The following is a 144,179-nucleotide window of genomic DNA, read 5'->3' as shown; positions in this document are numbered from 1 at the left end:
ATAAACATCAATTAAGGTGGCCTATCTTGTGAAGTTGTGAGCAATTAGCTACCTGCCAGTAATATTTTTCACAAAATCGCTTAAAGCACGGAAAATTTTCCTTGTCGCGACAAGATCGGTGTAATAAATCATGTAAGCAGAAGTCTGATACCAGGGTGGTTTCCGATAATCATTACGATTACTTTTCCGTATACGTTTTCATATATTTCCCGGGGTGCAGCCAATTTCCTTTGTGATCATATTTCCGCCGAAGTACAGTCAGCGTTATTATTTGTATAAAAGGTAGCTATTTTCTATCACGAACGAGTAAAATACTTGCGTAAATTGTACAAAAATGTTGATTGAAGGAAAAATGTAATTAAAATTGTCGGTTAATAGACTGATCCATAAATAAAAGCTTTAATTCATTTAACATAACTAAAAATATGTATAGTATGAAAATAACGAATATAATTAAGAATGTATTTTTCATAGTAGTAATTATAAGAATGTATGGTATACTTATATTTATATAATCATTTATTGCACATAAATACGAGTACATCGTATATTATTACTATGTACTATATAAATGGTATAGTCGGGTAGGTACAGCAATATAGTTAATTAAAATATTGACACAAATTATATTATAATTCGTATTGTAAAAGACATAGTCCAATACAAGTAGAAATAAATAATTGTTAACAAAAAATAAGGAGAACCACGACATGAAAAGAAAATTACACAATAAAATCAAGGAGCTTTCTTGCCTTGTCTAACACATACTAAGTCTAAAACCACCCCCAAAACCTGAGCCTGGAGCTGAGGCCACGTCTGCCTGCCGGGTGGGCGGGAGCTCACTACTGGATCCAGGCGACGATGTAGCTCCCTAGTACAGTCGCGGAATGAAAAGGTTCGTCACCTTAGTTTCCGTTTTCGCTTGCACTAAGTACTGTAAGAGTCAAACCTGCCAACATAACAGTGCAAGAAACAGTGCTGCTAACATTTAAATAAATATGACGTTTGCTAACGAATAAGGTTTTGCTTGTTTATTTTTCTATCCCATCAGTGCAATGCAATGATGACATTGACCAATTGACAATGGTTTTTTTTTATTTATTAGAAATAATAATGGCAGGTTGAATCAACAAGAAGGTTTTAGTTTATCAATCTTCTTGACAAGATAAATCGTCAAACAACTTTGATCTGAATAATTTTGAACATTACTGACGAACAGTTAAAGATTTATTTTCTCTTACTCGAGATTATTCTGTAACTGTAGTTTCAAAAGGTAATATGTGCTCGCGATTCGTTGAAGGAATCAATTTGAAAACTGACGAACCTTTTCATTCCGTAACTGTACATTATCCGTATCTACAGGCTGTTAGGTAAATGGGTATATGAGCCGGCACTAGCCCATGTTAACATGGTCATATAAATGGTATGGTGAAGACAGAAAATTGATATCTTCATTTTAATTATTTTATTTTTCATACAAATCAGATTTTATAAAATTTATTAGATTCTAAAAATTTTATAAAATCTGATTTGTATGAAAAATAAAAGATCAGATTTTAAAAAATAAAATGATGATATCAAATTTCTGTCTTCACCATACCATTTATATGACCATGTTAACATGGGCTAGTGTCGGCTCATATACCCATTTACCTAACACCCTGTATATGTTATCCTCCTTGTCCTTATAGCTCACGCACACGTCCAAACGAGGATGTGTGGCTTTGAATGTGTGCGCGAGACTGGTAAGTGTGCGTGGCGGCGACCAATGGCGTGAATGTGCGTCATCGCGAGGGGGCCCCCACCCCTCGCTTCGGGGGGCCAGGGTGGCCCCCGCGGAGGGTGCGCTGAATCTGTGTGCGTGAGGGGGGCCCGAGCGCTGCGGAAAAGCTGACCCGTTGCAACTACGCATGTGCAACGCAGATATTATCGATTTTGCCCGCCGCGGAGCCATCCTTTGTTCCTTTGTTTCAAATTTTAAGATACTATACCCTGAGTAATTTTCACAAAAACGCTATTCACACGCTTTTTTTTAGCCCCACTGTACTAGAGTACGACTAATTTGATCGCTTATTATTATCCTTATCACTATTTTCCGTAGATCGATGGAGCTGATATTTCTGTAAGTCCCCATGTCAATACAAGCAACACGCAGCCAAAGATTATAAAGGCTCTTATGATGGCTCAGAAGTGTGCTTAGACTCATAATAAGCTCTTTTTTAACTGTCACAGGCCGGTGTCAGACATTGAAAAGTTACATGAGGCCTCATGACCGGAGATGACCAAATGTCCAAACGATTTTGCCGTATCGTATACATACAGTACCTATATCGTATTAGTGTTTGCCAATTCACTAATCGCTATTTATTTATTCAGAGCACAAAAAAGGTATAATGTATAGCATTCACTATATTAATTATAAGTAGCTATCACAAACTAATGCCTAATGCTGACCACGAAATTTACCAAGTGAAATTCTTCAATAAACTCGCCCCTTAAAATTGTATAAGCCCTGCAATATTTAGATTGCGATACGAAAGTGCCATTAAGATCCATGAGTACTTCAAGAAAATTCGAGAAATTTTCTGTTTACAATACTGAACCATTCCAATGGAGATTAAAAAAAATTTAATCAAGTCTACCTGTTATGTATAAGTGACCCATTTTACTAAAGGTGATTGCACTGGATTGACGTCATTACGGTGATGTGCGTCATATATTGCCCTATATACACTGCGCATGTGAAAAAGCACTGCAGGTATTGCAACCTATTTACTGGTTAATAACCCTTTGTTCAAATAAAATATTATGTACAATACAGTTAACGCCATCTATCGGGCGGGGGCGGAAGCTGTGACGTGAATGTACGAGCTGAAAGAATGGCCAACGTGCGATCTACGGTGTACGTGACATACTTAGTAAATATGATCTCAAGAATACGTTTTGAAATACAAGAAATTTATACCAATTTCATCTGAGTTTATTTATCAGATATGACACTCAAAGTTCCTTCAATGAGGGTTTTCGCGATTGAAAAATCCGCCAGATAGCAATACGTAGACGCGAGGTCCAAATGCTGCGTGATTGGTGGATTTTGACATATCTGTCAATGTCATGGCGGTCAATTATTTATTGCATCCATAATGTTACGGAGATGGTATGGTATTATTTTTAGATACAACATTTTAGGAGAGGGGAAGAATTTATAAAAAAAATAATTGAACCAATTAATAATTTAACATTGTTAGCCATTCTTTGTGCACGCTTAACACGCTATATAATGGTTTTCTCCCCTACCCACGAGATGTCGCAAGAAGTATATAAGGTTTACGATAACTCACCCATTTCTTATGTAAATCTATTTCTAAGTACTCACATAGATCGCATATAATACTCTTTAACAATACAAATATTGTGTTTTGTGTAAAAACCTGGAATCACAACAAATAATGACAAAAGGGTTCGTGTAACTAGCGATTGGTGAAGCCTTGCTGGTAAATAGCAATATGTATTTTGGAGTTACATAATGTGGTAATACCTTAGTAGATGGCGCTTTTAACATATAACCAACCTATGCTGTAAATAACAACAGTCTAGTAACGTTCACGGTTGTGGGTTCGAATCCCGCTGACAGCAAATTTTAGTGTGATGAATACGATCGGGAGATATTTAGATATATAATTTTTAATAGTGTTCCAGTGCCTAATATGTAATTTATTACATAAAATGTCAATTTAAACTAGTGGTCAACGCGAGTTTTGTAACTTTTTGTAATACGTTTATTTTCGTTAAAAATGCTTTTTATTTGCTCGTCGTGAAAGAACTTACAAATAAAGACGATTCTTGAGGCCTATCTTGAGTGACTGAAATATCCAGTAGAAAAGAAGGGCTACTTTTCTACTGGATATTCTAGGCATGTGCTCAGGGCTCTGTTGTGATCAAGGGAGGCCTCCGTCTATACAAAAAACATTGAAACGGTAACCTGTGAATTCTGATAGTACAGTACGTATGTAAAATGGTCTTTAGGTCATTAAATGTGTACGAGCACGATCGTACATCTGCATCGGCACCTGGCCCTGCTGCCCTGGGCGACCTGGGCACAGCTTCCTTCCTATCAAACCTTATTATGTCTAAGTATTTATTGTTAGGCAGGGCTAGGGCTCTAGGGACTTAGTGTCTTAGGGAATAGGGACTCTAGGCTCACTAGGGAGTTAGTTTCCTTCCTGACCGCATATCCCGGGCACGGGAGCGGTGCCTTACAACCACTGCCTCCCGCCCGTACAAAATGCCCAGGCCCTTCAGTAGGTTAAAGACTCTTAAATTGGTCAGCTTTTCGCGTCAGTTCACGTCCATCCAAAAATCATCACGCCAGATGACGGGCCACGAAATTTTTCGTGACTACCATAATCCAACCGTCTGGCCGTAATGCCCAGCTTTACAGGGGTGGAAGTGGTGGGAAACAGAGGTGGGATTATAGTCCGGTCACCAAGCACTTAGAATCGTCCAATGACCCCAAGCTACCCATCCTTATCGCTCGCGCATAATTATATTGCTGTCGAGCTCGCACTCTCACTGCTGCCACCCGTCACACAGTCGCGCAATATAATTACGCGCGAGCGATAAGGATAGGTAGCTTGGGGTCATTGGACGAAATTCTGCGTGCTCGCCGACCGGACTAGACATAACGGTGGTGCTGTTTTGCGCAGAGCACGCACGAGGACTCGTCGGACGAGGAGGGCGGGTGGGAGGAGGGCGCGGCGGGGCGCGGGGAGGGCGACGCGAGCGCGCACGAGCTGGCGCTGCGCCCGCGCACGCATTCCTTCTCCAGCGCCTCCAGCGGGGAACCCGACGGTAAGGACATACATTAACTAGCTTTCTTTGAAGGGACGCGCGCTGGTAGCTTGAAGAGCTTTTCCAGCTTCACCGGGCAGAGTGGCGAGTACAGAAGGTACTCTAGCCGTTTGGCGATCGTCGGTGCGCGTGCCGACGAGGCCGAGTGTGGGCTTATCCGCGTCGGTCACAGACCGACGTTCGCGATCGGGCCGTATCGAGCGCATAAGGCGCCCAATCAGTGGCGAACCCAACTAGAGGGTTGCCCACCGCGGTGTTGGACCAAAGTCCAGCCTACGGCGGGCTCACTCTAGTGGGCCCGATCGAGGGGACTACGGACGCGGCCTGAGGGCGCCACGGTAGGCTCGGACCTCGACTCAGGCCGTGTCCGAAGGACAGATAGGGGTATTAACTAACCTTTATGACTGAGATACTTATAGGGTTTAGAAATACACTCGACATCAAATAAATCGCACCTCCCGCAACAAGCACTTCTCAAGCGTATTCATCCCCACTTCCAACCAACATTGGGTCCATTTGAAAGCCTAGTTCTAAACTTCATTGCTTTAAAGGAAAGGTTTTTACCCCAAAAATGTGTTTTTAGAAGGATCCAGAGTCATTTCTTCAAAAAATAGGTAGTTACGCTTGAGCCAACTTTTATGGCTATTNAAGACACTAAGTCCAACCATCAGCCTAACCACACCAGCGTCAGGCTCCACACCAGCAGCCTGGCCAAACCAGCGCCAGGCTCACCAACAGCCTGGCCACACCAGCGCTGGGCTCCACACCAGCTGCCTGGCTACACCAGCGCCAGGCTCACCATCAGCCTGACCATACCAGCCTGGCCACACCAGCGCCAGGCCCACCATCAGTCTGAACACACCAGCCTGGCCACACCAGCGCCAGGCCCACCATCAGCCTGACCATACCAGCCTGGCCACACCAGCGCCAGGCCCACCATCAGCCTGGCCACACCAGCGCCAGGCCCACCATTAGCCTGACCACACCAGCATGGCCACACCAGCGCCAGGCCCACCATCAGCCTAGGCAACACCAATGCCAGGCCACATCAGCAGCCTTGGCCACACCAGTGCCAGGCCTCACCAGCGCCAGGCCCGCGAGCATCCTGGCATCACCAGGAGCCAGGCCCGCGAACTGCCTGGTCAATCAACCAGCCAGGTGGACACCAAGTGGACAGCCAACCAGAGGTCCACCACCTGGGTCATCAACTACACATGGAGTCACTGGTCTACGGTCATCGGGCAGCAGGGCAGCCACGTGCAGCATCCTCCGCGCCTTCTTCTTCTGCGAGGTGCCAATATGTACGAGCACGATCGTACATCCTGCTGCACCGTCAGCATCGACCGCCGGGCGACCCATGAACCCTCAGCGTGCACCGTCGGCACTCTACACCGACGGCACACTAACAAATACCTTTAAATGTGTACAAACAATAAACCATGTATAAATAGCAATAGTTTATACCAATAAAACAAATATCAACCGTGCGTCGTTGTGTCTNATCGGGATGGAGTGCCTTACAACCACTTCATATTTTCTCGATTGCTTTAACTCTTTGACCATTTACCATTATTGATATTCAACTTTAACTAAACAATGACCTTATTTTGGTCTCCCAATACCAAATCAATTATAAATTAATTAATTTCACTACCATTATTTATTGTTACGTAATGTAAATTACCATTTATAACCTTTAGCGAGCAATGTAGCAAAACTGACCAACTCGTGAATTAACATTTTTACTGAGCGCGGTCTTAACATCATCATTATCATTATCAAATGGTAACAAACCAAGATGCTATCAATTTTACCATTATGTTATGTAGCGAACCAGTCTACATAATTTATTTACCATTACCAATTAAGTTAGCGACCAAGAAGCTAACAACTTTACCATTATCAAGTTATGTAGCGTACCAGTCTACATAACCTACGACCATTACCAAACCAGTAGCAATCAAGACGCTACAAACCAAGAAATAAGATCGACCAGGTAGTAACCAGAAGCTACAGATCTTAAAACAACCATTTTTACCAAGTTGTAGTAAGCAAGAGGCTACAACTAACCATTATTTTATTTATTTATCACTGTGGCTTGTGCATTGCCACAAAATCTTTATTTTTCACATTACCATACTTTGCTACATTGCGAGCGCATTACTACCATTCAGCGATTCTCGCATAGTTTCACCTTTCTGCAACTAAGCATTTCGCAGTCCATTGACTTCATACCAAGTTAAACATTTATTACGTTTTCAAGTAAACATCTTAAATTCACCATTAGGCAGTGTTAACAATATTAGGCGAGGGAAATTATTATTATAACAACCACAACTACCAATACTTGTCCTTCACTACCATCCTAATTCCTACTTTTCCTACCAACGACTACTAAGTACCATCATTTACCACCAAGTTGAGCAACTACCACCATCATCAGAACATCACCAACCTGACAGCAGCGGATCAGTTACCGGCCTCCCGGAAGTGGGTCTCACCGGTAACCGAGAAGTCGCAGATGCTGTTCAGCGCAACATAAGCCAAGAGGGCACCAATGAAGAGGACAACAGCCAGGAGACAAGCAGCCTGGATAATCGACCAACCACTGGGACATCAGCCTGGCCACACCAGCGCCAGGCTGCACACCAGCTGCCTGGCTACACCAGCGCCAGGCCCACCATCAGCCTGACCACACCAGCGTCAGGCTCCACACCAGCAGCCTGGCCAAACCAGCGCCAGGCTCACCATCAGCCTGACCATACCAGCCTGGCCACACCAGCGCCAGGCTCACCATCAGCCTGACCACAGGCCTCACCAGCGCCAGGCCCGCGAGCATCCTGGCATCACCAGGAGCCAGGCCCGCAAGCTGCCTGGTCAATCAACCAGCCAGGTGGACACCAAGTGGACAGCCAACCAGAGGTCCACCACCTGGGTCATCAACCACTCATGGCGTCACCGGTCTACGGTCATCGGGCAGCAGGGCAACCACGTGCAGCATCCTCCGCGCCTTCTTCTTCTGCGAGGTGCCAATATGTACGAGCACGATCGTACATCCTGCTGCACCGTCAGCATCGACCGCCGGGCGACCCGTGAACCCTCAGCGTGCACCGTCGGCACTCTACACCGACGGCACACTAACAAAGACCTTTAAATGTGTACAAACAATAAACCATGTATAAATAGCATAACATAATACCAATAAACCAGATATCAACCGTCCGTCGTTGTGTCTCATTTCCCCCCGCTGCGGCCAAGACACCCTTAGCCGTCGCTATGATCAGTCCGGTGAGTCTGCCGGGCTGGCAGCGGGTCCCCGCCGCCTACCTGCCGTCCTAACGCTGCTGCCCTGGGCGACCTGGGCACAGCTTCCTTCCTATCACATCTTATTATGTCTAAGTATTTATTGTTAGGCAGGGCTAGGGCTCTAGGGACTTAGTGTCTTAGGGAATAGGGACTCTAGGCTCACTAGGGAGTTAGTTCCCTTCCTGACCGCATATCCCGGGCACGGGAGCGGTGCCTTACAACCACTGCCTCCCGCCCGTACAGCTATAAAAATGTTAAATTGGGATTAATCGCTATCCATCTGTTAAAAAGGACACGTAAGATCATTATTTGGTTTTATAACCACAAAAATTGGTCTAATTTGTCCCAGAGGTGAGCCCAAAGTGAGGCCTCATCTTTTAAAAAGGACACGTGAGATCATTATTTGCTTTTATAACCACAAAAATTGGTCTAATTGGTTCCAGAGGTAAGCCCCAAGTGAGGCCTCATCTTTTAAAAAGGACACGTAAGATTATTATTTGGTTTTATAACCACAAAAATTGGTCTAATTGGTTCCAGAGGTGAGCCCCAAGTGAGGCCTTTTTTCAAGTCACATTTTTATGGTACCTGTTAATTGTTTATAAAAAAAAATGTGCAAGTTTATTTGTTGGGCTTTCAAATAACACCAATATATGTATTTGGGGCACCATGATTGTGTCAGAAGAAAATCTTTAAAGTTTGCGTCGCGGAAGGTGCGATTTATTTGATGTTGAGTGTAGTTTGTTCGTGTCTATCTTACAGTGCTGGACAGAGGCATTGGGACACTTTATAAATATATTATATTTTATTTTGATATTTATTTTGTGTATGACCATATACTACAAATTCATAAATTTAAAGAACATATTAAAAGTACCTTAATGAAAAAGTTTGGAATGTTTAACTACCTAGCTCGCATCAATACTTTTGACTATAATTTGTACATTTTAAAGACTGTAACTGTTTCTTGCGCTGCTTCTTCTCAGCACTGGCCCATTTATTGTCCCGTAGCAGTGGTAGGGTTAATACTGGGACGTGTAAAAGTGCTTTTTAAAAGCCTATTGGCAAAAATAAATGAGTTTTTTTGACCAAGGCGACCGCGGCGACGTGACGCCGGTGCCGGGCGCGGGCCCCGCGCTGCGAGACGCGTGGCGCGCGTCGGTCACGGCGCACTGGCGCCACGCCACGCACGTGCCGCCCATGGCGCTGGTGCACAGGCTTCACACCGTTCTCAAGGTATACCATCTACGCTTCTTTCTTCTTCTCGTCGTATCGTTCGTTCTTTCGTTCGTTTCAGCCAAATGACGTACACTGCTGGACAAAGGCCTCCTCCAAGGTTTTCCACAATGCACGGTCCTGCGCTGCCCGCATCCAGGCTCTTCCCGCGACCTTTACCAGATCGTCGGTCCACCTAGTAGTAGGCCTGCCCACGCTACGTCTTCCAGCCCGTGGTCGCCACTCGAGAACTTTTCTACCCCAACGGCCATCGTCTCTACGAGCTATGTGCCCCGCCCACTGCCACTTGATTTTCTGCGAGCTATGGCGGGCACTTTAGTTCTCCTGCGAATCTCCCTGCGTGATCGAATCAGAAATCCTCATTTCAAACTCCGAGCATAGCCCGCTCCATCGCCCTTTGCGTGACCTTGAGCCTTCTTATGAGGCCCATAGTAAGCGACCACATTTTTTTTTGTGTTGAGCGGATATTCTAGTTCTATAAAGTCTCAGTATCACTGCGATCGGTACCGATCTATTGTGATCGCCACTGTTTTCCTTACAGTTCGCCTCCGAGTCCTGCATCCATTAGGTAGTGCAGTATTTTGGGGGGCGGTATGTTTACATCTTGTGGGCTTAGGATGTGTTTGCCCAGGTGTAAGCTCCGCTTGCGCATCAAAGGTCCGCAATCCGTGAGAATGTGTAGTAGAGTTTCATCAACCTATACAGTGTCAGCCCAAAACTCCGCCACAAGAGTGGTGTTGTTAGCAGATGAATAAATCTTTTTGCGTGCAGTTGTTTGGTTTAATCTAAGCTAATAATCAAGTTTAATCACAGCTAGCCAAAGGGCTCTTCCGTGATTAGATCCGTAGAGGACTAGTGCGTGATTAACAACACACGTGCCGGCCATGGCACAGGTGCACAGACTACACACCGTGCTCAAGGTATACCATCTAAGCTTCTAATTAATTTATCTACTACTTAATTCTCTGATTTTTATTGCGTCCCCATTCACAGCCATAGAGGACAATATGTTGAAAGTTGCACACATTGCGCCCACGGCAAGCAGCAAGCATATTTAGCTTCCCCCGAGAAGTAACGGGATTTGTATTTACAAATCGTCGGCCGTTTGGTGTAGTGGTTTGAAACGGACTACTATTCCGGAGGTAGCGGGTTCGATTCCCGCACAGTACAAACATTTGTGTGCCATGAACATATTTGTTTGTATTGGACTGGGTGTTTTCTATGTATAATAAGTACCTATGTATTTACAAAAAAAAAGTATTTAAGTATGTTTATATCCGTTGTCTAGTACCCATAGTACAAGCTTTGCTTAGTTTGGGACTAGAAGCGCAGTGTAAAATGTCTAAGGATATTTGTTTATTTATTATTTATTTGTTTAAATTGCTGATATTGTTTAAAAAATATACTGGTGGCCCTCTATAGATCACAAGTCACAACATGTTAAAACAGATTGCGCTTGGTTACTCAAGGTATATCGTTTACTTTTTTAGTAATTTTATTTGGGGCCCAATCAGAGTTAGCCCTCTTTAGAGCATATTAATTTGTAAATGGCTCACGTGTCGCCCTTGGCGCTCATGTATAAACTATACACCGTGTTCAAGGTATATACCACCCGATCTTTTAATTAATCTTTTTGGGGGCCTGATTAGAGTTAGCCCTCTGTAGAAGACAATATTATTGAAACTGTACACGTGGCGCCCGTGGCACTTATGCATAGACAACACACGGTGCTCTATACAGTGTGAGTCACGTTAAAGTGTACATATGAAAATAGATGAAACTAGACCTATTTTTATCGACAAAAAATAGGTCAAAAATTTTTTGAGATTTTTTTTAAATTTTTTATAGAATTTTTTATCTTCCAATTACTTATTGTAAAGAAAACGTAATAACTTTTAAACTAAGCGGTATATCCTGATAAAATAAAAACAGTAATAATGCTAAATAACAGGCAATACTAAAAAAATACATAAAATACACAAAGGCCAAAAAATAATAAAAAATTATACTTTTTGAAAAAAATCTGCTTTTAAATTCGTGTTTTTTTGGTTATTTGATGAATTTCTCAAAAAAATGCCCGTATAACAGGTGGTTTTTATTACTTTGTATTATTCTCTATCGTATTATCTTTGTAAAACCAAAAATCGCATGTCTCTATCCCTATCACAACATTTGCTATAAACGTTTGAATAAAGGCCTGCCACAACATTATTCTCCGCTGCAGGTAGAGAAAATTTTAATTTTAACTAAAATGCTTATTTTACTTCGAAATCTTTTGTTTTTATTTGAAATTTAACTTGTCTTTATCTAAATTACAAATCTAGAGCCATTTTCAGTTTCGTTGTTAACGAAGCGTTGAATAGCGCGCCCGGAGAGGCTTAGTTCAAACGATCATTGCAAATGTTGTGATAGGGATAGAGACATGCGATTTTTGGTTTTATGAAGGTAACACGATAGAGAATAATACAAAGTAGTAAAAACCCCGGTTATAGGGGCATTTTTTGGAGAAATTTATCAAATAACCAAAAAAACACGAATTTAAAAGCATATTTTTTTCAAAAAGTATCATTTTTTATTATTTGTTGGCCTTTTTTGTGTATTTTATGTATTTTTTTGGTATCGCCTGTTATTTAGCATTATTACTGTTTTTATTTTATCAGGATATACCGCTTAGTTTTAAAGTTATTTTCTTTACAATAAGTAATTGGAAGAAAAAAAAATCTATAAAATTTTTTAAAAAAATCTTAAAAATTTTTTGTCCTCTTTTTTTGTCCATAAAAATAGGTCTAGTTTCATCTATTTTCATATGTACACTTTAACGTGACTCACACTGTATATACTACTTAAACTTTTAATTAATTTTATCCGCCAATCACAGTTTTACCCTCTGCAGAACATAATATATTTTTTATTGGTTTTCAGTCTTATGATAAGAAAATAAGGGTCATATTATAGTGGCAATATATGGTATGGAGCCTTACAAATGGTTAACTTTCTCTTGGGATCAATCTGACCCTTTTAACGACGTAATATTACAAGTTTTCTTTGTTGTCATCTGTCATCCGCATTGCACTGAAGCACCCAAAAGTTAAACGTGGGTTGATCACTAGTTTAAATTAACATTTACTATGGAAATTACATTTTGTAATAAGGCACAATGAGTCCATCTGTGACATCGAACTGCTCCTATTAACGAACTATTTTCTTCTGATCAATTTAGTTTCGGGCGCCCAATAACAGTTTAACTTTCCTCAGGACAAACTTGTTGTGATACCACAGAGAGAAAAGAGAGCTACTTACTATTTTTTGTAAAGATTCAATCATATACGAAAGTTGACACCACTACCAATGATCACTTTTTATGAGCTGTCACGCGATTCTTCCAAATATTCGGTATGGCCTTTGGGTTAGCATTGGGATCGACAGCTAGGGAGTAATATTATCGACCTGATTGCTGCTGCTTTAAAAAATATCTCCACAACACTTAAATTGTACGATTTGCATACCACAGTAGTTTAGTCAGGGAAAGAACAGACGAGTTACTTTAGTATAATATACATAAAAACTAATAAATCATAAAAAGAAGGTTTTTTCAGGCCATGAAAAAGTATTTTAGAGAAGTATGGCTTGGAATTATTGGCAAACGGCATCATAGTCAACTACCCAATAGTATGCTTGCAAGTATTAATTAGAAAGTACGTACCTTTGGCCGTTGTCTTTGCACCGCACCGTCATATTTTAAAGAGAATCTACGTTAGATGGAAATAGAATGAATTTAATTTAATTTATCACTTTATACTGTAACGACAAAAAACAGACTGATAGTTTAAAGCTAGTCTCAAGAGATAGAGCAAGACATTAGAACCGGAGCAGTCTTCCAGTCGGCTGGTCCGACCTGCGATCACTCCTCGAATGAGAAATATTATCCCATATTACGGCAGGAAAGATTATAATTAATGACGTCAATAGTTTTCTAGAAACGCCCGTTTTCCTCCCACCTTCGACTTATAATCCACCTTCGAGACAAGGGCTGCCAAAAAAAGCTTCATTAGGGCTACCTGACAGCGGGGCGTGAGATGAAACGCTACCTGAAGTTAGTTGTTTAAATCTAACGACCCGCCTCTGCTTCGCACAGGTACGAAACTTAAAAACCTTCCTCTTGAATTACTCTGTCTATTTAAAAAACCGCATAAAATCCGTTACGTAGTTTTAAATATCTAAGCATACATAAGGACAGACAGACAGGAAAGCGACTTGTTTTATAAATATGTAGTGATTTGAAATGAAATCTATATGCATATATCCTAAGAGAACTTACGTATCTTATTGGTTGTCTCAATCACCTTGGTCTGCAATGTATGCGTATCATTACCCATTTCATTTCAATGTCCTACTGATTACTATACTGAATACTCTTGTAAATACCCCTAGATTAACATTGCTGCATAAACTTTACGAATTACATGATGTGTAGTTATGTACATCTTAAATTACCCTTCAGAAATGTAATATTTATGTGATACACATGTGAATAAGAATGTGCATCAAAATGAGAATCATTAATTTATTTGGAAATGCCATAATTATAAATAATCGTTATGTAATCCCTTTGTAAGGCCTACGTGATTACATGAAGGGTAGTTATCGATCGCAATGCGGCATTTTTAACGGGCATGCGCAGGATAATGAGGGGAAACATCCGCAGTGCCCCCCCCCCCCTCTCCCCCTTTCCCCTATTATCTACCCCCACTCATTACACCCACCAGAAATGTAACGTGAGACAAAATGTGTATATTGATCTCGCTCATTACACCCACTTCTAAAATCTGAAGGGAGACAAAGGGGGAAAATAATATTGTTTATGTTCCCCCTTTTCTACGAACAACGGTCTATGTCTAGGGGTGCCTCTACATTTACTTTATGTAATGGTAATTATTTTAATTATATTACTACATCTAACATGTATACCGAGAATCACAATGGTCAATCATATCGGGTCCAAGTCTAAAAGTTGACTTGCGCCAGCGCAATGCAGATTCTAGCTAAGCTAGTAGCTTATGACTACTTCATGCATTAAGATTACTGAGCTTTTACGATTTATGGACTTTTACGTTACGATCAGGTTACACTTTGAATAGGCTAACGATAGAAAATTAGTAAGTTATGGCGTTATCTAGTGATTTCGTGATCAATTTGGTCTTTTTCACCTAAGATGATCAATATGTCACATCAATGTTATCCATATTACGCTTACTACATTTGCAGAGTATTTTTTCAAAAATATTCTGCTAATGTAGTATGCGTAATATGGATAACCTTGAAGTGACATATTGATCATCTTAGGTGAAAACGACTATACAAGCTATTCGTGACCTGTAGGACAGTGCCGCTGTGCACTTAGGGCAGGGGCCTGGACTTATGTGATCTACTTGTGGCGTCATCTAGCCACTCGAGGACTTTTCTGCCCCAACGGCCATCGTCTCTACGAGCTATTTGCCCCGCCCACTGCCACTTGGCAATGATATTATAAATAAATAATCTATACTAATATTATAAAGCTGAAGTTATGGAATATGACGTTCAACCACCATAAGGAGCTATGGTGCATCTAATTTACCAGTCTTGGTTTGTCTATACAGGGTGACTGGAACTGAACCCGCCATAGCTAATAGGCGTATAGAGGAGGTCATTTGCTAATTATTGAACCTTACTTTCTATGGCTAAAGTTTTATAGTTTAGGAGATATGTCAATTTTTATACTTTTTTCAGATTTTTCCGAAATTTGACCTAAAAACTGCTTCAATTTTTTTTCTCGCGTGATTTCTACAGTTTTTTTTATTTGATATTAATATCGAATATGTCTTTATTCAAATAAAATAAATTTCTGATCCAGATAATGATTGAATAGCTAGTTACGAGCCGCCAAAGTTCAACAAAAGTACAAACCACGATAAAAAATTCTACTTCAAATTCGATTGAAACAAAAATTAATGGTGATAATGGATTGCCAATAATCTCAAAAATATCTCCAGCTTCTCTTCTTTCCAATGATATATCACACGTTGTAATTGGATATTAAAATTTATCAAAAATTCAAAGTTTATGGAAGAAAATGGAGTAATAATACAAAAATTATCCATACAAAGTTGATTTTGAAATTTTTTTAATTTTTTTTTCTTTATAATGTGATTATTATTTTTAAATTCATTTAAAAAAAACACGAAAATAGTTATGAAAAGGAGTATAGCAGAAAATATGAGTTGTTTGAAGAAACTTTGTATGGATAATTTTCGTAAATTACTCCATTTTCTTTCATAAACTTTGAATTTTTAATAAATTTCAATATCTAATTACTACGTGTGATATGTCATTGGAAAGAAGAGAAAGTAGAGATATTTTTAAGATCATTGGCAATCCATTATCACCATTAGTTTTTTCTTAAATCGAAATCGAATTTGAATTTTTTATCGTGGTTTGTACTTTTGTTGGTCTACGGTCATCGGGCAGCAGGGCAGCCACGTGCAGCATCCTCCGCGCCTTCTTCTTCTGCGAGGTGCCAATATGTACGAGCACGATCGTACATCCTGCTGCACCGTCAGCATCGACCGCCGGGCGACCCATGAACCCTCAACGTGCACCGTCGGCACTCTACACCGACGGCACACTAACAAATACCTTTGAATGTATACAGTAAATAACTTATGTATAAATAGCAATAGAATCATAACAATAAACAGATATCAACCGTCCGTCGTTGTGTCTCATTTCCCCCCGCTGCGGCCAAGACACCCTTAGCCGTCGCTATGATCAGTCCGGTGAGTCTGCCGGGCTGGCAGCGGGTCTCCGCCGCCTACCTGCCGTCCTAACGCTGCTGCCCTGGGCGACCTGGGCACAGCTTCCTTCCTATCACACCTTATTATGTCTAAGTATCTATTGTTAGGCAGGGCTAGGGCTCTAGGGACTTAGTGTCTTAGGGAATAGGGACTCTAGGCTCACTAGGGAGTTAGTTCCCTTCCTGACCGCATATCCCGGGCACGGGAGCGGTGCCTTACAACCACTGCCTCCCGCCCGCACTTATTTTAATTTATCTAAATCCATGTTGGAGCAAGGCGTGAAAATGCATTACTAATCTACTAAGGTTTGTCTAAAGTCCAGTACAATGCAGAGTTTCTTTCTATTTCCAAGCCATACAAACCTACGTTCCTCTTACCTTATTATCATGAAAAACATTTATACTTCTTGCAACTGCAAGTGAAAGGATCCTTAGTGTTACGTGCATTTACGTGCGCCACTCGTTATCGCGGCCTTTTTTAATACCGAAAATCTTCTGTATCAAATACATTGGGTATTAACTGAAAAATGGTCATGTCCAACGCAGGAGTTTGTATTTGCATGCCATGCATACCAATGTCTTTCCTCTTACTATCTATATTTATCTATCTATACTAATATTATAAATGCGAAAGTAACTCGAGTCTGTCTGTCTTGCTTTCACGCCTAAACTACTGAACCGATTATGATGAAATTTGGCATAGAGATATGCGAAATGGAAATAGGATAGTTTTTATCCGGTTTTTACCCGGTTTTTGAAACAGGGACGCGCGCAATAAGGTTTTTCTGTGACAGACAAAATTCGACGCGGGCGAAGCCGCGGGCGGAAAGCTAGTACCTACTTATTATCATAAAGAACATGTACATCTTGCAAGTGCATAGAATGTGAAAGGATCCTTAGTGTTACGTGCATTACGTGCGCCACTCGTTATCGCGGCGCTGTTCAAGGCAACTATTTTTAGAAGGCACGAGCCAGATGTAGACCGGCAGAGCAAGCCGTGTTTGAAAAAACATCACGCGTGCGACAGAAATATTAATGCCCTTTATTTAAGTTCCATTGATTGTTTTAAAAGCGTATTTGCAGTAGGTATTATTCGGAACGCAAACATTACAATGGATTTTTCAACTGGACTTCAAATTCGGACGAATATTTTACTCGCCACGTGTTAGTTCTGTAGTAAGCACGATTTTAGTTCGTTTTCTAGGAAAAGATTTAAATGGAAAGAAAATTAGTATTGAATTGCGTTATTTATGATTTTATGTTTCGACGCTCATGTAGGCGCTCATCATTTCAATTAAATTAGTACATTTATAACAATTACTGTTTAATTAATTCAATTCTGTGGTTCGAAGTGCATACAAGCTTTTATTTCATAAATTTTCGACATTAATAACCGATAATTTCAGTTTCAACCAAATGGAATTCAGTCGACCCCTTGTGTGACGAAATGTTAAAATGTGACCCAATACCACAGTAATCTAGTGCGCCGTATTACTTTACATACATTATCAGTACATGTGTTTGATACGTATTGTTTCTGTATGCAAGGTCACGGCTATGTGCCGACTTATCATTGAACTATTAACCTTGCGATAAAGAAACGCATAGTAAAAGTGTTTTGTGCTCGTTTACTTTGAGTATAATGTGCAATTTGAGGTAATTAACACAAGTGAGCAATTACAGAAAAAATATTACCCTCCTTCTGGCGCAGTCGGATAATAATAAAGAAATGTATAGTGTAAAAGTGTTAAGTAAAAGTACACAAAGCCACTAAATTCATTTTACAGAGAATATTTGTTTTATATTTAATTAAATATTGAAAACGACTTAACCACAGTGGAAAATAACGTCAGACTATAACATTTTTGCAGCTAAATAGCGTGTATTATAACGAAATAAGACGCTACGCTGTGCGTAAGTATCTACCTAATCCTTAACCGGGAACTCCTCTTAATTTAACAAAAAGTTTACAAATCTCGTCATATCTGTCGATGATACAAATTGAGTAACAGAGTAACTACTTCGCATGTAAGTAATGCGATGTTACCGAATCTAAGAACTGTCTAGCAATAAGTTTGAACCAGAAAAACATTGTGTTCAAGACAGTTCACGGCTCAAGCAGCTACTAAACTGTTGGGCCATCAAATGATCAGTCCGGCTTGTCTAGGTTGTTTCTAATTACCCTTGTAAACCCATACAACCCGCAATTTTCCTTTGCACGACACATTCATCAGTCGGATGTTTTATTAATGCAATGACGTATGGGAGCAAAGTGCACTGCTACTCCGACGTTTATAAATATGCATTTAGATTCCATTGTTTCAAGGATATCTTGCAACGATACTAGCTGAGTTAGTTTTGTATTTTGTTATAGCTCGTATGTGATGAGTCGCTTCAATCGGCGAAGTATGTAGATAAGAGTTCTTATTGGAAAATTTTTGCTGCATAGCATTATCATTACGCTATATAAGCGCTACATAGTTTTTTCTTTGTATTTGTATTTTACTACTAAGGAAAATTGCCATTACACTCAATCGGAGTAATATTTTGGAAAATTACTTTCATTTACTTACACAGATGTTTTATATTCACTGCATTTCTGTCGTACAATGTATAATCATTGTATTTATACATTGTATATCAATATGTAGTTATATCAGTATAGTCAATATAATATGGTAGTAGTAGTAGTAGTAGTAAGTAGTTCGTTCTTTTCAGCGAAATGACGGTGACTGCTGGAAAAAAGTATCTCCCAAAAGATAGTGCTAACGATAAATTACACAAGAATATGCGTAGAGTGGTTTTAATAAAGAAAGAATATTTCTTTCTTTATTTTCTCTAGATTCTTTCAGTAATAAATGTCACTGCTGTCGAGAATCGAATATTTTCAATACACTCTTATGGCCGTATAATGTCCATTTCAAAAGAAACATTGAAAGTTCGGTTGTATATTGTCCAAAAGATGGCCAAATCGTCCATTGCAAATAGTTTCACAGTTGCAAGGAGAAATTATTATCGTGCAGTATTTATGACAGGTCTTGTAGACCACATTACCATTAATCGTATGTTTATTTGTAAGAATATCCTCCAATGCCAATGCTTTTAAAGATATTGTGAATCCAGTTTAAAGAATGGTCAAATACATACTATCAGTCTAGTTGACAGAATACTGATTTAAGATTTGAAAGAAAGGAAAAGACCGCGTAGCAACCGCTGACTCACCATAAATTAGACGTATTTGATGACCCTAATGATTTTAGTGATGATTATTTACTGAAGTGAACTTGTGTCAAAATCGCTTCTATCGCTTTTTAAGCGAAAAACGTGATAAAGATTGGAAATCTGAGAAAAGTTCTTAAGAAGAGAAAAATTGAAAAAGTTTCTCGGAACATTCCCCTTTTTCTATGGAACATAATTTGGAAATTTTCAACGGGAATATTTTTTAGGATAAAGATTTTTTCATGGAATAATAAGGAATGTCTCTTGTTTGGTCAAGTGTAGAAACAGCCAAGTAATAAAAATAAGATCCGGCAGAAAAGGTATTCCGCGTCAAGAAATCTTTCAATATTTTAGTTACAGTCCTGTGATTTCGGCTTTGACCTTGCCGTATCGGTGCAGTAGTATAGTTCTTTGTATTTGGGAGCTCCATTATTATTATTTCAATGGCCATGGCATAATCGAAAGCTGCCTAACCCCGTCTCATTGTAACTACATTCAATAAATCTTTTTCCTTATTTTCGATTGGCAAAGCCGGGATAATATTGGAGCGTAAAAATGGCAAATGGATGCTTTATGGTCGTCGCATCGGTCATTGAGAGATGTACCGGCATACATTTCTTTTGTTCTCGTATCTCTATTTTATATGGCTTTAGTTCTACATAAAATACAGGCTGAAAGGGTGATATTGAAAGTAGTATAAGCGTTTTATTACTGATATATTTTAGCCTTCGGCATTGAAAGATGTCGGGTGTTGTGTTGACGCCTACGAGTATCGTATCGTATCTCACATATAAATGGACCAATTTCAAAGAGATATTATATGAGTTGTTTACAATTTTAGCAATGTTATATTACCAAGATTTTATCAATACTGTGTTATTATAGCTATATTAATTATGGTTTAAAGCAATTTCGCTATGATATGATCTACATTTCTTCTGTGAATTGTTATTTGGATTATTCATTTCAACTCTACCAATTTAGGAATCCATTTAGTAAATTTTTAGGAATCCATTTTCTCTCGAAATTTTACTAAGTAATCGTGAGTGATTCTATCTACGTAGTCGTCAAAACTAAATTATTCATGAATAGTTTTAAATTTTTTGCTCGATTTGGCGGGGGCACTGCCGTGCCCCCAGATCGCATCTAAAGAACCTCTAAGAACATTTTAGTTGTAAAATTATAATTTAAAATTTTGCAAGCTATTTCAAACAGCAAAGCTCATTACTTTAATTTAATATTTGCTGACTGAAAATTTCCATAACTTAACTAGATTTTATTACACTCGACGCCTTTACATTTTGTTGCAAAATCAGCTTTAATACAACCACATAACGTGCTAAAATGTACCTAGGTATAACAAATCTAGGTCGTTCCTTGGCTAATACAAGATGATATCACCCAACGCGGAAAGTTGCAATGCAACTTGCTCAAAGGAGATCCGAGTTTCATTTTCTATTCAACAATAAGCAAAGAGATGCCAGGCGAAGATATAGAGAAATGCCTGGAAGTGACATGGAGACTCTCGCTAGAGCTGCCGGTATTGCCAATATACACAGAAGTGACAGAAGGAAGTAGGTAAAGAATGGTTAAAATCGTAGAAAGATTAATGGCACAAATTACAAAAATCTGTGAGTGCACTATAGTTTGTGAACATAAAAAACAAACCGTTATTTACATTGCTTACTTGGGCTGAATTTGAAAAACTGGTTTAAGAAAATAAAGCCATCTCACTAAAAAGAAATAAATGTTATTTTGGTACATTTCCAGTCTTGTGGCGAGCACATCTAGGATATTTTATACCTTCGTCGTCACGCCGGCTAAGCAAAGCGCTTGACGACTGTGACACCCCTGAACTATCCAGCTACAGCAGCATGAAAGTGACAACCCTGACCATTGTAGAGACGACACGGTCGTAACTAGGGCAGACCTCAAAAGTTTCCCGAACACTGTTACGTTCGTACAATGTAGTTTTTGTTCCAATTGTAGATGTTGTTGCAATAAAACAACAATGTTTTTTATTACCAAAATTAATAAGGATAGTAAGCAGATAAATACTGGCATACATAATATTTTTCTTCTATTTTTTTTTAATTTCAAATATGGGTTTTATTTTTTGTATCTTCCTAGAATAGTTCCGATTGTCACACTTACATCTAGACCTAAACTCTACTTTTAGCTGACCTGGAAAACATGACATCAGAAATAGTATCTATAGGATTCCAACGGTGAAAGAATCAAATCGGTCCAGTAGTTTCCGATATTCAATACAAACTTATAGCAATCAAATCCATCCTCTTTATAATGTTAGTGGAAACGTGTTAGCACGAAAACGAAAAAAATAGTTTTTTTTTCTAACACTCTCGATATAAAATTCTGGATTCAAATCATCTACCGTAGCTAAAGCTGTCATCCGACACAAGAACTACCTGGCCAGACAACCGTAAGATCATACTTTTCTTCTGCACTTCTTTTCCGCTGTAAAAATAAATAACTTTAATCGAGTTCTGAAAGTGTATACCCTGTATACCAAGCGAGCGCCAGACACCAATCTTCAGTTTTAGGCTCGGTTTCCACCAGGGCAGAGCAGTGCAGAGCGGAGCAGAAATTTTTTGAATAACCAACCAGATTCCATTATTTGAACATCTCCACTCCGCTCCCTTTCGGTCGAAATGGATCGAGTGGAGCACACATAGCTCGTAGAGACGATGGCCGTTGGGGCAGAAAAGTTCTCGAGTGGCGACCACGGGCTGGAAGACGTAGCGTGGGCAGGCCTCCTACTAGGTGGACCGACGATCTGGTAAAGGTCGCGGGAAGAGCCAGCGCAGGACCGTGCATTGTGGAAAACCTTGGAGGAGGCCTTTGTCCAGCAGTGGACGTCATTTGGCTGCAACGGAACGGAACGAATCGAGTGGAGAAGTGTCGGGCGCACTTGTTTTTCTTTAGAATTTAACAGCGGCGCGCGGTGTGACACGGTTCGGAGAAGAGCAGCACAGTACACAGTAACAGTGAGATACAGGCCAAGAGCTTCCTCGTTGTGAATAAAAAAAATAAAGTGCGGAGATGTGCGGAGCGGTGCGTTGTTTCATAGATAGCAATAGACTGAAAGCTGACAGCTACGCACAGCTCACACATCTCTTCTCGTCTCCGCACCGCTACGCTCTTCTCCGTTTTTTTCCGCTCCGCTTTGTGGCAATAGCCTACCAGCTTCGCCACACATCTTTCGTCTCCGCATTGGTGGAAACCAGGCCTTATTTCGTACTCTTCCGTCCACCGCTCCATGTGACGTTGGCGTTCCCAATTTTACCCGGCAAACTTTTAGTGAAAGAGAAAATTAATTTAATTTACACTTAGTTGGTTTTATCGCGCTGCATTTAACTGTATAATTACAAGCGCTTATTACTATCTCGTTAACAGAATTAAATGAGCTGTGTATTTAATGTGAACTGTAAGCTTCAGAATGTGTTTGTAATTTTCATCATTGGAATGCTTCTGTAAAAGTAAGCCTGGACAGAATTTATTAAAATAAATATTAAAATATAAAATGATCCAGCTTTTTCTACTGATTAATGTCTGGTTAATATTCCAGACTTTTACACTGATAGCAACTGATGTACAAGAGGCTTTTTGCAATTTCGATATTAAAGTTACATTGGACAAACGATGATACATTAATGCTATCTAAAATGGTCCTCCCATTTCTATTACATTCAACTTTATACCTAGCTATTAGAATTGTTTCTATATGTAAATACAACCATACAGGCTTTTTAGGCTAACCTATTATAACGTATAAGTAAATAGCTTTGAATGATGGCCATAGGAATTAAGTCGCCAAACTCATTTCACCGTAGACAATAAAGGCTAAATCACACTTTACGATATTAGAGTTGTTCGCGCGGAACCGGCGATAAATCCATTTTCCCACTTCCCTGGAAAAAAATGGGAGTTATACTCATGTACCCCGGTTATATCAGCATTACCCCTAAAGACATTAAGAGAGATACTTCAGAGGAATGATGGGTAAATAGATTTTTCTCGAGAGAAAAACATTAAGCATGTGAATGTAAAAACAATGTTACCAGTAGGTATATTATCTTCATGAAGATATTTTCATGCAAGAAGTCCTTGGTTAGAATGAGTAGCTTTTGTTTGTTTACGATAGTCGTAATTTCGAATTAAATTAATAAGACTACGTGATATGAGTACTTTTTTATTTTCCTTGATTTTCATATTGTTAAGATGTGCCTACTATAATAATAAAAGAAGATGTGTGTTAAATATCCACAAAAGCACAGACGAATCTGTATTATGAGCATAAATAGCCTGTAATATTCTTATATTGAAAAATGTAAAAACCGAATTGATTTATTTCAGTATCAATGAAGTTGCTTCTGCTTAATTAATACTCTTTATGTATTGGATGTAATGAAAGCACGAAAGTTATTTAATAATTGACACAAAATTTGTAGTTTCAATGGGCATTTAATTTTACAGCTTAAATTTTAATCCGATAGCATAATAGCAATTTGATTGTGAAAAAGTTGTTTTCATGTCTCAGACGGTTGTTATAAATGATTTTTATAATGATTTTAAAATGAAATGGCAAGGAACACACTTTTACTCATGGCACCAGAATTAAATTTTTGCCAAAGCAGATTCAAATTCAAATTCAAAATAGATGTTTTTCATCCAGCTCTTGTCAGCAACCATGTTGATTGAGGTCATCGGTCCCTAGGGGAGCTTCCCACACTAAGCTAACCACGTCATGATCCCCTTTGGAGAGAGCATTTGATCCGTTTTTCGATATTTCTGAGATCTAGGTATGTGGCTAGCCCCCTGTACATTATTTTTATTAATGTCCACTACTTTCTTCTGCCAATAGTCCTTTTTCATTTTGTCCCTTAACGAGTACACAAGACTCGATCATCCCATAGCTCGATAGACCATCAATGTGTTCATTCATATTTAATATCGTACCTAATTAAAACCATTGATTTCAGCAATTAATAATAGTATAATTGTAATTATTGGTCCGTGTCATTGGCAGTGTTTATCGCAATTGTCCCAAAATGCATTATTGTCCCAGATATGCATTTCCGAATCCGAAAGCAATATACAAATGGGACGCGTACATCCTGCCCAATAAAATTACAATTCAATGGGACTATAAAATGCATGAGTTATTCATTAACTAATGCCGTTATTGTAGGTAACACTAGAAAAGTAGGTGAAGTGGGACTTGCATAGTTTTGGGACAGTTTTATTTCTTCATATTGCATCATATGTAATGGGAAAATACGTCTAGATAAATCTGTGATTAAATTGTTTCCAGAGGGAAAGAGGCCAGTGGAAAGTTTTGTTTTTTTAACTTTGGACTTTATTTTGAAATTAAATTGACGAATGAGTGATTAAAGAAACATCTACGAGTATCTAATCTATATAAATTCACCTTTGTATTATTTATATTGTATTGTGATTTGTATGACAAAAGTTAAAACTACTCCTACATTATCATCTGTTGCAATTCTAGGTTACCTAAACTTGACTAATTATTATCTATAGTAATTACATCACTAAAAGTGGGAAATTACTTCCCGTTTCAACACCGTTGCACATAATGACTGGAAAAAAATCGGTGCAAATGGCCGCTCCAGAAATTCGTAATGGTCCATTTATTAGCCATTCCGAAAACAGATTGTGGGCTTTGACATTGCCCTAGATTTACTACGTAAATATTATATTTTAACGCTGAATGGTCATTAAATCAGTGTATAACGTTTAAAGCCTGTTAGTGTAGGTTTTTCTTAATTCATGTAGGTAAAGATAATTTTCAGCACGAGAGAATCAGTTTTCTTGACATTACTGTTCAAGCAATGCAATAAAAGGGTCAAACTGAAAAGTGCTTTTTAAAAGCCTATTTGCAAAAAATAATATATTGGTAAACTAACTTTCCGCCCGCGGCTTCACCCGCGTGGAATTTTGTCTGTCACAGAAAAACTTTAACGCGCGCGTCCCTGTTTCAAAAACCGGGATAAAAACTATCCTATGTCCTTTCCCGGGACTCAGACTATCTCTATGCTAAGTTTAATCAAAATCGGTTCAGTGGTTTAGGCTTAGCGAAAGCAAGACAGACAGACAGATAGTTACTTTCGCATTTATTATAATAGACTGTTTTAGTCAGATCTATTTGTCCTATTTAAGAAGTGAATATGTTATAACAGAAATCTTTTCTAAAAATTTAACCGCAAAGTTACATAAGTATAAACAGTTCGTTCGTTTCAGCCAAATGACGTCCACTGCTGGACAAAGGCCTCCCCCAAGGCTTTTCACAATGAACGGTCCTGCGCCGCCCGCATCCAGGCTCTTCCCGCGACCTTTACCAGATCGTCGGTCCACCTAGTAGGAGGCCTGCCCACGCTACGTCTTCCAGCCCGTGGTCGCCACTCGAGAACTTTCCTGCCCCAACGGCCATCGTCTCTACGAGCTATGTGCCTCGCCCACTGCCACTTAATTTTAGCAATTCTGCGAGCTATGTCGGTTACTTTGGTTCTCCTGCATATAAACAGTACATGGAATAAATTTAAAAAACAAATGCACTCAATTTCGTTCGCGTCATCTAAACCGTATTTAAGGCTGAAAAGATTAAGAGACGTCAGAGCTCAGAATCTTTATTTCCGATTGGATACTGAGTTAGAGAACTTACTGCAGTAGTAGGTTGAGATCACACTGCAAACTCTACTATTAGTAGAGAAGATACAAAGAATTAGGTTCTAAACTTATAATATACTAGCTTTTGCCCGCGGCTTCACCCGCGTGAAATAGTTTGTCACAGATCGTCGTAAATTATAGCTTATATGTTATTCTGGATTATCTATCTATATAAATAAAAATGAATTGATGTTCGTTAGTCTGATTATAACTCGAGAACGGCTGGGCCGATTGAGCTGATTTTGGTTTTAAAATGTTTGTCGTAGTCCAGGGTAGGTCTAAACGGTGAGTAAATACGCGCGCGATATTGTTTTTCTGTGACAGACAAAATTCCACGCGGGCGAAGCCGCGGGCGGAAAGCTAGTAAACAATAATACTGTAAAGTTTCATCAAAATCCGTTCAGTGGTTTTTGCGTGAAAGAGTAACAAACATACAAACATCCAAACATCCTGACATGCAGACATCCAAACTTTCGCATTTATAAATTAGTAGGAAGGATAGGATAGGATAAGATAGGACAGTCCATTCACAGAATAGGCCGAGAAGAGGTACCAGGCTGCCATCACTGCAACCTTGATACTGTGGATACAGCTGAGCACACGCTCCAAGAATGCCCAGCTTGGGCGGATGAGCGTGCGGCCCTCAATATATGCCTAGGAAATGACCTCTCTCTACCGGTCTTAGTCCACCATATGACCAACGGAGAGGAGGCGTGGCGTGGAGTTCTCACCTTCTGTGAAGCAGTCATTTCACAGAAGGAAGCGGCGGAGAGGGAGCGGGAAGCATCACCCGACGCACCCATTGCCCGCCGCCGACGTCATGGGCACAGAAGGAGGCTCCATGACCTCCATCTGCCCCTTCCTAATAGGCCTCGGCCATCAGATACGGGGGTGTCTGGTGGCGTCTAAAGAGGCCGTGACGGCGCAGCACGTGTCCTGCGTGCCGCTCGCAGGAGGTTGAAGGCGTAATAACGCCTTCCTTGGTTTGGGCTTGGTTTAAGCGAGTGAAATGCCGAGCAGGGAAGGCGGACGAAAGCTTGAGGCAAAATGCCGATAGTGATGGCCCGCGTTCCCGACTCATATAGCTACCGAGGGCAACGTCAGGTTTTTAGTGGGTAGGCCCTGCCCTCCTGGCAGGGAGAACCCCACATAACCCACTAACTGCCCCCGCGGCTTGTGGGTATACAAATCAATGTATTTTCCTCACGAAAAAAAAAAGTCCATAGTGGTCAATAGTGGTCTCCAGTTCTTTGTATCCACGAGATAAAAAGATGTAGCAATGTATTTACGGAATCAAAACGTATATTAAAATTGCATTGTTATCATCAGTGTACCTACCATGAGTTTACGTTACGTGTGCTCGCTAGCGAAAACGTCAAAAATCTCTATGGAGATTTTGTTTCTTGAAAGTAGCCGCTAGGGGCGCTGCACAATATGTCATACAATTAATGTCATTTTTTTACGCAGTCGCTAGCGAGCACACGTAACGTAAACTCATGGTAAGCACACAGGTCACTAAGCCTCCACTACAGAAGGACTTCCCTCTAATTTACCAGAGGCAAAGATTTTTGACGTTTGTCAAAGTTAAAGTAAGATGGTGCAACTCAGCCTAAAATTCTTGTGGTCATCAAACATCGAACCTGCTACCCCAGCAAGGCATGTACCAACTTACCCGGTACGCGAACCACCAGGTCAACTATCAAGTCCCGCGAATCGAGACACTAGTCTGTATCTGTGGTCTTATACGACCGCTTTAGGTTTAATGGGATGGTCAATCATATTGTACAATCATGATGACATGAAACACAATGGAACGTACTATCTAGTGGTTTAGTATCGATAATCAGTAAACCTTCTTATGATTAATTTCTTAAAGTTCTTATGATTAATTTCGTTGCCGGTCCAATGACAGTTTAACTTTCCCCCGGGACAAACTTGACCTTCACTGGTTGTGTTTTTATTGGCGCCTGTAGATCCTGGCTACACAGGAGTTGCAGCGGTGGGAACGAGAGGTGGGAATAGTCCCATTATCGATAGCAGTAGTCGACGATGTGGCCATAGCCTTGCATTCTGAACTAACTTTGATATTTGGCACTGGGGACCGATTCTTGAATCGTTCGATTCGCTACTGAAGTCGTGACCCGTAGCGACGAGCCTAATGAACTAATAATTTCAGTAAATTGCTTTTTGAAAGCTTCATAACTTTCGGCCTAGTAGGCCATTTGCCTAAATTATTATTGAAACACAAATAAAGGATTCTTGTAAAACTCGACTACCATAATTTTACCAATATTATACTGAAGTCAGTTTACATTGAAAGTCATATTCTTGATTTTTAATGTTATAGAGCCCTTTTAATTATAATTTTCTTTAACACCACATTTTTATCTTCACTAATGTAATTGGTACAATAATAAGTCGAGTTTATACAACGGATGTAACAAATAGCTATAGGCTGAGTTGCACCACCTAACTTTAACGGTAACTATGACGATAACCGGTGCTTTTTGTATGCAGTTTGACAGATTTTTGACGTTTGTTAAAGTTAAAATAAGATGGTGCAACCCAGCCTTACAGTGGTAGAGTTAAAGTAAAATAGATTTTTTATAAGACTACTTGCAAAATATTTGAAATTGTATTTTGCCTTAAGTACTTTTTGCCTGTTAATAAGCTTTTTTCATTGCGAATTGCTTTTGGTAATTACAATAATGCATTTAACATTATGAATAAGTACTGTAGATAAATTTTTCACGGACATAAATGAAAATTTATCGCTCACCCACCACGGTATCTCAAAACAGAATCACGAACCCCTGGCCTTTTGCCAGCGACTGGCAATAATAATGCAATTGCGTACCTGATTGATAATAAGAATAAATTAGGTAATCTATTAGTATTGTAATGATGGCCTAATGAATAAAAATATAGTCTACTAGAGATCTGATGACTATGACAAATAAACCATCTTTTGGTACCCTTATATTTCGTAGAACCCTAAGCAATCGCATGCGACCGCGGTAACATTGATTTTGTAGTGTCTCGATTCGCTGGTATTTGAAGGGCTAATAATAAAAAAATATAATACAGTGGAATATATGAAGATTACATACATTTGGTTAAAGTGCGAGAAGGGTAAATAAACTTTTCCTTTAAAGGTATCTTGATCTTTAGTACTGTGACTGTGTGACAATTTAAACAATATTTGCTATCCATGTATTATTGCATACTTAAAAAAATCTTTCCATTCGACACACGACAACAAATTTTCAAAGTTGAGCGACATTCGAGTTCCCTGGGAACATGAATTGCAAATTCGAGGAATCGTGCAAACCCTCCTAAGCCTCATCCGATGTAGAGTGACGACATTTGGGAATAACATCTAAAGGTGACTTGTTTGTTTCAGCTACTTCTTCGCAGCATTTGCCACCTGTTTGTATCAACCCAGGTAAGACACAATAGATATGGAGAAAAGTTTAAAACAGTGGTCTAGGTAGCTACCACCTGTCCCCTTGGAGGTCTAAAGTTCTATTCCCAGAGGGAGCAACACTTCCTACTCGGCTTTATGTTCTATGTCCGCCTAGCAACCATCTTGCCTAGGTCTGCCGCCATAAACGTGCTAACAGTATTGTTATATTTCAGCAGTTGGAGACTTGGGGGTAAGAAGATAGCCCGTTCCTCAGTGGCTGAGGATATAGGGTGAAGCTCACTTTACATCACAACTTTTCCTTAGGTGATATGCAGGCCAAGAGCTTACCCATAGTGGTAAAAACCTTTAAGATTACCTTAAATTTTTAGGCTGGGTTGCACCATCTTACTTTGACTGTAACAAACGTCAAAGTGTTAAAGTTACGGTCAAAATTTGGTGGTGCATATATCAGCCTTATAAGTGCTAAACTAACTATTACAAAAGAAAGTCCTTTCAATTATTCCTATCTTACTTTTTTTTTAGTTTGTTACCATAATCGCGTTACCCAAAGGCCATGCCCAAAAACTAATCGGTCCAAACAAAAGTCTGCAGCCTTGCAATCCTCTGAGCAAATCACTAAACGATTACCATTTATAGGTAACGTGAGTCAGTTCGCGTCAGTGACATAATACCGACTGGGCACAAGGTCGGCTGAGACACGGCGCTTGGCTGCCAGCGATTTATTATTAACTCTAAGATGTAAATAAACATAGTGTTAATGTGATTTGCATGGCCTGAAAAGACGCAGTGTCCATACTTCAGTTGGTTATTAAATAGTGTTATATTTGCATCCTTTAGAATACTTATTATTTGAAAAGAATATCTATCAGCTTTTTATACAGTTTATAAAGCATAACTTTAATCCAACTATATTTAAGTATAATTGTTATAAATTACATTTTAACAATGTGATAATTTTGTTAGTTTTCGAGAAACGTACCTACACAAAAAAAAATCTCAAAATTATAATTATTATCTCACATAGTTACATCAGCATATTGAATAAAACAAATTAGAAAAATAGCTAAATTAAAATATTTTATTAAGATTTTGAATCTACTCATAATTTTATTTTCGTACCGCTAAGGATCACTAAAACATAAAACTTCAAAGTGCGCCATTATTTTATGAGCGTTATCAACCAGCGGTCGCTGAAAGTCAAGGCCCGGCTCTACATTGCTTGAAATCAGAAACATCGAAGTTTTTATGCGATAAGTAACAGTTTTTTATTTTTAGCGGGATCTCCGTCATCGTCTAAAAGCTATCAAGTAGATGAATAAATACATTGCTATGTAAGAGCTAAATATTTTAGCGTAGGCGTTTGAGTATTTTGTGGAAACAACTAAAATTTTTCTAGGAACACAGATTAGTCAATCATCATAGGATGTACGAGTACTTTGAGGTGCGTAACAGTCACCATAAAATAGTTTAAAAGCAGATTAACTTTATGAGTCAGATGTGATTCAATGTCTATTGGAAAATACATAGATATTTTTTATCAGTATAACGCATTCATAGGAACGAGCCTATGGAAATTTGACAATGATAGCTGAAAAGTTAGTACACAAACAAAAGTTTTAAATAATTTTAATGTAATTGAAGCTATGTTGTTATCATTTTGTAGTTAATTAATTCTGTTAAAATATCATCATTTATCACATCATTATCTATTTAATTAAAACATGTTATAAAAATAAAAACTTATTTATCAGTTTTTATACCATCTGGCATTGAAATCATTAAGTAAGGTATGGCAAAAACAATAGTGATTATATTTCATACATATTATTACCAGATTATTACACATACAAAACATGCAGGCGAATTAGTTAATAACCTTATCCTTTTTAAGGTCGGTTATAATTAAATCCACTTTATAGTAAACAAACATCTAAAAATAAACATACGTCTTCTTAAAATGACATCTTTTCTCCTAAAATAAGTATTTCATAGAAATGTTCTGACCGTGATGTGACTTTAATGGAATTCAACTAAAATAGCCAACACATACAGGGTGTTGCCTTAATTTAAAAAAAAATGCACACGAATGCAAATTGCAGATTTTTTCATATTCTTGAATTTATAATCCTACTCATCCAATTGCAGTTTTGGTTATCTAAATACACACACCGGCAGATTTAGAGGAACGGAAAAAAAAGCATCAATATCATCATTATTTTAGGAAAAAAATGCCTAATTATGACATTATTTTTTAATTTAATTCTAAATATGAAAAAAATAATTGCCAACAGTATATTTTTTTCANAAAAAATATATGTTATTTTATTTTATTTTAATTATCTCTTTATTTTGTATAATAAATATTTCATAGATCAGTAGTAATTTTCCTTATTTTCATACTTTTTTTTGCGTTCCGCTAAATCTGCCGGTGTGTGTATATAAAAGGAGAAACTGACTGACTGACTGACAGATCAACGCACAGCCTAAACGGCTAAACGTAGGCACTTGAAATTTGGAAGGGACGTAGCTTAGGTACCGTAGAGGTGCACTAAGAAAGGAATTCCCGAAATTCCCACGGGAACGGGAATTAGAGGGAAAAACGGGATTCACGTGTACGAAGTCGCGGGCGGCCGCTAGTTTATTTATATAGTTGTCAGTTTCTGAAATTGCACATAATAATTTATTTCGTATAGCTTAATTTATACAAAATCGATTCGCGGTTATAAAATAAATTAGTAGTATTTACAGTTTTTTCCATTCCTTGTGCAAAATAGTAACTTTAAGTATTAAGTGTCCTTAATTTACCATCAATTGGCAGAACACCATTAATATTGAAATGTTTTGGATCCTTATTAATGTAAAAACTTAAAAATTAAATCAAGGTAAATGGGACACCCTGTATAATGTCATCATCTAATAGGCCTGCGAATAACGTTCTGGCCATCACCCCAGAAGTAAAAAAGATGGCTTTATAATGAAAGGACCATTTACTTTTATCGCGTCTGCTAAAACAATAGAAACCGTCATTTTTCCCGGCCTATTTTATTGCGCTAATACACCCTGAGCCCGGTCTTAATGACTTTTTAACAAATTTATTCCTGAGTTATCACTTTTCAGAACTTTTTTTGTTCAATTTCAACACAATGGAAATGGACTTTTTAATATCCAATCTCGATTCAATTAAGAAAAACCCTTTGCCGTTTGTAAAACTGAAGAAACCTTCCGAGAAATTCAAATGATTCGTTATCTGCGAAGCAATTATATTTTTTGCTATTAAAACTTATGTAATGAAGACAATTTTCATTCATTTCCAACATCAATTAATTCTCGAAATAAGGTATTTCATTTGTTGTATTGTGTAAATGCGTGTACATTAGGTATAATTAAACCTTAAATTAATTAAAGTTGCCCCTATCCCACACTCACCTGTTTCAGGCAAGGGAATTAATCCTTTTCAGCCAACCGAAAACCAATTATTGTCTAAACTGTATCAACTTTCCTAACTCCACTGGCAGCACTATTTACACTTAACTATCAATCGTAGAACTGAAACACATAAAATCATTGAACATTAGATCCGACGCGAGAGCCGCGAAACATCGTATTTGTTCGAAATCGAACCGAGACCGAGACGTGAGAGCTCGACCGGAGTTGAGGCCACACTGCCTTACGCGGTATCACTTTAACAGCCCGCACCACGTTGCTACACTAATCTAAACGATCGCATAGCTAAACATAAAATACATCGCTTAGTTTGTTCCCAATTTAGGAGCTACAGTCATAGTCGCGACTCAATGTATCCGTGTGAGAAAAACAGCCGGCCGAAATAATCTATGTAAACTAAGCTACGAGGTAGCTGCCATCTCTGTCAACACAAATCGCGACGTAGCCGTCGGCTGCTCTGGTCATTTGGTTCACTAATTCTGGCTAATTCTAAAAGGGAACTTCTCCAGTTTTCCAACTAATGTTTGTTGTGTATAACTAAATTATTTTCAACCGCCAAGTTCTGTTGTTTCCTTCAAGTTATGGTTTGGGGGCTGAATTGGTAAGTTCATTAATGCTATAGCGTCAGGCGACGGGTTAGTTGTGTGATTTCAATGTCGCTAACTAGCTACAAAACAAGAACCATCGTTAACATAGTTGTGGAACATCTTAAACTATTCCGGTGAAGGATCTAAATAGGTTACTAATTAAAACTACGTTACTCCTGCAGCTGTGGGCTTCTCAGAACGTGTACAATTTTGGTAGTTATGTTATAGTTAAGTTTTAGATCATTCATATTGTTTTCATCCGCTTACTCAAATGTCAATTAAACAGTTGTAGAATACACCGATTGTAAATTAGTCGACTCTACACTTACTAAGATATGTTTTTTATACGAAAGTCCACAATCCACAATATTATCTGCAAGAAAGTCAAATAATATGACATACAATTTATCAAGAGTAATTTAAAAACATAAGAGCATCTCAAAAATCCATCAGCAGAACGGCAATCTGGCGAACTTCAATTACTGTTGGCTTTATTTCAAAGAGAAAGAGTTTGTTTTTGAATGACGAACGAGTAATAAGTGGCATTCGGGAGCATTTTTATTTGTGAAGTATATCCTGAATTCCTGATATTCAAATGAAAATGTTCCCCTCCCTACCATAACTCGGCCGCGTGATTTTTGATAAATGGTAAGCCTCGAAAGAAAAATATTTGGGATGTGTGCAGAATGGTTTACATCGTTTGAATGCAAATAACTGGCGACAGAAGCCCGCGATAAATAAAACGTATGCGACATTTTGATGTAACCTTCAAAGTTTTATGGAAAAGATTCTTTACGAAGGATAATTTCAGGTGTGCTGAATTTTACTCCATTTGCTAAATTGGAGAGCTTTTGATGGATGATATGAAATATAAATTAATAAATAACCGTAATGAATGTCGATTTTCGTTTAAATCATATTGGGGCTATTATATTGCTTATTAATGTTTTAAATCTCAAACATTTAACAAACAACAAATCCTTTCACTCTCTCTTGTGTCTCACTCTCCTATTCTGTAAATATAGGTATTTAGTGTTCATTTAAAAACCTGTGTAGTGGATAAAACAAGAGATCGAACAAAACAACTCTTAACCTGTTGGACTGAATGATTTTCAATCGCATAATTGATCACGTTTCAATAAAATGGTATAATCTATCTATCCGGTTAATCCAAACGTTCATACGTTAAACTGCTTAATTATTGCGTTTGTAATGGCGGTACCTACTCATATTACCGCAGCGAATTTAAATTCGATTGATTAGCTATCTGTTTAACGATGCATAAAATAATGGTTTAGTAAATTTCAGCAATTCGTAATTAGTATAGAATTGGGGAAATATTTCGAATAGTTTGGTTTTATTAGAAAAATCAAGTTAAGAATTTGTTTTATGGTAATCCAGACTTCTCCTGATACCTCGGGAAGCTATATTTCTCTGTCAATGTTAAATTATGACCAAATATTTAAAAATCTTAAGTTGCTATACAAAAATGTTGACTTTCAGTAAGATTTATGGATACTTGAATTAAAATGTCTAGAATATCGGAAACGAGCGTAGGAATCGCTTTACAGAGTTTGCGAGCGATCGAAAAGAACGCACGGTATGAAGAATCGAATTAACTCGTGTGGAAGACGCTGTTTTGTCGAATACTAAGTCATTCATAAGGCTACGTTAAGAAGTTATGTTTTTAAATGTAGCATTTATTAATGTTATCAAGGTTGTACAGTCGGAGCAGGGAGTAAAAGCAATCAAGGGTCACGAATTTATGCGTTTTTTTTTATTTAGCAATTTTATGAGCACTTTAGGGCCTAAAAATACTTAAATTGTATGAAGAAAAAAACCTCTTGTAGTATATTTTTTTACATTTCATCCAGATCCAATATCAAAAGAATAAAATAGCAACTAAACAGACCATACAGATACAAAAGTCCCAACTCGTCGGACGGGTTCGACAAACTATTATAGCGGAATAAAGTTACGAAACAACGCGTAGGCGGATTCTCCGACTACCAAAAGATACGGGACCCATGTAACGATGTCCCAAGATCGATGGTACCGTGACGCCTCTTCGCTGGATGCGATTGTGTATGATACCATTATCCGCCCACGACATTAGGTGTATTAAAATTATCATCAAGTATCACTTGGGTTGATAAAATACATTAGTCTGTTAAGCTGCTGCTCAGAAATTAGTTAGGGTACGTATCGTTTGTTCTTAAACTTTTGTCAGATTACGAATGAAAAAACATGGTGGTTTTGTACTTTGTACTCAAAATGTGCACAAGACACTCCAAAGTGTATTCTGTGTGTAACTGTATTTTCAGATACGAATTACTCGTACTTGTGCAATATTTGGTTCAATTTCTGCTTTGGTATGATAGAAGCGAACTTAAAAAAAATAATTTATCTATGACCTTTAAAGTCATAAAAAGTACCTACGTTTTATAAAAAATGGTTCTAGTTGATCAATGAGGGTTTTTGCGATTAAAAAATCCGCCAGATGGCAATACGTAGACGCGAGGTCCAAATGCTGCAGGATTGGTGGATTTTGACATAATTATCTGTCAATATCATGTCAAAAATAACCAATCATGCAGCATTTGGACCTCGCGTCTACGTATTGCCATCTGGCGGATTTTTAAATCGCGAAAACCTTCATTGAATGGTGCTGGGTGCTGTCAACTACTCACTCATTTACTGATTACTGCGAGTATCATCTTGCTCAGGCCACTGTCACATCAAAAGTGCCCACCACCACCAGTGATATCATAGCTTTCACTGTCTATTCCAGTTATGTAATATCTGTGGGAGATTCAATTGTTTTACAGCATTACTTCGAGTGTGAACTTGCCCGGGCTCCCGTTACGTCAGAAGGACAGAAAAGTACTGTTTTAGACAATAGATAGTAGTATCACTCGACAATGACAAATGGTTTTACTTCGAGATAAAAAAAGAACAAACACTATAGTACCACTTTACCTAATAACGAGTACGATAGTACTTATTTTAACAATCTAAATAATATTTAGATACTTAATTGGAGATTTTTGTTCGAGTTTAGGTTTTAAAAAGTACTCAATGAAGTATCACGCATTCAATTTGCCATTCTCATTACAATAGACGATCCTAATTGTAAAAACTAGCGTTCTTTTAAAAGAACGCTAGTAACAAGTGGGTTAAGCCTAATCTATTTCTATAAAAGCGAAAGGTCACTGATTGACTAACTCACTAATCACGAAATCTCAGAAACTGCAAGTGCTAGGAGTCTCAAATTTTGCACGGGGGTTCCTTTTAGAAGGTAGGTGCTCACTAAGAACGGATTTTATGAAACTCCCACCCTGAGAGGGTAAAACGGGATCCACGCGTATGAAGTTGCGGGCGTCTGCCAGTTTTCCATAATTATGAAACTTGTTTAATTTTTTGTCAAACTCTATTTCATTCTACATTGTATGTTTAGCTAAAATAATTTGTACATGTTGTGGGATCAAAGTAAAAAGTTGCAGAAAGAGACCACAATTTAATTTTGTAAATCTCTTTCAATAAGTGTTCCCAGACTCTACAAAGTTCACCAGTTGGATACTTATTAATCACTTTACTCGACTACAATTACGTCATGAACGCTGAGTTGCGTCATGAATGCTGTTGACAAACTTGGAAGGTCAGGCTTAAAGGATAAAGCCATCAATGATTGTATTGCTCGGATTTTAAATGGCTGGTATAGTCAGCGTCAAATAGTTCCTGTCACCCAGAGTGGCAAAGAAGTTGACGATACAACCTAATCATTATCATTGATATAATGACACAATACGACCTTATTCCAATGAGGGCTATCGTTTTTATGGTTCTGTAGCCAAAATTGCAAAACCGGAACCCTTATAGTTACGTCATGTCCGTCTGTCCATCTGTCCGTCTGTCCGTCTGTCCGTCTGTCCGTCTGTCCGTCTGTCCGTCTGTCCGTCTGTCACAGCCGATTTACTCGGAAACTATAAGTACTACAGTGATGAAATTTGATGGGAATATGTGTTGTATGAACCGCTACAAAATTATGACACTAAATAGTAAAAAAAAGAATTGGGGGTGGGGCCCCCCATACATGTAACTGAGGGATGAAAATTTTTTTTCGATGTACATACCCGTGTGGGGTATCAATGGAAAGGTCTTTTAAAATGATATAAAGTTTTCTAAAAAACATTTTTCTTAAAGTGAACGGTTTTTGAGATATCAGCTCTCAAAGTCGTAAAAAGTATGTCCCCCCCCCTCTATTTTTATAACTACGGGGTATAAAATTCTAAAAAAAATAGAGGTGATGCATGCTAATTAACTCTTTCAACGATTTTTGGTTTGATCAAAGTATCTCTTATAGTTTTTGAGATAGGTTGATTAAATTGACATAATAAGTTTATTATATTTGCTGCTACGGAACCCTTTGTGCGCGAGCCCGACTCGCACTTGGCCGGTTTTTTTTTTATACTTAACAGTTGGCACCCCTGGCGATGGACAGGACCTTACTCTACAGTGGCGCCATCTTGATGAGTGCAAATGCGATAGTCCTCCTACCACTTTCGCGCTCACCAGTTATAAATATAAATATTCTTCTTGGACATTTAACACTGCGCCGCTAGCCCCAAACTAAGCAAAGCTTGTACTATGGGTACTAGACAACGGATATAAACATACTTAAATACTTTTTTTTTTGTAAATACATACTTAATATACATAGAAAACACCCAGACCCGTCACAGAAATCAAAATTCATCATTTCAATTTCTGCCCGGCCGGGAATCGAACCCGGGACCTCTCGGCATAGTAGTCCGTTCTGAACCACTACACCAAACGGCCGACTAAAGTTGGTGCCACTGTCTTCGCTACTAGCAAGTGACAGGACCTTACTCTACAGTGGCGCTAACTGGTGAGCGCTAAAACGATAGCCCTCATTGAATAGGTTTAGCGGTTTACTCAGTCAGTTCCTGAGGTATGGTAGTGGCACGGGAGGGTGTTTTTGAGACGTCAAACGTCACCGAGACTTCAGATTTCTTTCAGATTTGTATGCTCTGTTACGTCATAATATGGCTATGTTACCCCTCCCATAGTCCCATCCCCAATATGTTACATCTCCCCGGGAAGAGTCTGGATGCGGGCAGCGCAGGACCGTGCATTGTGGAAAACCTTGGAGGAGGCCTTTGTCCAGCAGTGGACGTCATTTGGCTGAAACGAACGAACGAACGAACGAACCCCTCCCATGCCGCTCCCATACCTCAAGCAAAGACTGGATTAAGCGCTGTATCTATAACAATACATCAACCTAGAATCGTAGCATCTTATGTCGTTGTAATAAGTTTCATTTTTAACCGACATAAAAAAGGAGGAGGTTCTCAATTCGAGTGTATGTTTTTTGCTGCAAAAATTTGTATACTATGAAGACTGTACTAGACGTATCCAGCTAAAGCCCTGTTTTCATCTGGCATGTGTCCTGCCTGCGTCATTTGTCACTGTGTGTAAGCGGTTTAATTCTTTAAATGCCTCAAGATGTATTGTAAAGAATAACGTGGCGCACTTTTATGCTAGTTTCTTGAGGCGGGTAAGTATTTATAAAGAATTCTATTGTATTTAATGGTTTTATCTTTAGACAACGTAGACGTGTGACCTTTTAAGGGTATGATACAAAAAAGTAATATGAAGAAATTATTTCAACTATCACAGTAATAAGCCCGAAAGCTGGCACCTTCAAAAATATAAAAATTGTCTATTATTAAGACTTAAATATACGAAATTGAAATTTAATTTTCATAGGGATTATTGAGTTAAGTGAAATGCAAATAAGCCTGCACTGTAAAAATCATTTCTGGAAATTGGGCTACATCCAAAGCAACATTGGTAAGGATTTTTGATATAACTCCCAGGATCCGTTTCCGCAAAATAAAATTGTAACTTTTATTGTTCAGAATTTTTCAAATTGGAAGTCATCCAAAAATATTGGTTTTTAAAACTTATAAAAATATTTTTGGTGACGATTTAGAAATCCTCTACAAGTTTTAAAACTAAGCCTTATCTTATGAGATTAGTAGAGTCGGAAAAGTTTGTGTGTAAACGTTTTATTTTATACTAGCTTTCCGCCCGCGGCTTAGCCCGTGTGGAATTTTGTTTGTCACAGAAAAACTTTTCTTGTTTCAAAACCCGGGATAAAAACTATCCTATGTCCTTTCCCGGGTCTCAAACTATCTCCATGCCAAATTTCATCAAAATCGGTTTAGTGGTTTAGGCGTGAAAGCGAGACAGACAGACAGAGTTACTTTCGAATTTATTATTAGTAATAGATTTGTAGGAATTTTTTAATTTTGAGAATCATTCCTTAGTAGATTAATTTAAATTCTGCAGCTTGACCTCTCTACAGGACGCAGTCGCCAGTGAATAGTGGTCTTAGTTAACTGGCTGATAACTGGAAACGATCAATCGCACCAGACATTGTTACTGATGTAAACCACAAGTTAAAACAAACTATTAATTCGAACTCCTAACCAATAGTGCAAATCCGTACCTTCTCAAAGTCGGGGTAAACTGGTGAGTCGGGGCAAACTGGTGAGTCGGGCAATTTCCTCCGATCGGCGACAACCGATCCGCCCCATCGTGATTGGCCGATTGCTGAATTAGTTAATCCTCCGTAAATTATTGCAAAGAGGTCCCGTGGTATTTGCCTCAGTAAGTAATTTTGAAGGCTGAGTTCCACCACCTTATTTTAACCGTAACAATAACGATAATAGTTCGGTGCTTTTTGTATGGAATTTGACAGAATTTTGACGTTTGTCAAAGTTAAAGTAAGATGGTGCAACTTAGCCTAAGTCTTAGAAAAACTTTTTCTAGGTATGGACGGCACGGCAGCATATTAAATTACGTAGTAGAGCTCTTACACTTTACAAAAAAAAAACTTTTTTTGACCCAAATCTGATCTATAAATGTCATATCAAAGTCATCAGCAGCAGTGTGTGTTTTATAAACAAAAATATTTTTGTCAACAATTTATCGAATCCAAATACAAATTATCTACTATGTGTAAGTACTTAACTAGCTAACTTAATATTCACGGCCAACAATTTTAAATACAGAGCATTCCTGTTTCAAGTGCTAATCAATAAATTGGTGGGAACCAAATCAGTTTTAACCAAACCTTGTTGAGTATGAGTAAGTATGATTCATGATTCTCAACTTTTGGAATTAATGTTAGCGACGACTCTACCTCAAAAATTTGGGTTCTGGTTTAATAAAAATAACTTCAAAATGTAAATACAAAGAGAACCGTCCGCGTGACAAAAACACAAAATGGATTATTTTTTTAATTAATACAAAGAAGAAAAAAGGAAAGCGATACTGTATAACTTATTTTCATTTTTTAATTGTTTTAAGTTTATCTAATTTGCAATATTGCAATGAATTTGAGATAAAATCTGTGAAGTAGGTGAGACATAGTAAACAATGTGTTTCAGAGATGTTGGGTCTGCATTCGATACATTGAGAAGCGCTGGTACAAATATTGACCATATTATCAACAACTGTGAACTTATTGTACCGAAAGAATTATTCAAAAGACGACTCTATGATGTTGTAGTAAGGTTCAAAAGCACTTTTTTGTTGGCACGTGATAGAAAGGTTAGAGCAAAGGTGATGCAGTGGGAAGGACTGCATTGTGATGTGGACATAGTAACACGGACATGGATATAAAAATTAAAAATGTGGTCTTTGGCTTTTATCAATTCTGTTTTGTACTTGTAATTACACGAAATAACTGCTTGATGATTTTATGTTACTAGCAACATGGAAAAAAAGCGCACGTTGCACTGTAAATCTAGTTTTTATTTTCACATTAATAAGGATGATTTGATAAGATTAACATCTTTGACAACTAGCACATACATTATCTAAATCTCGTATACCTACATAACAATTAACATTTTAAATTAAAAGGCATGAAATCTATACGCACTAGTATGGCATGAAATGTTCTCTTTGTGTGCGCCAGAAATAGGATCAAGCTTTTGTCTCCATTTCTGTAGACAACTTGCGAGCAGAATTAGAAATTATAACGAATACAATACATTAGTAAGTACCTACGAGCACTTTAGTGGTAATGTTCATTTAAAGAAAAGTAAGAAAGCTCGTTGATTCGAAATAGTTTTCTCAGAAAATCTACAAAGGAGGAAATGGTATTGTACAATATACCTAATGAATAAAACTTTCATTGCCAAAATGTTTAGTTGTAACAATAGGTAACTATTTACTTAGGTATACTTATTGGTATACAGACGAAAAATATGCTCGTATGTAAGCAATTTCAAAAGGGACTACGATGTACATTTTCATAAACAAATTCTGATTGTATTCTGTTGTCTCTTCCATAAATGGAACTGTGTTTATTTCCATGGTCGATCAAGCCGAATAGTGAGCCATATAACGTGACCTACCTCTATCCCCTTTGCCTGAACTAATTGAATGGCAGAAGAGGAACGCAAAGTAAATTAAGGGATCTATCGAAACTGGTCTTGGAACAATGGTGACACACGATTGGTCTATACGTTTTTAGAGTCTAATAAGGTAGAATGATTGCTATTCTAGCTATTTCGTTGTGGTAAAGACCATTTGATTTATTATTTAGTGCATGTAAACAAACATAAGTTTTCGCTAAAATTGGGCCTAATTAAATAATAAGCAATGTTAAATTAATTTGTAGTTTTTATTTCATATTAACCTTTTTCTTAAAAATTCATAGATTTTTTAAATATTTTTTTAAGTCCCGTAAACCCCTCGTGTTAACCACAATAGTCAAGCGGCGGCGGGGGTCGAACCTGCGTTCCTCGGATCACTTTTTTAATTGGAACTTTCAGTCTTAAAATTCAATCAAAACATCATTTAAAACATAAGCTTGTTATACATGTAAAATGTATGTATGTCTGATGTTACCTATACAGCGGCTTATTGCAGTGAAGTAANTGTAGTCTATGTGCACGCGCTGCCACGGCGCGGTGGCGGCGGGCCAGGGCGCGGGCGGGTCGCGGGGCGGGGCGGCGCGCGCGCGCGCGCAGGCGGCGCAGGACCCGATCCAGCGCTCGATGTCGCGATCGATGCCCGGCCACCACATTCTGCTACGTGCGTTACTTTTAGTTTTTGAAATACCTAAGTGAGAATCATGTAATTCGTGTAATATTTTCTCTCTTAAAATCGTAGGTATGACTACCTTGTGGCCCCGAAATAGACACCCCGTTTCGTATTGTAGGTCAGACCTACATAAAAAATATGGCAAAATAGATTTACAGCTTATTTTTCGCGGCCAACCAAATTGCATGTATTTTTTTACTATAGTTAATTCCCTATCTTGTTCTGTTGCCAGCGCAATATCATGATTTGTAATAGCCGGAGAAACTTCATCTAAAAATTTANGGACACTGTATGCTAAACAAGCACCTATACAACATAGTGGGCTGTCTGTGACACACAGACAGCCCACTGTGCAGGGGGTGCATGGAGGCAGAGGAAACACCGCAGCATGTGCTCATGGAGTGCAGTAGCGTGGAAGAACAACGGGCTCAATTTCTTCGATCACCGTCGTCGCTACAGGAAGCCTGCAGCAGCCTGGACGGGCTGCTCGCCTTCTGGGGGGATCTGGGGTGGTTGGAGTAGGAAGATAAACCACAAATCGCGCACAATGGCCCTATTATGAGGCTAAGTGCGGTATTCGATTGCCCTGCAAAACTAACTAACTAACTAAGGTAACAAAGGATAAAGAGTTTAGACTAGAGATGAAACGGATAGTTGTTTGGCCGGATACCGGATACCGGATATCCGGCCAGCTGCTAGGCCGGATAGCCGGATATCCGGCGGCCGGATAGTTGGCCCATTGTCTCGTTGCATGTCGTGATGAGTTTAGCGCCGCACAGGTGCTTCGAACGCGAGCAGTGGGTCTATTAGTAGACTAGACTAGTCACACTTTTCGAAAATCGAATCAGTCCGAATAGAATGTCAGATTTTGCCACTTGTCTAGCGGGCAGATCAATTCGGGCGATTTCGGTTACCATCGTAAGTATGTGATTGAATAGCGAAAATTTAATTAGTTTACTTGCTCCGTAATCTGACTGAACTGCATCATGACATCAAACCATCAGTCAAAAAAGATCGCCTATTTTATTTGGCAATATTTCGACTTAACAGATATTTACTATTTATGTATTCGTCATTAGAGTGAATAGGCCAGAAAAAGAAATTAGTTTTTTTAAAGGCCTTAATATGACATTTTTCTGGCAACTTTTTGGACTTTAAATAAAAACCGTCATTATTATAAGACATTTAATTGATGTTTACCTCAAAGATTAATGTGTTTCATTATATTAATAAGAAATTGTTGTAGTTTTTTAATATCCGGTATCCGGCCGGATAGTGAGTTACTATCCGGTATCCGGCCGGATAGTAAATTTAGGCCGGATATCCGGCCTACCGGATAGTTACCGGATATCCGTTTCATCTCTAGTTTAGACCCTATTATTATGACTTCGCTAAAATGTTGTCTGTCACCAGACTCGTATCTCATGAATCATTCACTTTAAAAATAAATAATTCAATAAAATACTTAAGTAAATATTTAAGAGGGGCTCCCATACAGCAAACCTGACTTGTTGCAGTTTTTCACTTGATATTAATTAAAACGTGAACCCTTGAAATATTCACATAATTTTAGTAGCATTTTAAAAATAAATCATAAAATTAAAATAAAATAATTATTTAATTTAAAAATATTTAAGGGGGCTGATATAAATGAAACACACCGATCGCTTTGAACTCGAGTTTATTACTGAACGATGACAGCGACACAGACATCAACTTTTGTTACTACGAGTACAATGTAGGTAGGTTCTAAATATTATGCGCGTAGACGCGCATACACATCATTCCTCCACACTTAATTTTTGGAACCTGGTGACAAAACATAGCCAATGTTAATTAACTACGATTATATAAACTAGTTAAACTTAGAGTAAACTAAACATAAGCAAGTTAAAGATATTTCTTATAATCTACGTGTTTCCTAGGACGTAATAAGTATGGGTGTGTGGGTGCTTGCGAGGGCAAAGACGGCGCTTCACCCGGGTTGGGATCCCGCGGGGGCGTCCCGGCGGCGGGGGCCGCCGTGCTGGCCGGCTCGGGCGGCTCGTCACCTGCTACTGTACTACTCTCCCTTGCGCATTCGTCATCCTCACAATCGCCATACTCATCATCGCTGAGCACCACCCGGTCTGAGTTATTTTAGAGATTGCATTTGTTCAGAGGGCCCAGCAGAACATTGATGCTCAGTAATTACTGGCACGGGCTGTTCTGGGGTACAAGTGGGTGACGCTACTGTGTTACGGACCGCAAGACTCAAAGGTGGCGGTAAGTTTGTTTGCGATTGCGACGAATTATTATTATTACGTATGTTTGTCTCAGACCAGCTGTTACCAGTGTATTTAATTATCTGATCCACGTGTCTAATACAATAAACATCAAAATGACTCAAATAAATTTTATACATTTTGTTTCCTACCTTTTCCTTAATTAAACCTAGTTGCCAAGTCTCTTTACGTGCATTATACCGAGTCCAAACAANTCCAAACAGTATCACCTAATTCAAAATGTCTTTTAACTGGGACTGGTTCTAACGTGTCTGTTAATTTTGTTGGTAATATCAGATCTAGACGGGAACGTAAACATCTTCCAAACATAAGTTTGGCGGGTGTCTCCTCGGTAGTACAATGCACGGTGTTTCTATAATTAAACAGATAACCTAATAATACCTCATCAATTTTATTGGATGGCAAATTATCTTGAATAATACATTTTAACATTTTTTTACATGTTCTTACTGAATTTTCTGCTTGGCCGTTACTAGGAGGATGATATATGGGTGAAGTCATATATTTAATTCCATTACTCGCACAGAAGGCTTTAAATTCATTTGAATTAATTTTTACATCATTATCAGATACAATTACGAGCGGTATACCGAAAATAGAAAAAATATACTTTAATTTAGATATCAGAGCCCTCGTCGAAGTTCCGCTACTCATGTTCAGGCACTCCAACCATTTACTGAACGAATCAACCACCACCAGGTATACCCTTTGCCCGACAGTCATGTAGTCTATGTGCACGCGCTGCCACGGCGCGGTGGCGGCGGGCCAGGGCGCGGGCGGGTCGCGGGGCGGGGCGGCGCGCGCGCGCGCGCAGGCGGCGCAGGACCCGATCCAGCGCTCGATGTCGCGATCGATGCCCGGCCACCACATTCTGCTACGTGCGTTACTTTTAGTTTTTGAAATACCTAAGTGAGAATCATGTAATTCGTGTAATATTTTCTCTCTTAAAATCGTAGGTATGACTACCTTGTGGCCCCGAAATAGACACCCCGTTTCGTATTGTAGGTCAGACCTACATAAAAAATATGGCAAAATAGATTTACAGCTTATTTTTCGCGGCCAACCAAATTGCATGTATTTTTTTACTATATTAGTTAATTCCCTATCTTGTTCTGTTGCCAGCGCAATATCATGATTTGTAATAGCCGGAGAAACTTCATCTAAAAATATAAGTGCATAATGAGTGTCTACATGTTGGTAACAACTCGATTTGTTATCACTATTATTATCACTCGTAACAGGTGCGCGTGAAAAATAATCTGCAACTAGGTTTTGATCGCTCGACACATATTGAACTATATAATTACTAGCTTTCCGCCCGCGGCTTCGCCCGCGTGGAATTTTGTCTGTCACAGAAAAACTTTATCGCGCGCGTCCCTGTTTCAAAAACCGGGATAAAAACTATCCTATGTTCTTTCCCGGGACTCAAACTATCTCTATGCCAAATTTCATCAAAATCGGTTGCGAGGTTTAAGCGGGAAAGCGTAACAGACAGACAGACAGACAGACAGACAGACAGAGTTACTTTCGCATTTATAATATTAGTTGGGANATTGAAAATTGATACTAAGGGCCTATGATCGGTCTTTAATACGAAAGGTTCACTACGGCCGTACAAATATTGGTGGAAATGAGTAACACCGAAGATAATAGCCGTGGCTTCCTTTTGTATTTGGCTGTAGTTACGTTCGCTCACGGAAAGCGAGCGCGACGCGAACGCCAGCGGGCGCTCCTGGCCGTCGGCGCCGCGCTGCGCGAGCACCGCGCCCAGGCCGGCGGGCCCCGCGTCCACCGCCAGCACCAGCGGCGCCGCGGGCTCGAAGTGCGCCAGCACGCGCTCCGACGCCAGCTCGCGGCGCACCAAGGCCACGCTGCGCTTCTGCCGTTCGCCCCACTCCCATGCAGCGCCCTTACGTAATAGTTCGTGGACCGGGCCTAATATTGATGAAGCGTTAGGAATAAAATTCCTGTAGTAATTTACGACCCCTAAAAATCTTTTTAACTGTGTAACATTTGTTGGCTCCGGTGCGTTCAGTATTGCCTGAACCTTGCTAGGGCAAGTTTTTAGTCCCTCTTTACTTATAACGTACCCTAGATAAGTAACGCTCTCTTGAAAGAAAACACACTTTTCTTTATGTAGCCGTAGGCCGGCGTTATTTAACCTGCTCAAAACTTCGGCTAATCTGGCCATGTGGCTAATCCTATCAGGGCCAGTGATACATATATCGTCGAGCCATATACTTATGCCCTCTATGCCAGATAGAAGTGTTTCCATTGATTTTTGGAATATTGCCGGTGCATTAGCTAAGCCGTACACTAACCTAGTATATTTGAACAGTCCCCTATGTGTATTAATCGCTGTAAGTTTTTGACACGATTCTTCTAAGATAAATTGATTATATGCATTTTTTAAATCAATTTTACTATAATGTTCACCCCCACCAATTTGAGCAAATACATCTTCTATTCTAGGCATAGGATATTTTTCAACTATAAGGTCTTTATTTAAAGTAACTGAAAAATCGCCTGCAATTTTTACTTGACCGTTATCTTTCAAGACGGGCACTATGGGGGTGGCGTATTCCGAGTGGTCGATAGGAACTAGAATACCTAAACTTACTAAACGGTCTAGTTCTTCCTCAATTTTATTTTTAAGGGCAAAGGGTACCGGTCGGGGCTTGTAATATTTAGGAATCGAATTTTCTTTTACTCGTAAATGTACTTTAAATTTATTAAATGTACCCAAATCGTCACTCCATAGATCAGGAAACCTTTTTAACAATGTTTGTATGTTTGAATCATAAGATGAACTTATAGAATTTATTTTTGTAGTAATAATTAAATTAAAAGCGTTCATAAAATCTCTGCCTAGAAGTGGTGGCCCACCGTTTTCTATTACATAAATATTAATTTTTTTAATTATATTATTGAAATAAGCCTCAATTGTAAAATAACCAGAGGGAGAGATTTTGTGACCGTTGTACATACACATTTTGATGTTACATTTTTGAAGTTTATGGTTATAAAACTTTTCTTTGTATAATTTATCGGAAATAACACAACTACCTGATCCTGAATCTAATTCCATAGTGAGATATTGATCTCCTAAGTGTAAATCGATTTGAATTGGCTTATCAGCCACGTACCTTATATTAAAGTTCTGACATTCCTGACATGCCGTGTCCTTGACCTTATTCTCGTCACATTCCGAGCCCGCGTCAACGTGATACACACACGAACCTTTACCACTAGAACCGCACACTTTCTTCAAATGGCCTTTAACACCACACTTTTGGCACTTATAATTTTTGTACCGGCACATTTCACTAGTATGATTCTTCAAGCCGCATACCGAGCAGCGGGCGTCGTCCCGCTGTGCCGCGCCACGCCGCGAGGAGCCGGCCCCGCCGCTGCCGGCGGCGCCGTACCCGCGTCCTGATTGATTCTGGAATCTCGCGCGATACACTGGTTCTTCTTTAATGATGCTGGCTTCGCTAGTGCACATGATTTTTGCCTCCTTAGCACACGCTGCCTGCTCCGCCAGTTCAATCGCCCGTGTCAACGTTAGCTTGGACGGGTTTTGCTCGAAGAGCTTGTCCCGTTCGGGGCCGGAGCCCAGGCCCAAGACGAAGCGATCGACCAAGTTCGTCTCCAAGGCACTGCCGAATTCGCAATAACTTGCAAGACCTCTCAATCGCGCCGCCCAATCGCTTAACGATTCCCCTGGACTTCTACTCGCTCCGTAAAAATTCGCCTTGTCCACAAATGAGCACTTTTTCGGCTTAAAATGGCTATTGAGTAACTGTATCAAGTTATCAAAGCTCAGCGATTCCAACTCGGTAGGGTACGCCAAATTACGCAATAAGCGGTAAGTCTCGTCACTTATGTGTGTTATAAGAATTCCACTTTTATTTTCTTCTTTCACCACATTTATCTTCAGATATTGCGTTAACTTGCCGTAAAATATCGTCCATTCACTGGTTTTGTGGTCAAATGTCGACAGATTTCCGATGAATGCCATTTTGTTTTTGGTTGGGCAAAAAAAATCCTCGTTCGCCAATGATATAAATGAAACACACCGATCGCTTTGAACTCGAGTTTATTACTAAACGATGACAGCGACACAGACATCAACTTTTGTTACTACGAGTACAATGTAGGTAGGTTCTATATATTATGCGCGTAGACGCGCATACACATCACTATGTCCAACAGAGAGAAGTTCTATGTTAGAATAGAAGTCTCCAAAGATTGACGAAGCTGAAATTAGATTAAAGAATATTGCTGTTCAGCTAAATAAAATTATTGCACTTGGAGCACAAAACTTGAAATATGTGCCATATCGTACTCGAAATAACCACGTTTCGTTTTTTCCAATTGCCAGATATGTCCCATACCCCGGCGGGGGTGAGAAGTGGGGAGGGAATGGAGTAGGGGATGACCTCTACTCGTTCGGATTCGACGGCGCCTTCATGTGGTCTGGTGGAAGAAAGACACCTGTGAACAGGACGCATGCTGAGGAGCCTTATATACGGAAAAGTGAGCCTAATTCCTTTACGTTAAGACTCATATTTTACATGATTTATTTACTGTTGGTTGATTAATTATGTTTTACAATGTAACCATTTCACCATTTTTATAGGACTTATCATAATATTGAAGTCTACAAAAAAAACGGACTTGTCATAATATTCATGTCTACAAAAAAGTCACGAAAATGGACGTGTGCCACTTATGGCACACTAGATTGCTAAAGTTGTGACACATTATGTTGCTAAAAAATAGGGGATAAAACTTTACAATGAAAAGCTATGATTTCTAAAGATTTGGATGTAAAAGTTACAGTTACGCTTTAGTTAACAAACAAACAATGTATTTATGAAAGACAGTCTTTAAGTATTTCTCTAATATCTTCATTTACTTTCAGGTGACGTAATCGGCTGTGCTCTAGATTTGACAGTGCCGATTATAAACTTTATGTTCAACGGAGTAAGGGTCACTGGATCCTTCACCAACTTCAACTTGGAAGGCATGTTCTTCCCGGTTATCAGTTGCTCAAGCAAATTGAGGTAAGACCTTTGATGTGAAAAATATTTCTTTCATAATTAGAACATAGCTATAGGCAAATAAAAAAAAGGAAAGATGTTATCAATTACCCAATACAAATGCATTTTGATGGCGTATTTGTTCCTAAATTTTTTGATCAGGCACTTACCGAGTTAAGTGCTAGAGTAATGGTGTTTTTGTAACGCCAAACATCAGCGCGACTTCAGTGTGCCTACCATGAGTTTACGCTAGGTGAGCTCGCTAGCGAATACGTCAAAAAGTTCTATGAAGATTTTATTTCTTGAAAGTAGCCGCTAGGGGCGCTGCACAATATGTCATACATTTAAATGTCATTTTTTTACGCAGTCGCTAGCGAGCACACCTAACGTAAACTCATGGTAGGCACACTAATTTATTTATGCTCTGTCAGGATAGACAGTGACGACATAATATGTCAATATTACCCCTGTCATGCCGCTTCCATACCTCAGGCAACGACTTAGTTTAGCGTAGACCTATTAAATCATCAAATGATTGTATTTAGTTTCGAACCTTAAGGTAGCCTTTCGAACTAAGCGTCACAGACGCAGCGTCTTTAGCTTTGGTCTTAAAGGCAGCCTTTGGAAGCGAGTTAGTGACGCGGCGTTGGTGGCACAAGACCAAAGCTAAAGACGCTGCATCTGTGACGCTTAGTTCGAGAGGCTACCTTTAGTTCGAAACTTAATGTTTTTATAGTTTCATTGGTTTCGAAGTAATCTAGAACTGTCCTTAAAATCGAATCTGCAAATAGTTAGATGAGAATACAGTGGCGTCTTATCTCGTAGTAATACAGGCTATTTTGCAAAAAAAAATAGTTTGATGTGTCGACTACAATATTAATTATTTATCTCTTTCTCCGCCAGTTGCCGCTTCCTTCTCGGAGGCGAACACGGCCGGCTGCGCTACGCGGCGCCCGAAGGCTACTCTCCTTTAGTGGAGTCTCTCCTGCCTCAGCAGATCCTGGCCTTGGAGCCGTGCTTCTACTTCGGCAACTTGGCCAAGCGGGCCCTAGCTGGGCCACCGCTGGTGCAAGACGATACGGCTTTTGTACCCACACCCGTGGATACTTTGCAGGTATGACTCATCAGTGAAGTGTAAAAATGTACGAAATAATATTACCTGGGGCAGAAAAGTTCTCGAATGGCGACCACGGGCTGGACGACGTAGTGTGGGACATCCACCCACAAGATAGACCGACGACCTTATAAACGAAGCAGGAAGGCGCTGGATGCAGGCCGGTACCAACCGAGTGATATGGAAGTCATTGGAGGAGGCCTATGTTCAGTAATGGACATCCTATGGCTGAAATGACGATGATGAAAATGTACAATGCTTCTACTTCGGCAACTTGGCCAAGCGGGCCCTAGCTGGGCCACCGCTGGTGCAAGACGATACAGCTTTCGTGCCTACACCGGTGGATACTTTACAGGTATTTACCTTTCATATGTGAAATCGGTGTTATTAGTGTGTAAAATGTACAATACTTAATGGCTACTTGGCCAAGCGGGCCCTAGCTGGGCCACCGCTGGTGCAAGACGATACGGCTTTTGTACCCACACCCGTGGATACTTTGCAGGTATGTGAAGGTGAAAGTCCTCACCACTGAGTTTCTTGTGCTAGTTCTTATCAGCACTGGCCCAGTTATTGTCCTGAAGTAATGGTAGAGTTATAACTGGGACGTGTAAAAGCTATTTTCAAACTTAATTACTTTTATGACTTTTAAATAAAAATTCCTTCATCATGCATCCTTATAAATAAACTATTTTTTCTTTCTTTTTCAGATTACTTTGCCGTCGTATGTCGAACAAATCAGAGACAAACTAGCAGAGAATATCCACGAAATGTGGGCCATGAATAAGGTAAGTCCAATGTCAATATAAAGTCCTCAAATGATTGATTTTAACTGTTAAATGCAATAATTTTCTCCAAGGGACTGAAGTAAAAACATTGAAAAAAAAAACTTTCTATTTGAGCCATCAGCAATCAGTAATTTATCATGGAGATATCAATGTGTTATTTGAGAATATGTTGGCCCGGTAAGAAAATTAGTTATGTATATGTCAAGAATAGAATCGACCCTATATGTTTCACCATATACAATAACACCTTTCTCACATTTCAGGTATTATTAAATTAGTACACTAATTTGATTTTTTTTCGTAGATTGAAGCGGGATGGATGTATGGAGATCAGCGCGAAGACTTGCACAAGATCCACCCGTGCTTGGTGCCGTTCGAGCGGCTCCCCGCCGCTGAGAAACGATACGACATCCAGTTGGCGGTGCAAACACTCAAGTAAGTAACTATAAACGCCTTTTATTTCTGAAAAAACACTATTAGACGCCTGACCGTAGTGCACCTCAATCCATTGCAATCTTTTGCGCTTCTCTTCCTTATATGATTAAACCAAACCAAAGAAAAGAATTAAATATTCCTTCCGAATAGAGCAACAACCACGAGTTATCAAACGAAACCGATTTTAGGATGACTGGATGTCATTGGTGTTAGTTTCCAGAATTATTTCACGGTTTTGTATAATAAATCAATCACTGAACCAGTCACCACGCTTCCGAAGCACTATCTAAGATTTTCAACGTTAGCCAATAAGTGCTGACGAACTGTCAAAACAGTTCTGTTACGTTGCATAACGCATCTCTTTTTATCACATATTGATGCAGCTAGTGACATCTCGCTTGCTCAGTCCTTTGTTACTCTATTCCACTAGGTATATTAACTGTATGGATTAATATTCAATTTCTTTCAGGACTATTCTTGCTCTCGGCTACTACATCAGCCTTGACAAGCCCCCAGCGCGTATCCGCAACGTTCGTCTGCCCAACGAGCCTTTCATGCAGGCAAGTAGTTATCTTACATACCCAATCCTTGATTACATGCCACAGTGTGTTCAAGTTCTCACGACAATTTAGTATTTATTTCATCGCTCTCTGATATAATAATGTCGTCCAAGTAAATAAAAAAAAAACTTTCTACTGTTTTGTGATTTTACAATTTAATCTATTTAAAATGTATTGCGGATCAAAAATTATCCCACTGAGTATAATATTTTACTAAAAATTCTCATTTCTATTTGACAAAATCCTTTTCATGAGTCATCAGAACCTAGTTTTAAAGGAAGTGGAATTAAATTGATTTTTGTTTAATTATTATGTTGTCTAACTGCTTTACGGTTTCCTCCCCAGTCGAACGGTTACAAGCCAGCACCCTTAGACTTGAGTGCTGTCACCCTAACACCAAAGATGGATGAGTTAGTTGACCAGCTTGCTGAGAACACTCACAATCTTTGGGCTAGGGAGCGCATCCAGCAAGGATGGACTTATGGACTCAATGAGGTCAGTTACATTACTTAATTTTTTTATTATTGTCTATTATATTACGTATTGTATTATAGGTCGCGCAAAGAAAGTTGAGGCGAACACATACTCACACTGATGTAATATTTGAATCCAGCATACGCAAGACGTCAGCGTGACAAGCGATTTTGTATCTGTATACGCTTTTCTTCTTTGCTTGTGTTGATGGCCTCAACTCTTGTTCCGCGAGCTATATGATTTTTTATTTACATACATGTAAATAATATGTATAGTTTCGCTTTTGCAATGTCAATTAGCCATATATTTATTTGTATTATTTTTATGTTTATTTAATGTAGTTAATGTTATATTCGCTCCTACTGCTAATTTTATATAATTTAGTTTCTTTGTCTTCGTGATTACTGACTTGGCCAAACCCGAGAGCTGCGACTCTCACACTTAATATGTCACTAGTATTTATACTAGGTGTGAGGGTCACAGCTAGTTGTGTTTGGCTTTCATCAGCAGTAAAGATTATTGTTATGTTATTTTTTTTTATATTCTTATTATCTTTGTCATGTTAGATTACAATAGCTGTAACTGTCACATTTGTTTGCATTACATCATCGAACATAACTGTTTTATTTGTTGTAAATACACTTGTATCTTTTTCATTCTTTTCTGTTCTGTTTAAATACAACAACTGTGACTCTAACACTTAATATTTATGACTCATACTTGGTGTTAGGGTCACAGTTTGTTGTGTTTGATCATCATCATCAATTTTGGTTATTCATTTGTTTTGTTTTACCATCGACTTCATCTACAAGGCAACGTCGCATCGATTGTCTTAACATTTTTCACGTAAGGGCAATTATGACAGCTGTGACTCTCATACTAAATATTTTACTAATCTATACTTGGTGTGAGGGTCACAGCTAGTTGTGTTTGACCGTTATCATCAGTGTCAACATCCAACAGTGAAGCTGTGTATTTATTAGCTTTTATTATTCGTGTTATTTTTGTGTATTATAGCATTCACATGATTTCCATAATTTATTCTTGTTTATTTTTTTTTTCGTGTCTTTATTTATTTTAGTTTGTCTGACCATGACAGATATGACAGCTGTGACTCTCACACCTAATATATCACCTTCACTACTAGGTGTGAGGGTCACAGCTAGTTATGTTTGTGTTTATCTTCAATCAACATAAGAAGACATCGTATTACTGTGTTTTTATTGTTATAATACTTAATTATGCTTATTTATTTGTGTAATTATATCTAAGTATATGTTTACGAATAATGCATGAAGATACCTTATATTATTTTAGTCAGTAACTTGATATCTGAACTGTTATTTTTAAGTTTCTTATTGGCCGAAAACCACGTAATAAATTACAATCTCCTTTAGATACTGTGACTTAACATATTTTTTTAAATAGATCGTTACATGTCTTTTGCATTCACCTTCTTGTCTTTTTATTTGCCGCCAGACTCCTGAGTCTGTCCAGCCGTTTCCTGAAACGGCTGTAAAGTTATTAGACCTACATTTGTGTTTATTTTTAACATTCAATAAATAAAGTATCTTACTATCTCATCTTGCAATTCTCCCAAATGATCTTATGCGACTTCTCGTAGATTTTAATCATCCCAGAAGATTTAATCCATCATATCGAATATAAGTACGCTATACTTAAATTATTTTATACTTTTAGGACCCCGACATGCACCGCTCGCCGCATCTGGTGCCGTACCCAAAAGTGGACGACGCGATCAAAAAGGCCAACCGGGACACCGCGTCTGAGACTGTCAGGACTCTGTTAGTCTATGGATATAATTTGGATCCGCCCACAGGAGAGCAACACGAAGGTATGTTTTTTTACTACTTATAAAAAAAAATTTCTGCGAACCTAACCCTACAAGGACCTGTTTATGACAGTTTAACTTTCCCCCGGGACAAACTTGACCTTCATTGATCGGGTTTTTATGGCGGTCAAGCTGTAGATCCTGGTACACAGGACTTGCAGTGGTGGGAACGAGAGGTGGGAATAGTCCCGTTTGTAAATCTAGGTATAGAAGTGACACGGGAAAGTGTTTTTGTATCGTTAAAAGTCAGCGTAGCTTCAGGGTGCGTAGTTTATATCAAACGTATTCGATATCGACTATTCTAATAAGACAAAAATGGCATTAAATGTATGACGGATTGTATAGCGCCCCTAGCGGATATTTGCAAGAACTAAAATCTTCATAATTTTTTTTGACGTAAACTCACACTACACCCCCTGATCTCCTTTAGATTTAAGCTTTGTGCCGTCATAATATGTCAAATATCACCCCTCCCGTGCCGTTCCCATACCTCTGGCACTGAGTTAAGCGCTAGATATATTATTATGTATAAATTTTATAAATTTCTCCAATGAATTCTGAATTTTATCTCTTTTACATAAAGTTAAAACCCCTTTCATACAATCACTTTTCTCGTGGATGCACGGCAGTAAAAATATTGTTTGTTACAGCATTGCTAGCTGAAGCCTCGAAACAGAAACAAGCTGATTTCAGGACGTATAGAGCGGAGAAGAATTACGCAGTCAGCTCTGGAAAGTGGTACTTCGAGTTTGAGATCCTGACTGCTGGGCCGATGAGGGTAAATATTTATAGTATTTTGATAAAGTTGTTGGGTAAAGTTCCCAATGCTGCTAATAGATGGCGCTGTATACATTTTAGCTGGCAGTGGCGAGTGACTGCTATTATTAGCTACACTACTATTACAAATATCACACTGTCAGCGTAAATAGCAATAAATAAATCCTAAATTGACCGATCCGAAGTCTGGTAATCATTGGGGGAGGCTTATGTTCAGCAGTAGACGTCCTGTGGTTGAAATCGTAGATGACATAAAAACGACAAAGTAACAGATATTATGCAAAAATTAGGCCTCCCCAACCCGTCTGGCCAGCGTGGGGAGTAAAAGCCAAATCCTCCATTTGCCTCTGATGATTATTGAGGGACTACCCTCCTCTTGCAGTGGAGACTCAATGGCCTGATAATTATGATGATGATGATGAAATCATTAAACAATACTAAACTCTTTGCTATCTCCTATCACAGGTTGGTTGGGCCCACGCTGATATGGCCCCAGGAATGATGCTGGGGCAAGACGAAAACTCCTGGGCTTTCGACGGTTACAACGTAAGTTCACAATTTATCTATCTACCTTTATTTTTAGAGTAAGAATATATTTTGAGAACTTCTTGAGAAGTTAAGATTTACTGGAGTGGAAATGAAACAAGTAGACAACCCTTTTTTGAAAAACTTGAGCGTTTAGACATTATTTATTTTAAAATACTATGTTTCAAACTTTGTTTATTTCTTAGCTCAAAATGACATTACATATTGTGATACGGTATTATTTTTAGAGGACCAATTTGTCAGGTTCGATTCCTGAATGAAATATTAAATATATTTTCATAATCAGTAAGAAATTCTATTACTGCTAACTTGAAAGTCTCAAAATGCCATTCTCATCACAGTACTTTTCTAGCATTTCTATTGTAGTTTTTTTTAGGATATTTTTGATTCTACATTATAAAAATGAAAGTTAGTTTTTATATGCTATTTTAATATATTATGAAAGTTAAAATAACACAATACGCAGTGTGTAAAAGTCCACGGTGGCTCGAACGACGCATTCGGACAGCAATTCAAAGTGGGCGACATAGTCGGATGCTTCCTGGATGTTTGGGATATGACCATCAGTGAGTCGGACAATAAGCTGTCTTGATACTTGAATAACGCAGCTTAAGAGAAATTGGTACTTTAAATTGGGAAAATGTTGATTGAAGACCATTGGTTTCTAAAAATCTAAGCTATTATTGAAAGAAATAAGGGGACTACTAATGAAAGGTCCACCCAATCAATGATAAGGATTTTTGGCGTTTAAAAACATTATGTACTTACATATCTAGCAAAAACATAGGGAGATGATTTTCGGCATTCAAAATTGATAGTTTTATTTCGATTTACATACTTACTTGCACAAACTTATTTTGTTCTTACAAAAAGATAGGGAAATGATTTTTGGCATTCAAAATTATTTTGATTTCTTCGCACAATTTTATTTTGTACAAAAATTGGACTACTTCACAACTATGATCAAAATTAAAATCCAAGATAAAAGACCATGATATTAGTAAAAATTTGATGATTTGAGTTTGTAAAAAGTATCAAGGGAGAATTTTGATATATCAATGTCTATGTTGTTAACATGTGGTAACATTTAATGTGTCCTAAATCCCTAAATGTTGCCTGTATTCATTGTTTTCTCCCTCTCCAAATTCTTAATTAATACCTCTTCTTATGTATTTCAGAATTAGCTAATAGCAAAATTGTTAAATGTCACATTTGTGTCATAAAAATCACGTACTTGTTGGATGTTTTACCACCATAAGTATGCATAGATTTTCAGTAAAAAGTAGCAACATTATGATTGTAATAGATAAAAGTAAGTCCATGCTAAAGTCAGAATAATCAATGTTTATTAAATTATCAGAGTTGTTTCTTGTATTTCCATCTTGAAAATTGTATTTTTACCCTCAAAATTCATTACTAGGGTTGCCAATAGTTCAACCCAACTTTTTCATCGATATTTTGATTTTGAAACGTGCATTTTTCCCGAATTTTCAAGGAGGAAAAAGTATACAGCGGTAGCACAGAGTCTTTTGGCAAGCAGTGGGCGGTCGGCGACGTTGTGGGGGTCTTTTTAGACCTGATAGATAAGACGATAAGTAAATATCACGTGACGCCTCCTCCATTCAACACCAAGCTTTGGCTGGCTTTGGTAGATCTGTGGCAAGAATGTTTTAAAAATATTTTTAGAGGATGGGCATCTTATGTACAGTTGCCAGCAAAAAAACTGCCATGAAATGGTGTCCTGCAATGTATTTTAAACTTAATTTACTGATTGAGTAGCAGAAATATTGTGCTGGCAATAAGAGGACAGTCAAACCTTATTATTTTTATTGCTGGTCAAAAACTTCATAAATAGATTTTGTTCGAAACTTATTTAGAAAACCTGTATATTAGTTGGTGACTATGTCATATTATGGCATAATCCATCCAGAAAAAATTATCTTTAAGGAAATCTAAGTCCTCCTTTATAAGTATTCTTGCCACACTGCTAAAAAGCTTTTAGAGTTATTCCAGAGCCGTAACGCATCAAAATTCATGACTGACATCGCTTCCAAATAATACCAATTACGGGCACCGCATCGCTTCGCTTGGTTTTTCAAATTTGAATCAGCACTGAATACATTTTGATTTGAATTGTTTTGAAACTGACGCTCGCCACGTAGGTATTTTCTTATCATAGCACGGAAACTTTCAGTTTTTAATTATGTAGTTTTTTTTTTGTATTTTTGACAGCCCTGATCTGTAACTTACAATAAAAAAATAATTTTCCCAGTGATTTATTAAATTTAATAAAGTCTAAAGTCGTATGGGGAAAATATATAAAAAAATATAATTAAAACATTAAAACACAAAAAATATTCAACAAAAAATGATTTTTTGAGCGCTGTCATTGTAAAGAGTTTCCTTTATTGTACAGTCATGGGCAAAAGTAATTATAAGTAATAACGTGAACATTTTTCATTAATATTTTGTGATATCAAACTGAAAGTTTTCAATGTCACACGTAAAATGAACCACAATTTTCCGAATTCCAAAACCTATCGAAATAGCATGACTAATTATTTAGGCAGGTAGGTAGCCTAATAAATTAAATTAAATTAATGATTTAAATACTCAAAACGTATGTTCAGAATTTTGACGCCTTTCTTGCCTTTGAAAGAGCAGCTTTCAATTTTTTTAGAGTTTTATCTATTAGAGATTAATTCTTGTTCAGTTTGAAGTAGTTATTTAGATAATTAGATTAGATTCTAGATAGTTAGTTACATTAACATAATCCATAAGACTAAAATGTGTGATTAACTCCATTGGTTTGCCATGACTAGTTGTAAAACAGTTTTGTCGTAACTAACATTTATAGCTCATTTGTGTTGTTTGCACTTCTATAGAACTAATATTTAACTATTAACAAAATAACAGTAACCTGTGAATATATTTTTGGCTATTTTGTGAACTAGAATATTGTAGTTTAGGTTTTTTCATTAAAGTAACACTGTTGGATATTTTTTAAAGTATTTTTACTTTTGCTTGCCATACGAATATGTGAAAAGATATATTTTCAAAGTTGTTTTTTACAGTTTATTTAAGCTATTGCATACAAGGTTACTGAAAAACATAACTTAGTTTTTTTTATCAAACCAGCTGGGCCAGCTGTTCCAATCTATTCAACGAAAAGCTACTTAAGTAAAACAAAGTAAAATTTTAAAATACTTGTTCAATACGAAGCAGATGTACTCGTATGCCAAAAGCATCTGCCGTAGGGAATTCCGCAGAAATCGCCCCCTGACTATTTTTTTTAAATTATAACTATTCTAGCCAGGAGCTATGTCCATTGGCCGCAAACTTTCTTCAAGTATCTTTCCTGGCCTGGAATTTTGTCCATTGGCCAAATACTTGTAAAATAATGTTTCCATGAGATTTTCTGGCCATTTACTATTGCCATATTTCTAATTATTCATGTTATATCAGGTTTCTCGCTCAATGGAGAGTTGTTGATGGACGCACTCGGTGGTGAGACAACATTTGCTGATGTACAAGGAGATAACTTCGTTCCCGCTTGTACTCTTGGAGTGGGACAGAAGGCCCGGTAAGAATACTATATCTATTTTAAGGTACCTTCTTAATACTGGCAAAATGATAATGTTTGTGTTTGAAAAATGAGTAATTTTGACTTTCATAATAATATTATAATATAAACATTTTATTATTTTTCTTCAATAGTTTTGAAAAGAAGAATACTTATGTATGAGCACCGTTAATTCAGCATTTTATCGTCTTTTTTTCTTTTTCAGGCTGACATACGGACAAGACGTTAACACTCTAAAATACTTCACAACTTGCGGTCTTCAGGAAGGATACGAGCCTTTCTGTGTGTAAGTATAGTAATAATTATTATTTGTTTACAATTTCCTAAAAATGTTTTTTGATAATGAATTCTAATAAGTCATCTTTACGTGACGACTGTACTTTTTCGACGTAATTTGACAGGAACATGAAGCGTGACGTCACCCACTGGTACACCAAGGACCAACCCATCTTCGAAAATACGGATGAAATGCTGGACACCAGGATAGATGTTACCAGGATCCCAGCTGGCTCCGGTAAGTAGTTCATTCGTTCGTTCGTTTCAGCCAAATAACGTCCACTGCTGGACAAATTATTTCCACAACGACTGCTTCTGCGCTGCCCGCGTCCAAAGACTTCTCGCGATCTTCACCAGATCGTCGGTCCACCTAGTGGGAAGCTTGCTCAGGCCCATGGTCGCCACTCGAGAACTTTTTTGCCCCAGCGACCATCAGGTCTACAGGATGTGGTTTAGATCTCCTAATTTCTGGCTCGATCACGCAGGGAAACTCCGAGCATAGTACCAATAAGTAGCAAACAACCATTACTTTTTATAGCAGCAATCCGTACTAAAATGTCTGTCTTTTTGAACCAATTAAAAGTAAAAGTAAAAAAGTATTTATTACTAAAAGATGTCACATTGTACAGTCACGGAATGAAAAGGTTCGTCAGTTTTCAAATTGATTCCTTCAACGAATCGCGAGCACATATTACCTTTTGAAACTATGTTACAGAATAATCTCGAGTTAGAGAAAATAATCTTTAACTGTTCGTCAGTAAAGTTCAAAATTATTCAGATCAAAGTTGTTTGACGATTTATCTTGTCAAGATTAATATGATTGATAAACTAAAACCTTCTTGTTGGTTCAACCTGCCATTATTATTTATATTAAATAAAAAAAACTACATTTTGTAACTTTGCATGGGATAGAAAATTAAACAAGCAAAACCTTATTCGTTAGCAACCGTCATATTTATTTAAATGTTAGCAGCACTGTTTTTTGCACTGTTATGTTGGCAGGTTTGACTCTTACAGTACCGAGTGCAAGCGAAAACCGACACTAAGGTGACGAACCTTTTCATTCCGCGACTGTACAGTACAGTCACGGAATGAAAAGGTTCGTCAGTTTTCAAATTGATTCCTTCAACGAATCGCGAGCACATATTACCTTTTGAAACTATGTTACAGAATAATCTCGAGTTAGAGAAAATAATCTTTAACTGTTCGTCAGTAAAGTTCAAAATTATTCAGATCAAAGTTGTTTGACGATTTATCTTGTCAAGATTAATATGATTGATAAACTAAAACCTTCTTGTTGGTTCAACCTGCCATTATTATTTATATTAAATAAAAAAAACTACATTTTGTAACTTTGCATGGGATAGAAAATTAAACAAGCAAAACCTTATTCGTTAGCAACCGTCATATTTATTTAAATGTTAGCAGCACTGTTTTTTGCACTGTTATGTTGGCAGGTTTGACTCTTACAGTACCGAGTGCAAGCGAAAACCGACACTAAGGTGACGAACCTTTTCATTCCGCGACTGTACAAATTATTCTGCACTAAGTAAGCAGGAAAGCTTGTATCGCAGCAGCCAATACGAACAATTACCTTAAAAATAATGACATCGGTCTTGATAGGACGGAAATGTTTAAACTAGTTAGGCTTAACATTTATAATGTGTTAAAATACATAGTTTATATTATAAATCTGTTCGAAATAAATATTAATAACATGATATTATATTGTTCTAGAAACACCACCTTGCATGAAGATCTCTCACAACACATTTGAGACCATGGAAAAGGCCAACTGGGAGTTCCTACGGTTGTCTTTGCCCGTCATATGCCAGGCACAATTTATAGGGTAAGTTCGATGTACGATCACTTTGATGTACACACGCCCACACTGTTAACAATCCATTTCCGTTTTTGCTCTCGCTCTAATCAAATGGCGATTCTTTGCGATAGAACGAGATGACATGACTTTCAATGGGCAGTTAACACTGTTGGCGATAGTACCTATTCGAGCTATAGTCCAAAACCAAATGTTGGGACGTCCACAAGTGGACAGATGACTGCACGTCCACAAGTGGACAGATGACTGCACGTCCACAAGTGGACAGATGACTACAGGTCCACAAGTAGACAGATGACTACAGGACGCCGCAAAATGCAGGCCGCTTCCAACCGGCTAATTTGGAAAGCATTGGAAGTGGAAATTGTTCAACCCGAGACGTAAATGATGATGATGATGATGATGATGATGATGATGATGATGATGATGATGATAGCCTAAACTATGCATTATTTAATACAATATTGAAATTACAACCGCTGGCCTATTGCGGTGAACCCTCTCGTAATACAAGCATTTTAACTTAGCACAAGGGGTTCACGGGGCTATTACAGACGTAGCACACTAATCACCCCGGAAAGGGATCGTAACCTTATCAACTCGAGGCGGTCAGTATTCTTTGTATGAAACTCCATACTGCAACGCACACTTATCCGCACCGGCGCTCCTGCACACGACGCCGCCACCGCGCCGCCGCCGCGCCCCTACACTGTTTATACTCGCCGCGTGAAGCCCGCTGCCGCGCCGCCGCCGCGCCGCTGGCTAAATCAAAGTCAAAGTCAAAATTTATTTATTTGTTTAGACTAATAAATAGTTCTTACAAATCGTCATATGCTCTTAAGGAGCCTCTACATGTCTCATAATCTTTTTACCCTACCAGCGCTTCGAGACCAACATTTGGCAAGTGCTGAGAAGAAGCGCCGCAACAAACTCAGTCGCCACTGTCTGCCGGTTAATATAAATAAATAGAAATAGTAGTAGTAGGTACATTCGATTCAGGAGCAGTTCACTGAATTTACCATGCATTCTTGTATGGTGTATCATAAGAATGGGGAGGTATACAAGATTGCGTGGTATATTAAACAAGGTAGTGACGTGCTAATATCTAGACTTACATATTAAGGTACTAGTAGAAATGACTCGCATACATAAATTTGAATAATTTGGATTGACCAGTCCCCGAAAGCAGCGCCTGTTCACAGACATGACGAGTGAACCAGCCATCGCTTCACTCGACCATATTAGAGGGAATGTAACGACCCGCCTCACTACGCCACCACCCCAGAGACATTTTAGTGAGAATGACAATGCCAAGTTATCTCTTTAAAAAAAACTAATAATAAAGCTAAGTAACAGTCCAGATTGAGAAGCATGACACTATAACATTTGAGAAATAAATAAATTATGCTTTGATGGCGCGGTGGCGGCGCGGCGGCGGCGCGGCGGCGGCTTTACTCGGCGCGAATGAACAGTGTAGGGGCGCGGCGACGGCGCGGCGGCGGCGCGGTGGCGGCGTCGTGTGCAGGAGCCCTAACGTAAACGCCTCGCGATTGACAGCGAGCGAAAGGCTATGACAGCTCGCGAAAGGCAATACAGCGTTGATCCCTTCCAGAGTAGATAAGTCTGTATGACCTTTAGACTCATTATTATACTATGCTAGTATTAGTAATCTGTTTCGATTTATTTTTTAACTGTCTATCTACCTTTGTTTTATCCAGTGAACAAGAGAAAGCCAGAAGATGGGTGGAGATCAAGGAACGTCAACAAATCCTGATGAAAGAAGCGACTGAAGCCCAAATGCCAGCCCACATCGATCAGATTATGAGAAGCGGGTTCACCATGAATGATATCAAAGGTATGTAATAAATACACTAAAAATATCTTTAATTTATTTTAGAATCTCCCAATTTGTTAATTTTTTACCACCTTTTACTAATTTTAGTTTGCACAGTTTTTTTAGACGCCCCATATAATGGATGACTCTGCATTTTTAAAGAGAAATTGAGTTTGGATTCTCGGTTCGGGATCATAATAAAGAAATCAAACAAAAGCATCATTTTCTTACCCAAAAAAAGTACAGATAACTTAAATAAATATAGGTACTGTCATGATAATAAAGTCAACCAAATTGTATGGACTAGCAGATTGTTTTTTCGCTGTCACTGATCCGATTGAAAAATATCTCTGGGGTGGAAACGATAAGTGATCTCGCTTGATTATTTCTAAACTATACAACAGGGGTGGCCAACCGGTCGATCGTGGCAAGAAAAAAATACTACATGATTGTGTACTAAACTATGCTGTTTCATTTAAGATTTCAAGAAATATGTAAGTGGTAATCACCCAGGGTTTCGTTAGTAAACAGTAGATCTTATGTCTAATCAAGTTGGCCACCCCTGCTATACAAGATATCAAAAAACTGGTTACAGATCCTGAAAGTGCTTCACGAGCTCTATCAATCGGTATCAATAATAGGTTACACAATAAACTGGATCTATCCAAAAACTCAATGTTTTGTTTTGGAAAATGTAGAGTCATCCCTTCGCCCCAAAAAGTCCTGCTTCCACGTTACTTTGCCCGTAACCCCCACGGCTTATCACACCCTGCCTGTCCCAAGGTCTGCACTACGAAGATAACCAGGACGACGTCCAGTCAAAGATGAAGAGGCAGCCTTCGAGACCCCCCCGCAAAGGCTCGGTGACGCGAGGCGTGACGTATCAGCAAGGTTGAATAGCTGCTTGATTTTCGTTCTGTGCTGTCTCATTTTTTTCAGCGTTTGCAAACTGTCGCCAGTCGTTGAGGTTTAAGGTGTGTGCACATTAGTGCGGGGCATTTGCGGGGCGTACGATTTCATGCAAAGATAATCCTATATTTTTTTGCCAATTTCTATGTGCAGAGTAAAACTTGATAAATTGATAGGTTATCTATCAATTATGTATAAATAAATGTAACATGCCCCGTAGTAATATGAATATATCTCGCCTTAATATTATGTTCAATTAAAACGTCATCAACATAATATTTTGACACTTTACAGAACACCACCTAACAATAATAATCTCATTAAAAAATATTGGAAAATAATGTCACAAAATTGACAATTAATTTCAACAAATAATATTTTATTAATTTCTTTTTTCAATATTTAGTAGATTACTTCATAGTAATTGATTATCTTTGACCTATTCTATTGCCTATGGTATCACAGTTATTAGATACTTAGTAATTTTTTACTTCTTTTAACCTTCTCATAAATATTATTAGTGATACTTCTTTGTTCAAGTTCGTATATTAGGAACTTATTTGACTTTTGTGTATTAAAATAATTTCAGTAAATATTTCTCACATTTTCGTCCATATAACTCTTCTAGCATCTTTTAAACTTCTAGCTCACACAATCTGTATCAAAATCATAATCTCAAACCTAACTCTTCACTGCACTTAACTGTTTTATCTTCAACTTTATTTCTTGTGCAATAATGTGCATTTTCCTTGCGAAGGTCAAGTAAACGGCATGCATAGGTCGACGAGCGAAGCCGAGATGTCTAAATACGAGTTGGGCGTCCAAAACCTGGCCGATGAAAAGAAGGATAAAAGAGGAAGATCGCCTTTCAAGTAAATATACATACATTAATGATTTATTTACCTAAATATTTTAGTTCCCTATTATTTTTAGCCGTTTTTACCAACTGACCGGTTACGAAAAGCGACATAATGAAATGTGAATTTACTAGTTGACGCCGTATCATGTCTGTCTTATTCTTGTTAGTAAAGAAATTCAGTGCTGGACTAATAGAAACTTAAATAATAAAAACTGACTCTATTGGAGTGTTAGCTGCTTCAGTCTACTTAATTTATATTAATTTTTGTTCAAAAAAATGTCAATTTACATTGGTGCTGACTTAGAGATACTTTTGATGTCGATATTATGTTAGATTTGACTCACATCTACTTTGGTACCTTGCTACGTAGTAACGACTAACGAATGCTTTTTTACTTTGTGTAGAGGCACTTTTCTTCTAATATTTATCTTCATTTGCATTATCCTTGAAGGTTCTTCAAAAGCAAACGCGGCGAGAGCGGAGACCGAGCGAAGTCTCGCAAATCGAAGACTCCAGATCCCTTCAGTGACACGGAAGTCTCTCCTGAGAGAGGTCCGAGGAGACCCAACCCTCAAATACGAGTTTCACAGGTGAATACCATCTCAAAAGATCGCGTGGTTTGAGTTTGTTTGCTCTGAATGATTGTGTACCCTATAAAGTTTGGTACTTGATGTTTTGGTCAGAAAATCCAAACTAAAATCGGACACACAAGATACTCATTTACTTATAATGTATCCAAAATTATGCCCAAAACTTAGTGAATTATTCCTTCTAAGAATGTTTTGAATTAATGTGTTAATAATGAGTTATTTTAAATGTATTTACATCTGTGATTAAACATTGCATTTGCATCAAATGAAGCTACATCAGTACGTTTCCAATAAAAATAAGTCGACTAATAATTAAAAATGGTATAAGTACCTTTTTTGTGATAAGTTTACATTAGGAAACGAGGCCCTTTGGGAAACTTATCACCATCAATATCATCAAGCCAGAGATCACCATTAGACAAAAAAGCAGTAAATTTCCTTTACTTCAATATTTTGAAGGTCTCACGAACTTACACATTCCTACATGGTGCGTTCAATTTGTCAGTATCTGGAATTTTGACGAACGCCCCACGCACGACCCACTAACGCCCCGTTGCAATGTGAACTATCATTAACACTACTGGTGAACTCTGGCCTAAGGAAGTTTTTCTGGCATTTTGTTTGTTTTTTGTTAATTTTGTGTTGACTGTACCCTTTTTTCCTAAGGCGAATCAAAGATATGACAACATGCTCCCAAGAGCTAGTAAACCCACCTTGTATGACAGCCAAGGAGGTTTGAACGTAAGTCCTAGCGACTTTATGGCTAACACGATTGTCTATGGTTTCTTACTAACTTCTCTTGTTAATAAAACTTTTTTTTTCTAGCATAGATTAAAAACTTTTTAATTTATTTCTTCAGATATAAGTGACATCTTTTGTTATAATTCAGAGAATAAAAATAATTTGTACAAATATTTAAAGTTGCTTTAGTTTCTTCCGCCACTTTTTTATGGTACAGTCAGCGTCAAATAGTTCGTGACGTGACACCCAAAGTAGCCAAAAAGTTCGCAACATGCCTTTTGACATGACACTTTGGGTGTCACGAAGGTCACGACGAACTACAATTTGACGCTAACTAGCCGATATTTTGTTCCGAATTGGGTCTTGTATAAATATTTTACTTGCCTCTATACAGGGTGTTAGGTAAATGGGTATATGAGCCGACACTAACCCATGTTAACATGGTCATATAAATGGTATGGTGAAGTCAGAAAATTGATATCTTCATTTTAATTATTTTAATTTTCATACAAATCGGATTTTATAAAAAAAAAATTGTATGAAAATTAAAAAAAATAAAATGATGAAATCAAATTTCTGACTTCACCATACCATTTATATGACCATGTTAACATGGGCTAGTGTCGGCTCATATACCCATTTACCTAACACCATGTATAAGCGCAAAAATATTTATTAAAGCATTCGAATAATGATATCTTATTTTCTATTAAAATTCCATACTTAAAAACACATGATCAATTAAAGAGCTTAAAATTCATTTGAACGTATCTTAAATTCCCAAAAATAAGTAAAACCTATCAATACGTGTGTATTTCAAACCGTTATCTGTTCAAAGACTGACAATCAACAGACCAACCTGCAAATGGCGACTCCGACGCAAGACCGGAAGCAGATGACCACTAGTGCCCTTTCTGCGGCCACCACAGAAACTGTGGGCAACGAGATTTTCGACGCGGAGTGCTTGAAACTGATCAACGAGTACTTTTATGGTGTCAGGTAATATTATTTATCATAGAGAACCTGTTTTAAATAAGTTAATAATCTACATACCTCGACCTACTAATATCAATGTTTTTTTATTGAAACACTAGCTTTCCGCCCGCGGCTTCGCCCGCGTGGAATTTTGTCTGACACAGAAAAACTTTATCGCGTGCGTCCCTGTTTCAAAAACCGGGATAAAAACTATCCTATGTTCTTTCCCGGGACTCAAACTATCTCTATGCCAAATTTCATCAAAATCGGTTGCGAGGTTTAAGCGGGAAAGCGTAACAGACAGACAGACAGACAGAGTTACTTTCGCATTTATAATATTAGTTGGGATTGAGGTAATAAATTATGCAAAATTCTTTTAAAAAGGTAGAAAACCCAGTGGCAACTTAGCTAGTGCTACTATTAGCCTAAATTAAGAGAGTGGTGTTAAAAGCTTACGATCAGAGGGCTTAGTGCGAGTTTACATAAAAAGCGCGTCAAAAAATGACATTAAAATGTATGACGGATTGTACAGCGCCCCTAGCGGCGCTAGCGGGAAACGTTCAAAAACTAAAATTTTCATACATTTTTTAAACGCGCTCACCATTTTGATGTAAACTCACACTCGGCCCACAGATGACCCTGAAGCTTGTTTGAACCCTCATAAATTAGGAAAAGAATTAGACACAGATGTTTTTTATTTGGCAAAGTAAATGTAATTGCGCATCGTCATTTGTTACATTAATAGTCTTCCGTAACAACAGATGCGTGAAAGAATAATGTATTAATATCAGTACGAACTAAAAGTATGGTCCTTCGAGCCAGATGTTTCATAAGTTCAGTGGGTGTTTAAATAATTTGAACAATGTTTTTGTTTACATTCAGAATATTCCCCGGTCAAGACCCGACGCACGTTTACATCGGATGGGTGACCACGCAGTACCACCTGCACTCCAAAGACTTCAACCAGAACAAAGTCATGAAGTCGTCAGTCATCATCACTGATGACTACGACCGGGTTGTGGAGAGGTAAGTTTTTGGAAAGATATTTACACCCGTATTCACCTTAAGGCGATTAGAGTCCTCAATGATNTATTCGGTCACCACTCACTCGCCCATCGTTCACCTTTATTTGTCGTCGGCGGTGGGCGCTTCATTTCGTTCCCCACTCATTTAATCTATCGTTCGTCCGTCCTCCAACGTTCATTCGTTATCCACTCACCTTCTTGTCTTTTGCGTTCAGAGGTAAGGCGGACTATTGCTCGCAGTCCGCAAAAATACAGTATCTTTGCTCACTCACTCATTTATTCCTTCACTCGCTCACCTTTTCCTTGTCATCGGCGGTGGGCGGCGAGGCGGGCTGCGCGCCGGACTGCGCATCACTCACTTATTCAGTCACCTCCTTATCGTTCCTCACTCACTCATTCATTCGTTCATCCCTTGTCTCACTCATTCGCTTACCTTTTCCTTGTCATCGGCGGTGGGCGGCGAGGCAGGCTGAGCGTCGGACTGTGCCTGCGCGCGGCGGCCTAGCGTGTTCATCATCACTGCCATCACGTTCTCGTGGACGCGGAGCACTCTGCAGAGAATTTGGTGTTGAATAACGTGAGATATTTGTCAGAAAAAACTATACTCTTACTTACAAACAATCGTACAGTAATTACTGAAAACTGTGTCATAATTGAAACAGCCAAACATGAGATAATCGCGGCTAAATAAATGTACGGGTTAAACTGAAAATCTCCGTCACGTCAAAAAAGCATTCGCTAAAGTACAATCTCGGTTCAGTTTGGGACTACGTTAGTGGAATTGTGGAAAAAAATAGACATTATTTAAATTACAATACAATAAGACATGCTCGTGTATTCGTAAACGTTATAAGATAAATCAGAATTTTCAGAACTTACCTAATTAAGTCAGGATGCTGGAAGAATGTGTGGTTGTTGACAAGTTTCCTGTGAAAAAAATAATTAATTAATTTGATTTATGCGACTTCATTATTTCATTCGCGTGCAAATTTGACTGAGTTCCATCTACATCTCTGCGGCACCGAGCTTTCAACCTTACGGCAAAGCAATAAGGTAACATTTAACTTACCACAATCTCTTCCTCATCAGTTCTTCTTCCTCCTGGCTCATCTGTACTGGCAACAGCGCACGGATTTGACTAAGCCCCACCCACATTTCGGCGACATCTAGTTTAGTCTTTGCGTTGATGACGTATGTCTTCTCTAAAGCGCGGATTAACTCGCCTACTGCGTCGTATTGGCGTACCAGGAGACTGTAGGAGACAAATGGTTTCATAAGTAAGCGTACTGAAAAACGCATCACCCCCAAGGTGGACAGACGACCTCATAAATGTAGCAGGAAGGCGCTGGATGCAGGCCGCTACCAACCGGGCGATGTGGAACCTTTATTTGGGTATTCTATAGGGTGACTCAAAAGTCTTCCTACGGTTACTACTTCCAAAGGTTTTTATGTAATATTTTGTTAGTCATTTTATGTGAAATTTAACGTTATAAGGGAAAGTGTGGCCTTACATACTATACGTCATGTACTAAACTCTAAGCTGTTGTCACGAAGAATTGACTTGGACGATAGCCATAAGGGTTCCTTGTCCACTAAAGGCTCTAAACCCGTATTCACAAACGATGCTTGCTTAAGTGAAGTAGCAAATCGAACGCACAACGTTGAATAGATCTCTGTGATTGTTTCGTGTGTGACCCTGTGTGTCCACGCGCACTGTGAGACCTCATAGTAATGTTTGTGGATACGGGTGCTCGCTTTGTTGCAAGAATTAACAAGGACGACAGCCATAAGGGTTCCTTGTTGACTAAGGAACCCTAAATTATAATATTACCTGAACATCTCCCTGACCAGTTTGGGCGTTTCGATCTGCGACTCCTCCGCCCAACTGACTATAGTCTGGATCAGGACTTTGCGGAACTTCTCTTCGGGAGTTTTCTTCGGTGGTTCTTCTATAGCCTATGGATAACATAAACGTCATATATTTTCTGCAAATAGGCTTTTAAAAAGCGCTTTTAGGCTGAGACCAAACGAGCGTAATTTACGGCGCATTTTTTGAGTTTACACAAAAGTTCTGTTTGAACTTTCCAACGACGCAAAATGTGTTGGAACTTGAACGTTTATTACCTACGCTACGGAAATTACGCTCGTTTGGCGTCAGCCTTACACACTGCACAACGAATGTTAGAAGTTTTATTATTATTTAATCTCAGTAATTTGATGTTTTGAACCATAGATAAACTTTAAAAAAGCGACTTTTTAAATACCAGTATAAATGTTCCTTATCTGAATTAAAACTTATGTACATATATTCTGTCAAGCTTAATAAGTTACCTTAGGTTCTTCTTCCAACTCCTTCACAGTGTTGATAATGTTGTACAGTTTGCCAAAGGCACCCGGTTTCGCTTCGGGCTCAGCATTTTCCTAAAAACAAAGATTTTATAAGGCAATTGATAGAGAAGGCAAATAAGGATATGGCCTGCACTATCCACATTGACCAGACAGTTTGGGGAGGCCTGATGTTTACATTTTTGTCACTTAGCCGCCTTTGCGACATCCATGGGAAGAGTTGGAGTGATCCTATTCGGCTCTGAATGATCATTATCATCAGGTCATTTCGTCTCCACTCTCTAATTTCCAAGAGTCTGATAAAGAACTATTTACTATTAGTAGAAGGCCACCATTAGTAGATGGTCAACCAAAGGGTGACGGAGTGTGCTATGCTAGGAGTTCCCATATGTTATCGAATCAGATATGATTAGATTCCTCCTAGGAGAAGCAAACTAACTGAAATAGCCCTCAGAATTGCCACACTTAATTGGCAGTGGGCGGGGCACATAACTCGTAAGCAGGTCTCCCACTTAAGTGAACCGACCATATAGTGGAAAACATAGGAAGCGTTTGGGTGTGGACAGCACAAGACCGGTCGTTTTTGAAATCCTTGAGGGCGTGACTTTTATCCAGAATGAAAATATGCCCCTTTTGGCTGTAACAAACGAAAATGGACTCTAAATAACAAGAAATAGTGTCAATTTTCGCACTCACCCCAGGGTCCGGCTCCTGCAGTGCATTGAGAGACACGTGCGACATTAGCGACTCGTGGAACTCGTTCATTCGCGCGATGAGGTCCTCGCCACACGGGCAGTTCTCTTTGTCTTCCTCTTCTAGATGTTTGAAACCTGGAAAAATATGAGGCTGAGTGAGCAAAATCATTGGATATAAGGAATCGGAAATAATAAATAAATAAGTCTTTGAACTATTCCTAGATTTCGTATAATAATGACAATGTTTTATCGATAACATTAAATAAATGCGAGTTACGCCCGTATTCACATTACTATGAGGTCTCACAGTGCGCGTGGACGCACAGGGTGACACACGAACCAATCACAGAGCTCTATTCAGCGCTGTGCGTTCGATAGCTTTACTTAAGCAAGCATCTATTGTGAATATTGGCGTTAGTTCTCTTGATCGCTGTAAATCAACTGAAACACCCTGTGGACAGTCTTTAGCCGGAGGCATCATTATCATACCTATGATCATAAGGGTAAAGCGATTAGCAACCGCTGCAACTCCTGTGCAACTAGGATCTACAGCGTGACTACCAATAAAACCAAACCAATGAAGGAAAATTAACTAGGGATAGCATACGATAATACGATAGAACTTACTAAGGATGGCGTTCATCTGTTCCCGGGGAGGACAACGGAACTCCCTGGTCTTCTTGGCTGCAACCGCACTGGGCAGGTCCGACTGCTTGATTTCTGTGTAACGTCTGCAAAAGAAAATATTTTATGTATGTATTTATTTTATCTTATACAGAGTGACTTTTAACTAGTGAACATCCTTGTAAGGGATTACAGTACAGAAAAAGAATGTCTTTATTCAGCGCAATTTAAGGTATACAGGTAATTTTTAACCAATTTAGTTATTTATACTTATGCCTAGGCAATAGTCAATCAATATGAGATGTTTTGATTTTCATTTTGAACGGAAAAATCACAAGGAGACTTGTTTTTTAATCGCCTGGAGTACTGCATCTAAATAAATCAAATGATGAACCTTGTTTAGTGATAATTTTGATATTAATGATGAAGCTGACCTCAACTGATCAGCCTCCGCTCGGTGCCACAGCTCAATGTAGTTGAGATGCTGTAGTAAGTACATCTGTACTTCTGTAGTACCTGGATGTAACCAGCAGTACACTGTAATGATGATGATGATGAAGCTCTCACCTCAACTGATTAGTTTGGACATCACCAACGAAGACTATGATGGACTACACTCGGTGCCGCAGATGAATGTCTTCACATGCTATAGTATTCTGGATGTATCCAGCAGTACTCTGTAATGATGATGATGATGACGCTCTCACCTCAACTGATCAGTCTGGACATCACCAACGAAGTCGTGTGCGAAGGCTATGATGGACTCCACTCGGTGTCGCAGCTGTATGTCGTTAAGATCCTTCAGTAGATACATTTACAGTATCTGGATATATCCAGCAGTAGACAGTAATGATGATGATGATGAAGCTCTCACCTCAACTGATTAGTTTGGACATCACCAACGAAGGCTATGATGGACCCAATCGGTGCCACAACTGAATGTCGTTGAGATGCTGCATTGTCTGGTTATATCCATCCTGCAGTAGACTGTAATGATGATGATAATGATGATGAAGCTCTCACCTCAACTGATCCGTCTGGACATCGCCAACGAAGTCGTGAGCGAAGGCTATGATGGACTCCACTCGGTGTCGCAGCTGAATGTCGTTGATATCCTTCAGCAGATACATGTACAGTATCTAGATATATCCAGCAGTAGACTGANAAAACAATCGACGAAAATTGAAAAAAAATGAAATTTTTACTTGGCCTGGTAGGAAAGTGCAGTGTCGGACAACATTGACCGCGTTGGCGTTCAATGTGTTAAAAGCCTATTTGCAAAAATAAAATTAATTTTATCTGTTTTGTAGCGTTAACCGCCAATCCTGCTACATGGTCCGAGCGGACGAGCTATACAACGAAGTAATGGCTGAAGCGACAGGACCCAAAGGCGCTTCGCAGGGAATGTTCATCGGTTGCTCGGTAGACACCTCCACTGGTACTGTGGCGTTCACTTGCGAAGGGAAGGATACTAGCATCAAATTCAAGGTGAGAATTATATTAGTAAAATTCTGTTTGTTGGTATTTCTCTAGATACAGGGTGTACCAAAATTAGGACGTCTCACTGACATCGGAGTCAAGCGGATAATGGCTACACAGGAATGAATGCTATCGTTTTTATACTTAACAGTTGGCACCCCTGGCGATTGACAGGACCTTACTCTACAGTAGCGCCATCTTGATGAGTGCAAATGCGATAGTCCTCCTACCACTTTAGCGCTCACAAGTTAGTGCCACTGTCTTCGCTACTAGCAAGTGACAGGACCTTACTCTACAGTGGCGCTAACTGGTGAGTGCTAAAACGATAGCCCTCATTGCAGCGGTGGGAACAAATAATGGGAAAAGTCCTGTTTAAATAACAAATTAAAATGATGATTTTGAGCGATACCAACCATCGCAATTTAACTGATTTATTCTTTTCAAAAGTATAGGGTATCTAAAGAGGAATTTTTTCTCTAGGTTTTCCTAGGTTTTCTCTGAGCATGGAGGCCACATTTTATTAAATTATATGGCAGCACTCATTGTACACAAACTATGTACTTAAAGTTTACAGCAAATTATTATAATAATTATATGCGTAAAGCCTAGATGAATAATAAGCGAGGCACTTCAAACTAGACCACTTGCTTAGTTTTTCCCTGTTCTGTCAGTTATAAAGTCAAACACTATTAACGAAGCGCATAAATGAAGACTATCCATGTAAAGCCTGGTCCGTGAGCACGTAAAATCCCGTCCAATGACCCCAAGCTACCCATCCTTATCGCTCGCGCGTAATTATATTGCTGTCGCGACTGTGCGACGCGCGTCCGCAGTGAGTGTGCGAGCGCGACAGCAACATAATTACGTGCGAGCGACAAGGATAGGCAGCTTGGGGTCATTGGACGGGATTCTACGTGCTCACGGACCAGGCTTTAGTCTTAATTAATGTAACATTATAGACACCCTTTCCATCGGAAATAGTATTTTCCCACATTAAACTCATATTTCTCCACAGATGGAGCCAGAAACAAAGCTCTTCCCAGCCATTTTCGTAGAGGCCACATCCAAGGAGATCCTGCAGATCGAGCTGGGCAGGTCTTCCACCAGCCTCCCGCTAAGCGCTGCGGTGCTGCCCACTAGTGATAAACACGTCATACCGCAGTTCCCGCCGAGGTTGAAGGTTCAGTGCTTGAAGCCGCACCAGTGGGCTAGGGTACGTGTTTCTATTATAAATTGTTTGTTAAGGACTATAAACACCCACAAGGTGGACCGATGACATCATAAAGGTAGCAGGAAGCCGTTGAATGCAGGCCGCTATCAACCGGTCAACATGGGAATCATTGGGGGCGGCCTATGTTCAGCAGTGGACGTCCTATGGCTGAAATGATGATGATGAAGGACAATAGGGAATAAAGAAAAAAAATAATGATTACCACTTACTTACGGCTATGGTCGCCTATTGAATGCTATACGCAGCGTACGATGTCAGCGTCAAACGTTCCTATGGACGACGACGATGTCAACGTCTGAAAGAAACCACAATAGTACATTTTTCTATAGCTGCATTGTAACGCGTTGTTTATAGGACACCACAGTTAAATAGCGTATTTAAAACTCATTACATCTTTAAGACGAGTACCGAAATTGTACTAGAAATAAAACGATACAAGCGTTAAACTATTTGTGGTATTAGCTAAGCTTGACGTCACATTCCACGCCCCATACTAACTAGTATGGGATGCTGCTGTTGTTTTAACGTGTGCAGTCACGTCACTTAGTATTTCTAGAGATTTTTGAAAAAGAAAAGCACTGAGAGATTTTAAAAAAACGTGCATTACAATTGTCATGGTAAATGTTTAATTTATCGATAGTGTAACATACCTAGATGGCCATTTATCTTCAAACTAGTCTTCTAAGCTTCCATTTCTATTTTATTTAGGTACCAAATCAATCTTTGCAAGTCCACGCCTTGAAGCTGTCAGATATCCGTGGTTGGTCCATGCTGTGTGAAGATGCTGTATCCATGCTCGCCCTTCACATACCAGGTAAGCTACAAATATTTTGTGGAGTGCTACAAGGTACCAATTTGAGACCTATATTAAATCTTATTTTAAAAATTTGCGCACCTGCTTTTGATGTAAACTTCATGTAAAAAAATCTAAATTCCACTTCATCTTTATTAAATTATTGTTTTTTATTACAGAGGAAGATCGCTGCATAGATATTCTGGAGTTGATAGAAATGGACAAACTTCTGAGTTTCCACTCACACACGTTGACTTTGTACGCTGCGTTGTGCTACCAAAGTAATTACAGGTATGTATTATTCAAAATTTTAATTACAGTTAGCTCGTGAGTTATCGATATTAACTACCAAATATTTGCGGAAGTTTCTAGATGAGAAAATATGAAACCAATGCCCAAATAACTCTCTAGCTCAGTAACTAAACATGACGTTTTTGTACAAAACAAAAAAAGGTCACAATAATAGTGATATTTAGGAGTTCAGACTTAATATTGTGCTATGTTGTTGTGTTAATTGTATTGTTATTGTTTGTTCTCTGTAGCTGTGTCTTAAATAAATAAATAAATAGTATTCGGTGTCGGCATTGAACTATCGATTCTATTCGCGTCCTCATTTGGATTTTATTGAGATAACAAGACTTTTTGCGCTGCTTCTTCTCAGCACTGGCCCATTTAATTTCTCTAAGCAGTGGTAGGGTTAAAGTAATACTGGGACGTGTAATAATGCACATTGAGTCTCCAAAACCAATAAAAAGGGTTTTTTTCTATACCAGTTAAAGGGAACTTATTGGAATTTTCTTCCAGGGCCGCCCACGCTCTCTGCCAACACGTGGACCAAAAGCAGTTGTTATACGCCATCAAGTCTCAGTACATGTCGGGCCCGCTGCGCCAGGGCTTCTACGACCTGCTCATCGCGCTGCATCTGGAGTCCCACGCCACCACCATGTGAGTACACCATGAGATACCCAGACTATGACCACCACCATGTAAGTACACCATGAGAGGTGCAGACTATGAGAGAAGCTATACGGGCGTTGCCAGTTGCACCGACGTTGCGCCGTCTAATTTGTGACGCTTCGTTATTTATAACGCCACCACCATGCCCATAAAAATTATGGGCAAGTGCAGACACAGCGAAGGGACCAAAAGAAAATAATTTAAACACTACCCTAACTTCTGTGTCATACGGCTGGAAATGACGTGCCAAAGCTCAAAATAAGCGAATGGCTCGCCAACGCAGTTAGGCTGCCACGAAAGCCTCTTGCAATCTCATGCTTTGCTATCAATAAACCTAGGACGCGCAACACGATAAACTTATCAAACCACTTTATCGATTTTGCACGATAAGCCTATTTGTCATCTAAAATTGTCGATAAGATTTGTTGAGTTAAATCTCCTACAAATCTTTGTTTCTCATTTTTGAGATTGCGAGCATACCTACCATTGCCCCTTTCAGAGATGAACTTATTTATCGAGCCACCATTGTTCGTTCTCAGGGAGACATGCAAGAACGAGTTCGTGATACCACTAGGGCCTGAACTGAAGGCGCTATACGATGAGGCAGGCATGGGCCACAGCCTCCGTTCGCTGCAGACTGAGAGCGTACGTCCACAGATGAAGATGACGGACATCGCGTGAGTACATATCATCATCATCATTTCAGTGGGTTTGACGCAGAATGTGCACTTCGTATAATAATATGCACTCAACTCAAAATGTGAATTACACCCGCAATGTATCAGATACTTGTAATGGCAAATAGCAATGTTTACCTCAAAGATCATCACAGAGTTTTTTCAGCCGAAAATCCTTCCACCTCGATTTATAGTTTCTACGACAGAAACCACTAAAAAAAGTACAGGAAACTCGACCTTAATTAATCCCAATAAATTCTTATCTTCCACATAAGGACATCGGTAATCCAAACAATCATGCCCGATTCCGACAATAATATAGCCTTCTGTCTAGTAATCCCTGTACTTCCCGCTAGAGGTTGTGCTACCCGAACAAACAACATTAGACCTTAAACCGACACTAGTAAAGCCTTCTTTCCGATGAGAACAAGTCACGATCAGACATACATCAGTAGTTTACTTAGAAGTAAAGATAAAATTCGACCTTAATATGACACTAATAAAGCCTTCTTTCTAGTCTCTTCACCATCAGACAATAGCAACCTCTACTCTCCGTATTTCCCGCTAGAGGTCGAAGTGAGGGAGTTCCTTATGCAAGCTCTCGCAAAGACATACAAAATTAGACCTAAATTCGCCACTAATTAAGCCTTCTTTCTAGCGAGAAGTCGTCTCTTCACCATCAGATAATAGCACATACGTTACACACAACATTAGACCTTATACCAACACTGATAAAGCCTTCTTTCCAATGAGAACAAGTCACGATGTGACATCTGTAGTTTACTGAACTAAAGAACCTTAATTTGACACTAATAAAGCCGTCTTTCCAGCGAGAATATCTCAGACATCAGCAACCTGTACTCGCCGTACTTCCCGCTAGAGGTCGTGAGGGAGTTCCTGATGCAAGCACTAGCAGAGGCCGTGGAGACCAACCAGGTGCACAATCGAGACCCCGTGGGGGGCAGCAACGAGAATCTGTTCTTGTGAGTACATCACGGATAAATATTACTTAAACTAGCTGTGCCCGCGACTTCGTACGCGTGAAAACCCGTTTTCGCAACATTTTTCATTGTTGCTGTGCTCCTATTTCGATAAATGGGCTATCTAACACTGAAAACATTTTTCAAATCAGACCAGTAGTTCCGGAGATTAGCGCGTTCAAGTAAACAAATAAACTCTTCAGCNCTAGATGACAAAATTTCAATTATTTGTCCGTCAGACAGATAATTAGAAAATATTAGACTCATATTTTTTATTTTCTATCATAATTAAATAATAACAGTGCTACATCGAATTGAAATGGCGCGATACGCCACGCTTGAGTAGAAGTTTTACTCAAATGTGACGTCACGCGAGATTTCAACTCAATATAATCCCATCAAAAACAATACTTGTCAAAAAAACCAAGTCTCGCAACTCAGCTGTTCTACGGTAAAAAGTTGTGAGATCCATGTAATACCAAGTCCAGGCCAGGAAATCTTTAACGTTTTACATAAATTATTGACTTGGCCATCGCACTAAATAATTTAATTTACACGTGTTTTCATGCGATGGCCAAGTCAATATATTTATGTAAAACGTTAAAGATTTCCTGGCCTGGACTTGGTATTACATGGATCTCACAACTTTTTACCGTAGAACAACTGAGTTGCGAGACTTGGTTTTTTTGACAAAGGTCACGTCAGGTGGTGCAACTCAGCCAAAGAAAAAAATCATTTTGATCGCTAATGTCAGTTTGCAGCGAGTGACACAACCTCCCCGTCTGAAGGCCAGCGGCCGACTGCCGCCCGCACCCCGCGAAGGCCCCCTCAACAGCAAAACGTTCGGAATTTATCAAAAGTAAAATTTATGAATGAAAGTAATATTCGATTGAAAAACGCAACGTGTCATTTAAAGATTAAAGAATTCCTAATCTATTCGTGCAAAAATCTTTTAAATTAACATAGCCGTTTTGGAGGAGTAGGGAATTTAAGTAAAAAATCGATGTCCCGTATTTATTTTTTTAATCCAAAACAAAGAGACGCAGCGAAAATTCAAACGTCACAAATGTAGTCCTTGAACTGTTGTATAACATATATTTTTTTCAACTATTTCTATCCAGCAGTAAAAGAGGAGTAGGCTTTACAAAATGCCCATTTGGCGCGGATTGAGGACTCTAATCGCCTTAAGTGAAGCAGAAAATCTCACAGCGTTGAATAAAGCTCTGTGATTGGTTCGTGTGTCACTCTGTGCGTCCACGCGCACTGTGAGACCTCATAGTAAGTAAAGTTTGTGAATATGGGCGTTAGTGATTGCCGCTTTAGTTGTCTCTGAAAGCTTACAATTTTTTTTCTGACATAAATACCCTTTATATTATACCCAAAGATACAGGATATTATGGTCTATTTTTGTAGGTATGCCATAGAAAGGAAGTAAACAATTTCGTTAAACACATTATATTATTATATGGAAGATGGAGGAGCTTGCACATTGCTACTTTTTGTGGCGATATAACGCGTGTTTTTCAGTCGCGTGACTGTATCGCAACTTTTAGTTCGCGTGTGTGTAAAAGCAAATTCTGCATCTTGTCATGACTGAAACCAGTTTTTATCGCTGCAAAAATGCTGCAATTGTAACAAAGACATATTGGGAACTTTTTGGCTACTTTGGGTGTCACGAACTATTTGACGCTGATAGTACACCGCTGGTTCTTGGGACAACCTGTATATTTCAACCATCTGTTTGCAGCGTTAACCGCCAATCCTGCTACATGGTCCGAGCGGACGAGCTATACAACGAAGTAATGGCTGAAGCGACAGGACCCAAAGGCGCTTCGCAGGGAATGTTCATCGGTTGCTCGGTAGACACCTCCACTGGTACTGTGGCGTTCACTTGCGAAGGGAAGGATACTAGCATCAAATTCAAGGTGAGAATTATATTAGTAAAATTCTGTTTGCAAAGTTGGTATTTCTCTAGATACAGGGTGAACCAAAATGAGGGCGTCTCACTGACATCAGAGTCAAGCGGATAGTGGCTTCACAGGAGTTGCACAGGAGGAAAAAGTCCTGTTTAAATGACAATATAAAATGATGATTTTGAGCGATACCAACCATCGCAATTTAACTGATTTATTCTTTTGAAATGTATAGGGTATCTAAAGAGGAAATTTTTCTCTAGGTTTTCTCTGAGCATGGAGGCCACATTTTATTAAACTATATGGCAGCACTCATTGTAAACAAACTTTTATATACTCAAAGTTTACAGCAAATTATAATAATTATATGCGTTAAGCCCAGATAGATAATAAGCGAGGCACTTCAAACTAGACCACTTGCTTAGTTTTTCCCTGTTCTGTCAGTTATAAAGTCAAACACTATTAACGCATGCAAGATGACTAGATTTTTGCCTCACTTTAAACAAAACGCTTGTATAAAGACTATTTATCTAGACTTTATTAATCTAAGATTATAGACACCCTTTCCATCGAACATAGTATTTTCCCATATTAAACTCATATTTCTCCACAGATGGAGCCAGAAACAAAGCTCTTCCCAGCCATCTTCGTAGAGGCCACATCGAAGGAGATCCTGCAGATCGAGCTGGGCAGGTCTTCCACCAGCCTCCCGCTAAGCGCTGCGGTGCTGCCCACTAGTGATAAACACGTCATACCGCAGTTCCCGCCGAGGTTGAAGGTTCAGTGTCTGAAGCCGCACCAGTGGGCTAGGGTACGTGTTTCTTTCTATTATGAATTGTTTCAAATCAAATCAAGAATATTTTATTAAATTTTAACCAGTATTTTGGCACTTATAAGGGCAATAAAGAATTTGCGTAGTTGTATTCATTTATTAATGCAAAACACTTGTAAGCTTACAAATGTTTATAGGAACATGTCCAAAGCGCTTACAAGCCTAAAAATAAAAAAAAAAACATTATATTGTTTTAAACTTTCATGGTCACTAACATAATTATTATTAGTAACGGGATTGCTACCATTGTACCTTAATTTACTCCGCATGGCGCTTGCAACAATGCCGAAATATCGGAAATTCAAAATTAAAACTCATTACATCTTTAAAAGAAGAACTGTTTATAGATTTACCTAAGCGTGACGTCACAAACCATGCCCCATACTAACTAGTATGGGATGCTGCCGTTGTTTTAACGTGTGCAGTGGAAACCACTTAGTGTATATCTAGAGATTTTAGAAAAAGAAAAGCACAGAGATTTAAAAAAAACATGCATTACAATTGGCATGGTAAATATTTAATTTATCGATTATGATGACCATTTAATTTTATCTTCAAAATAAGAAACTAGTCTTCTAAACTTCTATTTCTATTTTATTTAGGTACCAAATCAATCTTTGCAAGTCCACGCCTTGAAGCTGTCAGATATCCGTGGGTGGTCCATGCTGTGTGAAGATGCTGTATCCATGCTGGCCCTTCACATACCAGGTAAGCTACAAATATTTTGTGGAGTGCTACAAGGTACCATTCTGAGACCTATATTAAATCTTATTTAAAAGATTTGCGCAACTGCTTTTGATGTAAATTTCGTGTAAAAAAATCTGATTCCACTTCATCTTTATTAAATTATTGTTTTTTATTACAGAGGAAGATCGCTGCATAGACATTCTGGAGTTAATAGAAATGGATAAACTACTGAGTTTCCACTCTCACACACTGACATTGTACGCTGCGTTGTGCTACCAAAGTAATTACAGGTATGTATTATTCAAAATTTTAATTACAGTTAGCTCGTGAGTTATCGATATTAACTACCAAATATTTGCGGAAGTTTCTAGATGAGAAAATATGAAACCGATGCCTAAATAACTCTCTAGCTCAGTAACTAAACACGACGTTTTTTTACAAAACAAAAAAAAAGGTCACAATAATAGTGATATTTAGGAGTTCAGACTTAATATTGTGCTATGTTGTTGTGTTAATTGTATTGTTATTTTTGTTTGTTCTCTGTAGCTGGGCCTTAAATAAATAAATAAGTAGTATTCGGTGTCGGCATTGAACTATCGATTCTATTCGCGTCCTCATTTTGGACTTTATTGAGATAACATAAAGACTGAGTTTTTGGGCTGCTTCTTCTCAGCACTGGCCCATTTAGTTAATTTCTCTAAGCAGTGGTAGGGTTAAAGTAATACTGGGACGTGTAATAATGCACATTGAGTATCCAAAACCAATAAAAAAGGTTTTTTTCTATACCAGTTAAAGGGAACTTATTGGAATTTTCTTCCAGGGCCGCCCACGCTCTCTGCCAACACGTGGACCAAAAGCAGTTACTCTACGCCATCAAGTCTCAGTACATGTCGGGCCCGCTGCGCCAGGGCTTCTACGACCTGCTCATCGCGCTGCATCTGGAGTCCCACGCCACCACCATGTGAGTATCTTAGGCTTACAGAGAGAGAGAGAAAAAAACTAACTGCTGGCAAAACTTGGCAAAGCGTAGCGAAGGGACATAAAAAGAAATAACGTCGTTAAGCTGCCAAGATATCCGTCACGTAACTGCTCCTGGAGACGCCGCCATGACCATGTGAGTACACCATGAGACGTGCAACATACTATGATACTGTATACATGCTGGCCCTTAACTACTAGGTAAGCTTAATGTTTTATGGTGTGCTACAGGGTATCATTCTGAGACCAATATTGAATCTTATCTGAAAGTCTTGCGCAACTGCTTTTGACGCGTATTTCATGCAAAATTATGACAAAAAATTTACAGACGCGGCACGTCAAGTTAAACACTGCCATCTTTTATAGTTGAAGTGCTATTCTGCAAGAAAAATGTAATTACGTGATGACGGAATATATCAAAGACTGTCATACCATTCAAAAATGCTGCAACATCGTCGTTGGAATGTGACATTGCGCCGATTGTGTGTCACTCAATGCGTTGTAATTATTACCCCGTGCTCCAATGACGTAATATCCGATTGGCGTTTGTCTTAGAATATTACGGATAATCGTAGTAAAGCCACGTGGCCTAAAAGCAGTTACTCTACGCCATCAAGTCTCAGTACACGTCGGGCCCACTACGCCAGGGCTTCTACGACCTACTCATCGCGCTGCATCTCGAGTCCCACGCCACCACCATGTGAGTAACTTAGATTCAAAGACTATAATATCTATGAATACTTCACTTTGGCGAGGTAAGTCACCAAAGCGCACCAAACCAAAGCGTAGGTTTACGAAGCGAACAAAAAGGAAATAATATAAACAATACCCTAACTTTTTCTGGAAAATGACATGCCAAAAATAAAAATTAGGACCCCACGATTCTGAAACGTCAAGTGGTAAAAATCTAAAACTAAACCCAGTATTGATATTAGTGCCGTCCGGTAATGTCATATTATATGGATATTCAACATAGAAAAATCGGAACTAGCGATCCGGTATTCACGGTTGCGCCCCCTGTCAATGTCACGGGTGGGACGGTTCAGTGTAGGACATCTTTAAAAAACATCTCGCAGTAGACATCAAGCTGCCACAACTATAAGACGTTGCCGCTGGTTTGACAGCTGCCACAAGACGACGCGTCGTCGTGGTTTGACAGCTCCGCCCGGTGACATGTTCTTAGTGACATTTGGATTCTCTTGGTTTGCGCCCAGTAGACCCAGGAGAAACTTTGCTGCCCCCACTACCACTTAAATTTGTTGATTCTGCGGCTTTCGTTACTTTAAATCTCTTAAGAAAATCCTCGTTTCTTACTTTGAAAATTTCAAGCATAGGTCTTTCCACCATCAGTTCAATAACAGCAGGCTGATTTATTGAGACAAAACTGTATGTTTTAATGTCGCGGGTTCGATTCCCACCTTAGGCAGTTCGATTTTTTCAGTTATTTTAAAGTTTAGATTGAGAGACTACTCTTAACGCCAGAAAATTTTGGTAACAACATTGTACTCGTATGTTCCCAGGGAAACGTGCAAGAACGAGTTCGTGATACCACTAGGGCCTGAACTGAAGGCGCTATACGATGAGGCAGGCATGGGCCACAGCCTCCGCTCGCTGCAGACCGAGAGCGTGCGACCGCAGATGAAGATGACCGACATCGCGTGAGTACACCATCATCATCTTTTAAGGCTGGCAAAGGTGACTGATGCCCGTTTTCAGCATCAATCCCTAATTTTTAAGTGACCCCTTTGATAACAAAATTCCTGTTATGTGTTACCACATAGGAGTCATTTAAAAATTAGGGATTGATGGTGAAAACGGGCATGAGTTTCTTCCGCCACTTCTTCTCAGCTCCAGCCTGTTATGTATTGCCCCTAAGTAATGGTAGGGCAAGTTATTTTTGGGACGTATATGTATAAATGCCCTGGAAAGGGCCTATGTACTGAATAAACTCTTTGAATTTGAATTTAAGCGAGTTTGGATGTGATGATGAGCAGTTCGAACCAGTTGAGTGCTCATTTCGCGAAGTGCATTCTGCGTCAGACCTATTTTAGCAACACGACGTCCACTGTCGGACATAGGCTTCCCCCGATTATTTCCAGATTGGCCGGTTAGCAGGAAACCCCCAACGAATAAAGTAAAAGCCGCGTTCTTTTCAGCCAAATGATGTCCACTGCTGGACAAAAGCCTCACCCAAGGATTTCCACGACGACCGGTCCTGTGCTGCCCGCATCCAGGTTCTTCCCACGACTTTCACCAGATGGTCTATCCGCCTAGAGGCCTGCCATCGTGTGGTCGCCATTCAATAAATTTTCTGTCCCAGCGGCCATCAGCTCTACGAGCCACTTAGAATTAAAATTAGAATAAGTTACGATCAGACATTAGTAGTTTACTGAACTAAAAACAATATTAGACCTTAATGTGACTCTAATAAAGCTTTTCCAGCGAGAACATCCCAGACATCAGCAACCTCTACTCCCCGTACTTCCCGCTAGAGGTCGTAAGAGAGTTTCTCATGCAAGCTCTCGCAAATACACAAAAAATTAGACCTTACATTGACAATGAAATAGCCTTTTTTCTAGTCTCTTCACCATCAGACAATAGCAACCTCTACTCTCCGTATTTCCCGCTAGAGGTCGAAGTGAGGGAGTTCCTTATGCAAGCTCTCACAAAGACATACAAAATTAGACCTAAATTCGCCACTCATTAAGCCTTCTTTCTATCGAGAAGTCGTCTCTTCACCATCAGATAATAGCACATACGTTACACACAACATTAGACCCTATACCAACACTGATAAATCCTGCTTTCCAATGAGAACAAGTCACGATGTGACAATGTGACATCTGTAGTTTACTGAACTAAAGAACCTTAATTTGACACTAATAAAGTCTTCTTTCCAGCGAGAACATCTCAGACATCAGCAACCTCTACTCGCCGTACTTCCCGCTAGAGGTCGTGAGGGAGTTCCTGATGCAAGCACTGGCGGAGGCCGTGGAGACCAACCAGGTGCACAATCGAGACCCGGTGGGAGGCAGCAACGAGAATCTGTTCTTGTGAGTACATCACGGATAAATATTACTTAAACTAGCTGTGCCCGCGACTTCGTACGCGTGAAAACCCGTTTTCGCAACATTTTTCACTGTTGCTGTGCTCCTATTTATCGTAGCGTGATGTTGTAAAGCCTATAGCCTTAATCGATAAATGGGCTATCTAACACTGAAAACATTTTTCAAATCAGACCAGTAGTTCCGGAGATTAGCGCGTTCAAGTAAACAAATAAACTCTTCAGCTTTATAATATTAGTATATATAACTTTTTATTGGTATCTAGCCACAAGTGCCTGAGGTATGGGAGCGACACACGGGAGGCTGTTTTTGTAACGTCAGTGAGACTTCAGATCTCCTTCAGATTTATATGCTCTGTCACTTCATTCCTCAGGAACTGAGTTAAACGCTAAACCTGGTCTAAATTTTTTTTTCTAGGCCACTAACGCTCTTAAGCCTCCAGTGCTTACAAGGGGGCATTATCGCCTTGCACTTTGAGAATGGCTTTTTTAAACATTCCTTTTGATCTATTGATGAAAACCGGACCGTAATCCATTGCGTATTTTAACAGATTAGCACACAGACAAACCAGACGTAGCGGCTTCATTTTATACTATTTATAGATACGAGTATATTATGGAAACAATAACTATTGATAAAATGAATTATGATTTTGTTTAAGGCCGCTAATAAAGCTGGTGGATCGTCTTCTGCTCGTGGGAATGATGAGAGACGAGGATGTCGAGAAGTTGCTCATCATGATCAACCCTGAGACTTGGGACCCCACGTTCGATAGAGGTAAAAACACTAACTACATACAACCATCTGAGGTGGAATTGTGTAAAGCAATCGTAATCATTTGACAGTTCATAACGTACGATAAAGTCAGTTAAACAAAGCGTTTGACAAAATGATCGTACGTTATGAACTGTCAAATGATTACGATTGCTTTACACAATTCCACCTCTGAACGACTATGTGGTCACGACTTAAATGGTGACATCAGTTGTTATAAGGCACACTATTTTAAAATAACTGGTCAGACGATAGACTTTCAGCTACAGTTGATAATTTAAGAAAACTGCAGGACAACATCCTCCCTATGGATTTTTGCAAAGACCAGTATAGCGCTGCCCTCGTCTAAGTGCTTCCTATGACCATGACCAGATCGTCGGTCCAATGAGTGGGAGGCCTTCACTACGTTTTCCAGACTGTGGTTGCCACTCGAAAACTTTTCTGTCTCATCGGCCATCAGTTCTACGAGCTATGTGCCCCGCCCACTGCCACAAACTTAAAATCTTAAGGCTGAGTTGCACCACCTATCTTTAACGGTAACTATGACGATAACCGGTGCTTTTTGTATCATCATCATTTCAGCCATATGCTGAACATAGGTCTCCCCCAATGACTTCTACATCGCACGGTTGGTAGCGGCCTGCATCCAGCGCCTTCCTGCTACCTTTATCAGGTCGTCGGTCCACCTTGTGGGTGGACGTCCCACGCTGCGTTATCCGGTACGCGGCCTCCATTCCAGAACCTTGCTGCCCCATGCTTTTTGTATGGACTTTGTAAATTTTTGACGTTTGTTCAAGTAAGATGGTGCAACCTAGCCTTTATTTTATGGCTAAAGCTAACGTTGTATGTTTCCCTTGAAAATAAAAGCACACTTGTTAATAATATTACGACTTTGCAGAAGGCAAAGACGAGCACCGCAAAGGCTTACTCCACATGAAGATGGCGGAAGGCGCCAAACTCCAGATGTGTTACTTACTGCAGCATCTGAATGACATTCAGCTGCGGCACCGAGTGGAGTCCATCATAGCTTTCGCACACGACTTCGTTGGCGATGTCCAGACTGATCAGTTGAGGTAAGAGCTTCATCATCATCATCATCATCACAGCCATAGGACGTCCACTGCTGAACATAGGCCTCCCCCAATGCTTTCCATGTTGCCCGGTTGGTAGCGACCTGCGTCCAGCGCCTCCCTGCTACCTTTATGATGTCGTCGGTTCACCTTGTGGGTGGACGTCCCACGCTGCGTTTTCCGGTACGCGGCCTCCACTCCAGAGCCTTGCTGCCCCATCGGCCGTCAGTTCTGCGTACTATGTGCCCTGCCCATTGCCACTTCAGCTTGCTAATCCGTCGGGCTATGTCAGCAAATTTAGTTCATACAGTCTACTGCTGGATATATCTAGATACTGTAAATGTATCTGCTGAAGGATCTTAACGACATTCAGCTGCGGCACCGAGTGGAGTCCATCATAGCTTTCGCACACGACTTCGTTGGCGATGTCCAGACTGATCAGTTGAGGTGAGAGCTTCATCAGCTTCATCATCACAGTCTAATGCAGGATATATCTAATTGTTCAGTTCAGGTCAAAAATATTGCGAAGTTGCGTCCAATGATGACGCTCTTTCAAAAAAAGAATGGCCTCCGCAGAAAAACAGCGTCATGTTCTGGGGTCTACCTCAGAGTAGGACACAAATGCTGAGCGGATGCCATTTTGGTTCACACAAGCTCTATAATTGTAATAATTGTATGTTTTGGACCAAACAAAAAAAACTTTCTTTCTTTCTCCAAATTATTGAAACGGGTAGTTCTGTTTTTGGAAGAAATTGACATCCATCTTAGATATTAAATTGAAAAATTGTGTTTTATCAACTTTTAAGAATTATGTCAATTGACTAACCCTATACTCAAATAATCCTGTTTTTTTTTCGCAGACGTTACACAGAAATCAAGCAGTCGGACCTGCCCAGTGCGGTTGCAGCCAAGAAGACCAGGGAGTTCCGTTGTCCTCCCCGGGAACAGATGAATGCCATCCTTAGTAAGTGTTACCCTTAGGCATGAATTCCTTGTCTATTCTAGTAGTATCTAGAGAGATGCAAGACTAAAATATGAAAATCACGTATGAAAGTACCCAAGTTTTCGCCACGGTCCTTGTTTCATAATCAACTGACCAAATGAAATAGATTGTATTTAAGAAACAAACGAATGAATTATGAACTAGACTTTTTTACGAGTTTGCCCAAAGATTTTTTTTACAAATAGCGTCCGATCTCCAATTAAAAATGTAATGTATCTTGCTCACATATCTCCTGTGTTCAGGTTTCAAGCATCTAGAAGAGGAAGACAAGGAGAACTGCCCGTGTGGCGAGGACCTCATCGCGCGAATGAACGAGTTCCACGAGTCACTAATGTCGCACGTGTCTCTCAATGCACTGCAGGAGCCGGACCCTGGGGTGAGTGAAAAAATTGACACTATTTCCTGTTAATTAGAGTCCATTTTCGTTTGTTACAGCCAAAAGGGGCATATTTTCATTCTGGATAAAAGTCACGCCCTCAAGGATTTCAAAAACGACCGGTCCTGCGCTGCCCACATCCAAACACTTCCCATGTTTTCCACTAGATGGTCGGTCCACTTAAGTGGGAGACCTGCTTACGAGCTATGTGCCCCGCCCACTGCCACTTAAGTTTGGCAATTCTGCGTGTTATTTTGGTTACTTTGGTTCTACTGGTTTGGGCAGATGCCCACTTTTGATTCGATAACGTCTGGAAACTCCTAGTATAGTGCCCACTTCTGACTCGATCGCGTAGGGAAATTCCCAGTACAGCACACTCCATCGCCTTTTGGGTGACCCTGACCATGTGCCTTCTAGGAATAGTAAAGTTTCTTATCAGACTTGGAAACTAAAGAGTGGAGACCTGAGTGACCTGATGATAATGATCATCCAGAGTCGAGGGTGACAAAGTGATAAATATGCGATCATCAGGCCCCCCATCCTGTTTGGCTAGCGTGGGGAGTGTAGGCCATATCCTCCACTTGCTTCCTCTATCGATATTCTTATGAAATCTCGGTTGTTTATAGGAAAACGCTGAGCCCGAAGCGAAACCGGGTGCTTTCGGCAAACTGTACAACATTATCAACACTGTGAAGGAGTTGGAAGAAGAACCTAAGGTAACTTATTAAGCTTGACAGAATATACATAAGTTTTAATTCAGATAAGGAACATTTATACTGGTATTTAAAAAGTCGCTTTTTTAAAGTTAATCTATGGTTCAAAACATCAAACTACTGAGATTAAATAATAATAAAACTTCTAACATTCGTTGTGCAATGTGTAAGGCTGACGCCAAACGAGCGTAATTTCCGTAGCGTAGGTAATAAACGTTCAAGTTCCAACACATTTTGCGTGTTTGTGAAGTTCATACAGAACCTTTGACTCAAAAAACGCGTCGTAAATTAGGCTCGTTTGGCCTCAGCCTAAAAGCGCTTTATAAAAGAGAAAATATATGACGTTTATGTTATCCATAGGCCATAGAAGAACCACCGAAGAAAACTCCGGAAGAGAAGTTCCGCAAAGTCCTGATCCAGACTATAGTCAGTTGGGCGGAGGAGTCGCAGATCGAAACGCCCAAACTAGTCAGGGAGATGTTCAGGTAATATAATATTTTAGGGTTCCTTAATCAAAAAACCAAGGCCATTCTTGGGCCATCCACTTTGTTAATTTTTGTGACAAAGGCTTAAAGATTTTAGTCGACAAGGATTGTGGCCAGCTTCCAAGTCAATTCTTGTGACACATGACGTATGGCATGATGTATGGCTCTACGCTTTTCCTCAAGAACATAAATTTGACATAAAATGTAAAAAAAAATGGCATAAAAACCATAGGAACTTAGATTTTATGAGACTTTTGAGTCATCCTTGAGAACACACAAACAAAGGTTCTTGTGAGTTAATATTAAGCCTATTTTAGATTGCACTACAAATGTCCTAGCTGTTACTTCATCATTTCAGCCACAGGACGTCCACTGCTGAACATAGGCCTCCCCAATGATTTCCACATCGCCCGGTTGGTAGCGGCCTGCATCCAGCGCCTTCCTGCTACATTTATGAGGTCGTCTGTCCACCTTGGGGGTGCTGCGTTTTTCAGTACGCTTACTTATGAAACTATTTATGTCCTACAGTCTCCTAGTACGCCAATACGACGCTGTAGGCGAGTTGATCCGCGCCCTTGAGAAGACATACGTCATCAACGCAAAAACGAAACTAGATGTCGCCGAAATGTGGGTGGGACTTAGTCAAATCCGTGCGCTGTTGCCAGTACAGATGAGCCAAGAGGAAGAAGAACTGATGAGGAAGAGATTATGGTAAGTTAAATGTTACCTTATCACTTTGCCTTTAGGTTGAAAGTTCGGTGTCGCAGAGATGTAGATGGAACTCAGTCAAATTTGCACGCGAATGAAACAATGAAGTCGCAAAAATCAAATTAATTAATTATTTTTTTCACAGGAAACTTGTCAACAACCACACGTTCTTCCAGCATCCTGACTTAATTAGGTAAGTTATGTACTTCTGAAAATTCTGATTCATCTGTAACGTTTATGAACACAGAGAGAGAGAGTTGCAGTATATCTCATTGTATTGTAATGTACAAACGTATTATAAACGTACTATTATTTTCCACAATTACACAAATTTTACCTAGTCCCAAAATGAACAGAAAACTTTATTATACTTTTAGTAGGGAATATAGGTAACGAATAAATATTTCTTTTTAACTAACTTTACTCTATTTAACCCGTATGTTTGTCCACTATTATTTTGATCTATACCAATTTTGATACGGTTTAGTATTTCGAATATCTATTACTGTACGATTGTAAGTAAAATGTCCATGATGATGCACCAAAAGTACAGTTTTTCTGACAAATATCTCACGTTATTCATCACCAAATTCATCACAGAGTGCTCCGTGTCCACGAGAACGTGATGGCAGTGATGATGAACACGCTAGGCCGCCGTGCGCAGGCGCAGTCCGACGCTCAGCCCGCCTCACCGCCCACCGCCGATGACAAGGAAAAGGTGAGCAGAGAACGAATGAATGAATGAGTGAGGAACGATAAGGAGGTGACTGAATAAGTGAGTAATGCGCAGTCCGACGCTCAGCCCGCCTCACCGCCCACCGCCGATGACAAGGAAAAGGTGAGCAGAGAACGAATGAATGAATGAGTGAGGAACGATAAGGAGGTGACTGAATAAGTGAGTAATGCGCAGTCCGACGCTCAGCCCGCCTCGCCGCCCACCGCTGATGACAAGGAGAAGGTGATCGAGTGAACGAATGAATGAGTGAGTGAGGAACGATAAGGAGGTGACTGAACAAGTGAGTAATGCGCAGTCCGACGCGCAGCCTGCCTCGCCGCCCACCGCCGATGACAAGGAGAAGGTGAGCGGAGAACGAATGAGTGAATGAGGAACAAAGAGTGTGTCGCTAACCGCCGACGACAATAAGAAGCTGAGTGGGTTAGTGAATGAAAGACAGAGAGTGAAGAACAAAGAGTAAGTCGCCTACGGCTAACGGCATGGAAGAGTTGGGTGAGTGAAGTGCAGTCCGACGCGCAGCCTGCCTCGCCGCCCACCGCCGATGACAAGGAGCAGGTAAGCGAATGAGTGAGACAAGGGATGAACGAATGAATGAGTGAGTGAGGAACGATAAGGAGGTGACTGAATAAGTGAGTAATGCGCAGTCCGACGCTCAGCCCGCCTCACCGCCCACCGCCGATGACAAGGAAAAGGTGAGCAGAGAACGAATGAATGAATGAGTGAGGAACGATAAGGAGGTGACTGAATAAGTGAGTAATGCGCAGTCCGACGCTCAGCCCGCCTCGCCGCCCACCGCTGATGACAAGGAGAAGGTGATCGAGTGAACGAATGAATGAGTGAGTGAGGAACGATAAGGAGGTGACTGAACAAGTGAGTAATGCGCAGTCCGACGCGCAGCCTGCCTCGCCGCCCACCGCCGATGACAAGGAGAAGGTGAGCGGAGAACGAATGAGTGAATGAGGAACAAAGAGTGTGTCGCTAACCGCCGACGACAATAAGAAGCTGAGTGGGTTAGTGAATGAAAGACAGAGAGTGAAGAACAAAGAGTAAGTCGCCTACGGCTAACGGCATGGAAGAGTTGGGTGAGTGAAGTGCAGTCCGACGCGCAGCCTGCCTCGCCGCCCACCGCCGATGACAAGGAGCAGGTAAGCGAATGAGTGAGACAAGGGATGAACGAATGAATGAGTGAGTGAGGAACGATAAGGAGGTGACTGAATAAGTGAGTAATGCGCAGTCCGACGCGCAGCCCGCCTCGCCGCCCATCGCCGATGACAAAGAGAAGGTGAGCGGAGAACGAATGAATGAATGAGTGAGGAACGATAAGGAGGTGACTGAATAAGTGAGTGATGCGCAGTCCGGCGCGCAGCCCGCCTCGCCGCCCACCGCCGATGACAAGGAGAAGGTGAGCGAGTGAACGAATGAATGAGTGATGAGCAAAGATACTGTATTTTTGCGGACCGTGTGCAATAGTCCGCCTTACCACTGAACGCAAAAGACAAGAAGGTGAGTGGATAACGAATTAACGTTGGAGGACGACGGACGAACGATAGCTTAAATGAGTGGGGAACGAAATGAAGCGCCCACCGCCGACGACAAATAAAGGTGAACGATGGGCGAGTGAGTGGTGACCGAATATATGGGTGTGTAAAGAATCTACGTACTTGGAAACCTGATGCGTAGTGCAAGATAGTGACGGTAGGCAGTCGATCTTCCCACCGGCCACCGATGATAAAGAGAAGGAGTATCTCAAACAAAGGAATCAGTGAAGAATGAAGTTGCGTTACGAAGGAACGACTAAGTGAGTGAGGAATCGATGATATCGATTTCGTGCAATAAAAATATACAGAAGTAAACATTCATTTTCTATTTTACTCTCTTCAATGTAAAAGTGCTTACAAACATAATTTTGATTTTAAATTAGTTTCCATACCATCATGATCTGTGAACGAACGACTGACTTAGTGAATGAATGAAGTCATACGATTCATAACGAATGAAAACTGTTGTTCTCAGTAATGATTAAAAAATCCGCGTTTTTTCCAGGACACGTCACACGAAATGGTGGTAGCCTGCTGCCGTTTCCTCTGCTACTTCTGCCGCACCGGCCGCCAAAACCAGAAAGCCATGTTCGACCACTTCGACTTCTTGCTGGAGAACTCCAATATCCTCCTGTCGAGGCCTTCGTTGAGAGGATCCACGCCTTTGGATGTGGCTTACTCCAGTCTTATGGAGAACACTGAACTGGCGCTTGCTTTGAGGTTTGTGTTCTTCTACTGTTATTTTTAAAAGGTTTTTCATTGAGCAATGGAATCAATCCTTTATGTTTGATCAAGTATAAAATAACACCCTGTATACAGTATGAAATAACACTTAGTATACAGGGTGAGTTGTAAAGAGTGAACATCCTTGTAAGGGAATAAAGTACAGGCCATTTGCAACCAAGGTGCCTAGGCAAAAGTTTATGATTGAATTTTTGTATGGATTATAATAAAAAAAAATTATAATAAAATTATAATAGGTGCTGTATTCTCGCCAGCCTAATATACAAGCAAATATAATCTAAATATATAAAAGGAGAAACTGACTGACTGACTGACAGATCAACGCACAGCCTAAACGGCTAAACGTAGGCACTTGAAATTTGGAAGGGACGTAGCTTAGGTACCGTAGAGGTGCACTAAGAAAGGAATTCCCGAAATTCCCACGGGAACGGGAATTAGCGGGAAAAACAGGATTCACGCGTACTAAGTCGCGGGCGGCCGCTAGTAAAATAATAAATAAATCATTTATTTCCCCTCACAAACTTAGGTTAAATTACATTTGGTAAAAAATACATTACGCTATAGGTACTTAATACTAAGTTTGTGTGGGACTGGTGCCTGAAATAGGTTTTGTTTAAAACCTGTTCTACAGGTCACCAGGCCCCCACCCGTGGAATGGATAAATCATAAGCAAATAACTTTATTTGCTTAAAAACACTGAACAAGGTGTATTTATTTGACTCATTTGAATGTACTGCTCTAGACAATTAAAACTAGTCTCGTTATGATTTTTCCATACAAAATTAAAATCAGAATATCTCACAAATTTTTGACTTTTGCCACCACTTGTCCATGTGGCCGTCAAACATTTATCTTAAATGTTCAAAGTCAAAGTCAAAAATTTCCTTATTTGTTTAGACTAATAAATAGTTCTTACAAATCGTCATTTTGCTCTTAAGGAGCCTCTACATGTCTCATAATCTTTTTACCCTGCCAGCGCTTCGAGACCAATATTTGGCAAGTGCTGAGCTCTTCTTATATTATATCTTATCTACCAACAGAGAGCACTATCTAGAGAAGATAGCAGTGTACCTCTCCCGTTGCGGGTTACAAAGCAACTCGGAGCTGATAGAGAAAGGATACCCCGACCTTGGCTGGGACCCAGTGGAAGGCGAAAGGTATCTGGACTTCCTGCGGTTCTGCGTTTGGGTGAGTACCAGCATATAAAGCATAAGTTATCCATCCATACTTAAATTGATAAGTTGAAATACGAGATTGTGAAGAAAAGCGGTACTTCCTATCACAGGCACTTTTTTTTTCATTAGTTACTCGTTCCCTGTGCAGACGTAGACACTTTTTGTATCCAGTTGCTTCCATTTGTCACGTAAGCGTCCTTAAAAAAACCTGCAAACTTAAGGCTGAGTTTAAGATTAAGCGTAACTATGACCATAACAGGTGTTTTTTTATTGTGTACTAGCGGCCGCCCGCGACTTCGTGCGCGTGGTTCTCGTTTTACCCCCCCTTCATCTATCTTACGCGGTTCAGATTTTTTCATACAAATGTTTTTTCCCGCTAACTCCCGTTCCCGTGGGAATTTGGCAATATCCTGTTGCAACTAAGCTTTAAGTTTACTAAGGTACCTGCATGCCAAATTTCAAGAGTCTATCTTACGCGGTTTAGATTTTTTCATACAAATGTTTTTTCCCAAATTTTATATTAACTACCCACTAAACAAAATAATAACCACAAGCTAATTTGTATTCCATTCTATGCACCAATTAAATTATTTTGTAAATAGTTTATCGTAAAATATTTTTGCCAAATGAAACATTTGGCAAAACATACTTTGCCAAACAATAATTTGCTAAACAATAATATGCCAAAAACGACATTTGCGAATTAAAAGTTTGCAATAAGTTGATTTGCCAAATGAGAATTTGCCAAATGAAAATTTGCGAAACGTTGTTTGCGATGTGATAATTTGGGAAATGTTTTTTGGCCAAACATTAGTAATCCGATCTGCACGCGTTGGTGTTGTTGAAGCTTAATAAAACTACAATTACTGAACTTAATATCAAAGGCGCGACACAAACTTTGATAGTCCCAATTACTATGCATGGTCATACGCGATGACCTTGCATATATATTACCAACACAATATAAACGCAAGTTACTCTGTCAGTTTGTTACGTCTTCACGCCTAAACTGATGAATCAATTTTGATGGATTTAAGCATCGACATATAGGACTTGAGAGAAGAACATAGCCTGTTTTTTAGAACTTAGAGTAGCAAATTAAGTAACACAAGTTTGTGTAGTGAACATATAGTAGTTTTTCACATAATGAGGATCAGTACTGTTGTAGAAAATTCAATAAAACTAGTATCTACGTTAATCTTTAAGACATAAGAAAGATATATCTTTTTGAATTATCCAAATCGGACCATTACTTACGAAGATATTAAGTAATAAACATAGGCCGTTTTTGCCGCTAAAAGTCAACGTACGCAAGGCCGCGTGACGTCATTATATCCGAATCGAGCGCAGCCGGCGTACTATTGGGATGGAAAATATTTTTTTCCGGCTAAACTATCAGTTTTAGAAAAAAACTTTTAATAACATTTATTCTTCAAAATAAAGTAACCTATCGACCAGTAATTTTTAAAAATAAAAATTGTGAAAAATAAGTATTGCTATGTCCAAAAACCACATTTTCATAGGATTCGATGCAATGCGGAGACGCGGTTGGGGTGAGTGTAACTTAATGATTGTTTGTATTGAACATAATAATACATAATATGATGCTAATACCCAGTTTCTGGCCTGGGGGGGGGTAAGGTACCTGCATGCCAAATTTCAAGAGTATATCTTACGCGGTTTAGATTTTTTCATACAAATGTTTTTTCCCACTAACTCCCGTTCCCATGGGAATTTTGCAATATCCTGTTGTAACTAAGCTTTAAGTTTACTAAGGTACCTGCATGCCAAATTTCAAGCGTCTAACTTAAGCGGTTTAGATTTTTCGTACAAAAGGATTTTCCCGCTAATTCCCGTTCCCGTGGGAATTCCTAAGTATCCTATAACCTGCCCAGGAGTATGAAGAATAATTGTACCAAGTTTCGTTAAAATCCGTCAAGTGGTTTTTGTTTCTATAAGGAACATACAGACAGACAGACAGACAGACAGACAGACAAAAATTTTACTGATTGCATTTTTGGCATCAGTATCGATCACTAATCACCCCCTGATAGTTATTTTGAAAATATATTTCATGTACAGAATTGACCTCTCTACAGATTTATTATAAGTATAGATAGATTTTTTAAAGTAAGATGGTGCAACTCAGCCCAAAAGTCGTTAGTGGATGACACAAGGAATGTCAACCCTTTTTAATAGACCAGCGACTATAGATGACCCACGCTGAACTGTCCCACCAAACTCAATGACAGGGGGGCGCTACCATCGTTCAACTACATATATGGTTTCCAACGTGGCAAAAATCGGAACCAGCGATCCGGTATTGACGGTGGCGTCCCACTGTCAATGTCATGGATAGGACAGTTCAGTATTTTGGAACTATACTGGACACAGCAAACCGGTTTCCTGTAATGGTTTGCTGTATTGATTGCAAGTGTCTACATTTACGCACCCTTTTTCAACTTTCTAAATAAATCATATTACATCCAGGTCAACGGCGAAAGCGTAGAAGAAAACGCCAACCTAGTCATCCGTTTGCTCATCCGTCGGCCGGAGTGCCTGGGCCCGGCCCTGAGGGGCGAGGGCGAGGGCCTGCTCAAGGCGATAGTGGACGCCAACAAGATGAGCGAGCGGATCGCCGACAGGAGGAAGCTAAGGGAGATGGAACAGGAGGGCGATGTTACTGTGAGTATAGTCTTTGACCGACTTCCAAAAAGAAGGTTTTCAGCTATGCAGTCAAACAAATCCATCGACTCACCAACATGAGTCGTCACTTTATTGTAGACGGTCACTTCAGCGATGTCACTGTGAGTATAGTCTCTAACCGACTTCCAAAAAGAAGGTTTTTAGCTATGCACTATGTAGTTTCCACACCAAACCCGTGGAGCCACCAACATAAGTCGTCGACGTGACTTCAGGCGACTTCACATCAAAAGTTAGTCGGCTGCACGATACCAGCTACCAGCAGATTTTTTAGTTGCTATTAACTATCAACGTGACAGCCACTATGAAAACCGCATGTAGAAAGGTGACATAATGTTATAATTTCTCGAGTTTCGGCAAGAGAATTAACACGTACTCGTAAGCCGCATACATGGCCGGTAGCATGTTGCTACAAGTCTCTAGGCAACCTGACAAATCGTCGACATGGGTTCTTTGAAGTAAAGCCGCCGACAGCAAGCCGCCAAGCTTTCATCGTGTTTGGTGTATAGACTCATTTAAGCGACTAATACGCGACAATATGATACGCGAATAATAAGTGACAGTAGCCCAACGGTTTCGGTCTCAGCCTAACTGAACCGAGATGCGAGACACGCTCCGTCGGCCGGAGTGCCTGGGCCCGGCCCTGAGGGGCGAGGGCGAGGGCCTGCTCAAGGCGATAGTGGACGCCAACAAGATGAGCGAGCGGATCGCCGACAGGAGGAAGCTGCGGGAGATGGAGCAGGAGGGCGACGTCACTGTGAGTATTGTCTTTAACCGACTTCCATAAGAAGGTTCTCAGCTATGCACTATGTAGTTTCCACACCAAACCCGTGGAACCGCCAACATGAGTCGTCGACTTTTTTGTCGATGGTGACTTCAGGCGACTTCACATCAAAAGTTAGTCGGCTGCACGATACCAGCAACTTTTTTAGTTGTTAACGTATAAATCCCGGTCTGTGAGCGCGTAGAAATTTGTGAAATGACCCCAAGCTACCCATCCTTATCGCTCGCGCGTAATTATATTGCTATCGCGACTGTGCGACAGGCGCCCGCAGTGAGTGTGCGAGCGCGACAGCAACATAATTACGCGCGAGCGATAAGGATGGGTAGCTTGGGGTCATTGGACAAAATTCTACGTGCTCGCAGACCAAGCTATAGCCACTATGAAAACCGCGTCTAGAAAGGTGACATAATGTCATATTTCTCGATTGTCGGCTGGAAAATTAGCACGTAAGTCGCAGACATGCCACCAGCATGTTACCTCAAGTAGCTATACAACAAGCCGCCGAGCTGTCGGCGATTAATAAGCGACAATACCCCAACGGTTTCGGTCTCGGCCTGGCTGAACCGAGATCCGAGACACGCCCCGTCGGCCGGAGTGCCTGGGCCCGGCCCTGAGGGGCGAGGGCGAGGGCCTGCTCAAGGCGATAGTGGACGCCAACAAGATGAGCGAGCGGATCGCCGACAGGAGGAAGCTGAGGGAGATGGAGCAGGAGGGCGACGTCACTGTGAGTATAGTCTTTGACCGACTTCCAAAAGAAGGTTTTCAGCTATGCACTATGTAGTTTCCACACCAAACCCGTGGAGCCGCCAACATGAGTCGTCACTTTTTTGTCGACACTTCAGGCGACTTCACATCAAAAGTTAGACTGCTGTACGATACCAGCAACTTTTTTAGTGGCTAATAACTATCTACGCAACAGCCACAATGACAACCGTATGTGTAAAAAGGTGTTGTTTTTCTTGAGTTATGTCGGCGGAAAAATTAGCACGTAAGTCACAGACATGCCACCGGCATATTGCCACAAGTCGCTACGTAACACGCGCGGCTACTAAAGCCTGGTCCGTGAGTAATTATATTGCTAGCGGACTGCGACTGGCACCCGCAGTGAGTGTGCGAGCGCGATAGCAACATAATTACGTGCGAGCGACAAGGATGGGCAGCTTGGGGTCATTGTACAAAATTCTACGTGCTCATGGACCAGGCTTTAGTTTCCACAATAAACCCGTGGAACCACCAACATGAGTCGTCGACTTTTTTGTCGACGGTGACTTGAGGCGACTTCACATCAAAAGTTAGTCGGCTGCATGATACCAGCAACTTTTTTAGTTGTTATTAACTATCAACGTATAAAGCCCGGTCCGTGAGCACGTAGAATTTTGTCCAATGACCCCTAGCTACCCATCCTTATCACTCGCGGGTAATTATGTTGCTATATAAACCCGTCATGTATCTCACCTGATGGAAAGTGATGACTGATGATCAGGCTGAAGGTGGAAACAAGCTCCAACCGGAATCTTCAACCACAAAGGAATTGGCTATCTTACCTCTATCTGCTGGAAGACAACAATGCCGTTAACATTGTTGCTACGGCGACAGACTTAGGTAAGATAATGGTAGCTAACCAGGCAGACTTGAACAATTTTATTACCCTACCACAAACCAAACCGAACAGAAAAACTGCCTCACTGGGAATCGAACTCGAGACCTCTGAGTCTGAAGCAGGTGGTCTTACCACTAGACCACAGAGGCTGTTGGTCTGTTGAGTATACCTCGTTTTTTAACTCAACGCAGGTTAGTTATTTAGTTATTCCACCAGCCCCCACAAAGGGATTATCTAATGCCCGTTTTCACCATTAATCCCTAATTTTTAAGTGACCCCTATGGTAACAACAGGAATTTTGTTTTCAAAAGGATTAATTAAAAATTTGGGATTGAAGGTGAAAACGGGCATACTTCCATTGTAATGCGAACAACAGTTGGCATACAACATAGTTACTAGGGAATTTTCTGCTGTGATATAAATATTATGCTGTATATTCCTTGTTACAGTTCTCCCACCCTCTCCCCGAGTCGGATGAAGATGAAGACTACATCGACACCGGCGCGGCCATCTTGAACTTCTATTGTACACTGGTCGACTTGCTGGGACGCTGTGCGCCGGACGCCGCTGTCATTGCTTTGGTAAGTAATTAATTTGGTAATAGTTTTTTATGGTACAGTATGTTATTTAAAATAGTAAGACACGGGTCTTAACGCGACGTTTATTAATGAGTTACATTAAGTATTCACGGCTTAACGATTCGGCTGCGATGCTGCAGCCGTGGTCACAAGCACACATAATGAGTGAGTACATAATATAACTCATTACTAAACGTCGCGTTAAGACCCGTGTCTTACTATTTTAAATAACATTTTAATTGAAATGGAACGCGAAAGTTTAAAATCTTACAGTATGTTATTTAATAATAACCTGCATCTAACCTGATGGGCTGATGATTTTGATCAAGACAAAAGTGGAAGTAAGTGCCACCGTAATCTACAACCAAGGAGGAACTGTCTATATTTTAACAGTAGCGCCGCTATCTAGTAGCTAACTAGACTTCAAACATGTCCAATATTAACAAAACCGAGCAGAAAATGATGCTCCTATCAAACCTCGGTCCTTTGCGTTCATTTGACCTGACCGCAGACGCATCCGTCTGCGGTCAGGTCAAATGAACGCAGCCCGCACCTGTCAGCTTGCGTTCTTTTCTCCTGTCAGCACTTACAGATCGCACCAATGCAAAGTTGTATAGACACCGACAATACTACTGTTTAGCCCAAAGTTTAACTGGCAGATAATACAAGCTTTCTAGCTTAGTGCAGAGACCGCCAGAATAAATTGTACATGTGACATCTTTTAGAAATAAATACTTTTTACTTTACTTACTTTACATTAAAGTTTGCCCTATGGCTTAACTATATTTATTTTTTATTTTATTTATTTATTAAGGTACAGCAACAGATTGCAAATCATGGCTTAAAAATAAAGTACATTGAACAAAGATTAACAATTAATTTGCACTCCGATTGTAGCTGAACACAACATTCGTTTTAGTCTAGCTTTGATTTAAGTGATACAGTAATAATTCTAATAAATACATGCATGTTAGTTTACAATTTGCACCTACACAATTTAAGAAAAGATGCACGAGAAAGTGAGAAAACATCTAGATCCTTGCTAATTTCATTGTAAGCTCTACACATTCGGAACACTGGATTGTTGTACGTTACATTATTCTGACATTTTGGCAGGGAAAAAAGTTTTTGCGTTCTTTTACTACCACCTATCTTAAGTGAAAAATGGCTCAACAGTTCACTGCAGTCACATTCGGAATTCAAGATCTTATAGAGCGTAGCCATGCCAGCAATGCCTCTCCTAGATTGAAGGGTGCTCACCCTAAAAAAGTCGAGTCTGGACTCGTAGGTACCCAGCCTACGCCTCAGACCGAATTTTGCACTCAGACAACGGAGGAAACGTCTCTGCACAGCCTCTATTCTATCTATGTGGACATCATAATATGGTGACCACACCACCGAGCAGTATTCCAAAACACTTCTGACCAAGGCGTAGAATAGTGTTAGTATGCTTCTTGACTGTCTAAAAGGTTTAATGGTCCTAAAAATAAATCCCATTATTTTATTAGCTTTAGATACTATATGGTCATAGTGCTTGGTAAATGTTAGCTTACTGTCCAGAATAACCCCGAGATCCCTGACCACATCATTACGAGAGAGTGGCTCGTTGTTTATAACATAAGTGTTATCTATAAGGCGTTTATTTTTGGTAAACGAAATCAAGTTACACTTAGAGACATTTAGGGACATGTTGTTTCTTAGGCACCATCGGAAAAGTCGTTCAAGGTCGTTTTGTAAGGCTACGCAGTCACTTGTCGATCTGATTTCTCTGTATATTTTAATATCATCTGCGTATGCAAGGCAATCACAAGAGATTGAATCAATCAGGTCGTTGATAAACATGACGAACAGCAGAGGCCCCAGGTTAGAACCCTGTGGCACGCCAGACAAGGGCACGAATGGGGCAGACTCATATCCATAAACCTTGACGATTTGTGTTCGATTAGATAGATATGAGACAAGCCAACGCAGTAGGGAGCCATGGATTCCAAGGTGATAAGCCTTCCGAGTCAAGATACAGTGATCTACCTTATCAAATGCTTTTGCAAAATCTGTGTATATGGAATCGACTTGTGTTCGCTTGTCCAAGGCAACGGTCAAGTGATGAATGTAGCATAATAAGTTCGAGGTAGTTGAACGCCCCCTGACAAAACCATGTCATAAAAATAAATAGACCATATAAAAAGAGGGTAGGTACCTATCTGCATTTACAGCGAGAAATACGAATTCTAAGATAGTCGTAACTTTTAATGAACTTATTATTTTAATTTAACGTATAAACGTTTAAAAGCACTTACTTTAGTATATTCTGGAAAACCATTTGAAATAATATAGTTCTCGTTTTTACTAGTTCTTTCTACGACTTCGTAGTCATTGAATTTTATTCCTTTGATTAATTCAATAACTTTAAAGAATACCTACTAAAGTTTTATTGAAATTGGATTAGTGCAAACGCATACCTTTATGACAAACTAACATAATATTATTTTGAATGTAAATAGGACTTTGAATTTCAGGTACACGTTGTTATTCACCAGATGGGATAGGATGATAGCCAGCCGCTCTCGAGTTTTAATCAGACTAACGAACATCAATTCATTTTTATTTATATAGATAGAAGATAGAAGATTAGAAACTTCTAACTTATTTCGTTCTCTCTTGTTACAGGGAGTGCCCACTACGGCGAGGACAGCGTGGGCTCGTTTCCATACTTCGAGTACAACGTACCCAGGAATGTGACCACAGTGGTGGGTCAGACCGCCTTCCTGCACTGCAGAGTGGAACAGCTAGGAGATAAAGCGGTAAGTTAGTCTTTAATACATTAGCAATAGAGTACACTTTTGGATGCAGATGGGGCAGCAAGGTTCTTACGTGAAGGCCACATACTGGTAGACAACGGCCTCATAAAGGTAACAGGAAGGCGCTGGATGCAAGCCACTACCAAAGGCGATGTGGAAATCATTGGAAGAGGTATATGTTCAGCAGTGGACGTCCTGTGGTTGAAATGATAATGATGATAACACTTTTGATTTCCTAGTAGATAAAGAATACCCTTCTTGCACTGCAGAATCGAAAAGGTAAGAGATAAACGGTAAAATAGTCTAAAACCCACTAATTTGCCAAACTTCAATGGCAGTAAGCGGATTAAAATGTCATAGACCTGATGGCCCTTGAGGCGGAAAATTTCTCGAGTGGCCACCACAAATCGGAAGACTTACGCCCGTGTTCACAAACATTACTATGAGGTCTTACAGTGCGCGTGGCACAGGGTGACACGCGAACCAATCACAGAGCTCTAGTCAACGCTGTTTGTTTAATTTGCTGCTTCATTTAAGCAAGCATCGTTTCTGAATACGAGCGTTAGTGTGCTCGTAGATACGAGTAGGCCTATTTCTCTATGAACCGACGATCTAGTAACGGTCGCAGAAAGAACCTGAATGCGGATAGTACAGGACCGGTCGTTGTGGAAATTTTTGGTCCAGGCTTTTGTCCAGCAGTGGACGTCATTTGACTGAAACGAACGAACGAAAGTATGCCTTATTTATTTGGAAAAAAGACCTGGTGCCTCGTAATATAGGCCGTGAGAGAACAGGCATTACAGTCTATCGATTAGTCTATTTTAGAACAACGGATCTCGACTGGTGAAAATAGATCAAGGCTTTGAGTCCAGTAGGGCTGCCAACATCAGTTATTTATGTATAATTTATGTATGTATTTACAAAAAAAAGTATTTAAGTATGTTTGTATCCGTTGTCTAATACCCATTGTACAAGCTTTGCATAGTTTGGGACTAGAGGCGCAGTGTAAAATGTCCAATGATATTTATATTTTTATTTTTTATTTTTTTTATAAATCTATTCAACATTTAGCAGAAAGTTTATTTCCATTTATGAAGATTTTTATGACATCAGTTGAACAGTTTTGTTTGTTTATTAAAAAAGCCCTTCTGAAAACTTTTCCTGATTGACAGATTTTCTTAGGAATTTTTCTAATTGATAAAATCCTTTCTAGGATATAGGAATTTCATACTACATAGGAGAAGTATGATGACTTTAAAAATTAATCAGAATTCAAGAAAAAGAAGAGCGTTCTCAGACATTTAAAGTATTAAGCTTAATGACTAATAAACTTTATGGTCGTGAAAATAAAAATGATAGATGAATTTAACACAGGAATTATTAATTTAATGTACGTAGGGATACTATGACATGTTGGCAGGAATTCTTTTTTTAATTTGAGTAAAATATTCACAATATCTAGTCAAATACAAATTGTATTTATTGTGAAATCACAGGTACATAAGTAGGTAAGTAAGGTCATAAAGATTTTTTAATAAATCAGCTGTGTTCTACCGCATGGGCATACAATATGGAAAGGTTTAGGTTCTATGGAAAGATTTTGTATATTTTGGATACTCAGAAGTTGGTAACCCTAAATCCAAGCCATTTACATTGGATGTTATGCAAATACTTTGAGAACTGCACTGTTAAGTCTGGGATTCATTGGCCTGGCACACGGCACGTCAAAATACGATGAATCTTATGCAGTTTCATTAAGTGCTATTTTGCAACAAATACGGTTCTGGTAGCAAACGTGGATAGTAGCTGAATCTTTATTTGATACTAGCGGCCGCCCACGACTTCGTACGCGTGGACCTCCATTACCCACTTAGGGGTTGAATTTTAGAAAATCCCGTCTCAATGAGCACCTACGTTCTAAAAGAAACCCCATGCAAGATTTGAGACTCCTAGCACTTGTAGTTTTTGAGATTTCGTGATGAGTGAGACAATCAGTGACCTTTCACTTTTATAGTTGTATAGATTTTCCAGTGACTTACTCTTTTGAAGTTGTATATCTGAATGGCACCAAAAATATTGGAATCAGTGCTATAAACAAACAGTACCTATTCCAATGAGCACCATTGAATTTTCCTCACAAATAAAACCTCATCACAATAATTTAGACAGCTTCACTAAGTACTTAAGTCATTTGTAGCATACTATCACCCGTATTCACAAACGATGCTTGCTTAAGTGACGCAGCAAATCGAACGCACAGCGTTGAATAAAGCTCTATGATTGGTTCGCGTGTGACCTTTTGCCTCCACACGCACTGTGAGACCTCATAGTAATGTTTGTGAATACGGGCGTATGTTTACCAAAGCGCCCGTTTCTATTGGCCTAATTTTCTAAGGCTGTTGGTCAAATATCTACAGGCTTTAATGCCACAAATCTACACTTAAAAGATTTGTGGTATTTACAGTATACGAATGAATACTTCAACCATTTCAGTAACCATGACGTAAGGACAGAAATACAAATTAAATAGTAGTAATCTCCCTTAACCACAAGTAATTTTCTTCCAATCTAGGTCCACCTGCTTTAGTTTTAAAGTCCAAATTACCACTTCCAACCAAAGAGATTTCTAGAAAACACTTTGTTACTGAACTACCTACTTTCCTAGAGTATACAATGATTGTATCTCATCTTATCGAAACCTTTGAGGCCCATTGAGGAGGGTTTTCCTTTAAAAGTGCCCATTTGGACCTTTTGCGATCGTGAAACGGACTCCGTGAATGACAGAGCTCTTGCCCTAGTTTGGATACATGAATCTAATTCTAGATCCTCTAATTTGAATAGAAAACAAATATAGGCTATAAAGGTTCCGTTCAATTTTAAGCAGATACTGAAAATGTTGACTGATTTTATATCTAAGAAAAAATGGAAATGTGTTAAATGTTAGACAATGTTAATTTGTCCCAAATCAAGCACAGTTTGTATCTAAGGAATAGATGTAAAAAAACATAGAAGTAAGGTTAAAAAAAATAAATTCGTACACAAACGTGTGTACTATCTATACTAATATTATAAAGAGGTAAAGTTTGCGTGTTTGTATATTTGTTAAATTTTAAGGGGTAATCTCGGGATCAACTGAACCGATTTTAAAAATTCTTTCACCAATAGAAAGCCACATTATTGCTGAGTGTCATAGGTTATATAAAAATCCGAAAAAATTCTAGCGCGGACGAAGCCGCGGGCGGAAAGCTAGTATTAATTAAAGATCGATCATTGAACCCACGAACTCTATCGTAGTCCAGTAATCATAATTAAATTGGTTATTTGTATCATTAACTCAATAATAGTACAAGTAGATGTAAAGGTTCTTCACCTTATAGATACAAACAATAATAGACAATGAAAATAAACGAGCAATTATTCGAATTGAAATCTCAGTGTTTTCACGATAACCTAAATTCTAAAATAACGCTGGTTATAAACAAAAACAAAATTTCAAATCATACTGTCTCCAAGTTCATGACCAACTGCAATAAAATGCAGCCATCTTTGAAAAACTCGTTCCATATCCAATCGTAGACGTTCAGAAAACACTAATAACTGTCAAAAGGAACGGTAACTGACGTAGCGTTGCGGTAAGTTGATTTCGGAAAATATTCAGGATATCGATAGTATCGCTAAGTGCACTACTTACTATCGATAGGGCATTCTGAGCAATACTATAACGGCAGGAAGGTACAAACAGAACTTCTCATTATTAGTACGAAAGCATGCTTTTATTAAGCAGTGCTCATTAGTAACACGTGTGTTGCAACTTTGAGCGTGCTGAAAAATCTACGGGCGTTAGATTTTCGAGCATGCTACCCGAGGCGCGGGTAGAGCGTATCTGATTGGGTTTCGAGCATGCTTATTTATGAGTATGCTTAAAACAAGCATGCTTATTGCTTACGACAATACGATTTCCCGTTGAAGTAGTTTTCCTAAGGATCGTCAAGGGGTGTTTTGGCCAATAACTCGTAGCGAAAATTTGACTGGTACACTACCATATCGATACTATTATTTGCCTTTACTATCGATAGTGTACTATCAATCGATAAGCAACACTAAACTAACGTTTATTGGCAGACCTCCAGGCGGTATTGGAAAAAATACATTTCAAAATAAACCACGGCATTTTTCTCGTCAATGAGCTATGAGAGTCATTATTGCACTGTTACCGCAATTGGATGCTTTTCTGCTATCGTTTCTTTGATCCATCCACTTGTGTGGAGCATTGTTCCCTCAATGGTTCTCACTTTATAAACTTTCCCCCGGGACAAACTTGACCTTCATTGGTTGGGTTTTTATGGCGGTCAAGCTGTAGATCCTGGCTACACAGGAGTTGAAGTGGTGAGAACGAGAGCTGGGAATAGTCTAGTTTATAAAGTTGTGCTGGGATAAACATTAATACTATTTTGTTTTTCCTTAAAAATAGGCTCTTAGGTACCTGTGAAATTTCCGTTTCACTATCTTCTTCTCATTGCTTATTCATTTATTGTTTAAAATTTAGTCACTTTTATGTCTAGTGGGTTACAAGCCACTCAAGCCGCTCATCTGGTAGAATTTTTACGGTGAAATATTTTTTCAAATAATTGGCTTAGTAGTTTTGGAGCTTATTCAATACGAACAAAATCATGAAATCTTTGCTTTTTAGTGTAGATATTAGTACCAACTCGGTATCGGTAAAAAAATGTCTTCGTTAGTTCAGCAAAAATGGATTTTTTTTTTTCATTAAATGTGTAGATTTTATGATTATTTTTAAAATTTATTTAAATTTATTCATTAGTATCCTTATCATTTCAATACAAGCTAAGTTCATTTCTTTAATTAATTAACCGACTTCAAAAAAGGTGGAGGTTATTGTTGTTCTGTGTGTGAATTTTTTTTCTATGTATGTTTGGTCACCGATTACTCCGTCAATTGTGGACCGATTTTAGTGTAATGTTTTCGTAATGAAGTACGTGCTAATTTACTTTAAAGATGTTTTCTTAGCCACTTAAAGTAAATAAACGTAAATAAATTACACGGTTAATGCTCTGCTAATAGTTTTTAGATGTATCGTTCATGAATATTAAATTACTCTCTAATGGAAAGTAAATTAACTGTGGTTAGAGGTTCTTAGTGCTGCCTACACTTTTGCTAAAGTAGTAAAGGTTATTATACCTTTAAGGATAATAAATAGTAACTTACTTATGTAGGAAAAGAATCTGGATATCATAGGGTAGGCCTATTGTTCAGCAGTGACATCCTATGGCTGAAATGATTGGTGATGATGATGATGAAGGAAAATGTATCCCATTGTTTATAGGATAGATGTAGTTGAACATCAATATGTCATACGAGTGGTAATGATAACCTTCGTGCGTGTTAGATTGTGGATCAATCTTTCAGAGTACCGCCTTCAACTATTTCCGCAACGGTCGATCAATCCATCGATCGTCCTGCGCCGCCCGCACCTCCCACGACCTCCACCAGATCGTCGGTTCACCTAGTGGGGGCGCTGAATTTAGAATATTTTAATGTAAAATCTTCAAGCAATAAAATGTCTTACAGTAACATGAAACTTTATTATAATTTGGTTTTGTTTTAGGTATCCTGGATCAGAAAAAGAGATCTTCACATACTAACAGCTGGGATTTTGACATACACATCGGATCAAAGATTTCAGGTAAATATTACTTCTGTTTCCAACTTTTCTAAGAGATTTAATCTTAACTTGGTTTATCATAAAAAATACTCTTTCGCGGATGGAAATCGTGTACTGCTTACGAATGATTAAGGAGCAGAAAAATATTATGTTTGGCCAGATAGAAATAAAAAAATGACAGATCTTGTAAACTGAGTCCTGTTACAAAACAGTAGTTGTTTACAATGTTGTAAAGACGAATGTCCTTAATCTCCTGCCAAGGACTATCTATTAATCATGTACGATGTCGCAACACAACACAGAACTAAGTTTAATCTAAGTTGGGTAAATATACATGGCATGTTAGACCCTCTGACCCAAATATTGAAGCGTTGCCCCCAGGCCCATTAAGGACCGTAATATACCCTCTCCAAGTCTGATTTCGCTGTTTGACAGGCATTTCCCTAGCTTAGGAGATCTGTTGTTCAAGTCGGTAACCATCAAAGGGACGGGCGGATTGGATGGCGGAACCATCAATCTATTTTGAAGGTTAAGCTTTGCATTTAAACAGTTTTACTGGCTGTATTAGATTACATATGAATTGATGGTTGAAATAATACGAATTTCTGTGGAAATTCGCGAATAAATCGGTGGTTGCTTTGTGTTATAAAATAGATAGTTACAGGTTGTACATGTAACTATCTTGCGTGTACCTAATTCAAATGATTGTTGAATTTCTGATATCTTTTATCAGTATCTAGGACCACTTCAGAGCACTTTTACTCGTCCCAAATATAGCTTGCACTACCACCACTTCGGGGAAACATCTTTATAGTAATTATTTTACTCCAAGTATCAACCAATGTTTGTAAGAATTTGTACACACTACATAATGAACACTGAAATAAGCATTGTAGGCATTATTGTAAGTGTAGGCCTTATTTTCCATTTGACTCTGATAAATCAGAGATGGTAGTGCTCCTACAATGAACGATAAAACTAAATGATCTAATGATGAAGTTGATGTAAGCGTTATTAACAAACCCCCTCATTCCTCAGGTCATAAGGCCGGACAAGTCAGAGAACTGGACGCTACAGATCAAGTTCCCCCAGGAGAGGGACGCGGGCATCTACGAGTGCCAAGTCAACACGGAGCCCAAGATGTCGCTAGCCTTCCAACTAAACGTTGTCGGTGAGTCAGTAATGTTGACTTGTTTGGATTTTACCTTATATAATATTGAACCTTAACTTCGAACTCCTCCTATGTTCTTCTGATTAATTTCGTTGCGGGTCCAATGACAGTTTAACTTTCCCCCGGGACAAACTTGACCTTCATTGGTTGGGTTTTTATTGGCGGTCAAGCTGTAGATCCTGGCTACACACGAGTTGCAGCGGTGGGAATGAGAGGTGGGAATAGTTTTTCTTGTTTGGATTATAAATTAGCACTTCACAAACTTCAAAGTGGATATAAATTAGTAGTATCGTGAAATAGTAATACTAGAATTTATTGATCGATTGTCAACTAATTTAGAGTAATGTCAAGATTCTCAATCGCCAGTCTTTGACTTCGTCTCAATTTTCAGTTTCAACTGTTTACCTTCATAATATCATAATACAGTATTTGACAAGCGAATTCGGCATTTGGAAAAAGGCTGCTGATATGTAATAGGTAGGTACACTGCAAGCAAAAAAGAACTGATTTTTATCGACAAAACTGTTTCCTAGATAGCCATCCATTGCTATTCTTTTATCTACTTCTGGGTATTTGAAGACGACGGTATATCAATCTCATTACATGTACCTTATGTAGCTATGTATGTCATAATAAACTTTATACTTAGGCTGAAGTACACCCTAAAATAATTCATAAAAAAGGAACATCTCACAAAAATAATACGACCAATTCAAGGTTAGATAGCAGTAGTTTTTCTTGGCGTTTTATACTGCCTTTTTATTTACTGCAGTTTTCCAATAACTATACCAACTTTATGCCTTCGACTTCATATTTCCATCTCTTTACATGGTATCCCGCAAGGATCAACTTTAGGGCCAATAGAAATTGATAGCTCCACAATAAATTCGTTCCCAAACTGATTTAACACTTCCAGAAGTATAAGCGATAACCCGAATACATAACTGACAGACTCAAAGCGACTTAAGGCAATGCTTCTACATTCGCACGACAGATTTATGTCGATACCAGACGCTCGAACTCAGAGCGTATTATGCAGGGTTGTCTGCTCGAGGTTTTTTGAACTTAATAGAGACGACAGCTTGCACTGGCTATGGCTTACGATGGCGTTAGATGCTATGTAAAAAAAAATTAGTCTGTAGTGCCGTCGTTCGTTGTAAATTCTAGTGTAGGTAGGTAAGTTTTCTATTTTACATCTGTTCATTGTTTCACTTCACTCTCATTGATCACTCCAGCCATTGACAGTTTGTTCATCCAGTGAAAAATACTGATGATGTTAATGATTTTGATTTCCACATGCAATAGTAGCAAGTTCCTATTATGTGAATCCATTTCAAAAAGACAGTTTAGAAAAAAGAGGTAGAAAACTGACACGTTCAGTATTGTTACTCCCACTCTAAACAAGAATTCTCGATAAAGTTTGTACTTCCTCAAAAAGTGTAGCATTTCTTGGGAACGTCATTTCATAAACGTGTCTTGAGTATGACAACCCTGAAGCATATTTCTATGTTGGCCCAAAACGAGGGTGCTGTCACATCGAAGTTCGAATTAACTTTTTCCCCGTATCGCGAACTAGTTGAAAATCATACTGGAAATGTGTTTTGAATTGGAAAAGACTTCAAACAAACTGCATTGGCACTAAATAGAATGCGAGGCTTAAGTAAAAAAATACCTTAAATTTGAAAACAGTCTTTGAGCTTCTACCACACCAACGCGTGCAAATCGCCATCGCCGGCGCGATCATAGGCCAATGACAGGTCGCGCGACAATCTGCACGCATTGGTGTGGTTGAAGCTTTACTTGATAATTAACCTTAATTGAAGAATAAAGGAAAGCTAACTAATAAAACTACTAGGAATATAAAAAATAGTAAAGAACATCATTCGGCCATAAAACAATCTAGCTTTATTTCTAAAAAGTTTTGGAATAATACAAAAAGACTGACTTCAGTTATATTGCAGAGGAGAAACAAGTACCTATAATTTAATAATAAATTGTTAACTTCCACCTTCGACCTGATCATCACTTACCATCAGGTGAGATACAGGACAGGACAAGAGCTTCCTCGATGTGGATAAAAAAAATTGCAAATATTTATTGCATGTTAAGTACTAGGACTTACTAAGTTTTTTTCCTCTCCATACCCATTTTGCGTATAATCTACTAAAACTATAAAAAATCTTCATTCACATTTGTATAGTTTGATAGTTGACAACCCTGAAGCATATTTCGATGTTGGCTCCAAACGTGGAGGTGACGTCACATCGAATTTCAAAGTTCGAGTCGATCAACTTTTTCGCCGTATCGCGAACTTGTTCGTAGTCAAAGTAGAAATTATGGCTACTTTAAACTAGGTTGCTAATAAAGCTACTTTAAGTCCGGCTTCCACTGAAGCGGAGAAGGGAGGAGATAATGTTTATTACGAAGCAGATTTAGTTATTTCCACATCACCTCTCCGCTTAGCTTCAGAAATCTGATTGGTTATTCAAACACATAATATCTCCTCTTCAATTTGGTGGAAACCGGGCCTAAGTCATGCACTTAGCAATATACCTACAAAACTTGGATTGTATTCGCATGTTTACTACTAAAGCCTGGTCCGTGAGCACGTAGAATCCCGTCCAATGACCCCAAGCTACCCATCCCTATCGCTCGCGCGTAATTATGTTGCTGTCGCGCTCGCACACTCACTACGGGCGCCCGTCGCACAGTCGCGCGCGACTGTGCGACGGGATTCTACGTGCTCACGGACCAGGCTTAATAATTGATAGCATTGAGTTTTAAAGCTGGTAACAACTATTCATCGTTATCATCATCAACATTTCAGTCATAGGACGTCCACTCCTGAACATAGGCCTTCCTCAATGATTTCCATGTCGACCAGTTGGTATTGGCCTGCGTCCAGTGCCTTCCTGCTACCTTTATGATGTCGTCGGTTCACCTTGCGGTCGTTCATCGTTCTTCGTACTTCTCCTTTATTGGATTCTACTATGATATTTGATAGGGTCTTATTTGTAGTGATGGTAAACTCATGACTAAATTAAAACTTGAAGAAATCAATCTGGGGGCACGGCAGTGCCCCCGCCAAGTCGAGCGCGAAGCAAACACTGCCGTACCATCCTTTACTGGAACCATTTCGCCGCATTTTCAGGCCTCTATTTGAGAACCTCTGGATAAGACCAGAACGCTGAAATTTTCGTCATCTAGTAAGCTATAACCACATACTTAAAATCCAAAATTTCAAGTCTGTAGGTCATTTAGTTCCGAAGTTATGCGAAAGCAAAGTTTCGCATTTACGACACTCACTCACTCACTGATGATCATCAAAATAGAACTAGTACTTCCCATCAACTCAGAGAGCTGAAATTTGGTACAGAGTTAGGGTTTAATGGCCACGTAAAGGGAAAACTATAAAAACTAGGAAAATCGAAAATCTGGAGTAACACCATATTCATAATCAATACTACTAGCGCCACAACCGGCACCGTGGTGTTCGCCTATACCGCTCACCGCTAGATGGCGCTAGCACTTTGAGCGTCATTTTTCTGCACCGCGGTGTCCAGATTTTTTTTCCTTTCTAGATCGCCGTCGATTAAGTTGAATGTTGTGTAAATATTTGAATTTCGTTGATTTCGTTTATTATTGGTGAGGTTGGCTAAGGTTAAGTTATTAAAACAACTTCTGCTTTGTTGTCCATTTTAAAGGTCGTTGAGTTTATTTGTGTTTAATATCGTAAAAAAATGTCGATGATTATAAAAAAAAGAAAAGACGACGACGTTAAATAATTATGCCACTTTCTACAAAAAGAAGTGAAATCCCACCAAAAACATTCTGTAAAAAACTAGCCAAGTCTCGATAGAGCTGCTTGTTTATCTCTAAAAAGTAATGAAATCTAGACAAAGTCGTGCCAAGTCTATGGTTCCTTACTGCAATTTCTTTATTATTATAGTTAATGTTTTGTGACTTGGCCGTTGAACAATCTTTATAAGATAATCATACATAAGTATTATTGAAATACGCAGCTTTATCAAGTCTACTTGACTGGTTATTGAATCAACGTTTTCCAAGTGGCAATTTTCCATCGTCAATGGGTAGCGGTTCTGGCGACAGATTGGTGCAATGGTGTCATGGAGCACCTGGTTTTGTACCCTTCAACGGCCAAGTCACACAACATTAACTATAATAATAAAGAAATTGCAGTAAGGAACCATAGACTTGGCACGACTTTGTCTAGATTTCATTACTTTTTAGAGATAAACAAGCAGCTCTATCGAGACTTGGCTAGTTTTTTACAGAATGTTTTTGGTGGGATTACTTTTTGTGGGAATTGAACCCACGAAATCTCATTTCATACGAAATAGTATAGGAATACGAGACGCTACGCGCTAGTTGGTGAAAGTATTTCAAAACTATTTTGCATACTACTTTACCCGAAATTCACACGAATGAACTAACTTTTATAACCGCGTTGAAATATTAAATGTTCCCAGAAAATAGGTCATAAACTGAAAACAAGGTTTACCTATGAACCCATATAGATAAAGTTACCACAACTTATTATAAATTGCTACACAGTATGATTTAGAGGTCATACAAGTTGGAAATTCTGGATACGGATTTTAGGGCCGTTTCTTTGGAATTTTTCTAACTTTTCTAATAAGGATCGTAAGGATTTTTCTTTCGTAAATTACTTCATGAGATGTTTTTACGGATTCAAATTTTCTTTTGAAGTTGCTGAAATTATTTTTCAAAGTTTGATTTATATCGGAGGAAGTAATTAACATGGCAATGTAAGTATTAAAGAAGCTACAGCTAGAAGAAATGAGAAGAATAAAATGGTAGAACTAACCGTTTCAGTTTTATTTACTCTATAAAGTCTCTCGTATAAAATGTACGGAGTTTAAATGGGGTTCTACTTCGTGAGGATCTGCGAAATAGTGAGAAATATTTTATGATGAATGTCTTAGCTCTCGTTTCTGTTTTGTTTCTGGTTGGTGTTCGAAATCCACTGGGGAATCAATATGAAATTATCTTTGAAAACATTTTTAAACGCAGTTCTTTGTGGAAAAGTTACAGAGAAAATCAGACCACTCTGTGCTATGGAAATGTTACCTAAATAATCACACCACTGTGATGATAATGATGGAATAAAGCTTCAGGTTTTAGTATTGCACCCGTAATTCATTATAATATTAGCTAGGTAGGTAGTTTGTCGGCCGTTTGGTGTAGTGGTTCAGAACGGACTACTATGCCGAGAGGTCCCGGGTTCGATTCCCGGCCGGGCAGAAATTGAAATGATGAATTTTAATTTCTGTGACGGGTCTGGGTGTTACTATGTATAATATGTATGTATTTAAAAAAAAAGTATATAAGTAGTATATCCGTTAAGCTAGCACCCATAACACAAGCATACTCGTATTAATTGCTTACTTTGGGGCTAGATGGCGCTGTGTGAGATTGTCCAAAGATATTTATTATTTATTAATATGAAAACATAAAAAAGTGACGCCTGTATTCACAAACGATGCTTGCTTAAGTGAAGCAGCAAATCGAACGCACAGCGTCCACGCGCACTGTGAGACTTCATAGTAATGTTTGTGAATACGGGTGATAATCTAGTAAATGTGGGGACATTTTCTTCAAAGTTAAGGCCAAGAGATATGAATTTAAAAGTGCCACAACCACTAATAAATCTTTAGCATTATAGAAGTAAGCTTTTTCATAATCGACATGATATTTGTATAACTTGCAGAAGGGATACCAAATTTTAGGTGATATTTCATTTTATGTTATTTCGCGATAGTGATACTTCATCAAGTGTCAATTAGTTAATAAGTAGTCTGGGCACTTAAGTTCGGGTATTATGACAAGGTCGCAAGGGGTACCGAAGCATAATAATGAGCCTAAAAGGTTGTTAACTAAAGGGCGAATAGGGCATAGACATTATCTAATAAATTGAACCAAAAGCTAATGGATCATGGATCATTCATTCTTTTAGTCAATTAGGTTGCTTTTAGGCTACCGAGCTATCAATGTGACCCATACATTTTAGTCTCTCTCAATCGAACCTGAAAACTATGAGAGCTCAATTTTAATCTTTAACAGCATTCGGAGACTTTATACAGGTTGGAATTTTGTAATGCCACCTGAAGGGAAAGTACTCTTAATACTGTAGATAGAAAATTTTACTCAAAGAAAACATTCTTTTATTTTTGAAAAGAAATAGAACTGTATTCAACGATTTCCAAAAATTTGCTTGCTACACTCGGGAATCGAACCAACTAAAATCTGTTAAAAATTACACCCTGTATTTTTATTGCATCGATCGTTTGGGTTAAGTATAAGGATGAAATCTCTCAAACAAACTTGATAGATCAAATGAAAGGAAAAGCAGGAAATCTTAAATTATTTACATAAAATTGTATGGTACGGTCGTATATTTAAAAACAATCGAAAATCTTTGAATGCAGTTGTCTTTCTTTTCAAAAATAAAGGAATGTTTTCTTTGAGTAAAATTTTATATCTATAGTATTAAGGGTACTTATGCTCCAGGTGGCATTACAAAATTCCACCCTGTATATATAACTGCAGCTGCCGTATAAACTTGTGGTAAGCAGAGTACTTACCAATCGATTTCAATCTATTTCAAGTATACAGATTTTTAAACAATACGCGAGCGCGATGTAAACGACCTACAGCGCCATCTATTATCAACGTAGTGCACTACTAAATCCAGACTACTCTTATAAATCATGCACTCGAGTGATTTCAAAATTCCCCAGTCTATCCTCGTTCTGCAGTTTGAAAGCCGTTGCTAACTTGTCTCCGCTAATGTTTTCCATGTCATTACCCTGGCACTAAGTTATAGTTCAAATTTAACAGCCACTTCAAATAAATCGTCTGTGGTGAAAACATTTTATGTCAGCGAACCCGCAGACACTTGACTAAAATGCTCAATTTGTTTAAGGAAAAATACTTTTAAGCATTATTTTTTACAATGACTACTTAAAAAATAAAAAAACAAGGTATAACTACCTATAAGAGGACGATATGGAAATCATTGGGGGAGGCCTATGTTCAGCAGTGGACGTCTTGTGGCTGAAATGATGATGATGATGTATAACATTATACCTTCGTTGAAAATTCGTTAATTTGAATAGATGAAAAATATTTACACGGTTATTTCCTCTTAAAAAATTGTTTTTTAAAGACGGAAGGAAGAAAAACAAAGGTATTATGTCAACATTAATTTTTTTGTCAGTTCTAATTTGCAAAGTTTAATTAATGAAGGAACCTTACCTTTAGACTAAAACATTTTGCCTTTATCAATTTAACGTACTCTGACAGTTTAAATTAGCCTACATTATTAATAAGCCTTTCTATTTAACTATCTATCTACAATTTATCTAAACAAGTGATGTAAATATTTTCTCATAATTTATGGCTTACTTTCATTTATCAGACTAGTGCCTGTTTTCACCATCAATCCCTATTTTTTAAGTGATCCCTGAGGGATAACAGGAATTTTTATTTACATAGGGGTCACTTAAAAATTAAGGATTGATGGTGAAAACGGGTATAACATTTGTTCCTAATACAATCACATGAATCAGCTGGCTCCAAAGTTAAAGGAACTTGGGATTAGTAAAAATTTTATCCTTGTAGCAACGCTAGGGAATTGTGACACAGGATAAATGTGACATTGTCGATTTTTGTAAACCTATTAACTATCACAAGCACGCAACAGCGCGTATTTGTTAGCTCGAGACTTGATCTAAGGCTGAGTTGCACCACCTAACTTTGACCGTAACTATAACGATAACCGGTGTTTTTGTATTGAGTTTGACTGATTTTTGACGTTTGTCAAAGTTAAATTAAGATGGTTGCAACCCAGCCTAAGAATTTCACACTGACGAGCTCGATAGTAGTTAATAAATTCCAAAAATTCAACAATGTCATAATTCTAATCTGTCACATACAACTCTCCTCGGTCTCCCCTACCCGACGTAACTGCTAAGTACCACTGCAGCCGTTGTACGTGGCGGTAAAATGTTAACGTAGCAACGTTACCGTTACCCGTTATTAGCGCTGCAACCGCTGTAACGTGACGTGACGCCATCTTCTAAATCGCTTTCGCGCGGCTGGCGTAATGTAAAAGTGCGCAACTACACGTTCATGACGTTCAAGCATTTGTAAAACTAAATGCGTTATGCGGTCCAGGTCAAATGAGCTCGCAGCTGTTAGTTTGAGTTCTTTTCCTAGCTCGCACTTATTACTTAACTTGTTTAATGTATTTGCTGTATTCGATTGAAAAAGAGGCTGACAAAAGTGACTGACTTTCTTACGCCAATTTTTTCTCAGCGCCAGCTCATAATGTTGTCCCGAAGTGGTGGTAGCAAGCTTTTTTGGAACATGTATAAGCGCCCTGGGAACGTACTAATTACTGAATAAAAACTTTGTCTTGACTTTGCTCGTGCCTGCACTATCAGATCGCATCAATACAAAATGTATGGAGACTGACAATGATACGGGCTGCTTTCAATTTGACCTGACCGCAGACCGCATTCAGTGTGCCAAATCCTTTATTCTCTAACTTCCAAACTGCCACAAACCGTCAACTGTGCTAACTCATCAGTTTGTTCTATGCCTAAGTATTAACTAGACGGAGGCATGCAAAATTGCAATGTCAAACCACGCGCGCCGTCTTGCAAGTTGCAACTTGCAGTTAAGTTCTGTTTAATGAGAGGGGATTTCAGAACTTGTTTATTGGAGTTTTGTTAGAATGCGGATGACGTAGGGGATGCGGTTGAGTGGTTATAATTAGGGTAGTTGCACAATGCGACGGTCGTTTGTTTTTGAAATAGGTTCGCTTAAAAAGTTAGGAACTGCCGCATTTAATGTGACTCAAGTCGATCAACGCCTTGATGTTCCTTTTATAGTACTTACAGAAGCTTTATTTTACTACGAATAGCCACAAACATTAAAAGTACTTTAAAAGCTTTAATTTACCACAGAACGCTGTAAGCATTATGATCCATTTCAAAAGAAACCCTAATGTTCCTTTAAATTAAAGGATTAAAAATTTGATCTTGTACGAAAATTAGGTAGATTTAAGCCAGTCCTTACTAAAAGTTAAAGTTACTGTTAACTTTAAGTTGTTTCAAGACGATCCTAACAAAATAGCAAATCGCCGCAATATTTTTTGAGACACCAAGCTTGGGGTATCTTGCTTCGATTTACCTCGCTATAAATGTCACCCCGAAGTCTAGCTGTATCAGTATTAAAAATCTAGGGCCTATACTAGATCTCAAGGGCAGACAAGGTCTACCCGTGAGATATTTACGGCCACCTGCCAATACATATAATGTAGTACATTCAACAGAATCGGGGTATATTTTGTTCTGTAATGGCTCGTGGGGCTTGTTCCCACGGAGATATCCCGTTTTTTGAAGGATTTTTTTTGCAGGGTATCGTTTAATAGTAACGTTAATATTAGCGTTCACATGACTATTCCGTGTGCAGTGTCCCACAAAAAATCGATTAGTCCGAATTTGTAATTCGAATTTTCAACACACCATGCTTGGCACTACAGTTTAGATTTGCGGGATCCTTCATTACTGGATCCTGCAAATCTGGTTGCCGTGGGAACGAGCCCTTGCACTAAGTACTTGTTTAGAAACTTCTGAATGTGGTTATGTATTTAAATAACTCAAAATCCTGAGAGCAGCGGTTGCTCTATTTCTATTTTGAAAGCAGAAAGCTAAAATAGGCTTGTATTACTGAAAATCAGGTATCTAAAAGTAGACGATACATCGTGAAAAGGTTTTAGACGAAACGAATTAGGAAGACCAGGGTTTTCCACAATTTCATTGAGTTAATTCTGATCAAACTCTTGACAGACTTTAATCTAACAGATTTCAAATCCCTTGATTGCGATTATAAACGCGTTAATTGTCTTACTTTTAAACAATTGGATAACGCCACTTCACAACCCCTGAACGGTTTAAAAATCGCTAAACTTCCCCAAGGTTGCGGAGCCCTGCAGATTTAATCTTGGCCCCACTTTTTCTTGAGTACCTTTGTACGAGAATGTACCGCAGTTGTGTTAAAACCACAGCATTTTGGACTTTGTGCCGTTGTATCAAGGGATATATCGTCGGATCTTTGTAGGTGACTGTATAGCTATGAGACGTGCTGTATCATCGTCGAGAACACATTCCATGGGTGTTTTCTTGTCTTTAATATCTTAACAAGCACATCTTACAGAATTAGGACGATAAAAGGCGTTTTTACCCTGCACGTTTTTCTTAGGTTACATTTTTGGATTATTTGGGATGTTTGCTCAAAGTGATTATGGTCTGAGCGGATTTTTGGTTGGGTAGTTTTTGACATTACATAGATTGCTTTGTAAAAAGGCTTTTTATTCTAATAATGTACTTAATATTGTAGCGTAGGACTCACACCACCCACAAGGTGGACCAACGATCTCATAAAGGTCGAAGCTTCACTGAATACAGGCCGCTACCAAATTATCATTATGAAAATCATCGGAGGAGGCATATGGCTGAATTGATGATGAATGTACATAATTCATAATAAAAAAAGATTTAACTTTACAACCTCAGATCATAGAAAGAGAATAGATATGAAGTCGCGCGTAACTACAACGAGAACCAGTGTCCCCACATTTCCCCCACCACAGCTCCCACACACACATTCAACTGTGTAAAAACAAAGCGACTGAGAGTCTACGACAACATGTGCAACCGGCTTAAAAGTGCTGTGATTGGCCAGAAGGCATGCCTTATGGCCAATCAATGGCCGCGTAACGTGACGCACACTAAGAAAACGCTAGTGAGAGAACAAAGATAAAATGGAGTCGACAAGATATCGATACTTTAAATCGCTAGGGGCAACTAGGGGTTGCAAGTCCCGGTACTAAGGAGTGTTACTGAATTCCCGGTACCAGGTCTAAACCAGTACCGGGAAAACCGGGAAATTCGGGAATTTCGGTACCCATGTGAATGGTTATTATTTATTTAAACAAATTACCAAATTTGTACGTAATTTTAATAAAAATGTAAATAGGTTAACAAAAATAAATTAAACTTTTTCTGTTCAGTTCAATTGGTTTGTTACCTTAATAATAAATCAGTCCAAACAGTTACACAACACGACAAAACTAGTTATAAATGCCTATTAAAAATCATAACCGCCATATTCATAAAAAGCAACAATCGTTTAATCAACCTATTTTAGTTAAAATATGTTTTCTCACTTTCTTTCAATGTCAAATACTGGCAGCGACAAGAGTTAGAGTAGGGGCACACTGTTGATTTTTAGTTGGCCGATAGTTGTGCCCGATTTTAATTTGTATGAAGAATCGGCCAAATCGAATCGGCGTAGTGTGCGCACTCCCATACTACAAAATAGAAAATTATAATTTACTTCTATTTATCGATAATAGGAAACCGCATTAGAACACGAGCACGGCACTATGTTACGACCGGCACATGCGGCCGTACTGTGTATTTTCACACGACAGTGGATATCGGAAGAAATTAAATACATTGCGCAGTAGTTGAGCATGACATAAAGTGGTTGCTAACTAAATCGTCAATGTACAAGTGTGTTAGAATTTTTATCACCACTGATTTCGATATCGCAGTAACTGTTACGGCACTGAATTCGTTCGTAAAAATGTTTAGTTTTTTTTATTTATAAGCAAAATACCAATGGATTTGCAATACTTACATGTAGTAAATGACTCCATTGTTCCTGTAGTTCTTCGTTTCACTTGTTTTATTGCACGTAACGACGCATTATCCAAAATATCGGAGAACATTTCCTTAGTACGACTGAATCGCGACTAACCTAGCTACGCGGCCGATGTTCGTTTCTGGGCATATCGCGGAGACACGCGCCACGCCCCCGTTTCACATCTATTCCCTTCTATGATCTGAGTTTACAACAATCATTAATTTGAACCAACATTGTAAGTAAGTATATTTTTTTGTTATTTACTACGCTGTAGTTTTGATCCAATTGTATATATGAGTAACGGCAGCAACGCTAAATAAATAAAAATGTAATGATACGTAAAAATGGTGCCACCAAATAAAGTTAGGTAATACATTTTCTGCGTACTGCGTCACATGGAGCACCTATGTAGCTTCAGTCGTCTTTCAAATCAGCGTCGTAATAAGAAATTTTGCGATATCATATCTTTGTTTGCAACCAATAACTTATCATTAAGGTTATAATATCAATTACAGCCTCTAAGTAATTATTTATAATTAACACAGTCCACATTTGCGATTTATTTTCTTGCCTTTGATTTATAGTATGTTCATCTAATCTAATTATATTATTGAGTATATCAATTCATTACATTGAATAATGAAATCTTTGAAATTAGTTTGAAAATCAATTGATTTGTTTTTATCATTAACTAGCGGCCGCCCGCGACTTCGTACCCCTTAGGGGTGGAGTTTCGTAAAATCATTTCTTAGCGGATGCCTGCGTCATAACATCTACCTGCATGCCAAATTTCAGCCCGATCTGTCCAGTGATTTGGGCTGTGCGTTGAGATAGTATGTCAGCTTTATATGTGCCGTATCTGCAGGTACCTTTTTTTAATTTTAATTTTATTTCTTTTATTTTACTGATCCTTTACTTACAGGAAAAAACTATATCTCTCTACTTATTTTCTTGTTGGTTTTGTCACGTAAACCACTGAATCAATTTTGAAATACATAAAATACATAGATACACCTGGAAGAGGACCACCATTTTTTATTTATCAATAAGGAAATTACAATTTGCATTAGTTACATTTACTTTGTCCGTAACTATAACGATAATCGGTAATTGACCGTAACTATAAAGTTAGGTGGTGCAACTCAACCTAAGGCTGATTTGCACCAACTTACTATAACCGTGACTTAACAACAACCAATGTTTTTTGTATGGAGTTTGACAGATTTTTGGCGTTTGTCAAAGTTTAAGTAAGATGGTGCAAATCAGCCTGAGATTTCCCAGACAGAAATCCTCCCAAAAATATTGATATAGCTATTTTGAAGAGAGAAAAGTCAACTTTTAAAAGAATGTCTATGGGGCTTCATAATAAAATATTTTCCCCTGAATTCCTTATACCTTCTTTGCTTAGGGCCAAAAAAGGAATTTCTCCGACCTTTGTAATGCGATCCGAAAATACGGAACCCATTATTAATTTTCAAATACCCTTGTTAACAAAATATAATGCGCGAGAGTCGTGCAATTTTTCAAATTTTCTTTACACTGATTTTTTGGGATTTAATGGGGAAATATTTTATCTATTATGGTGTATTTCAAAACAGATTTTAGACAAATAAGCTAAATAGATACACGTCGTAAAAGACAATGCCGGAAATTGGGGTCTTTTTTTTTCGCGCGGCCATCGACCAAACTTTGTTTTTTGGTTACAAAATAGTGTAATAAACCAAACTTACTATGACATGTTTACCTCTAAACTCAGTCTAAACTGAGTTACGAGCATTAGAAGTTTGATGATTTTCATACTAGATTTGCTTTTTGCGCGCAAAGTTTTGTAAGAAATTGCAACAAAATAGTGAGATTGTATGTGTAAACAAACAATACCATCCATTAAAGGCTCCAGACATCAGTATGGAGCAGAATCAGCGCAATAAAAAAATAGCGCAATATTTTGTTGCAATTTCTTACAACAAAAATAACCACCTAACCCAATGTAACCCTCTCTTGCCAACAGAAGCGAAGGCGCACATCCTGGGTCCAGTAGACCTGTACGTGAAGACGGGCAGCTCGCTGTCGCTAACCTGTATCCTGAGCCAGGGCCCGCATGACCTGGGCACCATATTTTGGTATAAGGGTTAGTATAATTAAATAAATACATACTCATCATCATCATTTCAGCTATAGGACGTCCACTGCTGAACATAGGCCTCCCCCAATGATTTCCATGTTGATCGATTGGTAACGGCCTGTGTCCAGCGCCTGCTAGCTTTATGATGTAGTTGGTCTACCTTGTGGGGGGACGACACACGCTGCGTTTTCCGGTACGCGGCCTCCACTCCAGAACCTTGCTGCCCCATCAGCCGTCAGTTCTGCGTACTATGTGCCCTGCCCATTGCCACTTCAGCTTGCTAATCTGTCGGTATAATGTCAGCGACTTTAGTCCTGGGCCCGGTAGATCTATACGTGAATAAGGGCAGCTCGTTGTCTCTCACTCGCATCCTGAGCCAGGGCCTGCACGACGTGGGCACCATATTTTGGTATTTGTATTTATTTATATGTAAATTGTTTGGGTGGGGACTTGAATTTGCAAAAATTCGGAATCGTCAAGAGCCTAGCCGCTTAAAACTTAATTTTCACTACAGATCTTTACATTGTTATTTAATAGTTTCGTACATTATGAGCAAACCTTATTTCAAAATAATTTAGTACATAAAATGCAACTGGAAAGCAAAATGTATTGGTTAGAAAACAAATGAAACATTGATTTATAGGCAAATGAAGGTACTGACCCAGATAATAGTAACTGGGAGCTATATTGGTTTGAATAATGCACCTGCATTTTGTAAAAGAAGAAACAACTTTATTGGTTGCCTCTTCGGGAATTGACGTACCTAGTTTTTTTCTAGTTTTTAATGGGAAATGTATTTGGATTGGAAAATATTTCTTCATCATCATCATTATTGTTTTAGTCACAGGAAGTCCCTGCTGAACATAGGCCTCGCCCAATGATTCTGCTGCTCCTCCCTCCCTTTATGAGGTCGTCGGTCCACCTTGCACACGCTGCTCTTTCCGGTACGTGGTCTACACAATCTTGCTGCCCTATCGACCGTCAGTTCTGCGTATTATGTGCCCTGTTCATTGCCACTTCAGCTTGGAAATGCGTCGAACTGTATCAACGACTTTCTGATTTGATTTCGAAAAGAAAGACCTTCTAACACGTAAACAGTAATATTTCTTCGTAGACCTTCAATTTTTGTTGCCAAACCACAAGTACCTGGGATAGTAAACAGCTTATCCAAATATTGGGTTCAGAATATCGTGTGTGAACTGACTAATCCCAAGGAAATGAGGTCACGAAGTGTTTGCGCACCTTTTCATATTACTTATTGACTTCGTTGATATTTTTATATGACATGTTTCTAAGAGGGCTTTTATACTAGTCAGGTTCTTTATTTCACGATTGATACACTTGTATTGGTTGGACCTTTCGATGTCAAGTTCAGTCTTAAATGAAATGTCAAACTGAGCTCTAATTTAGATCAACACAGAATCATTAGTCAAAATCTATTATGCATAGTATGGACTCTCAAAACTTGTTTAGAATTCAAACATCAATTGAAAAATTATTAGGTGAATTTCAATATTTTGATTAATCATCGTAAAATGACAATACTCATTGAGATTCAGAATAAGAAACTAGATGTTTGTGACAATGACCTATGAGCATCCACAAGTGTTATCAGTTTTGTAATTGCTTATTGATTACAAACTCAGCAGAAGCGAGATACATAATAATACATAATATTTATTACGTAATCTATGATAGAACAAACACTGGGTCATAAACAGTCGAGTATCAATAATCCTAATTTGTTTGCAGGATAGCTCCGTAAATAGGGTTGATATGGATATGCATGGATTTAATTTATTAATTCGAACCAACAACGATGTGTAGCTTGTGTACAAAGCCTCTTATGTCCTTTACCAGGAACGTATTATGATTTCTGAGAAAGCGACATCAAGTATTAACAATTTACCGTCTAGACGCGAGTCTAGCTGCTATTGCTATTATTAGAGAAAAGTAAGCCGACATTAATGTCATTTATGATATACTCAATTCGACATTCCTGAGTTTGATTCTAATTGCAGATCGTGAAATGTTTTCTACATAATATTTATATTTTGTCTGTGTGATTATGACTGTGTTAGTAGTTGTGGCGCGTAAAATAATCATTGTAGATTTAAAATCAAAACGACTCGGTTAATGTTAATGTTGTCTTGACAGTTCCTAAAATCCAATTAAAATGATATTAGCTGAGTACCTCTATTGCAGTATTTTTCCTGACAAAAAAAGAGACATTATGAAGGACTTTGGAAAAATAATAAACAATTCTGATAAAATGTCACCCATAAAAGCAGTGATGTACTGATCTCTGTCTGTCTCATCTATTATTATAATAACAACCAAATTCGAGGCACTTAGTCAAAGAACATTGGCATCATTATTATAATAATAACCAAATTCGAGGCACTTAGTCAACGGACGCTGGCATTATTCATCGAGGTCCTGAGCCGGGACGTGATCCAATCAATAATAGATCGAGTTTCTGACAACTCGATCAATTGGGCTAATTCGATTTCCTACTCAACGATTAGCGTCACGAATGGACGATATTTCGGCAACTGTTCGTAAATTACTTAGAAGCAAACGTGAATGAGGCTAGAAAATTAGCCTAGCGAGATTCAAGCTTTAGGGATCAAAATATCCAATTTGAAAGAGCATTTAATGGCGTCACAAGCTATACCAAGACAGATCTACATAGTCTTAAAAATACAGTGTGACATTTTAATGAAGTAAGATAGATTTACAGCACCAAAAATACTGTTTTGCTTGATTCACAGTGAGACTAAACTTAAGATAATTTTTATAATAGCTAAGTTACGTAAAGGTACCTATTATTCAGATAGACAATAACTCTTTCATCATGAGAAACTTTATATTATCGTCTGACGAAATTAAAAAATTAACGGTTAATTTATGCATGAAAAATCTCGCCCAATCTCGGGTGGATGAAGAATTATGAAAATTCGCAATTAATTCAAAAATGTAAATAAATCTTACTCCTTCTGAAGTATTTAATTAATGTTCATAGTAACCTAAATGGTGGCCATGAAACGAACATGTTTCCATTTCTGAGAAAACTCCAATTCTAAGTGGACCCCAACTAATTTACTTTTCCGAATAAAAATGCTAATTCGATCGTTTCCTATACTTTTTAAGTTAAATACCAGTTTGCGTGTCACAACAAGTTAAACTTCAATCATTGCTTTGGTATTTTTTCCATTTAATATCGCAGATTTGTTGTTCGTGATTGTCGGAATATTAAAAACAATGTGTATCGTACGTGACTATCATGAAATGTTTTGGACAAAAAGTAAATGGGAGGTTCGAGCTATCAATATGTAGAAAATACAAGCAATGGGCAGAAACTCTGCTTTAATCGCATCGTAATAAATAACAATTATTTTACACGTGCTTCTAGTCCCAGCTCGAAATTGAAGATCCAATGACAGATTTCACCTTAGGTTTCCATCTCTAGTTGCGACAAACTGAAAACAGGATAAAATGGGGATAATCTATGTCCAGAGTAGTGGACTGCTAAATGCTGATGATGATATTCCCATCACTGTAACTTGCATTGCAGAGGAACCTAATGTTTTAAGAATACTTACTGTATTGGGGACGACAGCAGCATTATGAGACTTTCGTGATGAGTGCCAACGGTATTCATACCCAGTGAAACTATCCGCGAGTTATTTCTTTCCCATATTTGTGACCACTTACTGACTCCTGCCCACCACTAGCTTTAGCAATACAATTATACATTAATACATTCATAGATGGTAAATTATATTCCCTTGTCCCCAGGATCAAAACTAATAGAGTATAAGGAGGTAGAAGAGAACGAGATAGCAGAGGAGCCGAGGGTCCGGTTGAGGACGGAGTGGACGGAGCAGCTGACGTCACGGCTGACTATAGAGAAGCTGCTGCCGAGTGACAGTGGGAACTACAGCTGCGTGCCGACTATGGCGGAGGCCGCGTCGGTCAACGTTCATGTTATAAATGGTAAGTTCATGGTAATATCACTTAGGCTGGGTTGCACACTTGCACGGCTTGCACCATCTTACTTTAACTTTGACAAAAGTCAAAAATCTGCCAAACAAAAACCAACGGGTATCGTTAGAGGTACCGTTAAAGTTAGGTGGTGCAACTCAGCCTTAAATAAGCTACATTTATAGGAAAACAAAACGATTTTGTTATGTATCAACAACATAATATTGACCCCGACTCTGGCAGAATAGAATAAGACTGTCCCCAATCTTTCTGTGGATGTCGTTCAAGGTGACTTAGGGACAAAATTAAATATGGGAGCGCTGGACACTTTGTGAATTGGACATTCTGCGCCTAACTAAACGTATTATGGAAACATCAAGGCTCCTAACCCATTTGGCCAGCGTGGGGAGTATAGACCAAATCTTACATTTGCCTTTGGTAAATTAAAGAAGGTCGTGCTCCTGCAGTAGAGATTAAATAACCTGAATCTGACATTAATTCTGATAAAGAAATAAAAGATGGAGATACTAAAATACTTGTAACAGCTATGTGTAATACCCATGTTTGCAAAATAAATAGGTATATTTGATTTGATTTGAAAGATATATTTCGAAGTGAAGCTCGAGACAATTAAATACAAACGCGTCGCGTCGGAGCGATAAATAATTTCATTGGTCTTACTATTCTCTCAAAATACGACCAAAATGAAAATATTTATGTTTAGTTTACTAGAAAATCACAAATTATTAGTCTGGAACGAAAAATTCTGCTTTTCCAAGAAAGAAACTCTTAATTCACATGTTTATACCTTTCTCTACAGTTCTCTGTATTGGGGATTCTTTTTCTTTTTACTTTCGTTTTTCTTTGTGTGTTCCCAATTTAGTGAACTGGATGACAAACCTAATTGAGCGATTTACTTTGTTCAGAAAAAACGTTGCTGAAGTAACCTTTGATCACCATTTGATGATAGTATTTACAGTGAGGGCATGTTAAAGGGGACCTTAGTCTCAATTCTTGTAACTAAGGCCCGGTTTCCATCAAGGCGGAGCGGAGAGGAGCAGAGCGGAGAAGTGTTTTGAATAACCAATCAGATTTTAATGTTTCGACGCGACTGTCAAAGTCTGTAGAATTTGATGGCCCGACACTAACTTCTCCGCTCTTCTGCTGCTAAGATAAAAACGCAAAGTTATTATCAATATTTTTTATGTAAAGAATGATGAGTTTGCATAAAAATGAAAGCATCAATAATTAAAGTTTAGAAATAAGCATAGTGAATATTTTAGACGTTTAGTCAGATCCAATTTTAGAAGCAAGCGCTAGATCAAATAATCTGAGGAATTTCTAAACAAACATTTACAATAAGTATCTAAATAATGGGCTTAGTAACGATAAATCGCTGTTTGATAGTCGTTAACCTAGTGCTTGTATTAAAAGAAAGAATAACGTTTATTTAGTACCAATTAAGGACTAAAAAATAAAATAAAATATTTCAAATTCCCCGATAACGTAGCACTTGTCGACAAAAAAAAAGACAGCGTAATTTTATTAGATCTTTGTAATGTTACGATGTCTGGAGTCGGGATTGCTAACCTTTTTATTGTCACAGAAGACTATTTTTAGAGTTTCACGAATCTGAGTGATCCGTTAGATCCTAATGGAAGAGAAGTAAAATCTGTTTTAGAAAATACTTTTATTATACCAGGGCTTTTGCCCGTATTCACAAACGATGCTTACTTAAGTGAAGCAGCAAATCGAACGCACAGCGTTGAATAGAGCTTTGTGATTGGTTCGTGTGTGACACTGTGCGTCTACGCGCACTGTAAGACCTCATAGTAATGTTTGTGATTACGGGCATTTATTTCTTTGATTTATATTGAGTCCATACCACAAAATTCCTATCATAATGTTCAAAAAAATCTTGGATTTTAATGATCAACTCTTACATTTTGATTTCTCAACTACGGCGATTCAAGTCTGACACCAGAGGGCTGAGTCAAACGTCACAATTGAGCTCCTAAAAAAATGATATTAAATGTATGACGGATTGTACAGCGCCCATAGCGGATACGTTCAAGAACTAAAATTTTCATGCATTTTTTACGCGCTCACTAGTGAGGACGTTTAGTGTAAACTCACACTCAGCCCACAGGATTATGACTTTAGTCATTACAACCCACACAATTGGAATTTAGATTCCGCGTGGATCCCGTCTTAATCTATCTTACGCGGCTTAGATTTTTTCATACAAATGTTTTTTCCCGCTAACTCCCGTTCTCGTGGGAATTTTGCAATATCCTGTTGTAACTAAGCTTTAAGTTTACTATGGTACCTACTTGCATGACTTTCAAGCGTCTAACTTAAGCGGTTTAGATTTTTCATACAAAAGGATTTTCCCGCTAATTCCCGTTCCCGTGGAAATTTCGGGAATTCCTTTCTTAGTGCACCTCTACGGTACCTAAGCTACGTCCCTTTCAAATTTCAAGTGCCTACGTTTAGCCGTTTAGGCTGTGCGTTGATATGTCAGTCAGTCAGTCAGTTTCTCCTTTTATATATTTAGATTCGTATCTTATAAGCATTCTTTCTTTCAACAGGTGAGCACCCAGCAGCGATGCAGCACGGGAATGCAAACACAGCATCACCCACGGCGCTGTCGGTTAACCTCCTCATCTCCTTGTACTGTACTCTCGCTACTCTGTACACCAGTACAGTAGACGGGTTTAGGTGAAAGTTACAACGCCCGCCGGCATTTGAGGGTTAGATGTATAAATGTAGAAGAATTTTTTATGGTGCAATAAGATGCGGTTGGCGTGGTGAGGGTTAGATTATGTTATGGTATAAGAGTTTTGTAAATAATTGCGATTGAAAGAAATAGAAGTAGGTTTGGGAAGACTCCTCAGAACAAAAATTGTCTTTGTTGATATTCCTTAAATGTTAGTTTTCTTTCAATTCACTGCAAGATTACCCATATTATACAGATTCAAATTTAACTATTAGGTACAGCTGACAATAGTGGTTTTTCTGAAATTGTGAAGAATTGTATAAAAAAATGAGACGTTTTTCCCGAGACGGCTTCATTAAGTATACAGTTTCTTATTAATACGATTTTTTTATGTCAAGACAAATACGTATACAATGTTACCAATTTTAATAATACCAATTTTAGTAAGTAATACCCGGATTGATTTCATTTTAATATAAATTTATTTTATGAAAAATTAAAATGTATTTCCCAATTCCATAATCTTAGCCTCAACACGCCAATGGCTTAATGTGAAAATGATATTACTAAGATTTGTGTTAATTAATTAGAAATAAATTAAATTAATGAAGTTCTCACTCTGTTCTATTGTATTTATATTTTAAAACGAAATTACTTTTTAGTCAAATGAAGACATGGGTATAGTTTCGAGTTTAAGTTCACCATAAAGTAGATCAATTTATTTTAAATGAACAGAAAAAAATAAAATTGGGATAATAGCGTAGAGCGCTATAGCGATTTAGCAGCGCGTCAAACGCGCGACAGACGCGCTGCCGAAAATTTCATACTATGTGACAGCGGATGCGTGCCTTCACATTATAAAAACACCGCTGCCGCGCTGTTGTCGCGCTACTAACGTCCTAATGTGAAAGCGCTCTAAGTATTAAAAACCTACATAAGTTCGAGAAAAACGTTTTATGTGTCAGAAACTGTACCTACGTCGAATGGTCTATACAATGGGAAGGAATGTAAATAAAAACTAAATTAAATTTAGATAGGTATAGAAGTGAGTGACGAGCGATAGCGGTTATTAGTTTTTTTACCGCGAAACGAAATTAATTAATTGCTTTAAATTCTTAATTATTATTATCCAATTTAACAACAAAATGATATGTTTTTAGCGAATGATCCATCCGCTTCCTCATTTCATCACAGGTCGATCCACACCCACATGGTGGACCGACGACATTTTGACAACTTTATTGGTTACGATAAAATAAATTATTATCATTATTTTGATATTAAATTGTAAAGACGACATTTTGTTCAGGAAGCGAATAATGATGCTGGAAGAGAACTTATTTATAAAAGTAGGAAGATAATTAAAATCTTTTTAGAATCATAATTTCTTTTTTCAGTCAGTAACGCAAAAGAAAAAAATCAGCCAACAGCATTATTTAACAAAACATGGGTTTTCTTGTGAAAAATGAATAGTAAGCACCACAACGATTTGTATTAAGTAGATGAGTAAAAAATATATAATCGCTCGTCGCTCTTGACTTGGCTACGTATTAAATTTATCTTTCATTCTATTTACGAGAGCTTACTTCAGAATTTAATTTAAATAGAGATTATGGCATTTGACTTCTTTCCACACAATTGCACCGAATTCTAATTAAAAAATAAAATACACTTTGTATTTGATAAGTCACTTGTTTTACTGTAGGAAATTGTTATCAGTAGGTATAATTTTATCTTGCATTCGTTGACAAAGTTGAAAATTAATTATTTTATTATAATTTCTGGTAGAGTTAGTGCCTTCTAATATAATAAATGATTCAGGGCTTCTTCTCACCTATTTTTCTGATGTATAATCTTTCCTAAAATTATACTATAAAAATAGGTAGTAACAAACTTTGTCAATTGAATGCACGTTACGTTCTTAACCTCTTACCTACGGGAGGCACCTATAGTTGCCAAGTCAAAAGTCACTTCTCAATACGGGTGGCATCTATTGTTATTTTGGCAAATCCAATACTAAATCACGGTTTAGTAATTAAGTGTAAAATGCGCTTGTAATTATGAAACTACATTAGTTGCAGAATATAATATTCCAAATTTCAATACCGTAAGTCTTATACTTTTTAAAATATCTTGATGTAAAGTGGAGCAAACAATTTTATAGGTTAAAATACCCCGTATTGAGAGGCGACTTTGGGTTTCCAAGGGCCCGTAGGTAAAGGGATAATTTCTGTAGAATTCAATAATTATGGATTAATTTATTTAAAAATGTATTATTTATACACACGAATTTGTTATGCTACACCAGAAGAGATTGAAATAGAAAATAAAATAATTATGTTGATTTTTAGATACAATTTATAAATATGAATTTGTTAACATATAAAATGTACACTTGTAAATAAATAACTTGTAAATAATTTTAATGTAGGTAATTTCTATGGGATATGACTAAACCAATTTAGTTGAGAATACAATGAGATTTAATAGAGTTTATACTAATGGTGAGAGTTATTTGAGAATTTATTTTATGGAATAAATTGAAGTAGACATGCAATACAGAATGGTTATGTAACTAATTCTATGGGATTAAGATAAACTTTGACAAATAAAGATAGTAACACTAAACGGACTTTTATTGATTCCTTGTAGATTAAATATTTTGTAGTTGAGAAAAATTCTGTTTAGATCATAAAGTTCACAGCAATATCCGACTCAATGTTTTTGTTGTCAAATGGCAGCAATCAAAACATTTTTTATGGTTTATCAGCTGAAGCAAGTAAATCAAAACTATACAAGACTAGCATTTTCCCGTAGCTTTGCTCGCGTAAATTTCACTGTCACAGAAAGACCATTGAGCCCGTTTTTGGCATCCCAAAACTGGAATAAAACTTCTATTTGTACCTGGGTCTTGAACTACCTATCTAAATCATCTAAAACTGTTCTAGTGGTCTAGACGTGATAAAGTAACAGACAGAGTTACTTTCGCATTAATAATATTAATGCGCATTACGGTATAACAGTACAGTAAACTTGATGTGTACACGAATCACAAACTATGAAAGCATCAACCATTGTAACACTTCCAAGGCAATCCATGGAAACTATAAAGGCGCAAATGCACATTTATATTCAGAAAGATAAATGTAATGCAATAAAACTAGTCGTAAAGTAAAATAGGACGTATGTCGTTTACAACAGTTGTCCAGAACATACCTAAAAGGATTTGAGTAAAAACCTAGTATTACATTTTGTTTGAAAGAACCGAGGCTAAGTGAAAGCTTGTTTGGCTCGTTCGAAATTTCGCCTTAGCAGTATACCTAACTTGTTTATCTATTAAGTTGCAACAGAGGAGAGTTGTGGCATTGTCGATTTTTAGTAAACTCGCAACAGCGCGTGTTTGTTAGCTCGAGACTTGAACTAAAAACGCGCACTGTTTAGAGCTCGCTAGTAGTTAGTTCCAAAAAATCGACAATGTCACAACTCTTTTTCGTTTTTTATCCACAACGAGGAAGCTCTTGGCCTGATGGTAAGTCATGATCAGGCCGAAGGTGGAAGCGAGTTTCACCCGGAATCCTCAACCACGGAGGAACTGGCTATCTTACCTCTAACTGCCAGAACACAACAATGCTGTTAACATTGTTTGTTATGGCGACAGACTTAGGTAAGATGGTGGTAGCTAGCCAGGCGCACTTAGAACAAGCCCTACCACCAACCAAACCAAACAGAAAAATCTGCCCCCACTGGGAATCGAACCCGAGACCTCTACGTCTGAAGCAGGTGGTCTTACCACTAGAAACTAGACCACAGAGGCGGTTGCAGCTCTCCTCTGTTACAACTCACTTCGGCCTCCCCTATTCTCGTAAAATCAAAGATGATAATACTACAGACTCATTTTGCCAGTGCACTTGTCTTAAACAGAGCTAAGAATTGCTTTGTTAAGTTGGTGAATGTTAACCAAATTCTGAAATTCAAAGTTGATTACGAACGAGCGACAGAAGCAATTGCCTCAATCGACGCCCATGAAGATTATAGTAATCGACAAACTAAATTAAAGGTGTCATTTTTGTATACCTATCGTTCAAAGACGGCCGATGGGGCAGCAAGGTTCTGGAATGAAGGCCGCGTACCGGAAAACGCAGCGTGAGACGTCCACCTACAAGGTGGACCGACGACATCGTAAAGGTAGCAGGGAAGCGCTGGACGCAGGCCGCTACCAATCGATCAACGTGGAAAGCATTAAGGGAGGCCTATGTTCAGCCAGTTGACGTCCTATGGCTGAAATGATGATGATGATGATTGTTCAAAGAGACCCCTAAAAGATTTTATTACTTTGATTTGAAAAATTCTAAAAGTACCTAAAATTTGCGACGCACTATAGGTATTATTTTTACAAGGACCAGCGTGTCTTTTTCTGTGTACTTAGGAAGTCTTTGCTTGCTAACTTTTCCTTACTTACCTACATTTTAGTAGTTTTATGATGTTTAAAGAACATCTCAATACCATTTATATCAGTAAAATCGAGTGAATCTTAAACAAAATGTATAGGGTCTGTAAATAAAAGTATTTTGTGCCAAAACGTTATAGTTCGTTTCACTACAAGAGACGACCTATAAAGTCCCGCATAAAGAGGGCAGTAACCGGAGTTTCGCTGAAGTAAAGATCCGGGACACGGAAGTCCTCTAGAAACGTAGGGTTATAGAATATTGTGGCGACAGACTAAAATCCAGGCGAAATTCAGAAGAATAATATTTTAGGACTTCTTATTAGTTCCAAACACAGATCACAGAAATTAAAGGGAGATGCGACAAGGGGGCGGGGCCGGTGTCGCAGCAATATGCCTAAAAACAGAACACAATGCTCGTGAAAGCAATGATGACAGCTGCGATGCGTATGTCATAATGTAAACAGTTTACATTGCTTGCGTAGTACTAAAGATTATTCGAACGTTGAGTACTGATACCACAGTGGATAATGAGCACATATTTTGATTACTTGTGTAAATTTTTAATGCGACACTGAGTTTCGAACTCAGCGCATTAGTTGGCATCTCTCTATATCTCTATGGTTCGAAATACATACCTATATTAACGACTTCCTTCTGATACAAAGCGGGAGACAAATGACTGTAAAGGTATTAAGCCTTTTAAGAATAAGTTAAGTCGTTGACTGCCGAGATACTAGATACAATATAAAATATATTGTATTGAGGGTGGTGAGGGTATATTTTTTGAGGGTCACCGGTGAGCCGTGTGGTATCCAACGTGTAACACCACGGAAAATGGGTTAAAGATTATGGGGACCTCTTACGTTATACGAGTATTTATTTTTGAATTCCTCCTATATTTTTCTGATTAAATTCGTTGCTTGTTCCAAGACAGTTAGCTATCCTTAAGGACTATTCAACCTTCATTGGCTGAATTTCATTAGAGGTCAAGCTGGAAGTAAGTAGATCCTAGCTAAGTATGCAGAATTTTTGGTGGTGGGAAAGAGTGGCGGGATTAGTCCCGTTATTCAGGCTAAATTCCCGCGAGGATTTTTCCAGAAAGTTGTTAAATGTCACAATGTTAGATTAAGCTCTAGAAGGTCACGGAAAATTCATGGAACTCGACTATTTCGGTACTATCTGGAACTTTCTAACTTTCCAGAATAATTGCCTAAATGGTAATCCGGGATTTCGTGTCAATAGTGAAATGGAGTGCTCGTGTATGCTATGGGTAAATAAGGATGCAGTGTTTGTACCAACGACGGCAGACTTGATTCAAGCGATCCAGGTACTGAAAATATAACAGGAGCAATATTATAAAGTACTCTCGGAAAATTACGTAAGTACCTACATATTTATGTGACGTTTCAATAGCGTTTAAAATAGTTAAGGTGAGTTCATAACAGACATAATCCAGCAATTAGAATTTCCGTATCAAAATATTTCTGTCTCAAAATTGAAAATGCTACGACTATTTTGTCTTCGTAGTTCTATTTTCGCACCACTATGCAGCCCACATGCTTGCTAAACAATTTTCGTTACGATTAGTGTTGCCACGCAACCGGGATTCCGCGTGATTTGATTCGGAATCCCGGGATTTTGTAAAACGTCCCGTTCAGTTTACTATCGCAAATTGTTTAGTTAGATTTCTGTTTGAATATCCGAGTTCATTGTTGGCGAACGGAATTGATACAAAACGGTTTTAGATATTGAATTTCGTATGCGTTTCAGGTTTTTGGGATTAAATGAATTAGAAAGTCTAGGTTATAGGTAAGCCAACCTGCTTTCGTTTGTTTGGAAGGACAAGAGAAATTTTATGATTCAGTATCACGTACGAATATTGGATTTTGGTCCATGTACGGTCCAAGCTTGGCTCAAATTTTAATATCCTATTGTCACTTAAAACTAACGTCGCGGCCTTTGTCACTGTAAGCCAACAACAATAATAATAATATTATGAGGGATCCCATTACAATAGATATCAGGGCACTGCTTCTGGTCACTATATTTTTCATCTTTCTTTGTTTTTTCTTGTGAAACATTCATATTAAACATCGACTCACAATAATAAACACTGTCAAGTATCAATCAAGATAAGGTAATGCATCAAATTAATATAAAACCGAATTATCTAAGGAGAAAAAAAAAAATCTTTGCCAATCACATTAAGAGTTATCCAGTGACTTGGCCCACTTTTAGCTTGGTCCACGGGCCAAGTCGCTGGTTCGAATTTGACCCGCGTCTAAAATTATACAGGAGAGTTTTGTTAATTTGATGTTTAATTTATTATGTATTGAAAATGGGCCCAGTCAATGGTAGGAAAACTATTTTAAAATTCAAACCGGCGACTTGACCCGTGGACCAAGCTAAAAGTGGGCCAAGGCACTGGAATGCTCACAATAAAACTAAGTTGACTTCACTGAAGACTTCACTGTATTTGATAAATAGACATGTATCTGCTGTTATATTTCATAGGTGTTATATTCCTTTCCATAAAGTCGTCCCTGTTAAAGTGCTTTCTACCTGATACCCAGTCCTGGTTTCTTTTCAAGGAAGTCACTTATTCGCTGACTGAACGCTACAATTTCCTTGCTTTGATCAATACAATTGCATTTCCTAGAAACCGAACTGCATGGTCCAATATACTTTTATACAGTGAGTTTACATAAAGGACTTGAACTAAGCAGACTTCGTACTGAAGTAAGTTGTGAAGTCTTCAGTCTATTGGTTTCGTAGTCTTGTCTAATCGTAGAGAGGTAGTTAAATGACATACTTAATAATTCAGGTGAGCCCAGATTCTCACTTTTTAAGCCATGTATTCATTATGCAACATATGTTGATAAACACTTTTTATAAACTGTTCACAAACAATGTTTCATTATCTCTGTAAACAGTTTATAAACAGTCCATAAACATAGATGATGAAACATTGTTTATGATCCATGTTGCCGTGCTCCCCGTTATGAGTGGAGAACAAGTGTGGACGGGCCAAGTTTCAGAAACCTGTGTTTATAGTAAGCTTGATTCACACTAAGTCATAAACAGTTTATCAACAAATGTTGCCTAATTAATACATGGCTTTATGGTTTTTGTCATTGTTAATACTTTTATTGTTTTTGTCATTGTAACTGTACCTATTCAAGAGGAGGTTGAGGTTCGTATATAATTTGAGCTTACAGAAATTGCTAGAGACAAAAAGTCCCTACATGATTTTTCCTCCGCAGCAATTTCAAAATTGTTCCTGGGTATTGCTACAATGCTAGGGATTTTTGTTCTAAACCTTTTAAAATGTGCGTTGCTTCACGCAGAACATTTTTACTTAGAAATTTTATATCCTCAAATATCTTTTAAAGCCTACTTAATATTTTTCTCTTATAGGGAACTTAACAAGAAAGCTACCGTAAAAATTACATGTTGTTTACTTTCTAACTTTTCTAAGCATGGCTTGTTATGTTTTTAGCTTTAAGCAATTAAGTTAATTCTCACTAACTATTATAAGTTAATGGCTCTATTGGTAGTAAGTACGTGTAAAAAAATTGAGTTGTAGGAAACAACTTTGGCTTACGAATTAGGTACGCTAGTTGCTACTCCGATCCCCAATGACTACCTATTATAGACAGAGAAAATGCTATGAGTTTTTGCTAATTAGAAGGTACCTAATCTGGTTAAAGAATGTAACATTTTATGATAGAAGTCTGAGTCAGTATGACTGGTATGACACTGAACTTCAAAATCGTCAGTTATTGCTAGAAGTCTCACCCTCGGTTTGTGAATTGAGATTTTTAGCTTGAGTTAGATAATAGTCACACTCATGAACTTGGGAAAAAATAACCAACTAAAAAACTCTCAAACCATTAATATCAATTGATTGAGACTAAGTAGGTATGATGCCTGACCTGAGTCCATTATTTCTTCAAACGACTTTACATAATCTTTCTTTGAATGAAAGTCCCACGGACCTTAGGAGTATTATTATTTTCGAAGTTTCATCCCGTTACGGTTATAAATTTACCCGTAGGTATGCGGGCGCACATTAGTGCACGCGTTATGTGCCCCACAATATAATAATAACTGTTTAGCCCATAAATCAGGCGGCAGTAGGCCTGGGTTGGGAATTCCGTAATAATTCCGATATCAGAACATTAAACTGGGGAAAGGTGTAGATATTACGCGATATGCTGCTTCAATGGAAAACGGTAAATGATGCAAGCTAAAATATTAAATTGAAATGGTCAGTAAAATTAGATAATATTGTAAAAAATATGGTATAACCAATCTCTAGGGAACCAAGGTGGTCCGACGACCTCATAAACGTAGCAGGAAGGCGCTGGATACAGGCCGCTACCAACCGAGCGATGTGGAAGGTATTGGGGGAGGCCTATGTGGACGTCTATGCCTGAAATGATGATGATGGTGAACCTCTACGAAAAAATATTTATTCTTTATAGCTCAAATAGGTATTTACAGGCTATGAAATATGAAACAGCACGAGATATGAAAAACGCGGAGTCAAGGCATTTGTAATGCCTTATTCATTTTGAGAGATATCCTCCAAATATGGGAATGTAATATCTGACATATTTTTAGTATAAAACAACAAACCACCAAAGCACCAATTTGAGCACCAAAGATAATAACAATGATAGAAAAAACAATGGAGCGTTTTCAATGTCGTGTCGCCAAAAAGCGTCCGCTTATATGACTAAACATTATACAGACTACAGAGTGTTAGGTAAATGGGTATATGAGCCAACACTAGCCCATGTTAACATGGGCATATAAATGGTATGGTGAAGTCAGAAAATTTATATCTTTATTTTAATTATTTAAATTTTCATACAAATCGGATTTTATAAAAATTATTTTGTATGAAAATTAAAAAAAATAAAATGATGATATCAAATTTCTGACTACGCCATACCATTTATATGCCTATGTTAACATGGGCTAGTGTCGGCTCATATACCCATTTACCTAACACCCTGTATAACGTCATAAAGGGTTGAAAACCTAAAAATATAAAAACAATTAAGCATCTCACAATGAAACAAACCCCAATCTAGTAGATCAACCCAAACAAAAAACCCTTCAACTTTGTCATTTGGTACTTCTCATTCTAATTACGTCACAAGAATGGACAAAACAAAAATAAAACGTCCAACGTTGACTCCTCAAGTCCTTATTCAATATTCGACCAAATAAATTTCAGTACTAATATCACAATGGTTCAGGTACAAAAGAGGGGTTGCCTCAAAAGAGCAAATTACTTTCCCAAATTGGAAGAATGTAAAAGACGTTTTGTCAATATTAAAAAAAATGTAGCGCCAGCTCCTCGTTCCGCGCTCATTTCGAATTAAACAGGCCTTGCCCTTTATATTTTGTACCGCAATTTTCTTACAAATTTGGGCAAGTACAACTTTTCACTATTAGGTGTTTCCGAGTTTTTGTGCGATCTCTTCGAGGTCTTAAAAGATTGGCTTTATGACTAAAAGGGACCTAGTCTTGATTGATTGAAATCTCCGAAGATTCCCGTCCAAAATTCTGGCAAATACCTTTTATTTCGAATTGAACAAGGCTTTTCCTACCTACAATTCTAGATCTGTACTACAGTGTTAAATTTTTTGTATAATATCACAAAGCGGGCTAGATGATAAAAGGAAGGCAAACAGTACACTGTTGCAAGGAATTAAAAAGCACAAAGCCGTGTAAGCACTTTGTATAAGACCTAAAAACTATACGGGAGAGGTTCCAGCGATAAGAAGTTCACAAGCTTGCTACTCCGTTGTTGTTCTCCGTTAGGCCAAGAACTCACGGCGCGATTTTCACCCGCACCCGCGGCGGTTGTGGAATTGCGGTTTAATTTCAAAACTCACGGGGTTATTTGCCCGGTTATTCTAAGAACTCACGGCGCGATTTTAACCCGCGCCCACGCCGGCTGCGGGCCTAAAAATCGAGTCTCGCCAAGTCACTGGTACAAAATGTTCGCCCGTCGATCGATTGCAGAGCGCGCGGGCGATAACCGCCGACACTGCGGTTACCGCGGCCCGCGCGATTCTACTAAGTAGTTGCCCGCCGGTGCCGCGGGACCCGCATACAACCGCGCACGCTATGAGCGCAAACCGCGTCGTGAGTTGGGCATTAGTTTTTACATAAGTATCTGCATTCTACAGAAGCTGCGGGCCCGCAACCGCCGCGGGCGTGGGTGAAAATCGCGCCGTGAGTTCTGAGCCTAATAAGTCAGTTTCAACCGAGATGTTAAAAAATTGCTCTTTAAAGAGTGGGGATTCCTGATTCTTTGCGCACCTGCTCGTTTTTTACACTGAAAGTGGCGGTAATAAATGCATTTTTAAGGAAATCTAGGACACGGTTTATTGTTCCTGCTCTGTATTGTTCCTGAAGAATCTTGGAGAAATAAAAGACTGACCTGTCTTACGAGTATTTTGATGAAAAAAGATTTAAGGAACTTTACATATTTTTAAAGATGTGACGAATATAGTATAGTAAAAAGTGTAAAATAAAACCCCAAGTGGCCGCATAATAATTATGACCGCGTAACAATTAATTTCTATTGTGTCTCGATTCGCGGGGCTTGATATAATTACTTTTTTATTGAACTGAGAAGAGACTTAACTATTTATTTGATATTGTCAGAGTAAATATCTAAATCGCGCTTAAAATGTTTATTTCAATTTACGCCTTCTTTACTGGCAAGTTATTTATATTTGCATCCCATGTTAGCACTATCTCTTTGGTTCGGTTAAATTAAAATTTTCAGACATCGTCTGTTGCTCTTCGTCTATAACTAAATGTCAAACAGTAGGCTCTATGGTTCATACCAATCACAAAGTAAATTATGGATATTTCAATTTTTATTCTATAAATTGTTGCAGCAAGGTTTTAGAGTGGAGGCCACGTATGATCGTTTCATCCACGAAGACGTGGGGTGCGGGGAGTTTGATCCGAGCAATCCGAGCGTTTATTGTAGAGTGCGTGTGCACTCATGGATAATTTAGCGTGTACCGATAACACTCAAACATTAGCGGAAAAATGGTGTTGCGCGTCTGAGTGGATGAAACGATACCATAAAGCGTAGCGTGTGACGTCTACTCATAAGGTGGAGAGACAAAATGCAGGCCGCAACCAAATGGTCAATATGGAAATCGTTGGGAGTCCTAATGATGAAGTTTTTTGATTAAATACAATCATCAAATTATCATGATTTCACATAAGGGTAATCGAGGGCCTACCAAATCCTCCTACAGTGCGTATACTTTAATTTTGAAGACTCCACCAAGGTATATTGTCTTAGCGTTCATTTTGCTGCAACTGCTTTATTTTGGAACATTTTCTGGTAATATTAAATCTTGTAATGAAGTAAAGAAAACGTGGCGATACACCTGCTTGATTTGGTAAATAATTTATTTCTGGACAAAAATCGTCAATTTATACGTACGTATAGACAAAAATCGTAATGGAAAGTTCGTTTTTAAATAGGTTTAGATTATTCAGTTACACATTTTTTTAACTAACTATGATTCATAGTTTTGATAGAAATAAAAGTGCTTAACTATTAGGGATTCTATAAAAGTCCTTTGTTAAGGATGAACGAAATAAATAAAATATAAAATTAAATATGGTGAAATAATTTTCTGTATTTTTGTTAAACATTAGAAATGTCGTACCTACTTATTTTGATGACAGCTACCATCATACAAAGCTACATTCAAAAATTGTGTCATATTTTGATGGGTTAAGTACGCGTGTTGACAGGTGTTGATGGTAAGTAAATCCTTTGACAGTGACAAGCAAAGCTTTTGAAATCACTGCGATACCGTTTCGAATCGAAAGTGTCGATAAATTAAACGAGCTAAGCTAGTTTAACGGCACCTTAACAAGATTAAACACAGACAACTTAATCACGAAATGTAACGTCTGTCTGGATATTTTATC

At 38.7% G+C, this 144,179-nt stretch overlaps 5 protein-coding genes across 5 annotated transcripts in view; 4 read left to right on the top strand and 1 right to left on the bottom strand.

The window, feature by feature from the left end:
- The window catches only part of LOC114353605 (protein furry-like), a 70,866-nt gene extending 60,636 nt beyond the window's left edge, over positions 1 to 10,230 (top strand). Inside the window, exons 18-20 of the mRNA XM_028305666.1 lie at positions 4,707 to 4,851; positions 9,248 to 9,390; positions 10,204 to 10,230. Coding sequence (XP_028161467.1) covers positions 4,707 to 4,851; positions 9,248 to 9,390; positions 10,204 to 10,230 — 315 coding nt within the window. The remainder of the gene's footprint in view (positions 1 to 4,706; positions 4,852 to 9,247; positions 9,391 to 10,203) is intronic.
- LOC114353607 (uncharacterized) lies at positions 5,872 to 8,124 on the top strand. Its single transcript, XM_028305668.1, has 2 exons — positions 5,872 to 5,927; positions 7,663 to 8,124. The coding sequence occupies exons 1-2, from the start codon at positions 5,887 to 5,889 to the stop codon at positions 8,003 to 8,005; spliced, it is 384 nt and encodes a 127-aa protein (XP_028161469.1). The 5' UTR covers positions 5,872 to 5,886; the 3' UTR covers positions 8,006 to 8,124.
- Positions 10,231 to 44,434: 34,204 nt separating the features above from the next.
- On the bottom strand, positions 44,435 to 49,240 carry LOC114353606 (uncharacterized). Its single transcript, XM_028305667.1, has 2 exons — positions 48,186 to 49,240; positions 44,435 to 44,563 (listed from the first exon to the last, which is right to left on the bottom strand). Exons 1-2 carry the CDS (start codon positions 49,058 to 49,060, stop codon positions 44,536 to 44,538), a joined length of 903 nt encoding a protein of 300 aa, XP_028161468.1. The 5' UTR covers positions 49,061 to 49,240; the 3' UTR covers positions 44,435 to 44,535.
- Positions 49,241 to 49,243: 3 nt separating this feature from the next.
- On the top strand, positions 49,244 to 103,240 carry LOC114353604 (ryanodine receptor-like). The gene is made up of 46 exons (XM_028305665.1): positions 49,244 to 49,260; positions 49,424 to 49,578; positions 49,967 to 50,108; positions 50,988 to 51,198; positions 51,906 to 51,983; positions 52,288 to 52,418; positions 52,888 to 52,978; positions 53,324 to 53,473; positions 55,154 to 55,307; positions 55,955 to 56,082; positions 56,547 to 56,627; positions 57,094 to 57,193; positions 60,093 to 60,210; positions 60,416 to 60,496; positions 60,612 to 60,724; positions 62,224 to 62,335; positions 64,045 to 64,181; positions 64,944 to 65,051; positions 65,827 to 65,941; positions 66,380 to 66,518; positions 67,185 to 67,259; positions 68,113 to 68,258; positions 69,117 to 69,260; positions 74,235 to 74,412; positions 75,419 to 75,616; positions 76,343 to 76,448; positions 76,607 to 76,718; positions 77,232 to 77,372; positions 77,924 to 78,061; positions 78,892 to 79,044; positions 87,178 to 87,293; positions 88,189 to 88,363; positions 89,221 to 89,324; positions 89,606 to 89,739; positions 90,366 to 90,455; positions 90,813 to 90,937; positions 91,466 to 91,648; positions 91,791 to 91,838; positions 92,246 to 92,363; positions 94,425 to 94,639; positions 95,704 to 95,851; positions 98,329 to 98,523; positions 99,143 to 99,298; positions 99,894 to 100,049; positions 101,375 to 101,506; positions 103,205 to 103,240. Exons 1-46 carry the CDS (start codon positions 49,244 to 49,246, stop codon positions 103,238 to 103,240), a joined length of 5,883 nt encoding a protein of 1,960 aa, XP_028161466.1.
- A 920-nt stretch (positions 103,241 to 104,160) lies between these two features.
- Positions 104,161 to 132,102, top strand: LOC114353603 (zwei Ig domain protein zig-8; the record flags this gene model as incomplete). Its single annotated transcript, XM_028305664.1, has 6 exons — positions 104,161 to 104,304; positions 109,928 to 110,005; positions 111,023 to 111,155; positions 124,924 to 125,043; positions 128,839 to 129,036; positions 131,616 to 132,102. Coding segments are annotated over 6 exons (807 nt in total), but the record flags the coding sequence as incomplete, so codon positions are not given.
- Between the last annotated feature and the right edge of the window lie 12,077 nt (positions 132,103 to 144,179).

This window comes from Ostrinia furnacalis, unplaced genomic scaffold (assembly GCF_004193835.3).
Source record: "Ostrinia furnacalis isolate ACB-3 unplaced genomic scaffold, ASM419383v2 OfSCF1745, whole genome shotgun sequence".
NCBI classification, from domain to species: domain Eukaryota; kingdom Metazoa; phylum Arthropoda; class Insecta; order Lepidoptera; family Crambidae; genus Ostrinia; species Ostrinia furnacalis.
The sequence above is the reverse complement of the archived record's forward strand: the minus strand, read 5'-3'. Positions and strand labels throughout refer to the sequence as shown.

What these genes read in the sequence shown, in the direction of transcription:
- LOC114353604 (XM_028305665.1), top strand. An exon ending in TGTTTGGGATATGACCATCA is followed by an intron (nt 57,194 to 60,092) that starts GTGAGTCGGACA and finishes ATGTTATATCAG; the next exon opens with GTTTCTCGCTCAATGGAGAG. An exon ending in GCTCGCCCTTCACATACCAG is followed by an intron (nt 76,449 to 76,606) that starts GTAAGCTACAAA and finishes TTTTTATTACAG; the next exon opens with AGGAAGATCGCTGCATAGAT.
- LOC114353607 (XM_028305668.1), top strand. Translation starts at nt 5,887, where the DNA reads ATGCCAGGCCACATCAGCAGCCTTGGCCACACCAGTGCCAG. An exon ending in CTTGGCCACACCAGTGCCAG is followed by an intron (nt 5,928 to 7,662) that starts GCCTCACCAGCG and finishes GCCTGACCACAG; the next exon opens with GCCTCACCAGCGCCAGGCCC.
- LOC114353606 (XM_028305667.1), bottom strand. Translation starts at nt 49,060, where the DNA reads ATGGCATTCATCGGAAATCTGTCGACATTTGACCACAAAACCAGTGAA. An exon ending in TGTCAGAACTTTAATATAAG is followed by an intron (nt 44,564 to 48,185) that starts GTACGTGGCTGA and finishes TTTTGTCACCAG; the next exon opens with GTTCCAAAAATTAAGTGTGG.